The sequence below is a fragment of the Miniopterus natalensis genome, chromosome 2, assembly GCF_054644295.1.
Source record: "Miniopterus natalensis isolate mMinNat1 chromosome 2, mMinNat1.hap1, whole genome shotgun sequence".
Classification (NCBI taxonomy): Eukaryota; Metazoa; Chordata; class Mammalia; order Chiroptera; family Miniopteridae; genus Miniopterus; species Miniopterus natalensis.
Window position 1 is genome coordinate 81,613,738 of NC_142082.1, and position 144,179 is coordinate 81,757,916.

The 144,179-nt window shown below is 38.0% G+C and overlaps 1 protein-coding gene and 4 pseudogenes across 1 annotated transcript; 3 read left to right on the plus strand and 2 right to left on the minus strand.

Moving 5' to 3' along the window:
* Positions 1–627: 627 nt before the first annotated feature.
* HTR2A (5-hydroxytryptamine receptor 2A) lies at positions 628–74,429 on the minus strand. The gene is made up of 3 exons (XM_016199505.2): positions 73,948–74,429; positions 70,857–71,057; positions 628–2,931 (listed from the first exon to the last, which is right to left on the minus strand). The coding sequence occupies exons 1-3, from the start codon at positions 74,357–74,359 to the stop codon at positions 2,132–2,134; spliced, it is 1,413 nt and encodes a 470-aa protein (XP_016054991.2). The 5' UTR covers positions 74,360–74,429; the 3' UTR covers positions 628–2,131.
* On the minus strand, positions 3,881–5,614 carry LOC148093726 (cytochrome c oxidase subunit 7C, mitochondrial pseudogene; annotated as a pseudogene).
* On the plus strand, positions 22,090–22,952 carry LOC107526927 (tetraspanin-7 pseudogene; annotated as a pseudogene).
* LOC148093727 (zinc finger MYM-type protein 2 pseudogene) lies at positions 26,812–27,736 on the plus strand (annotated as a pseudogene).
* On the plus strand, positions 30,611–31,956 carry LOC107526934 (tubulin beta-4B chain pseudogene; annotated as a pseudogene).
* Positions 74,430–144,179: the final 69,750 nt, after the last annotated feature.

Here is a 144,179-nt window from a genome sequence, read left to right on the forward strand (position 1 = left end):
GGTCATAGAAACATTAGAACATTAATTCACATTTGAATCAACATGATACAAACATGCACACATATGTATATACTGAGTGTTTTCATTAATGACTCTTGCTTTTCCTCCATGTAAATATATAAATATCAAATAAAGTGCATGGGAACATGTCTGTACATGTATACAGATGCACATTTGTCTATAATATATACCTGAATAGATACTTATGGAGAGAAAAACACACACATTTGTAACATATATGTACTCAAAAGACATCTGTCAGGCAGTATTTATGTTCATTTTTATCAAGATTGAGTATATGGGTGGAATCTGTAATCTTTTCTCTAACTTATAATGAGATGTGCAGAGTTATAAACTAAGGCAAAATGCATAAGAGCAGAGACTTTTTAACACTTGTATTTTTATTAGTTAGTATGGTATAATCTTTAAAGTAGTTCAGATCAAATGCAGCCTTTATACTAGTGATTTGCTATAAATTCTACCTTTAAACTAAACACCTTTCATTGTATCTATAAGGACATAATTAGGATAGCCCTAATGCATTTCCAAATTATACAATGGCACCTCCCATGTTCTTTAGTTTTTAAATCTATATATTTTTCAAATGGCTTAGAGCAAAAAACTATTTCTCATTCAATAGAAAATATTATATTACTGCTTTTTTTTTAAAGAAAAATTGGGGAGTACAATGTCAGTGGGTAGTCTTTAGGGACATAGAACAAAAAATTTCCTCAAAACTTTGGTAGTCATAGGTTGGATCCAGGTTGAAGTACCCAGTTTTAAACTAATTGTAAATTTTGACCTCAAGTGATATTTTCCCCGTCCTGTGCTTTGTTAATATTCATCAGGAAACCTATTGAGAAAACTACCCTCAGTAGAAACAAACCACTTTCTGAACCAGTAAGAAATAAATAAATTGAATTGATTCTCAAAATAAGTCTGTTAATATTTTTGACAAGGACCAGTCCAATTAGGTCATTTCCTTTAAAGGCAAAGATCTTATTTTAATTATTTTTATATCTTTAGTACCTAGGACATTTCCTCATAGATAGTATACACTCAGAAGATGATTGTGAAACCAAAGCCGAACAGTAAAGAATATAGATTGATTGCTCTGAGAGCATCAATTTATCTGATTGATGGGTGCCCATAGGAAGGTCACCTGCATTTTACAGAGATGTCCTAAGACCCTATTGCTGTCAGTAGCCAAAAGCCCGAGTTTATTCCTCAGTCCTGACACAGTCACATCAATACTGCTTACTGCGCTAAGAGAGTGTGCATGATGCCGTCATAAAGAGCAAATTACCAAACACCTCTATGGTGCCGTTTAGGAGAAGCAATTTCTAGGAATGTATTAGGTAACATTAAATTATCCTTTTGATAGGATAGCTAGTAGAACAAACACTAAAGACCATATTTTAAATTCAGAGTAAAGCACAGGTAGTAGAAGAGAAAGCAGCAATATTTATGAAATAACATTAAAATCTTTTTCACTTCTGAGAAGAATTAACCTGAAATGCAGCAAATGCCAGCAACTTTGTGAGTATATCAAAATGGCAACTATGAAAACGTTGTCAAGTATTTCATTTAATTATCTTAGCAATACTGACTTCATAACACTGTTCTTAGTGCCTTATTTTTTTATTGTTCCAAATACGTATCATGGTAAGTTTTAAAGAGAATTGTTCTTTAAGAAGCTATGCTATTCAATCAACTTTTCACTGTTTATAGCTATTTCTATTTACAGCAGTAGGTAACCAACTCATGCCATCAATTAACAGCATAGTAGCAAGGTTTTCACTTGAAAATAGAAGTTAATTTAGATTTGTGTCCTCATTATAATTACACAATAAAAGCTAATTACTTTAAAGACATATCATTTACAATGTTAAAAATAAGCATCATAAAGCTCACAGCTGAAATGCTGTCAGAACATTTTTGAAGTGCACATTTTGTGGCATTTAACCCTGCTTTTAACTAACTGAATAAAATGAGGCATGTAGATATTGTTGTTGGTTCTATTAGACCCACCTAATTTTTTCCAGTCTCCTATTATCTTTTCTTTCCTTTTGTCCAGATAGGTGCAAATCTGTTCTGTGGGTCCTCCACGGTTGCCATGGCAGCTGGTCTCTCACACACAGCTAACCTTTTCATTCACTGTGTTGATATTGTCTGTAGGAGCATCTTCTGAATTTTGTTTTCCTAGAGGAACCATAGTGCAGTCGTTCCCTGTTGTCTTGGCATCTTTCTTTGAACTCTTTTTATGTTCCTTTTGGAGTTGACTAGATTTGTAGGCCAAGGCTGGGATAGTGTTCACTAAAATTAACTGCAATGGTTTTTTATTTTCCTTGTACTGACACTGAATATACCGCGAAAAGGCTGACCTGTAGGTCTTGTTGAACAGTGTGTACACCAGTGGGTTCACTGCTGAGGAGAGGTAACCGATCCAAACAAACACATTGAGCAGGGCTCCGATGACGTCCTCATTGCAGGACTCCTTGCAGATGACGGCCATTATGTTCGTGATGAAGAAGGGGCACCACATCACCACAAACAGAAAGAAGACGATGCCCAGCACCTTGCAGGCTTTCTGCTCATTGCTGATGGACTGCATAGTCCTCCTGCCATAGGACCCTGGCTCCCTGTGGATCGACCGCTGGAAGAGCTTTTCTGAAGACAGGGAACTCTGGGGAAGGAAGCTGAAAGAAGCTAATTTGGCCCGAGTGCCAAGATCACTCAAACACAAAGTAGCTTCTTTCTGGAGTGACTTGATAGTTAGAAAATAGGTGATTACCATGATGGTTAAGGGGATGAAAAATGACACAAAGGAGCCTATCAGAACAAAGTTATCATCAGCAAGTAAGCAACTCCCTTCCTTAAAGACCTTGGAATCATCCTGTAGCCCGAAGACTGGTATTGGCATGGATATACCTAGAATTAGACAGAAAATGAAACATGATTATTAAGGAATTGAGTACATGAAGGCCAGAGCATTGATACATAATGGTGGCCGTGCAAAGGATTTTATATCAATGTTGTTTAAAAGCTTAACATATACTTTCAGTGACAATTTAAAATTACCTTGGAATTACAATTCTCTTGGAATTCCTTTATTTCACCATTGTTTAAAACTTAACATATATTTTCTTTTTTAAAAATATATCTTTATTAATTTCAGAGAGAGGAAAGGAGAGGGAGATAGAAACATCAATGATGAGAGAGTCATTGATCGGCTGCAGCCCGCAACCCAGGCATGTGCCCTGACCGGGAATTGAACCCTGATCACCTGGATCCTAGGTCGACGCTTAACCACTGAGCCACACCTGGCCGGGCAAAAGTTTAACATATACTTTCAAAGAAAATTTAAATTTCTCTTGAACTTTGCTTACAGGTATTAGTTATTATACAGTAATGGTAAATTATATGTATTATAATATGTAGTTATAACATTTAATTCTAATATATATTAATAATAATATATATTAATATATAATATATTTTGACTATATATAATATATAGTTTATAATAGTTGTATGTTATTTTGCCTTATATAATCTTTTACCTATAAAGAAGTACAATAAATCTAGACAATATTTCATGCTATATTTTTCTGATCATATTATATTTATTAATGGAAGAAAATACACAGAGAAAAAGAAATAAAAATAACAATGACCAATAATGATGCCATCCAGAGATAACCACCATTTACAATATGATGCTGTTTATCTTATTTTTTAAAAAAAATTTTTATGCCATGAGTTTATTTACAAACACATCTAGTATGTCAAGTTCAACAGTTGGATCCATTTTTCAAAGAAATTGCACCTCTTAAAATGCTCCTCTTCATATCTGTTTTATGTATCAACTAAAACACCTTTATTTCTTAAACAGTTGGTGTTTCACTATAAAGAAAGGTGCCGCAAATCCAGATCCAAAGTATGTAGTGATCATAGCTAATAACTGCCACTTGCTTTCCACTGAAAATGGCAACTTCTTCCCTGAGCGCTCATAGTGGTGCCTACAACCTCAGAGGCTGTGAACTGCCCAATGTTCTGTCCCAGCAGAGCGCTGTGGGGAGACCTGCAAAAGGCACATAGGCTGAAAGGGGAGGAAATGCGGTATCACACCGAGTCCTTCTTTTTCACCACAATGTGGTTTATTTTAGGTAAATACACACACACATCATGCACACATTTTATTAAATTATAAGCATTTTTCTTTTTAGAATATTTGAAAAGTACAGAAACAAAACAAAACAATGAATAAAGAAAAACAACATGTATTCTTGCCAGGCAGGGATACACATTTTGTGTAGTTTCTTCTTCTATTTATGTGCATATGTAAATATATATGTACATGAAACATCTTATATACAATTTTAGATCTTCCTATTCCATTTAACATTTTTGAAGTATTTTTGAAAAATATGATTTTCTAATGTGAATGTAAAGTAAATTTTACCAATTTCTATTCTCTTTTGAAAAGCTTTTTATTATAGAAAAATCCTGATATATGGCAAACCAAACCAAAACAAAACCGAGCACAATAAAACCATTACCCAGCTTCAACAATAATCAACTCAAGGGCAATTCTGTATTGCCCACACCCCTACCTTCTGCAACACCCCCAGCTCATGTTATTTTGAAGCCAATCCCAGGCATCATATAATTCAATCTCTAAATAATTTTTTACACACACACACACACACACACACTTAAAAAAACCTGATTATCACAGTACCATTCCCATTCCTAAACAGAAGTTTAATATTTCCTTAATATAATTAAATATAGAGTCAGTCTTCAAATTTCTAATTTTCCTATAAGGTCATTATATATCTTCAGTAGGAGAACATTCATAAGAGTGTGTTACAAAATAATAAGCAGTCACAGACTTTTCTTTTATTGACAAATACATGAGTTGGGTGCAGGATGAGATAATATATGGGAACATGAGCTGATGGTCAGTTGCTCTGTCACTCAAATTTGGGGAACCTCCCTCAGGCACAGGTTTAGGCAGAGGAGGGAGCAGAGTAAGTAAAGGCAACACTTTTCCTCTCATCATGCTAATTTCTCCCCCATGATGTAGGACCTTGTTAAAGGGAGATTCAGCTGGCCACCACCACCACTGTGCCGTTTTGGGGAAGTTTTCCTCTACTGGCCTGGGAAAGGCCAAGGCAATTATGTGACTGCCACAAAGGAAGAATCAGAATGATGAGGAAGAAGAGGAAGATGAATCAAATACTCTGTATAACTTGGTTTAAGGTTGCTTCTTTTGTGAAAGGGTAGATAACATAGGGGCACCCTGGGAGAAAGTCAGAACAAAGTTTCTCTCTAGTACCTGACCAGATTTTCAGTTCCCTCAGAACTGTATAACAGGAAGTGTCACTGCTTCTGACCACCCTGTAGGGTCTAATAAGTGGTCACACCGAGCCAAGAACATAGGTCCAATCCAGAGTTGGGGGCTACTACTTGCTTGACTCTTGCTACCCATCTGGAAAATCTTCCTTTGAGGATCTATAATCTAACTTGTGCATACTCAGAACAGAGCTCAGCTCCATTCAACCATAGACTTGACTGTCCTAACGTCATATCACCTCACACTGGCCATACTTGCCAGGAGAGAACATTAGCTTGAGTTAAAGTAATGCTTAACACAAATCTTTCTCAGTAACATTTTCCAGCATCTTCATAGATTTAATGGACAATATTTGTCACTTGTCTCTGCAAAGCCATCCCAGTATTCTTGGAAGGTGGAGATAAATGACATCAGAATTGCTCTTAAGGACACGTAGTGTGGTTAATGACTTTTCATTTCCTTCATTCTTCTCTGTCCCTGGCCTGTTGTTGGGAACATTCTTTGGGCCAAGAAGAGATGGAAGAATGATGGCTCCAAGAGGAACGTGATCTGAGACTCTTGATACACACCAGTTTTGCTTAGCCTTCAGAAAACTCTTATTTAATTTTTTTTCAATTATAGTTTACATGAAATATTATTTTGTATTAGTTTCAGGTGTACAGCATAGTGGTTAGACAATCATATATTTTACAAAATGTTTCCCCGATAAGCCTAGTACCCGCCTGGCACCATACAGAGTTATTAGAATATTATTGCTGTACTTTACATCCCCTTGACTATATTGTAATTACCATTTGTACTTCTTAATTTCTCATCTTTTACTCCCAGCCCCTCAACCCCCTTCCCCTCTGGTAACCATCAGTCTGTTCTCTGTATCTATGAGTCTGTTTCAATTTTGTTTGTTCATTTACTTTGTTCTTTAGATTCTGCACGTGAGTGAAATCATATGGTATTTATCTTTCTCTGACTGACTTATTTCACATAGCATAATATTGTCTAGGTCCATCCACTTTGTCGCAGATGTTAAGATTTCATTCTTTTTTATGGCCCAGTAATATTCCATTGTACCTATGTACCACAACTTTTTTATCCACTTGTCTATTGATGGGCACTTGGGTTGCTTCCATATCTTGGCTATTGTGAATAATACTGCAATGAACATAGGGGTGGCCTTCAGGAAACTCTTAATCATAAAGTTAAGACATGGTTTCTAAGAAGAATGTTTTATTTTCCAAGTGTTTGAATGTATAACTTAAAGGTGTTTCCTGTTCTCATCTACAATGTCTTTGTTTCACAGTTTTTCATTGATTTAAATGGATGATTTGGAGTGAGACAGACCTAGATTTGAATCTTGGCCATGGTTCTTTGCTCCTGGGCCATTACGTCACCCTTGTAGGCCTTAGTGCCTCATCTATCATATGAAGATGTCACCTACATGTCTCCATGGATGTGGTGAGGCTAAACAAATCTAATACGCAGAGACCTAGGACAGTGCTTAGTCCAGAGTGAATGCTCTCCCAATGAGAGTAGCTTTCTCTGCAGAATTATTCAGATTGAATATATTAACTTCATTTTTTTCTAATTTTGTTCTATTTCACTTTGTATATGTTAGACGTTAGTATTATAATAGATCTTCTTAAACCAAAAAAAGCTAAAAAGCATTTTGGTTATTGGTTACATAGTTAATAATGATGTAATAATTAACTTCTGCTAGGATGACAAAGGGACTCAATTAATTTAATTTTTTATAGCTTGAACTGTTGATGGCTTTTCTAATGTGATAAATTATAGCTATTACTATTAGTCATGATATACATAAACAAAATATCAAGTGTTCAAAAAAGCTGTATTATTTTGTCATTAAAATCTTGGGTGTGCACCTTGAGGGCTTTTTGCCATCATTGCTTGTGACCTGATGACTTATATAAGTGGCAGTTCTCAATTAACCAGAGTATGGGATTACCTGAAACACGAAATTCTTCAATAATTTGGAATTCAGATGAGTGTTCTTGTTTGGGGAGAACGAACACACACACACACACACCCTTCCAGAATGGTTCACCTTCTGTGGTCAGGGAGGGAAAAGGCTGATGGAGCCATCTCACTGCAGTAGAGCTTTCCCTGCTCTGGGATGAAGAGCCACTTTAAATTGGATGTGGCAAGAGGCAGCCTGTCTAGAAGGGGGACCTAGGGTATTTTTGTTATACATAAAGAAGAATGGGCCACTTAAAGACCTAGTTGAGGGGGAGAATCAACTGATTAGGTCTTTAAATGGCCCATTCTTCTTTATGTATAAAAAATATCCTAAATATCCCATATACCATCCTTTTTCAGTGCCTCCCTCATAGCAGGGGTCAGCAAGGGTTTGTGAAAAGAGTAACTAGACAATTAAAGCAATACTCTATAAAGATGGGAAGGAATTTTACATAAAAGAACTAAAACACTTAGGTAGGCTTTGTGGGTACAATAAGCAGTTCAAAAAGAAGCTCCTGCTGAAAGATGCTGCTGCTGGCTTATATCTAAGGTTGCGGTCATAGCCATTTCCAGTGCATTAATTTTCTGGCTGCTTTATTTGATAATAGCTGACATCTCCTCTCACTTGAAATTTCTGCATGTAAAGCATTTTCCTTTATAAACAAACAGAAAGCAGCTTGAACTACGTGACTCTGCATTTTGTTTAATTTTTCTTTCTGAGTGGAAAACAGCAATCAAAATTCAATATCTATAGTGGACCAATGCACATTTTTATTTCTTCTTATTACAACTCAGACAATGAAGTGAATGGGAAACACTGATGCTCAGAAACACACAGACTTTGGCTGGCGTCTCTTTTAGGGTAGCCCTGCTTACTCTTTGCATATAAAGTTTGCACCTCTGGTTAACATCTTACCACAGTCTAGGTAAATGGCCTTAAACCCTGGCTGTGAAAGATGAACTTTATTCTTAATCCTAGATTTTTACACTAATATCCTGGGACTGAAAGTACTTTTGAGACAGTGTTTCCTTGGGAAATAAGAAGGCTGCTTTACTAGGTAGCAATCTCTGGTAGGGAACATGACAGTGGGAGTCCCCAGGGCCTCAGGTCTTGTAGGAGGTAGAGGGAAAAGAAACAAATACTTCAGGGCTCTTGTGAAAAAGAGCAAGTTTTGGTTGATAGGTTTCATTTACTCTGGAACTACTACCTTTCCTTTGCATTTTAACTCATGCTGAATTTTTTCAATTTATAAGGATAAATTTACTAGCAGTTTGACAGAAAGCACCAGTAGTGAATGCTGCAGGAGAAGTATTGTACTGCAGGGAGACAGGAATTGAATAATAGGGCAGCTGGGGCTGGGACTCATCATCCTTCTGATGTAGACCGTAGATCCTAAGCATAACTAGATTCCTTATAATCTATGGTCTGCTGACAAGGCAGATGCACATAAAAGTGAGAGCTACATAAGGGTGTCAGTTACCCAAGAAATTATATGCTTCTTCTTAGATTAATTTCAAATATCTGTAATAATAAATCATACATTTTCAAAGTACTTTCACCTATACTCATTTACTCTCAAATGATTTTTAAAAATTTATTTTATTTTATATTTTTATTGATTTCAGAGAGAAAGGGAGAGGGAGAGAGAGATAGAAACATCAATGATAAGAGAGAGTCATTGATCAGCTGCCTCCTGCATGCCCCCTACTGGGGATGGAGCCTGCAAATCGGGCATGTGCCCTGACCAGCAATCGATCTGTGAACTCCTGGTTCATTGGTCGACGTTCAATCACTGAACCACATCAGCTGGGCAAAACCGATTTTTAAAATAAAATTGCAAAAATATTAACCACACTGCTCTATGGGCAGGTAAAATTTTTACTTTATAGAAAAACTGAGGTTTAGCAAGCTTAAGTAACTTAATTAGAAATCACGTAGCAATTTAGGGGCAATATCAAGGCTCAGCTTTAGGTTTCTCAGTTCTTATGGCTGATTATTTTAAACTGCTTATTTGTTCTTTTTATGTTGTAAAAGTCTATGACTATATCAAATGTCTTAACACTAGTTTTAGGAAGACTGATAATCCTAAAATCTGCAAAGTTTACATATATGTACATTGTTTGGAGAAAGAGCTTTCATCAGATTATCAGAAAAGTTTCTGCTCTCAATATAATTAATAACCACTGGATTATATCAATGTCCTACACATAGAACACACATACACACTCCCTGATGATTCTCTAATCTATTCTTTAATCTCCAAGTCTAAATTTCCTCTAGTGAGGCATTATTATTTGAGGACAGACAGATATTTAAAAACTAAAATTCTTATCATTAACAACACATTTCTTTTTTACACAGCAGTTATTTTCAACTTTGGCTATACATTAAAATTACCTGGGGAGCTCTTAAAAATTATATTGCCTGAGCTCCATCCTCAGAAGTTCTAATATTAGTACTTTTAAAATGCTAATGCTCACAGCAGCACAATTTACAATAGCTAAGATCTGGAAACAGCCCAAGTGTCCATCAATAGATGAGTGGATAAAAAAGCTGTGGGACATTTATACCATGGAATACTACGCAGCTGTAAAAAAGAAAGATCTCTTACCCATTGGGACAGCATGGATGGACCTGGAGAGTATGATGCTAAGCAAAATAAGTCAATAAGAAAAAGACAAATATCACATGATCTCACTCATATGTGGAATAAATAAACAAAATAAACTGATGAACAAAATAGATCCAGAGACATAGAAGCATGGAACAAACTGACGAATCTCAGAGGGAAGGTGGGGTTGGGTGGGTAGAGATTAATCAAAGAATTTATATGCACAAATTCATAACCCATGGAACAGGCAATGGTATGGGAGAAGGGTGGGTAGGGTGGATACAGGGTGGAGGGGATCAATGGGGGGAAAAAAAGGGGACATCTGTAATACTTTCAACAATAAAGATAAATTTTAAAAAATACTAATGTTCAGACCCCACATGGACATTATTAATAAAACAATAGTATACCTGGATGATACTAATTTACAACCAGTGTTGAGAATCTGAGATGTATATGGTTAAAAGTGTAGTAAAAATGTGTTTATTTTTAAATAAAACTAAATCAAGTAAAATTTTACAGCTCTGCCTCTTGCCTTAATTAAATAAATCTATTAATTTCCCCACAGGATCAGGTTAACATCCCACAGTAAAGCAGAGAATTGATGGAGATGGAAAGAAACCTGCCCTCTATTCCTCCCCCAATTTGTACAGGAGTTATCTGAGGAGGGGAGGGGGGGAGGGAGACTAAAGCTCCTAAAAGGTTTTAAATCTGTGTTCTGTCCCAGGCACTCTATGATATTTGGAAGAAATGTTCCGTCTCCCTGAAGTATAAGCAGTTGTTCACTGCCAAAGTTAGTGGCCTAAGTGTCCTTGTCATTGCTTCCTAGAAAGGCAGCCTGTTGCTCTTCTGACCCTAATTCCTTTTCCTTTCTGCTTCAGAGCCCAGAAGTTGTGCTTTTTATATGATAATCTTGCACTGAAAGATAAAAAGATTGAATTCTGACTTGTTGAATGTGGATTGTCAGCCTTACTAACACATCTGAAAAGTCATCATGTCCCTCATCCCAGGGCAGATTGACTTCCATCTACCACCTTCTACCCCTGACAATATATTACAAAACCCCAAATAGAATCTGAATGATATAATGGAATTTGAAAAAGTTATCAGAGCCTTGTTCTGCTATTGGAGTCACAAGTCACAGAGCATCTTTTCAAATTCTTTAATTTGACTTGTATTCCAGTATCTCTTTCTTTTTTAATAATTGAATTACACTATCCACAAACAATGAAAACATGTTCTTTCCTAGACTGCATATTTAGCAACATGCTCATGAGCAAAGATTAATTTACAAAAAAATTAATCTCTGCACCACATTATTGAACCTCATTTTTAAAGTATTACATCCTTTCTTTCATTTGTTTTAAAGGGGAGAGATTTTTGGAGTCATTCTTTCTGAAAGCTTAGAGAATGATTCCTACATGTGATGTTTCATTTCAGATACTCTGGTCTGGAATGTGTGTAGAAACAGTTATGGTGTCTGTACAATTGGCTTGCAGCAGGTGCCCATATAATCCAGGCCTACAGGTAGTCAGTTCTCCTTCCTCCAGCCTCTCTTATACACAGCTTCCTTAAATACTACAGAGATCTTATATCATAAAGCACCACAGCATCCCTAATACTCAAACCAGTACCAACTACTGAACCCTCCCTACAAAATCTTTGTGATCTGGTCTTAAAGTTATTATTCAACTTTCTCAGTTATTAATTAATTAATTGTTTAAATATGTATTTTAAAAAAATTATCTTTATTGTTGAAAATATTACAAATGTCTCCTTTCTCCCCTCTTGATCCCTGTCACCCCACATCCATCCCAACCTCAGGCCTTCCCCATACCAATGCCTGTGCCCATGGGTTATGCTTATAAACATATAAGTTCTTTGATTAATTTCTTCCACCCACTCCCCTCCCCCACCTTCCCTCTGACATTCCTCAGTCTGTTCCATGCTTCCATGTCCCTGGATCTATTTTGTTCATCAGTTTATTTTGTTTATTATGTTCCACATATGAGTGAGATCATGTGGTACTTGTCTTTCTCTGACTGGCTTATTTCACTTAGCATAATACTCTTCAGTGCCCTCTATGCTGTCCCAAGGGATAAGAGATCCTTCTTTTTTTTTTACAGCTCCATAGTATTCCATGGTGTACATGTACCGTAGCTTTTTATCCCCTCGGTCCTCTAGAAGTTTTTTGGTAAATTTAGATGCTCCTATGTTGGGTGCATATATGTTTATCAGGGTTATATCCTCCTGTTGGATCAATCCCTTTAGTATTATGTAGTGGCCTTTCTTGTTTCTCATTATAGTCTTCATTCTAAAGTTTATTTCGTCTGATATGAGTATTGCTAGCCATTTGTGTTTTTTTTCATTTGCATGGAAAATTTTTTTCCATCCCTTCACTCTTATCCTGTGTAAGTCTTTTGTTTTGAGGTAGGTCTCTTGTAGACAGCATATATTTGGGTCATGTTTTCTTACCCACTTAGCCACCCTATGTCTTTTTATTGGAGCATTTAGTCCATTTACATTTAAGGTTATTATTGATAGATACTTATCTATTACCATTTTAATTCTTTATGCCTATGTTCCTCTCTCTCTCTCTCTATTTCTACTTCAGCAGTCCCTTTAACATTTACAATTACAGCAGTCCCTTTAACATTTCCTGTAATGCTGGTTTGGTGGTGATAAACTCCTTTAGCCTTTTTTTTTTTTTTTTTTTTGTCTGGGAAGCTCTTTATTTCACCATTTATCTTGAATGATAGTCTTGCTGAATAGAGTAGTCTTGGTTTCAGATCCTTGTTTTGCATTACCTTGAATACTTCATGCCATTCCCTTCTGGCCTGTAGAGTTTCTGATGAGAAATCAGCTGACAGCCTTATAGGAACTCCTTTGTAGGTAATAGTCTACTTCTCTCTAGCTGTCTTTAAGATTCTCTCTTTGTCTTGAATTCTTGGGATTTTAATGATGATGTGTCTGGGGGTGGGCCTCTTTGGATTCTTCTTGCTTGGGACTCTTGGTGCCTCCTGAACTTGTGTCACTTTTTCCTTCACCAGGTTAGGGAAGTTTTCTGCCATCCTTTCTTCAAACAGGTTCTCTAACCCTTGCATACTGTCGGCCTCTTCTGGCACTCCTATAATACAAATATTTTTACATTTCATGTTGTCCCATAGCTCCCTCAGACTGTCCTATTTTTTAATTGTTTTTTTTTTTTTGGTTCTTTGACTGAGTGATTTTTTCTACCCTGTCTTCTAATTCTCTGATCTGATCCTCAACTTCCCCTAATCTGTTGTTCATTTCCTCCAATGTTTTTTTTTTTTTTTCAATTACTACTATGTCATTCTTAATTTCCTTCATAGTCTCTATATCTTTTTTCATGCTGTTGAGCATCTTTATAATCAGTATTCTGAACTCTATATCTGATAGTTTGCTTATCACCATTTTGCTTAACTTTTCTTCTGGAGAATTATTTTTTTTCCTTCATTTGGGGCTTCTTTTTTTGTCTCCCCATTTTGGCTGCCTGTTTAGATTTGTTTGAATGTAGTAGGTAGATCTGCTAGGACTTCCAGTCTTTTGGATGGTTTCTGGTACAGGCCAATGTCAGATGCTATTTGTGACTGGCCTTGAGTACCCAGTTTGAAGTTTTCCACACTCCACAGCTTCTGGTTTCCTCTACTGGGGCTTGGACAGGACCAAAATGTGCACCAGGGTCTGCTTTTCCAATCCTTGTGTCCAGAAACAAATCACGCAAAGACTCAAAGCACTCAGAGGCTGTTATTCAGTTTCTTAAAGAGCATCAGGCTGTAGAAACTCCACAGGGTGGGGTGGCCGGTTGTTATCAGTCTCTTAATGAGTCTCAGGCTGTAGAAACTCCTGGGGGGTAGGATGGGAGGTTTTCCAGCAGGGTGGGGCAATTGCTCCCCCCCCCCCCAGGCAAAAGCAACAAATTGTCTGCCTGAGAAAGATGTCCTCTGCAGTATGGGGTAATGACTCGGCACAGGAATCCAGAGTGGTGTCTTCTGATGTCAATCTCCAGAGCCCACAAACCTAGATTCTCCTTACACAGCTCCAGTCCACTCTGCCCTCCCTCTACTGGAGCCCAAGGTGACTGGTTGCACACGAAACTTTGTGCTTTGGCTCTTTAAGAGGGTGCCTGCGTTTCCAGCTGTCTCTCCCTAGCAGACAGAAACCCAGATGCTTTTCACAGCCAGCTGTTATGTGAGCACATTTCTCAGTTCTGGTGGTCTTGGCTGGGAAGCGTAGCCCGGGGTTTAGACCCCAGAGTTCTCAGTAGGAACCCCCATAGCTGAGTTATCCCTCTGGACCTTCAGCTGCTGCCTGTGGGAGCCCAGCCAGCTCTCCGGTGCCCCTGCACTTCCTATCAGCCTCTGTGTGGTCTCTGCTTTAGGTCCTTGGTTATGAGGGTGCTCTCCAGCTCATTTTCAGTTGTAGTTGATTATTCAGGATAGTTTTTCTATATTTTAGTTGTAATTCCAGTTTGGTCCCAGGAGAGTGTCAGTGTAGCTTCAACTCATTCCACTGCCATCTTTAATTCTCCTCAGTTTTGTTTTTTTAATTAGATATTTTTAATGTTGACACAATTGCAGGTGGCCCCCTTTTCCCTGCCTTTGCCCACTTCCACTCACCCCCACTTCTCCCTCCCCTGGCCTTCACCAAATTATTGTCTGAGTCCACGGGGTATGCATATATGTCCTTTAGCTAATCCCTTCACTTTCTTTATCCAGTCACCACACACCCCTCCCCTCAGGCACCAGCCAGTCTGTCCCATATATCCACACTTCTGGTTCCATTTTGTTCATTAGTTTGCTTTATTCATTAGATTCCACGTTTTAGTGAGATCATATGGTATTTGCCTTTCTATGACTGGCTTATTTCACTTAGCATAATACTCTCCAGGTCCAACCATGCTGTTGCAAAGGGTAAAAGTTCCTTCACTTTTACAACTATGTAGTATTCCATTATGTAAGTGTACCATAGCTTTTTTATTCACTCATCTTCTGATAGGCACTTGGGCTGTTTCCAGATCTTGGCTATTGTAAATAATGCTGCTATAAACACAGGGATGCATATATTCTTTCTGATTGGTGTTTCAGGGTTCCTAAGATATATTCCCAGAAGTGAGAATGCTGGGTCAAAAGGCAGTTTCATTTTTAATTTTTTGAGGAAATTCCGTACTGTTTTCCACAGTGGCTGTACCAGTCTGCGTTCTGACCAACAGTGCACAAGCTACCCTTTTCTCCACATCCTTGCCAGCACTTGTTTGTTGATTTACCGGTAGTAGCCATTCTAACAGGTGTGAGGTCATACCTCGTAGTATTTATTTGCATTTCTCTGCTGATTAGTGATGTTGAACATTGTTTTCATCTGTCCATTGGCCATTTGTATGTCCTCTTTGGAGAAGTGTCTATTTGAGCCCTTTGCCCATTTTTAATTAGATTGTTTGTCTTCCTATTGTGAGTTGTATAAGTTCTTTATATATTTTGGAAATTAATCCCTTATCAGATGTATCATTGGCAAATATATTCTCCCATATAGTGGGTTCCCTTTTCACTTCGTCGATGGTTTCTTTTGCTGTGCAGAAGCTTTTTATTTTGATGTAGTCCCATTTGTTTATCTTTTCCTGAGTTTCCCTTGCCCTTGGAGACATATTGGAAAAAATACTGCTGTGAGAGATGTCTGAGATTTTACTGCCTATATTTTCTTCTAGGATTTTTATGGTTTTGTGACTTACATTTAAGTGTTTTATCAATTTTGAGCTTATTTTTGTGTATGGTGTAAGTTGGTGGTCTAGTTTCTTTCATTTTTTTTGTATGTACCTGTCCAATTTTCCCAACACCATTTATTGAAGTGACTATCTTTACTCTATTGTATGCTTTTACCTCCTTTCTCAAATCTTAACTGACCACATATATGGCATGTGTTGGTTTCTGGGGTCTCTGTTCTTTTCCATTGGTCCCTATGCCTGTTCTTGTGCCAGTACCAGGCTGTTTTGATTACAATGGCTTTGTAGTATAGTTTGATATCTGGTACTGTGATACCTACAACTTTGTTCTTCTTTCTTAAGATTTTTGCAGCTATTCGAGGTATTTTATGGTTCCATATGAATTTTTGGAATATTCTTTCTAGTTCTATGAAATATACCATTGGTATTTTAATAGAAATTGTGTTGAATTTATTTATTTATTTATTTTTTAAAATATATATTTATTGATTTCAGAGAGAGGAAAGGAGAGGGAGAGAGAGATAGAAACATCAATGATGAGAGAGTCATTGATCGAGCCCGCAACCCGGGCATGTGCCCTGGCCGGGAATCGAACCCCAATCGCCTGGATCCCAGGTCGACGCTCAACCACTGAGCCATGCCCAGTCGGGCAGAAATTGTGTTGAATTTATAGATTGTTTTAGGTAGTATGGATATTTTAATGATGTTAAAATGCCAATTCATGAACATGGCATATGCTTCCACTTATTTGTATCTTCCTTAATTTCTTTCTTCAATTTCATATAATTCTCTGAGTACAGGTACTTTATCTCCTTGCTTAAATTTATTCCCAGGAACATTATTATTATTATTATTATTATTAGTAGTAGTAGTAGTAGTAGTAGTAGTAGTAGTAGTAAATGGGGTTGTTTTCTTAGTTTCTTTTTCTGATAGTTCATTATTGGTGTATAAAAAATGCCATTGCTCTCTGGATGTTGATTTTGTATCTTGCAACTTTGCCAGATTCATTTATTAGATACAGTAGTTGGAGTCTTTAGGATTTTCTATGTACAATATCATGTCACCTGCGAATAATGACAGTTTTAGTACCTCCTTTCCAATTTGGATGCCTATTATTCCTTCTTCTTCTCTAATCACTATGGCTAGAACTTTCAGTACTATGTTGAATAAGAGTTGTGAAAGCAGACATCTCTGTCCTCTTCCTGATCCTAAGGGAAATGCTTTTGGTTTTTGCTCATTGAGTATGATGTTGGCTGTAGGGTTTTCATATATGGCCTTTATTACATTACATTGAGGTATGTTTCCTCTGTTCCCACTTTGCTGAGAGTTTTTAATCAGAAATGAGTGCTAGATATTTTCAAATGCTTTTTCTGCATCTATTGATATGATCATATGATTTTTTTTAAAAGTCCTTATTGATTTCAGAGAGAGGAAAGGAGAGAGAGAGAGAGAGAGAGAGAGAAACATCAATGATGAGAGAGTCATTGATTAGCTGCTTCCTGCATGTCCCCTATTGGGAGTCAAGCCTGCAACATGGGCATGTGCCCTGACCAGGAATCAAACTGAACCTCCATCTCTGGGATCATAAGTTGATGTTCAATTGCTGAGGGACATTTTTATGTTTCATTTTGTTTATGTGATGCACCACATTTATTGATTTGTGGATATTGTACCAACCATGCATCCCCAGAATAAATCCCACTTGATCATTATGTACTTTTTAATGAATTGCTGGATTCTATTTGCTAATATTTTGTTGAGTATTTTAGCATCTATGCTCATTAGGGATATTGGCCTATAATTTTCTTTTTTTGTTGTGTCTTTATCTGAATTTGGTATTAGGATAATGTTGGTCTTATAAAAAGAGCTTGGAAGTCTTCCCTCTTCTTGAATTTTTGGAATAGCTTGAGGAGGACAGATGTTAGTTCTTCTTTGGATGTTTGGTAAAATGTACCTGTGAAGCCAACCAGGACTTTTGTTTGCCGGAATTTTTTTTTTTTTTTAATTTCTGCTTTGATTTCTTTGGTTGTTATTGGTTTATTCAGGTATTCTGCTTCTTCTTGATTTAGTTTTGGAATATTGTATGTTTCTAGGTATTTGTCCATTTCACCCAGGTTGTCTGTTTTGTTGGTATATAGTTGTTCATAATATTTTCTTACAATCATTTGTATTTTTGTGATGTCTGTTGTTACCTCTCCTCTTCCATTTCTGATTATACTTATTGAGGTCTGCTCTTGTTTCTTAATGAGTGTTGTTAAAGGTTTATTAATACTGTTTGTCCTTTCAAAATACCAGCTTTTGGTTTCATTGATCTTTTGTATTATTTTTTTAGTTTCTATATCATTTATTTCCCCTCTGATCTTTATTATTTCCTTCCTCCTACTTTGGGCTTTTCCTGCTGTTCTTTTCCCAATTCTTTTAGGTGTAGGGTTAGATTATTTACTAGAGATTTTTCTTGCTTCTTGAGGTAGACCTGCAAAGCAGACCTCTCAGGACTGCTTTCACTGTGTCCTATAGACCTGGGATAATTGTGTTTTCATTTTTGTTTGCTTCCAGGTAATTTTTGAGTTTTTTTCCTTGAACTCATTGGTAATCCATTTACTGTTAAATAACATGCTATTTAGCCTTCATGTGTTGGAATTTTTTGATTTTTTTTTTTTTTTTTGGTCTTTGTTGATTTCTAGTTTCATGCTGTTGTGGTCAGAAAAGATGCCTGATATGATTTCAATCTTAAATTTATTGAGACTTCTTTCATGTCCTAACATGTGGCCTATCTTTGAGAATGTTCCATGTGCACTTGAGCAGAATGTGTATTTGAGAGGTTTAGAATAAAATGTTCTGTAGAAATCATTTAAATCCATCTGGTCTAGTATGTTGTTTAAGGTCTCTGTTTCATTGTTATATTTTTTTCTGGAAGATCTATCCATTGTTGACAGTGGGAGATTAAAGTCCCCTAGTATGACTGTATGCTGATGATCTCTCCATTAAAGTACACCAAATTTTTTTCATATATTCAGGTGCTCCTATATTGGGTGCATATGTTTAACAGGGTTATATTCTCTTGTTTGATTGATCCCTTTATTATTATGTAGTGACCTTCTTTGTCTCTTGTTATAGTCTTTATTTTGAAGTCAGCAACTTTCAAGTATATAATACAGTATTATTAACTATAGTCACCACATTGTACCTTAGGTCCCTGGAATTTATTCATCTTATAATTAAACATTTGTACCTATGACCAGCATCTCTCCATTTCCCCTACCCCTCATCCCCTGGCAACCACCATTTTGCTCTGCATAAGTTTAATGATTTTAGATTCCACATATAAGTGAGATAATACTATATTTGTCTTTCTGTATCTGACTTATTTCACTTAACATAATGCACCAAGGTTCATCCTTATTGTCACAAATGGCAGGACTTTCTTTTTTTTATAGAGCTAAATAATATTACATTGTTTATATATATCATATCTTCTTTATCCATTCATCGATGGATACTTAGGTTGTTTTGTGTTTTGGCTATTGTGAATAATGCTGCAATGAACATGCTGCAGATATCTCTTTGAGAGAGTGGTTTAATTTCCTTTGGATATTATTATTGAGAAAATAGTACTGACCACCTGGACTTCCAGAAAACATCCCAGAGATCCTGGAACACCATTGATATAGAAGAAAAAGCCGTCAGCTTGGAATAGGAAACCCCAAGTTTGGACCCCCTTTGATCTTAAGCAAGCCAGTTAATCTCTCTGAACCTTTTTCTACAAAATGAGAATTATTTAATAGAGTCCTCTTTAAAGGATTATCATGAGGACTATAAATGAGAATTGCTACACTGTTGGTAGTAAATATACAGTTGACCCATGAACAACACCTGTGCAATTGAAAATCTGTATAATTTAAATGGGACCTCCACATGTGTGGATTCCCAACTACCAGTTGAGTGTTGAGCCTTGAACAACACAGGTTTGAACTGCTGGGGGGGGGGGGGGTGTCAGTTGAATTGAGTGGGTCAATAGAAAACAATCTGCATATAAGCGGACCCTTGTAGAGCAAACTGTATTGTTCAAGGATCAACTGTAGCATTGTCTAGCAGACAAATCATAGAGAAGAATGCTTGATAGCCTTCCTTAATGTGCTCAATTCTTCATTTTTGTCTAAAAATCCTTCCTGTAGCTGAAACCTCCTATATCCCTTGTTCGGCTCTAACAGAAATGAAAACCAGCTTGCTGTTTTCCTTAAAGCTTAAAAAGCTGTCTTACTTGCCTCTTTTGCACAGAGGTCTGTTAATAAGGAACCAGTTTGTCAGTCAATATAGGGTCTTGCAGAGTAAAACCATCTCCCAGAATGGCTGATGATGGACTCCTTAGCTTTCATTTTCCATAACCAAGTAGCAAATGTTGAAAATTTAATGACCTCTTCTGTGGATGGTAACTCCTAAGTCAATTGACAAGAGTACTGAGTAATGGCTGTGCAATGTGATACTGCTTTAGAAAATACACAAGCGTAACCTTATGAAACCTGGGGTTTCTTTCACAGGTGTTGGGGCTTCATGGAAATTAATGTAAATGATTTTCTCCCAAGGCAGCTCCAATGAAAGGTTTTCAAAGACGGCTCTTCCATTGCTTGTTTTATCAGCCAGAGAGTTCTTTGGTTTAAGCAATAGGAGCTTATTTGGGCTGATTTAGCAGAAAATGAGTTTTATAAAATGATATTGAGTAGTTTAAAGAATTTTTGAGAGGGCTAAAATTCCAGGAGTAAGATTGCATTGCTGACTTGGTCCAATAAGAAAACTTTTGCTGTTTTCCTTGCCCACTGGGTACCAGAGGGAACAACATCAGAAGCTCTTGCCACACCAATGCCACTTCTATACCAGGGACTCAATTATGCAACCACTGGAAAACTGATGCCTCAGCCACCTCTATGCTTAGAAAAATGGAGGTGCTTGCACACACTCTTTGTTCACTTTGCTCTTTTCCACATCATAGTTTGCCAGGCTGCTGCTCTTTGGTGGAACCTGGGCTATATAAGCCAATGTTCTAGCTATAAGGAAGGCTAGGAATTTGAGTTCTGCCTCTTGGAAATTTCCCCAAATATAGAAAGGCTAGTTGAAAGACAGGGGCCACCACAAGTATGGCAGGCACTTGTTTCACTTGACCTGTGTATGGCATGATTTGTAGCTGTTGTAATTGGGCTGGGCCAGGGAGATGCCTCTCTCAAAGATGTCAATGCTAGAATTAGTGGTCTCTTCCTATTTTCCTGTGATTACCCTTTTTTCTGCCACTCCTGCAGTCAGCATATGTTTAAATATTTAATACTTTAAAATGAGTCAGTCTGGAAATTACATATCAATAGCTGTGAACTCAAATGCTTGCAAGGCTAGTATAGTAATATAACTGAGTTATGTGGTGGGGCATAAGATAGGGAGAGTGGTGCTTGGGAAACTGGACAGTATCTAAGGACAATAGGCTCAGTTAAAAAACATACACACCATGCAAGCAAAACAAAACATATCTGTGGGCTAGACAAATTTTTCATTATTCAATGAGCTTGGCATAGATTTGGAGCTTTAAATAAACTTTCTGTGAGGTTCTTTTTTATTCATATTTCTTATGGGCTTTTCATCTTGCCCTTACTCTTAGGGGTCATTTCCCTGTACTGATAAACTGATGTCATTTCTACCACAAGGCTCAAATACATTTTTGTTTTGGTTCCTAAGTCCTATGACCAAGGATGGTCTTTTTCAGCTTGGGTTTCAGATGTACTTCCCTCGGACTCAGATCAATGCTGTTGTCACAGAGGTGGGTAAGTTCTTGTTCTGACTGCCTCTGGAAGAGGGAGAGACAGAAAGTTCCTAATTAGCCACACTTGTTTCTAATCAGAGCTAAACTTCTGTATTTCCCTTTTGTCTTAGCCATTGCCTCTTGAGCTGCTAGGGTTCTAGAAGCTTCTTTACAGTTCTACCTTCCATCCCTTTCATCATCTGTCAATCTAGTTGGTCCAGACTGACAAACTTCCCATCAAGTTTAGGAAAGCCTGAGATAAAGAGCCTTGGCTTTTTATTTCTCTCAGGCTGTATTCATAGTGAGTAATACTAAAAAGTTGCTCCTCAGTGGCGTTTCATTTATTCCATCTTCTGTAACATTGTTCATATCCTGAAATTTTAGCAATTTCAGGGGAGAACACTGGAGAGATATTTCTCTAACCTAATTTCTGCTACTGAATGTCCATCTTTGCTAGTTTAAGTATGATCTTAGTTTGAAGAAAGATGAACTGATATCAGGTTAAAAAGCAGCTTTAACCAGAAATTCATCTGGTTTTTATAAAAGGATCATGTATAATTTTTATTTAAATAGCAAAAATAGAGCTTAATGATCATCTAATAAAGCATATTCCTTTTATAGTTGATGAACCAAGGCAGATATTAAATACTTTGTACAAATTTACACTGACAGGTAAAAGATTTGGAAAAAACTCTATTTACAGGTCACTGCCAGAGCTCTGTAGTATGGCATTGAGGAGAATGGAGACCAAGCCTGTGATAACCGGTCTCAAAACCCTCCTCATCATCTACTCCTTCATCTTCTGGATCACTGAGGTGATTCTACTGGCCATTGGAGTATGGGGCAAACTCACTCTGGGCACCTATATCTCCCTCATTGCTGAGAACTCCACAAATGCCCCCTATGTCCTCATTGGAACTGGCACCACTATCGTTGTTTTTGGCCTGTTTGGATGCTTCGCTACATGCCATGGTAGCCCTTGGATGTTGAAACTGTATGCCATGTGTCTGTCCCTTGTGTTCCTGGCTGAGCTCATGGCTGGCATTTCAGGGTTTGTGTTTCGTCATGAGATTAAGGAGACCTTCCTGAGGACTTACCTGGATGCCATGCAGAATTACAACAGCAATGATGGGAGCAGCCAGGCAGTGGATCATGTGCAGCGCAGCCCGAGCTGTGGTATGTAGAACTACACCAACTGGAACACCAGCTCCTACTTCCCAGAGCATGGCATCCCCCCCGAGTTGCTGCATGAATGACATGGATTGTAATCCTCAGGATCTACATAAGCTGACAGTGGCCACCACCAAAGTTTGCCAGAAGGGTAAACCAGTTTCATGGAGACCAGTTTCATGGAGACGAACATGGGAATCATTGTTGGAGTGGCTTTTGGAATCGCACTCTCCCAGCTAATTGGCATGCTGCTGGCCTGCTGGCCGTCCCGGTTCATCATGGCCAATCAGTATGAGATGGTATAAAGAGAAGTCTTTCAAGAATGACGGAATAAGAGACCTTATTTAAAAAGAAACTGCAGCAATCCTTGAAAGACTTCCAAAGAATGTTAGAGCACAGTACATATTATATCTGCCCTGCTCCCCCTAACCTCCTACCCCGCATGCAACTGACACTCCCACAGTCTCTACCCTTTCAGCCTAAGTCATGTGTATAGTGTCCCATTTTGTGAAGCCCTGTTGTATAGCCAGATTCTCTGCATTTAGTCCTAGGGGACCCCACCAAAGGCTCCTTCATCTCTACTTGGTCCAACTGTAGCTCATCGTAGGTGACTGGTTAATACACCATCACTGGCCCTCTGGGCCCTGCATGTTTTGGGGAGGCCCCTGTTAACCTTTCATCATGATTGATAAATGCCAGACCCCTTGATGTAGATAAATAGCTATCTGTTCTATTTATTTAATTTCCCGTAGTTTGGTTTTCTCTTTACTAAGGCTCTTTCCTACATTTTCTAGGCTGCTTGGGATATGTAAAGAGATAACTTGTTCATGAGGAAGAAAAAACATGAGCTTTAGGTGGCCTCCTTGCTCAGTATTATTACATGCCTGGGTATGTAGAGGCAGTTTAGTGCACCTATACCTCTTTCTTGAAACCTGTATTACAAAGCTGAATTGTGGTTTCATATGTGGAAATAATATTACTTCTGTTTTTCTCCAATTAATTGCTATTGTGTTATTTTACTTCTTTCTTTGCACTGACATTACAGACATTGAGGACATCATCAAATCAATTAAGAAATGAGTGTGAAGGGGGAACAAATGTCAAAATATTTTTAAAAGATCTTAAAAAATAATGCTTCTAGCATGCCAAGAAGAATGCATTGATATTGTGAACATTTGTGATACATGTATTATTATTTAAAAAAACAACTATATTTACAGATTTCTACCATGTGTCAACTGAACTGAGTTGGTCTGTTGAAAAAATCTGCATATAAGCAGACCCTTGTAGTTCAAACCTGCACTGTTCAAAGGTCAATCGTAGTATTGTCTAGGAGTCAGAAATCATAAAGAATATTTGATAGCCTTCCTAGGTGTGTTTTTTATTTTTTTCTAAAAATCCTTGCTGTAACTGAAACCTGTTTGGCTCTAACAGATGTCTGACAATTTCATCCTCACAAGGCACCAATAAGGAAGGAATTGTTATCCCATTTTACAGGTGAAGAAAACTGACATTCCATAATTTGCTTCTTTCAATTAGTAAAAAATGAGCTAGGATTCAAACCTAGGACTGATTTGTTTTCTTCCATACTTCACTTTTCTTAGGACCTTGGCCTCATGATCTCTAGTCTATAGGTTCTTTACATCAGTGTTGGCTTTTTCTTTGCTTTCATTTTATAACTAATACTTTTTTGTTTACTTGTAGAGAGCCTTGAGATGCACACATATGGACACTATGTGAGATCTTATACATGGAACGGAGAATGGAAAATAAACATAACCTCCACCCCAAGTTGTGTATTGCCATCCTTATAACTAGACTTCACTCACAGAATCTTTAATAAAAGTATCCTATTCAAGGTCACAAAGAACTCTTTAATAAGGAATAAACAAATATCTAGCTGCCTACTTGGCTTCTCAACTTGGATGTCTTTAATAGGCATCCCTAACCTTACACAGCCACAGTAAAACTCCAGATTGCACCCTGCTCCCCATTTCCCCTACATTCCCTACCCTAGTTAATGGCACTACCATCCACCCAGGTGCACAGCTCAAAAACTTAGGAATCATTCTTTCCATCATCCTCCCCTTGAAAAAACTCACCAACATTCCATTAATTTTACCTCCTAAATATATGTTATGTCCAAATCTGTCTACCCCTCTTTATCTCCACTGCCATCTCTGTGCTCCAAGTCATTAAGCTGCGTGCCTGGATTATTGCAAGAGCTTCTCCACTGGTCTCACTGTTTCCACCCATACCTTTGTACCACCCCACCCCAAATCCCTCAGAAACCCCCCAGTGCACTTAAAATAATGTGCAGACTCTTTACCTTCATTACAAGGCCCCCACGACCCGGCCCCGCCTACTTCCTCCTCCTAGTCTCCTGTCACTCAGTCCTTCTTGATGAATTGCTTGAGCTGCATTGGCTTCTTTCTGATCCTCAACCCCCTAAAAACTGGTTTCCACCTTAGGGCCTTAGGACTTGCTGTTCCCACGGCCAGGAACATGTCCTGCACTTACGTTCCCAAAGCTGACTCCTTTTCATTATTTAGCATCAATTTTAATGCCCTTTCCTCAGTGAGACTTGTCCTGACAACTTCATCTAATAGTCCTTTCTCACACTGCCTGAATCACTCTATATCACATTTCCCAGATTTGTTTTCTCCATAGCATTTGTCACTATATGTACATTTTTTTGTTGGTCTATTTATTTGCTTTTTTTGTTTCCAGGAATCCGAACTCCATAAAATCAGGGTGTTTTCCTAAGGTAGTGCCTGGCACATACTAGTATTTAAGTATTAAAGACTAGATAAAGATTTGTGGAATAATAAACAAGCACATTTAGAGGCCTTTGGGTCATAAAAAGAAGAAAACAATTATGACTAAGTAACAGAGTTCCTCATTACCTTGGTTATAGGGGTAAAGGGCAAGATTCTTCCCAAATATAGGTCATTTGGGAGACTAAAATTTCTGACAAATTAAGTCTTTGTAGATGATGAAGGTAAAGCTATTAAGTATGAAGGTTTTCAATAGATATTACCCTTTCTCTAATATCCTGCAGTTAATAATAATCCTTTATCTTTACAACCTAAGACATCTTCATGGACATGATGTAGTGATGGTAACGATGATGATGATGATAATAATAAATGATAATAGCAGCAAATACTTGTGTGATGTTTCTTATGTTCCAAGCACTGTCCTAACTGCTTCATACAAATTAGCTATTTTAATTGTCATAGCAACCCTGTGGGGTAGGTACTATTATGATTTCCATTTGCTGAGGAAAAACCTGGGGTACAGAGAGGTTAAAGAATTTGCCTAAGGTCACACAGTAAGTGTGGAACTAGGGTTTTGAGACATAGTCAGTTTGGCTCCACAGACTGTGTGCTTCCTTGCTCTGTGGCCTCAGCACAGTTTTAGCTGTCAGGCATGCAGCCTCCAGGGGTTAAACTATCTCACTTCAGTAAGCCTGCTGCTTAAGTCACAGCACTCAGGTCTGGTTCCTGGATCCTGCAATGTCAGGTCTGGATCCTCAAATTCATGTGGTATCCTATCAGTGATGTATGTTTATGAGTGTAAGCCTCCTTTTTGTGTTTGTGTATAAGTTTCGCATTTAGAGTCATTGAGATGCTAACCATGGGAAGGCCAGTCATGGCTTCCCAAAGGAGAGATACAAAAATGAATGAGATATGTGTGGAACTTATTCAGGAGCTTAATGTTAAGGAGTAATTATCTACTGTAAGTATTAAATGGGCGTCTCAGAGTTTATTTTTAACTTAACATTTTTACACTAACATTAACATTACAGTAACATTTTAAACTTTTTTTTTTAAATTACAATTTCCAGCACAGTGCTGGAAATTTCTGGGTACAGTGCAGCCTCTGGACGCAACCAGGGAGGCAAGATGGGTGACGGTGGCTTCCAGAGGCAACTCCCGAACCCCCCCCCCACACACACACTTGACAGGGACTAGCCCCCACGGCGCTGCCCCGGGGGTCAGGGGTGGTTTGCCACTGAGCTTCAGGTCCTGGGGCTGGTCTGGGTTCGTTCATGGCGCCTGGCCCAAGGGCTGCATGCTTGTGGGCGAGGCCGCAGGGCCACGAGCAGTAACCCGGAATGGTGCATCTTTGACAGAAAGCAAAAAGGAAAACATCCTCATTGTTCCTTGGCATGGACACAGGTTCAGTGGGAGGATTAGAACTGACTGATCAGACTCCTGTTTTCTTGGGAGTACGGCCCATGGCAATTAGTCTCACAAATGTTGGAAATTCATTCAGTGGTCCACCTAATCCTTTAGTTTCTAGGTCTAATATATATCAAAACTCATCAGTGGAAGATGATGATGATGTTTTTATGGAACCTGTACAACCTCCCGGCCCTTCTGCACCAGTGGTAGCTAATGAAAGAACCATAACATTTACATCACCCAAAAATGAAGAACTACAAGGAAATGATTCCAAAATTTGTCCTTCCTCAAAGGGACATCATCTTATTGATGATGAAAAGCACACAGAAACAAATCAAGGGCAAGAGAAAAATTCCCCCAATGTTATTGAACCCTGGAGACCTCCTGAGACTGAAAACAGAACCTGTGATGTGGATTTCTCCACTTCCAGTTTTTCAAGAAGGTAAATGCAGGGATGGGTGGTAGTGCTATCACCACAGAACAACTCTGAAATTCAGATTGCTAATGTTACAGCCCTAGAAACATGTGTAGGCTCTGAGAATGATGGCCAACTAGAAAATACTGATGGGCAAGATATGAATCTAATGATTACACATGTAACACCACTGCAGAAGATCAACTTGGGAGATGTCTCTGATGGACTGCAGTCAAGTAATTTTGGTGTTAATATATAAACATACAGCCCATCTTTAACTTCACAGACCAAGACTGGAGTAGGACCTGTTAACCCAACAGCAGCCCACTGTCCAGTTAAAGTCACCTGTGCAAACTGCAAAAAAACCTTTGCAAAAGGGAGAGACAGCTTATCAGTGAAAAGAATCTGCTCATCTCTTTTGGTCTATGACCTACGTTCCCCTCTTCTCTCACAAGCCTGCTCCAAAGAAACTCTGGGTAATGTGTAAAACGTAAGGCTTACTTTTCAACATAATTATTCCATATGGTTGAATATTGGTGGTATAAATTTTAGGAAAACTGTTAGAGTCTTAGAGATGAATTACTGTGTTTTAAAAATTGGTAAGCAAGTTCACTGAATCTTAAAACTAAGCTGAAATTTGCAACAGCTTTGGAGGGTTCTCTATCAAGCCCAGGTGGCTTTTGATGAAAAGGCTTTCTATTTGAATAGGCTTTGGGGTTGACCTTATAATTAATTTTGTCTGTAGTCTCCACTGAATATGTAAAAATACATATGTATTTACATTTTAAAAATTACAATTTCCTCCACTATTTCTTATGTTTATTCTCTTTCCATGAGTTCCAGCTGATTGGTGTCCTGCACCTGTGCTGATGTATATTTTTCTTCCAACTGAATCTTTAGATGATTTCATGAGTGGGGTGGGGAAGAAACCCTCTGAAAATGAAAGCAAAAGTTTATGTTCTTGTGATTATAAAAATATTTCAGGAGAAAGGTTATTCCCCAATACTCAGTAACACAAAAACTATTTGGGACCACTGAACCTGAATGTACAAAGGCTATGCTTATGTGTGTCTCAGTAAAATCATAGCTTCAGATTTTCATTTCTCATGGATACTACTTCTCTGAGAATATGGAAATAATTTATACTTTTAAAGGCATTAAGAAACAAAAGTCAGAGTCAAAAATCTAATGAGTCAGATATTTTTAAGAAAATTAAAAAGATAAGCACCTTGATGAACTATACATACAAGTTAACACACACACACACACACACACATACCCCATAAAACATATTAACTTTAGTATTGTGGGGAGAAGTTAATTTGCCAGGTTACATACATGTTAAAAGTGAAGCAGTTATTAGAATAAGTAAAACCAAAATAATACTTTCACATACAGAATTTTTTCTGAAAAATTTCTTCAGTTCCCCACTTCACTTTATAAGGAAAGGATGGTTTTAGAGTAACTGGGAGCGAGTCCCTGCTTCTAACAATTTGGGCATGTGGGGTAGTTACAGATGGAGCTAAATAAGCTGTGAACTTTCAGATGACATACTCACCCTTTAAAAACTTTTTGTAACAATGACACTGTTTAATCAACTCCAGTCCACTAAATATTTGATCCTGATGCATTTTGTGGTAGTCAGAATAATGATCCCCAAGCCCCAAATATCCACATCTAACTCCTAGAGCCTGATTATGTTTTGTTACACAGCAAAGAGGAATTAAAGTTGAAGATGGACTTGAGGATGCTAAATCCACTGACTTTCAAATAGGGCCAAGATCCAGGATTATCCAGGTGGTCCCAATGTAATCACAAAGGTCCTTAAAAGTGGAAGAGGAAAGCAGAAGACTTAGATCAGAGTGATGAGTCTTTGAAGATGGTGGAAGGAGGCCTCCAGAAGCTGGAAAGGGCAAGACAATGCTTTCTCTTCTAGAACCTCCAGAAGGAATGCAGCCCTGCTCATACCTTGGCTTCGCCCAGTGAGGCACATTTTGGACTTCTAAAACTGTAAGTAATAAGTTTGTGGTTTTTAAACAAAACAAAAGTGTTTACATTTGCAGTGATTGTTACAGTAGCAACAGGAAATGAATACATGTAGCCAAAACTTGTCCCTCCTCTGATACCTGGGTGTTGGTGTAGGTATGCACACCCACGGAGGTGGTCAGAGAGCAGCTCTCTAGACTGTGATGTGTACTTGCTTATGCAGAGCATTTCCCTGCTCCCACTGTTCTAATTGCATTGCCATCATCCCTGTGCATTTGAAGTGACATTCACCCACAAGAATTCTTCAAAGGGACAAGCTTGATGAGTTTTGATGCCATTCAGACTCATGTGTTAACTTTTAAACCTTTCTGTGAGCAAAATAATTGTTTCATAATATGAAAAGCAGCATTGCATGTCACCTTTATTTATGCAACTTAAATGCTATTCACAGCTGTGGCCAAGTGCGGTGAAATAAGCACTAGACTGGGAGATATAAGCCCTGGGTTCTTTCCTGGGTCCTTCTTCCTCATATGAGCTATGGATCTGAAGAACTTCTGTTCTCCCATAAACACTTTATAATAATTTTGTCAAGTTCTTTAAAATAATGTTGACATTTGAATTCAAACTGTGTTAGAACTATGAATTAATTTTGGGGGGAATGAATATCTTAATTCTGTAACTTACAATGTTAAATTATCCAAATGTGAATATTATCTTTTTAAATTAGTTAAGCCTTCTTTTATGTCCTACAATAGTTTTAAGGTGTTTTTTTCCCCCATAAAGGTCTTGGGAATTCTAATGTTAATTTATCATTTTGTATATAGTGTGACTGTCTGTGTCAATCTGATTTTTATTTCCTTTATATGGTGCATTACTTCTGAATTGTTAGGTAAACGTTGGTCTGCTTGCTTTATTTCTTTTATAGAGATCTGCTTCTCATGTGCCTAGGTATTTTTCCTATGAGTTTATGTTCCCCTGGGCATATAAACTACTAGAATGATTCTGAACAACAGGAGGAGGAGCTACAGCTTATGTTGATGCCTGTGTCCCTGCAGGTGGTTCCGGTTGGAGAGGAGAATGAGCCTTAGGGCAAAAGAACTCTAACAGTAAAATTCGGGCTTAACGATTCTTCATTAGCTCACTGGCCTGGGCCACTGCTCTAGTTCACAATCCCCTGCCCCTTGGGCTGGGAGGAGCAGGAGGAAAGAGCTTAGATGCCAGCTGGCAACTTCCTTCCCTTGCCAGGTGCTCTTACTCGGTGATTCTCAGCCTTGGTAGCACACTGGAACCACCTGGGAGCTTTAAAAGTACTGATACCTGGAGCATCTGTGTGTCTGCCCCTTGGCTCCCCCTTGTGTTTTTCTGCCTGCACCATCAAGGCTATGAGCGAGATTGTGCACCTGCAAACCAGCCTGTGTGGCAACCAGGTCAGCACTAAGTTCTGAGAGGTGATAAGTGGTGAGCATGGCATCAACTTTATGGGCACTTAACCATGGGGACAGCCACCTGCAACTGGAATAGATCAATGTACTACAATGAGGCCACTGGTGGCAAGTACGTGCCCCACACCATGCTCATGGGCCTGGAGCCATGCACCATGGACTCCATGTGCTTGGGGCCCCTCCATCAGATTGTCAGGCTGAACAACTTTGTCTTTAGTCAGAAGGGTGCTGGGAGCAACTGGGCCAATGAGCACTACATGGATGGTGTGGAGCTGGTCCACTTGGTGCTGGGTGTCATGAGGAAGGAGGCTGAGAGCTATGAATGCCTACAGAGATTGTGGCTGACCCACTCCCTGGGTTGGGGGCCTGGGTCTGGGATGGGTACCCTCTTCATCAGCAAGATCAGAGGAGAACCTGGGCAGGATCATGAACACCTTCAGGGTGGTGCCCTCACCCAAGGTGTTGGACGCCATGGTACAGTCCTACAATGCCACCCTCAGGGTCCACCAACTGCTAGAAAACACAGAGGAAGACTATTATATGGATAACAAGGCCTATGATACCTGCTTCAGGACCCTAAAGCTGGCCACACCCACCTACGGTGACCTGAACCACCAGGTGTCCAACACCAGGAGCGGGATCGCCACCTGCCTGTGATTTCCTGGACTGCTCAATGCTGGTCTTCAAAAGATGGATGTCAACACGGTGCCCTTCCCCTGCCTGTGCTTCTTCATGCCCAGCTTTGCCCTCATGACCGTCCAGGGCAGCCAGCAGTACCAGGCCCTGATGGTGCCCAGGCTCACCCAGCAGATGTTTCACACCAAGAATATGATGGCTGCCTGTGACCCTCATCATGGCTGCTATCTGCCGTGGTCACTGTTTTCAGAGGCCACATGTCCATGAGGGAGGTGAATGAGAAGATGCTTACTGTCCAGAACAAGAACAGCAGCTTTTGGTTGATAGATCCCCAATAATGTGAAAATGGCTGTCTGTGACATCCCACCCCGGGGGCTAAAAATGTTGCCACTTTGATCTGCAATAGCAGGCCATCCAGGAGCTGTTCAAGTGTATCTCCTAGCAGTTCATGGCCATGTTCTGGCACGAGGCCTTCTGCACTGGTACATGGGCAAAGGCAGATGGAATTCATGGAGGCTGAGAGCAACATGAACTACCTAGTGTCTGAGTACCAGCAGGACCAAGATGCCACAGCCAAGAAGGAGGGCAAGTTTGAGGAGGAGGCCAAGGAGGAGGTGGCCTCGAGCTGTCTGGTACCTGGGAAAGCGTGAAAGCTGTGAGAACTCTTGATTCACTTACAATCTGTCCTCTGATAGCCATGTCTCACTGTGTGAATTTGCTCTTCTTCCTGTCTTGATATCACATGCTATACAGACACCACCATTAAAGCATTTATTTTTCACTATGAAAAAAATACACCTGGATTAAACCCAGAGTCTGACTATGAGCCCCAGGTGAGGCCTAGGGCATAAGGATGATTTAAAACCTCACAACTGACTCTAAGGATGAGATCTGCTGTCCTACCCCTATCCTGAAGCTACCACACAGGCTGGAGAAGGTGCTGGGCCAAGCTTTCTGCTTCTCTGCTTTGACTGGCCACCAGGCAGGCAGGCCTCTACTCAGCCAATGTGGAGACTCTAACAGGGAATCAACTACCCTGTCTCAGCACTACCCCTGGCTCTTGGCACTCTTCCCTTCTGGGCTACATGTGTCTTCAACATGTGGGCCTGGTTGCCTTCTGTTTTCCTACAGGTTTTTCTTAGCTTTTATGCTAGTTGTCAGATTCACCAATGTCCTTCTTACTTCTGTCAGGTTTAGAAGAACTAGATTCTAGTTCTGGTGAACTTGCCTTTTTAACAGGACCTGGTCCCTCCTTACTTTTTAGCCTGGATGTCTAAAGGGAGGACTGGTCTGAGCAAATAAGTCAGAAGGGGCACTGGTTTTTGGTACCATGTGTATTTTACTTAGGATCATTATCAAATTGTAGGGGTATCAGAAGGCCCTGGAGAAAGAATGTAAAGTCGAGGATTTGATTCTTAGCTAACAAAACAAGGTTTATCCTTCACAGGACTGTTGTGTTGATTAAATGAAATAAAATGGTCTTTTGGGAGATGCCCATAGATGGTAGTCTAATTTGCATTCTTTCAGTGTGAATAGGACAGAGGTGTTAATTGATAGGAGGATCAGCCATATGAGAATACCAGAACCATCTAGTGGGCAATGTTACAAATACCACAGGCATGGGTGTTCCTCAGTAACCATGAGCCACACTCTGGTGTCCCCTTCTCTGGTAGGATTGCTTATTAGACTTTGTTAGAATTTAGTTTATTTGGAAAACAGTCTAATGATTCCTCAAAAAATTAAGAATAGAGCTACCATACAACCCAGCAATCCTTCTCCTGGGTATATACCTGAAAAACTCAGACACGTATTCGCAAAGACATATGCACCCCTGTGTTCACTGCAGCATTATTCATGGTGGCCAAGACATGCAAACAGCCAAAGTGTCCTGCAATAGAGGACTCGATAAAGAAGCTGTGGTGCATGTACACAGTGGAATACTACTTGGCCATAAGAAAGGATGAAACATTGCCATTTGCAACAACATGGATGGACCTTGAGAATATTATGCTAAGTGAAACATGTCAGGCAGAAAAAGCTAAGAACCATATGATTTCACTCATACATGGGATATAAAACTGAAACTTGTGGACACAAACAGCAGTGTGGTGGTTGTCAGAGGGAAGAGGGTGGGGGTGAAAGGGGTCTTAATATATGGTGGCGGGAGAATATATGACTTTGGGTGGTGGGCACACAGAGCAATATACAGATCTTGTAACATAGAAACCCACACCTGAAACCTATATGTTCATATTAACTATTCTCACCTCAATAAATTTAATAAAGTGTTTTAAAAAAATTTAGTTTATAATTTATTAGATTTGTTCACTTTTATGCTATACATAACAAAGCTTATGCAATTTACTTCATTTCAGGCTTAAACTGACTCAAGGTTGAAGCTGTTGAAACTGACTTTTAATGTCAGGATGTCTAATAGTTATTTTTGAACTTATATTAGAATAAAATGTCACTATTTCAGGTCTGGCCCTGACTTCAGCTTTTTCCAGGCTGAAATTTTGCCCTGGGATTTTAAGATCTACATGACAAAGAACAAAAGTGAACAAAGATTCCTAGGCACAGGGATGTGATAATATAATTAACATTATAATAACACTTGAGGCAGCAACAGATTAGCACCTTTGGCCAGAAGATCAAGATTCCTCCCCTTATGAGTTGAAGAGCATCTCACCGACTGATGTCCTGATTTCCAGTACCTGTGAATATGACCTTTATGGAAATAGGGCCTTTGTACATAATCAAATTAAAATAAGGTATTAGGATGAGCCCTAATCTAGTATGACTGGTGACGGTATAGAAAGGGGAAATTAGGACACAGACAAATAAGCACACAGGGATAACACTTTGTGAAGACAAAGGTAGAGATCAGGTAATGCATCTGCAAGCCAAGGAATGGAAAAGATTGTCAGCAAACCACCAGAAGCTAGGAGAGGCCTGGAACAAATGGTTTCTCACCGCCCTCAGAAGAAACCAACCCTGCTGATGCCTTCGTTTTAGAATTATACACTAGAACTGAGACAATAAATTTCTGTTGTTTGAGTTGCCCAGTTTGTGGCATGCTGCTATGGCAGCCCTAGGAAACTAATATACCCCTTTTCCCTCACTCTGCCTCCCAGGAGAAGCAGGTGGCTATGGATTGGTCAAATTCAAGGACACTCATTGAATTATTAGGTTGAAACATGTGAAAGACTGATCTTTAACCATTTTGACTTTCAGAAGGGCAGTTTCACATGATCAAACCTAACTTTTTTTACTTCTTCCTTGTCTGGAATGGAAAGGTGCTCCCAGATGGGAGATACCCTGGCCACTTTTTTTTTTTTTTTTTGGCTTTCCCTTATGCTTTTGGGATTGTTCTTCTCTCATCTATGTAGGTAGGTAAAATGTAACTGGGGACAGCACTCCAAAGCTTTCCCTCCCTAAAATGGCTGGAGGCAGGTGGGGTAAGCAGGTGGGGTTCTGAAAGGCCTATGAAAATTTAAAAACCTGGGAAGAATGATCCAAGATACAAACATGCAACCTCCAATGATACTTATCTTAAGTATCTATAAAATACAACATTATGTCAACTAGCCAGATCAGCTCTGATAGTTATATATTAATATGCCATGTTAAATATAATTTTCATATTTAAGATAATGTGGGTGGATACTTTAAAGGTAAGAGTTACCCAAGGTCTTAAACAGCTGTGGGCATTGGGGCAAATAGTCTCTCCTCTGGCTACCACTATCTTGTACATATACCTTCTTCCTTGCTGGTGTATTTCCTGACATCCAAGATGATAAGATTAGAGACTCAGTGAGGATTTAGGACAAAAGGGGTAGAATAAAGCAATCCTTTGTCCTGATTCATTTCTAGTTACACGTTTCTCTTGAAAAACTGACAGCATTTTCGACAGTAGGTTAAGAGCATGATTCAGGCATCTGAGTCCCTGCCAATACTATTTTTCTCCTTTTGTAAGAGTACTCAATTAACTTGAATATTTTTTCTCTATGAAGGTTCTTCATTAAAATAAAGCAACATATCAATCCCTCATGGCTTTATAATCAAACTAATATTCAATTTAGAAAAAGCTTGAAATGTAAATACCTAGGTACAACTTTCTGTCTTTCCAGTGAATTTTCTATATACCTAATTAGTTAACCTCTTTTTTTCAAACCAAGACAAGAAGTAGAAACGTAAGGAAATGTTACTTCATTCACTATGATATAAGCTTATGAAACTTAAGAGGTAAAAAATACAGCAGGGTTTTGAATAAGAATATGAGTCTTCTAAATGGATGTGTGGCTTGGTTATCCCTCCACTTTAAGGGATATGTGCCTTTTAAATGGATACAAGTCTTGGATATACCCTAAAGTTTGTGAAAGGGAGTGAGCTTGTCCTCCCCCAGCAGGCTTCTTCAACTCTTAGTAACAAAATACTAGGGAGGGTAAAGTGGCCCCTAACTGTAATCTAGTATGGTGATTCTTATGTGTAAACTCTCAAAGTACATTCATCCTGGGATCACAGTTTCTTGTTAAAACACTTTTAACTGAGGTTAAAATGATATCACTGTCTCATTACTTTTTCATCCATTTAGCGAATATGTTTTGAATGTTACTAAGAGTCAGGCGTGATGCTAAGCACCAAGGAAACAACCTTGACCAAAACAACCACAGTCTCCGGCAGCATGAAGTTTATAGTTCAGTAGGAGACATTAATAAGTCATGGTAATAAATCAAGAATGGCAGCAGTTTTAGGGTGCTATGAGGAGCAGTATGGAGGACACTTGACTTGGATTTGAGGATGAATCAAAAAAGCTTTCTGTAGAAAATGATCCTAAGCTGAGACCTCAAAACCAAGAAGGGCTTATCTAGAAAAATTGGATAAATTACCTAGAGGCAAGAAAGCACAGCACATAAAAATAACTGAAAGTAATTCAATATGAGGTAAGGATCCTCCAGAAAGATGAGTCTGGAGAGGTTATGCAAGAGCCACATCTTGAAGACCCTTCTGAGACATTTGGAGATGTTTTAACTTTATCCTGAGGGGAATGGCAGCCATTAAATGACAGTAGGCAGTGAATGGAAATAATCAGATGAATAGCCTGGTAGTTTGGAAAATGGATTAAAAGGAAACTAAACCAGTAAAAATCTAGACCAGTAAAGAGGCTGATGCAGTAAGTGAGAAGTGACAGACATCAGTGGGAATGGGGACAGAGAAAAGTGGGAAGGATTTATGGTAAGTGCTAAGAATTGGCAGAACTTAGTGATTGGATGTGGGTTCAAGGGAGAAGATGACTAAATGTTTTTAGCTTTGTAGAGCCATGGAATTTGAGAACTCAGAGAGTGGACAAGTTTTAGGGAGAAAGTAATGAGTCAGTTTGGGACACATTGATCTGGAGGTACTTAGTGCATATCCAAATGGACCTCCTTGGTAAACAGATGTGTGAGTCTGGACAAGAAAGGTGCTAGGGATTCCTCCAGAATGAGGTCTTCAGACAGCCATTGCAGGAGGACTCCAGGAACAAGTGAGTACTGAGCTGACTCCTGAAGGATAAATAATCATGGTCAGGTGATGAAGAGAGGGAAGATGCTCCAGAAAGCAGGAGATTGTTGGTGAAAGAGCAGAAAACAATGAAGAAATATAGGGGTTGAGATGAAGAAAGAGGGCAGGAAATAATTTTTAATGGGCCTTGCATGGCATGTTTTATGCATAGGAAGTAGGAAGAAGATAAGATTCTGAGAGAGAAGGAAGATGGTAAGAATGATGCTGAGGGTTCCAGCTTGGCTGATGGTGTGCCACTTGACAGACGGGCAACACCAGGTGGGTGATGGCAAGGAGTAGCTCTGAGAAAAGCAAGATAGATGGGCCATAAATCTTGATTTTTTATTTTACTAAAAAAATCATGAGTTATAAAAGATGGGAATTTATTTTCACTATAAGAAACAGCAATATTAATTACTTTCATTTGTAGTAAAGAATTTGTGGTGATGTCACTTTACTTTTTTCTATCAATATTAAGGTAGAGGAATTATTATACTCTAAAACTTTGTCTTCTAAAGGGATGGCAATACTCAACATGTGGGGGAAAATACAAAACTACTGTAACTTGGTATTTGCAGGGCATGTTTCTTTTCCAAATCAGATGCAGACCTCTGCAACAAAAGGTTTTTAAATAATTTGTCCAAAGTCTCAGATGTTATGATTGGGGATGCTTGCTTCTGATTTTTCAAGTTTCAGCTGAAATAAAAATGGTCAAAAAACCTTCCCTGAGCACTTTCTCTAAATAGTTCCCCTTATTACTATCATGGTACCATGTCCTGTTCATTCACAGTACTTCTATCAGCTTCAAGTTATATTTTTGTTTGTTTACATATTTGTCTTTCTCTCTCACTATACTTAAGGTCTTTGGTCGGTGTCTGCGTTGTACTGGTTGGTAAACTGGCTATCACCTCTGGCTAGACTTCTAATCTGAGACTAGAACCCACTTTATGTTGCTATATAGTACACGGAAATCTCCATAATAATTGGATTGATCTAAGAAGAGAGCATATGTTACCCAAAGGTAACATAAATTAAAACCAAACCATACTGCCAGATATGGTAAATGGGTAGGTGCATCTGTGTGTGTGGGTTTGTGCTGGGGTCCGGGATAGAGAGGTTTGTGGCAAGGGAGGATTGCAGAGCAATCACCTGCGTTTTCTTTTGGATAAAAGAGTGTTAATTGCTTTCAAAGAAAGAGGAGAGCTTTACTGAAAGAAGTCAAACTTAAACTATGTTGATTGTGTGACTACATTAAGTGCAGAGGTCTTTAGTGAACCTTCCTCTAGAAGTTGGCTTAATTGGATTCTGACTGGGCAGAATGAATTCTTAATCAGAACATATTTTATTTGCTTAAAATGAATCTTGTAGTTACCCCCTATTTATCAGCTAAGTGGTCATTAACAGCTATCAGTGGCTGACCTTGACATTCCATTGCTTGAAATAATGAAGTCTGATGGGTTAACATTATTAACGTTTGCTAATGGTTTTGCATTTGTAGAGCATGAGACCATAGTGAAATAGAGCTGCTTACTAAGGCAGTTTGACCACAGGGAGAAGGTGAGGAAGGAAGTAATGAGAAGTATGGGGAGCTTGATGAAAAATGGATAGCTTCTAGAAACAATTTCTACAAATAAATGCAAATTCAGATATATATCCTTTAACCATTATATTGAAAATGTTGATTACTTAAAATTAGACTCACTGAATGTTTTTATTGTAGGTAGGAATGGAAAGTTCAGTAGGAAAATATGAATTTATTCTCTTAAAAGGCCCTCGTTATTTCAGAACAGCTGGTAGAAAACTGAACTGAATGATAAAGAAAGCAACCAGGTTCAGCGGAAAATGGAAGAGAAAAGCTTAGAAGCGAGAAAAGGTTAATAAACAAGACAGACTCCTATTGAGTGGTGGCATTTCTGAAATTTTGGTTGATGTACAAAGGATGTGATTTTATTTTATTTTCTCCTAAGCAGCTTCCTTCTCACTGATATACTTTTAGATATAAAACTTTTCCTTTCCTTATCTCCAAAATGATTCTTAAATTTCCAGTACCTCCAGACGCGACCCAATGACAAGAAATACAACACAGCTCCTCTCCAACAGAATCGGCTATGGGCAAAGGAGTAAACTTGCTTCTATAATATAGCTTGGGAGACATAGGAAAGGTTTGTTGTCAAATTCTCTCACCTTCCTGAAATTTTCCCATCACAGATTCATTTTTTTGTATCTTTCAAGCATCTTGATCTTTCTGGTGTTCTCTGCTTAAAATGCACACATTTATGGAAGAGGTAATAACCTAGAACCCACTAGCTCTTATCAGTCCTGTAGACACTAAAATGGGTAGAATGAAAGCTAAATCAAGGAGAGGCAAAAAGCCTGAATAGGCCAATAACTAATGAAATTGAAGCAGTAATAAAAAAACTCCCAGCAAACAAAAGTCCTGGAACAGAAGGATTTACAGATGAGTTTTACTAAATACCCTCCTCAAACTATTTTTAAAAATCCAAGAGGAGGGAAAACTCCCAAACTCTTTATGAGGCCAGCATCATCCTAATCCCAAAACCAGATAAAGACACTACAAAGAAAAAAAATTACAGGCCAATATCCCTGATGAACATAGATGCTAAAATCCTCACTAAAATACTAGCAAACCAGTTCCAGCAATACATTAAAAAGATCATACACCACGACCAAGGTGGATTTATTCTGGGGATGCAAGGCTGGTATAACATCTGCAAATCAATAAATGTGATACATCACATAAACAAAATGAAGGAAAAAGATCATATGATTATATCAATAGATGCAGAAAAAGCATTTGACAAAATCCAGCACCCATTTTTGATAAAAACTCTCAGCAGAGTGGGAATAGAGAGATCATACCTCAACATAATAAATGCCATATATGACAGACCTACAGCCAACATCATACTCAATGGGTAAAAACTAAAAACATTTCCCTTAAAACAGGAACAAGACAGGGATGTCCACTTTCACCACTCTTATTCAACATAGTACTGGAAGTCCTTGTGACAGTCATAAGACAGGAAGAAAACATAAAAGGTATCCAAATTGGAAAGGATGAAGTAAAACTGTCATTATTTGCAGATAACATGATATTGTACATAGAAAACCCTAAAGACTCCATCAAAGTACTACTAGATTTGATAAATTAATTTGGCAAGGTAGCTGGATACAAAATCAACATCCGGAAATCAATGGCATTCTTATATACCAACAATGAACTTTCAGAGAGAAACTAAAAAAACAATACCATTTACCATTGCAACTAAAAAAATAAGATACCTAGGAATAAACTTTACCAAGGATGTAAAAGACCTGTACTCGGAAAACTATGGGACACTGAAAAAAGAAATAGAGGAAGATATAAACAGGTGGAAGAAGATACCATGCTCATGGACTAGAAGAATTAATATCATTAAAATGTCCATACCACCCAAAGCAATTTATAAATTCAATGTAATTCCTATTAAAATACCAACAGTATATTTCAAAGATCTAGAACAAACATTTCAAAAATTTATATGCAACCAAATAAGACCCCGAATAGCTGCAGCCATCATGAGAAAAAGGAACAGAGTGGGAGGGATCACTTTAGCAGACATCAAACTGTACTACAAGCCACTGTAATCAAAACAGCCTGGTATTGGTACAACAACAGATATATAGATCAATGGAACAGAACAGAGACCCCAGAAATAGACCCACGCCATTATGGTCAGTTAATATTTGACAAAGGAGGCAAGAGCATCCAATAGAGTAAGGACAGTCTCTTTAATAAGTGGTGCTGGGAAAATTGGACAGATACATGCAAAAAAATGAAACTAGATCGCCAACTTTCACCATACACAAAAAATAAACTCAAAATGGAGAAAAGACTTAAATGTAAGTCACAAAACCATAAAAATGGTGGAGGAAAACATAGGCAGTAAAGTCACAGAAATCCCACATAGTGGAATTTTCACTGATACCTCTCCTAGGGAAAGAGAAACAAAAGAAAAAATAAACATATGGGACTACATCAAACTAAAAAGCTTCTGCACAGCAAAAGAAATCAACCTCAAAATACTAAGGAACACCACGGTCTGGGAAAACATATCTGCCAAGGATGAATCTGATAAGGGGCTAATTTCCAAAGTGTACAAAGAACTCATAGTACTCAGCAAGAGGAAGACAATCCAATTAAAAAATGGGCAAAGGACCTGAATAGACACTTCTCCAAAGAGGACATACAGATGGCCAAGAGACATATGAAAAAATGCTCAACATCGATAATCATCATAGAGATGCAAATTAAAACCACAATGAGGTATCACTTCACACCTGTCAGAATGGCTACCATTAACAAATCAACAAACGACATGTGCTGGTGAGGATGTGAGAAAGGGGAACCTTAGTACACTGCTGGTGGGAATGCAGGCTGGTGCAGCCACTATGAAAAACAGTATGGAGGTTCCTCAAATAATTAAAAATGGAGTTGCCATTTGACTCAGTGATCCCACTTCTACGAATCTATCCTAAGAATCCTGAAACACTAATCAGAAAGAATATATGCACCCCTATGTTCATAGCAGCACAATTTACAATAGCTAAGATCTGGAAATATCCCAAATGCCCATCAGTAGATGAGTGGATAAAAAAGATGTGGGACATATACACCATGGAATACTATGCAGCTATAAAGAAGAAGAATCTTTTACCCTTCGGGACAGTATGAAAGGACCTGGAGAATATTATGCTAAGCGAAATGAGCCAGGCAGAGAAAGACAAATATCACATGATCTCACTTATATGTGGAATCTAACGTACTTAAGAAACTGATGAACAGAATAGATTCAATGATATGGAAACATGGATCAGACTGACAAATCTCAGAGGGATGGAGGAGGGTGGGTAGGTGGAGGGGGAGGGATTAACCAAAGAATTTACATGCATATATGTACAACCCAAGGACAAAGACAATGGTGTGGAGAGGGCCTGGGTGGGTGGTGAGGTGGGGTGGAATGGGTCATTGGGGACAAAAAGGGACATCTGTAATATTTTAAACAAAAATAAACAAGTAATAAATGGGTGGAATGGATTATTTTAGAGATATTAGGATTTGGAAAAAGGGAAAACCAACACCACAAGAGGTGGAAGAGTTCATTTTTGCCTTTCTACTTCTGGCTTAATTGATCTCTATTGCCAAAACTTCCTGAATCACTAATTCCCCAACTGAAGTCAATTTCAGTTTTATGCCTTGACATACTGCCAAAGAACCCAGGATAATGATGAATATTGAATATACATGGAAACAACATCCTTTATAAAACAAAATTAGATTCTGTCCTGCTTCTGCCTGTCCTTTAGTTTAGTTTCTGGGTTAGTGGTCCAGGATTCTGCTAATTTTATGTGAAAAATTAGTTGTGGACTTAAAAATGACATCTGTACAAGCATGCAAAAGAAAGAATCAGATGACAAGAAAGTTCCTTGCCAGATTTTACTCAATTATAAAATAACTGTACCTTCTGTAAGTGTACTTAAAATCACTGCATAGAAGCAATGCATATGTAGTTTTGAACCAATCAATTTAAGCATATCACACATTAGAGGAGATAGACTCATAACGGGTAGCTCCTTTAAGTTTCTTTCTTTTTTTTTTTTAATATATCTTTATTGATTTCAGAGAGAGGAAGGGAGAAGGAGAGAGAGAGAGAGACAGAAATGTCAATGATGAGAGAGTCATTGGGGATTGAGCCCGCAACCTGGGCATGTGCCCTGACCAGGAATCGAACCGAGAACTCCTAGATCCTAGGTCGATTCTCAACCACTGAGCCATGCCCGACTGGGCCAGTTTATTTTTTTCCTGTGCATTACTTCAACCATTAAGGGCCTACTCTGTGGTAGGTACCATAATTCAAGATTACAGATGTAAGCACTGTATAGGATACGTTCTCTGTACTATTAATGTACTATTAATGTACTATTAGGAAAGATAAACTCTTGTACCATCAAGATTAATAAAATATAAACAGAACAAGAAAAATTAGCTGAGAAAAAAGGATTGTAGAATTAACTTTAGGACAGATAAAGGTGGCTTTCTGGGACATATAGGCCCCCAAATGAGAAACCCCAGGAATAAGCAAAAAAAAAAAAAAAAAAAAAATGGGAAAAGAAAAATCGGCTGACCCTTCATTGGGATATAGTTTGTTAGTGGCTTCTATTAAATTAACTTTATATAAGACAACTTGCAACTTATATTGGGTCATTTAACTCAAAGGGTGTCCTCTAATTGGTAATAGCTCTGGTGGTGAAATACACCACCTTACAAAACTTGGAGCCCGAACTTAAAGGAATAGTAGGAGGCAAAGTGAAGGGTGAGCAAGGTAGAAAATGATACAGTATTTAAACCCTGAAGCAAGTGAAAGCCTGGTAACTGGGGAAAGACTAGGCAGGCCTTAGGGGAGATGAGGAACAAGTGAAGAGTGGAGAAATGGGCAGATGTCTGAGGGCAGAAGGACTTATTTAGCACTTTAGCCTAGTAAAAGCATTCCAAAGTCATCCTAAGGACAATGGGAAGCCACTGAAATATTTTAAAATTTCTTTACTTACATAGTTCATATCTCTGAATTCTGCTGAATACATAAAACCAGAACTGTGGTTGTTTAGCATCCATGTGTTTGAACTACAAATAATTGGGTTAATAGGTATGTGTACTTAATGAGTATATAAAAACCCGGGCCCTGTTCTGATCACTTGGTTAACATTAAGGCATTTTATGAAAATGAAATATATAGTGTACATGGACCACAGCTGACTGTTCCTTGAAGAGAATGATAGTATGATTCTTTCTTTAATGTATGATTTTTTTCGAAGTGTTAGAATAAAATTTTTAATGAAATTATGTGAAGGGGCCTTAGTTTTTCTAAATTATGACAGAAGTTGGTGAGTACATATTATTGTTATGTGCAACATTGTCAATAACACAATAAATTAGGCACACACCTATAGTAAGGCAATAAATAAGTTTTTTGTTTGATTAATATAGTAAAATTTTATTTGAATGTCACCAATTCAGAATATGTAGAAAATTATTGATATTACCTATAAAATGAAATTTGTTCTACAAATATAAAATAAATTATTGGTAGAAGTATTAATGTTTACAGCACACTGTTTTCAAGTACTTGTCAGTCATTCCTGTGACTTAAATTATTAATTATACAACTTTTCAATTTAATACTCAAAGATAGCAAGGACCTCTACTTACTGACATTCTCTTTGGCATAACCCTAATTTATTAGGTTTATTCGAGAGTAAAAATTTCTTTTAAAAAAAAATCTGCAATTTAGACTCTTTAGACTTATTTTTTCCCAATAAATAGTCAAATAAAGTCACATTATAAATGGTTATACAACTTTTATATGTATGAATTAATATACTGCTTGTGGACACTTTAAGAGCAAATACCAATACAAGTAAGAGACTTACTTCTCGTTAAAAATAAGGGAAGAGACATCTCTCTCTCCCTTTTCTTAGAACATTTTCTTTTGTAAAGTTTTAATTATAAATTCTTTCTCTGCCCCTTTGAGTTTTAAAAGACTCTTGCTAGTCTGAACTGTAATTATCAAGGGAGATAGTACCTACATTTCCCAGGTTCTGTGGATAGGTAGGAGTCTAATTTTGGCGGGTGCTTCGAAGTTGTAAAACTCCCTCCTGTCACAAAGATAGAAGTTTATTTTTCCTTTGTGCAAAGTCAACGAGCTAACACAGATGGTCACTCCTATTACCAGCTGAATCTAGAATGAACTTTGTGTTTCAGATGGTGCTGTCAAGCCTGTGACATGAGGACTAGTTATTGTTTATCTTGAGATCATGTAGGTAACAGTTGTATCTGCTCGGCTATTTGAAAGGATGAGACTTCTTTCTGTCTTTGCAGTTTCTTAGCAGACGATCTGTGATGAGTACCATATCCTGATTTTGTGCTTACTTCTTTATCTACTACCTTTGTGGAAAGGTTTTCTGGGTTCAGAGGATTTGTTTTTAACTAAACTTTCCAACAAGATCTGAAACTGATTTTATAGGTATACCTCGTGCTCTTGAAACACTCACCCAAATCTCTAGCAGATGTGACTATGTTCGTAAATGCAACAAGGGAGACTTTTAGAGAGTTAGGTGACTGGCCTGTGGCGAAACCATCCATCTCAAAGCCTGGTTCTCCTCCCTCCAAATACAGCTGATTTCTATTAGAACATATTTCCCCCCCCTCCTCTAAATCTAGCTAATAATGCTTTGTAACTTTAATTAGGACAAAGAAGATTAATTTTACAATATCTTAAAGAGTGAGATAACAAAAAGGTGAATTGCCCTAAACTTCATATAGCCAGGAACTGTCAGCTAGCTGAGAATAAGGACTGCAAGTAGGGAGGGGGATGACGAGAGGCTCAGCTTTTGGGGACTCAAGGTTAATGAAGAAGTGACATGAAAACATAACACTTTGTGGCTTCAAAAGACAGGACAAGATGAAACAATCCCTCAAAGTTTACTAAGAGAAAAGAAGTGTTGAAGAGGTTTGTTTTAGCACCAGGGCTACAACAGACAGCCACACAAAACAATTCTGGCTCCACTAGGCTGAGATGTAGGCTGAAGCCAGTACTGTATCACATGGGGCACACCCAGAGTGGTGCTGTCCAATGAAACTGTCTGTGATGATGTGTTGTCCTATGTGCCACATGTGCATCAAATTTATTTTAATCAATTTAAACTTTAATTAGCAATATACATGTCAGCATTTCTCACTGATTGGTAAATACATAGACACTGGAGTTAAAGTGCTCCTAAAAGTTGTCAGCAGTGATGAAAACATTTGGATGTTCGGAATGAGGTAAGCTTTTCTGGGCTCTTTAGCCATACCATGAAACCTTTCTGCTGTCTTTCTCTCATATACTTATTTATTTATTTATTAAAATATGTATCTTTATTGATTTCAGAGAGAGGAAGGGAGAGGGGAGAGAGAGATAGAAACATCAATGATGAGTCACTGATCGGCTGCCTCCTGCACGCCCCTGACTGGGGATCAAGCCCGCAACCCGGCATGTTCCCTCACCGCGAATCGAACCCCGATCGCCTGGATCCTAGATCGACGCTCAACCGCTGAGCCACGCCCAGCCGGGCCACATACTTCATTATTTAAAATTCTGCTATCTTTGTTTTGTCCATACCCTGGGAATCCTAGGAGGATTCATTTGTGAAAGTTTTCTAAATTGCTCTGTAGATTAAAATTGTATGTAAAGTGTTTGTTACTTTGGGCAGCCCTGACTTGGAGAGATGAGACTTCTGACAGTTCACATTTATAGGGTTCAGAGAAATCCATCTGTGTGAGGCTGGCTCACAGTTTCTCCCTTTTCTGCTTCCCCCCTTTTCCTGGGGCCTCCCAGCTTCCAGGCAGAGCTAGCCTACATCGGCCTTTGAGGCCTTAGGGTGGTGCGAGGTGGAGGAAAGTAAGTGTTCTATACTAGAAATAGTAATGGACTTGGAGTCAGAAGACCTGCATTTGAGTCCCAATCTTGCCTTGTTAGATATGAAATTCTGACTAGGTACTTTGTCTCTCTGAGCCTTAGCTCTCATTTAACAAACTTATTAAGTACATGGGCTAGGTATTGTGTTCGGGGCTAGAGAATTATCAGTGAACTAGACTAGAAACTATTACCCTCATGGAATTTATATTTCATTGGGGGAAGCTGAAGATAAAACATAAGTAAATATGTTATGTAATAGAAGGTAATAAATAAAATACAGAGAAAAAGCTAGGTAAAATGGATAGGGAGTAGATGGGAGAGAGTATAACTTGGGGGGCAAGGTAGGTCTCACTAAGAAATAAATATTTGAGCACAGGCTTAAAGGGAGTGAGGCAATAGGACATGTAACATCTGGGTAAGAGCTTTCCAAGTAGTGCAGGTTTGAGTCCAGAAAGAAAAAAAGGAAAGCAGGAAAACAAAAAGTACTTGACGCTTACCTGGAACTGAGAACAATGACAACAGCTACTCTTAAATTCCTTACTATATGCTAGGACTAGAGCAGGCATAAAGTCTCTGGCATGCATTTTATATCTAAAATGCATATCTACAAGCTAGTGCCAACTGACCTTCATCCTGGAAAGTGAAAGCTAACATCTTGACAAATGATTAATTAGTCTCAAGGAAAGGGCCATTTTCAATTTGAATGTTTTGTTACATGACTTACCATTTATATCAACATTATGATATAGCTTGGTGCATATATGAGTGTGCAATGTATAAAAGTGTGAGGAGACAGTTCTTCATGGAACTTTGAGTTTCTGTTCCTCCAGAGTATTTTTCAATGGTAGTGTCTCCATTGGGAGCAGAGGGCAGGTTGCTTACTGCTCATCATAAAGGATTCAGGTTTGTTAAGCTCAGATTCCATTTCTTTAATGCAAAATACTGTGTTGCTACAGGGCCCTCTGGCATCACCCTGTAGGAATTGGGGCTCAAGCAACCAGTGTAAAAAAGGAATGATGCTCTGGCTATTGTTATCACGGGGAATCTCTGATGCAAGACTTCCGTCTCATCTGCCAGCATCCATGAAATGGTGGCAAGCTACCATTAAAATGATAAACCTTTAAACAAGTTATTGAACATTTTTTCCTGAAATCTAAATTTTAACTTTCTTAGTTCTGATTGAATTCAGTACAAAATACCGTTTATAAAATAGAAAATAAAAAGGACAGTTCATCAATTGTCCCAACACTGCTGCAAAGAGATGGTCAGTCCTTAAGTAGCTGTCTCCTTATGTGATTAACTGGAAACCTAGATCACAAATTTGTGAATTCAACAGACTAGCAATGGAAATTTTGTTTCCATTTTCAAACACCTTTTTTTTTTTTTCTCATCTCTCTTAAACTATGGGGATGTCTTTTGTATAGAAAGGTCAGACTTCAGGAAGCCCATAACATTTAAATAATCTGAAAGTTTAGCATCTTTGGATGTGCAAAGCTGCCATGACTGGGTCAGAGAGTCAAGCTGAATGAAATTACTGAAAGCTGCTCTAGGGCTGGAAATGCAACCTGAAGATGAAAAGGAGGCAAAGCTTGGTATTGAGACTTAATATTTCTGTTAGGACGTTAAACATGAGCAGCTGGGGTGGGGCCTGCCTTAGGGTCCTGACGGGTCGGACCCACATTGCCTTCAGACCACCCCTCTATGGGTGGCCCAGCGGCCAGCACACAGCCAGCCGACAGGTTTGGAACCAGCGGGTTCTTTGCACAAGCTCAGAGGAAAACGACATGAGCTAAATGTGACCTTACTAGGGCTCTGGACTAATTACGAAATTTGCATTGTGGTTTGACCCCCCACCCTGTGGGTTTTTCTGTATGCATTATGGGAAAAGGCACAGAAGAAATACAGTTATATAACCCCTTTCTGTCAATCATCCCTGAATGCAAATGAAAGTCTCCACCCAGAAAATCCCTCATTTAAGCCATATAACCAAGGAGATTGGGGCCATTGTCTGTCTCTCTCAACTGGCCCAATACTCACTTGGAGTGTACTTTCAATAAATCCCACTTCACTTTACTTTCATTTTCGTTGACCTTAAAATCTTTTCTGCATCCACAAGAAGAACCAAGGTCCCAGCTGATAACCCCAGTCGGTAACATCTGTACAAGGTCTTTGAGGGTGAAGGCATTGCCACGAACAAAAAAACTATTCAGCAGATCATGTATTTGGAGGAATCAACCATGTGACCATAAGCAAGCCTTAACTCAAGGAATTATATACAACCTATCTAACATTTCCCTAAAACATCACTGCTGGTTTTATTTTTTCCTTAAATGAGAGAATTAGCACCCTAGAAGATGTATAATTATTATGCCTAGTTCTTTGACAGAACCTACTCATAGAGAATATATCTTAAATTCCCTATATTTAACTGGATCCTACTTTATCCTTTATACAGCATTGTTATTTATCTTCAGGCACTTCCCCAAGAAAGTCTAGAGTGGCTATTTATCCTTAGACCATCAAAAAGTGCTTTATAAACTACATCTACATTCACTAGCTACTAGAATATCACCTTTTATATAAAGATGGAAAAAAGTTATTCAGAGCTAAATTAACATTCCAAACAGAAAAATTTCAATACTTACTAAAATATTTTTAAATCAGAAATTTAGGAAGACAACTTTTTGCAAATCTTTACTTTTTTATTCCCAGGTTGTTCAATAATATAACTTGTGGTGATAAAGTGACATTAAAGAATCTGAAGGAACTATAAGGGAAAAATAGATTAATAAATAAAAAGGGATTGAAGTAGATATGACACCAAAAGCACAAAAAACAGGAAAAAAGTAGATAAATTGGATTTCACCAAAATTTATACTCATGTGTATCTAAGGACATTATCAAAGTAAAATCACAACCTTTAAATAGGAGAAAATATTTGCAAATCATATCTGAAAGTTTTAATATCCATCCAGAATAGATATATATATTCTGGTTGTTAAAACTTCTCCTGAATATTCTGGAGATATATACATATTGACTTAGAAAACTGAACAAAAGAAACAGCCCAATTAAATGGGCAACAGACTTGAATAGACATTCTCCAAAGATATATACGAAGGCCAATAAGCACAGGAAATGACATTTGTCACTAAGGAAATGCAAATTTAAAAAAAGCCACAATGAGATCCTAGAGATCCTAATTCACACACACCAGGATGGCTAGAATAAAAAACAGAAAGTAACAAACTTTGCTGTGAAAAATGGAACTCTCATACTTTGCTGAAGGTAATGTAAAATGTTGCAGTTACTGTGGAAAACGTTTGGCAGCTCCTCAAAAAAGCTAAATGTAGAATTGCCATATGAACCAGCAATTACTCCTTGGTAAATAAAATAACTGAAAATGGGATTAGAACAAATTCTTGTATGCCAGTGTTTATCACATTCTCATTCACAATGACAAAAGGTGGCAATAACCCAAGTGTCCATCAACAAGCAAATCCATAAACAAAATATACATATAATAGATTATTATTTAGTTATAAAAAGGAATGAAGTTTTGATACATGGCTATAATATAGACAAACTTTGCAAACATGCTAAGTGAGCCAGACAGGAAAGGACAAATACAATTCCACTTACGTAAAATATCTAAAATGGACAAATTCATAGACAAATAGATTAGAGGTAACCAGGGGCTGAGGTAAGAGGAAATGAAGAATAATTGCTTAATGGTTAGAGTTTTTGTTTTGGGTAATAAATTTGGAAATAAGTTTGGGATCTTGTGTGATAGTTACACAAGATTATAAATGTAATAAGACTGAATTAATACATAAAAATAATTAAAATGGCAAATTCGTTATTTTACAACAAAAAAATTTAAAACTGCATATCTTTGTAATTAAAAAAAAAAGTAACTTCTAAATTGGTAAATAAAAGCTTTCTTAAACAGAAAAAAGTGAAGAAATTACCAAAGTAAATATACCCGAGGTAATTATAGGCAAGTGAAATTAAAAGGACAAATATAGACTACTAGGGATAGAATAAACCATATCAAATGTCAAATTACTGTTTTGAATAGACTACTTCATTAGTCAAAACTGGAAACAGAATTGGGAGAACAACTAATAGATTATGCTATTATACCAACATGAGGGAATAGCTTGCAGCCATTAAAAATCATAATTGTGAAGCCCATATGGAAAAATGGAAATTGATAATTAGCTTAGGAATTCAGTAGTCCAAGCTCCTCATGTTTATACAGTGTTATGTGAAAATATCAGAATACAGAATAGCACAAATGATATGTTTGCTGTATGTGGGGGACAAAACAAAAACAAAAACTGTGATATCATTGTAATTAACCCAGTTATAAATAACTGGAAAGGAACAAAGGGAAGGCCAACTATTATAGTTATTTATGCAGATTTGCCAGGAAGCTGCAGTTTAACACTCCCTAGGTAGCCACCCAAAGGGACTGGACGGGGAGAACAGACACATGCCTAGTAAAGTCTGGGTGAAACAGGGAAGGTACTCGCTTGTCAGCCACTCCTGGGAACAGGTCATTGGTCAGTAGGCATGGCCACTACAAGTGGGGAAAGATTTAAGATATTTAATCTCTCAAGTAAAGGAGTTTGCTCTCTGGGTTCTCACTCTTTCTCTCTTGTACTCTTGACTCCTGGCTGGTGGGACTCTCATGATCCTGCTGTCTTGCATTCTCCCACATGGCTCACAGTCAGGTAGACCCCACACAATGGACTGATGGACTACAATTAGCCTAATGCTCAACAGGACCCAGCTCCATCACCGGACAGAAGCTCTGGACACTGGCTTTGCTTCTAGTTCTACTGAATCCCCAACTGCACAACTTCCAGAACTGGATTAAGGGAAATGGGACTTTGGAAAACCAAGAATGTAATTCCACACAAATAAAAATCATGTGAGTCTCGTTAACACTAGGACTAAAATATTTCAAATGCTATTGCTTTATTCAATTTTTTATAAAAAGAAAAAATGGGGGGGAAAAGGTTGGCTCAATACCTTGCATCTTTATTAGTATAATCAACTAATGTGCAAAGTAACTTGGGAATTTTGAGGTAGATTTCCTTTATCTTAGAGCTGTATCAATTATATTCTATTTTAATCTGAAGACTTGTTATACCTAAACTGGGCTAAAATTAATGATAATAGAGATAAACCAGTGGTTTAAAGATAAGTTAAATTCCCATTAAGTTTTACTTGGGATCTATCTTACTAAATATTCTCATTTAATACCAATGCTTCAGTATTCAAGTTATATTAACTACAGGACTATAGAGGTAATTATTAGCTTATGAATGTGGTAGTCTAAGCTCCTTATTTTACAAGTGGGGAAACTGACTTACAAAGCTCACATGCTAACAAAAGCCAGACAACCCAGGTTGCCTGCTTCTTAATACTCTGCTCATCCGGCCAGTGCAGCTTATCTTGTGCTGAGCTCTGCATGACAATGTGTTATAGATAAAAAACCTTGGTGCTGGAAGGTCTAACTTAAAAATGTTGTTAGTGTATTGTAAATTTATACTAAATTAACTAAACCCATCATCCCAACTCTCTTCCCTCTCAACTTTTAGAATCTTTTACATTGTGAGTATTTCAGCTTGCCAGTAATTGAACTTCAGTACATGCTAGAAGCTTAATACAGCAAACGCTTCTGAAAGAGATATAAATGCAACCTGATTCCAATTTCTGATTCTTTCCTTGTGAAAAATCTGTTAAAAGCCCATAAACTAAAATGGTCAATTTTGACCTGAAAAAGCAAGGGAAATGAATCACAACACCCTGTCTTCTTTATGATTGCTATCTACTAAATTCTTAAAGGGTAGGATTGGATTAAAAGAGAACTCCTGCCTGACCAGTGTGGCTCAGCGGTTGAGCATCGACCTATGATCCAGGAGATGGTGGTTTGACTCCCAGTCTGGGCACATGCCCGGGGTTGCGGGCTCGATCCCCAGTGGGGGGAGTGCAGGAGGCAGCCAGTCAATGACTCTCTCACCATTGATGTTCCTCTCTCTCCCCCTCCCCCTCCCCCTTCCTCCTCTTTCCTCTCTCTGAAATCAATAAAGACATTAAAAAACAAAACAAAAAAACCTCCTTCTGGTCTATTGATCCTCTCCTGGTCTAATTCTATTGCTGGCCTATTTCAGGATGCTGAACCACTGATTGGGTTGCAAAATAATCAGTTGTCTGCTCTGCATTGAACCATTATAGAAAAAGAGACAAGCAAATCATCCTGAAAATAGACTACTTGGCATTACTATTTCTAATGGGTCAATAATTTAGTTGACTCACCCAAAACCAACACTATTTCAAAATAATTACAAAGTGTTAGTGTACTTTCCAGATAGGCAAACAGACTGTCCTTGTAGATATACCACATGTTTTGGCCAGGCCAATAAGAGGTTTCAGGAGCCTTCTTTGTATTTCGACACCCAACTTGTTCTGAGTGTGATTTTGAAGGTCAAATAGAGACATAGAAATAGAATCCCTTGCTACCAGAACAAAGACACCTTTGTTCAGAAGTGTGCTGACAATTTTGGGTATTGAGACCTAACAGTGGAAAATGGAATTATAGAGCTGGAAAGGATTATCAAATGTAATTAAATTCTAGATAAATCTCACACAAGACATGATTTTTTTCTAAACTATTTCAAAAGAGCTCCAGGGAATTTACTTCAGTTGTATCTTTTATTTTTTTCTCTTAAATTCTGGTAATGTGTTATTGATGGGCAAGTCATATCTTTAAAATATCATGGTGCTTGCTCTTTGGCATGTGAGAAGTTACTTTATTGCCTTGACCAGTTTGGTCAAGGTAATACTCTTAAATTTAGTTTTTACACCAAAGATAAAGTGAGAATAGATTATGAAGAATCAAGGCCAATGCACCTGCTTGAGGAACTCAAAGACAAATAAGACATGGTCCTACCCTGCCCTTGAGAGGTTAAAAACCTAGTATGCTCTATTGCATTGTTTGACAGCTCCGTGCACTACTGGTGGAACTGCTTACATAGTTTCTTGCAAATAAGTGTACATGAAATTTACAAATCTGAAATTTTAAAGAGTATATATGCAATCTATGAGAATGTATGTGAAAAAAATCTATCCAAATTCTAAAGAGATAGTTCAGGCAGTGCTTCCTGAGCTTCCACTCAATTCCTGCTGAATCAGATTATCTGGGAATAGTCCCCATAAATATACATTTCCTACTAATTTTAATGCATTTCCAATGTTTCCTTATAGAAAAGTCATCATTTACAGAAACACAGTAGGTTCTTGATACATGGGAATAAACTTAACCAAGGAGGTAAAAGACCTGTACTCTGAAAACTACAAGATGTTAAAGGAAGAGATAGAGGAAGATATCAGCAAGTGGAAGAATATACTGTGTTCATGGATTGGAAGCATTAACATCATTAAAATGTCTATACTACCCAAAGCAATCTATAGATTCACCACAATCCCTGTAAAATACCATGGCATATTTCAAAGATCTAGAACAAATACTCCAAAAAATTCTTATGGAACCAAAAAAGACCTCGAATAGCTGCAGCAATCTTGAAAAAGAAAACAAGTTGGAGGGATCACAATACTGTATATCAAGTTATACTACAAAGCCATTGTAATCAAAACAGCCTGGTACTGACACATGAACAAGCACACAGATCAATGGAACAGAACAGAGAACCCAGAAATTGACCCAAACCATTATTTGACAAAGGAGGCAAGAACATACAATGGAGTAAAGACAGTCTCTTTAATAAATGATGTTGAGAAAATTGGACAGGTACATGAAAAAAAATGAAACTAGGCCACCAACTTACACCATACATAAGAATAAACTCAAAATGGATAAACTACTTAAATGTAAGCTATGAAACCATAAAAATCCTAGAAGAAAACATAGGTAGCAAAATCTCAGACATCTCACGTAGCAATATGTTTGCCAGTACATCACCATGGAAAGAGAAAGGAAAAAAAGAAATAGGACCACATCAAACTATAAAGCTTCTGCGCAGCAAAAGAAACCAGCATCAAAATGAAAAGGGAACCCACTGTATGGGAGAACATATTTGCCAATCATACATCTAACAAGAGGTTAATTTCCAAAAAATATAAAGTACTCATATAACTCAACAAAAGGAAGACAAACAATCTGATTAAAAAATGGGCAGAGGACCTGAAAAAGTACTTCTCCAAAGAGCACATACAAATGGCTAAGAGACATGAAAAGTTCAGTGTCACTAATCAGAGAGATGCAAATTAAAACAATAAGTTGCTACCTCACACCTGCCAGAATGGCTACCATCAATAAATCAACAAACAAGTGCTGGCAAGGGTGTGGAGAAAAGGGGACCCTAGTACACTGCTGGTGGGAATGCAGACTGGTACAGCTAATATGGAAAACGGTGTGGAGTTTCTTCAGAAATGAAAAATGGAACTGCCATTTGACCCAGTGATCCCGCTTCTAGGAATATATCCTAAGAATCCTGAGGCACTCACCGGAAAGAACTTATGTACCCCTATGTTCATAGCAGCACAATTTACAATAGCTAAGATCTGGAAACAGCCCAAGTGCCCAACAGTAGATGAGTGGCTAAAAAAGCTGTGGTACATTTACACCATGGAATACTATGCAGCTGTAAAAAAGAAGGATCTCTTACCCTTTGAGACAGCATGGAGGGACCTAGAGATGATTATGCTAAGTGAAATAAGGCAATCAAAGACAAGTATCACATCATCTCACTTATATGTGAAATCTAATGAATAAAATAAACTGATGAATAAAATAGAACCAGAGGCATGGAAACATGGAAGTGACTGATGAACCTCAGAAGGAAAGGTAATGGGGGTGGGTGGGAAGAGGTTAACCAAAGAACTTATTGCATTACCCATGGATACAGACAATAGGATGGTAAAGGACTGGGATGGGATGGGAACCTGGTGGAGGGGGATAACGGGGGGGAAGAAAGGGGGGACATCTGTAATACTCTCAACAATAAAGATAAACAAAATCAACAAAGTAGTTTCTTGTACAAGAGTGAAATTGTCTTCAGTTATGAGTCATTATTTTTGTCTATTTCACATTGTTTTAGATATTAGTCTGATCGTGATTATGGTTGATTAGAAAAATATGTTACTTTCAAATTCCAGGCTCATTCTCTGAGTTTTTCATTCACTTTTCTTTAACACTCTTACAAAAATGGTTTAGCAAAACATGAAAAAAATACCTCAGTCAGTTGAGCAAGTGCTGGCTAAGACAGTTCACTGAGGGAAGGGCTGGTAGTGGGAGTTCTGAAGACCACAACCAGAATCTAAAAGTTCTCCATTCCCTTGAGGAACATTCCCTACTAACATTGTTACTGTAATTGCTTTCACTTTTATGAGAAATGTAAACAGTAAAAAATGAAACCTCATTAATATAATGAAAATATTTCTTGCTTGAATTAATAAGGCACTCTCCTGCTGAGTTTAAAGCTCCAAGTTATGAAAAAAGACAAAAGTGTGACTTTGAGCTTTTGCCTGAAGTTAGAATGTGAATTTCTCATGGTATATGTTTCTCATTCTTAGCTTATGTCAATGACCAGCTTTGCCAAACCTGTTTTTATGGAAACAGACATTAAATCTATGAAAATCCCGGAAAAGCTACTACAGAGATGTTTATCCAAACTTTCTTTTGCCATACTTTGCCAGGTGAGGTCTCATATGTGAAAAAGTGGGCACCAGTGGACATATTACTTTAAAGATGACTTGCTATTGGGGTCAGGGAAGCTACAAAGGCCCCTCAGAAAACCCTGTTTCTCTCCCTCCTTTTATTTTCTTACCCCTTCCTTCATTTTCTTCCTTTCTCTCTTTTTTTAAAAAATTCATTCATTTTATTGAATCAACCAAACAACATAATTGAGCTCTTATATATGGTCAAATGGACATTCATTCTTTTTTCTCCTTTATGGGTTAGACTCTTTAATGGATGGCTTTAGGAGACAAACTAATCAACAGGGATACTGTCTTCAAGTATATCCGGGGAGCATGTCTGTTAAAACAGAATGATAGAAAGTTTGATGTCTTTGCATCATGAGCATCTAGCACATAATGGCTCAATATACATGTAAGAATGATGGTGCCTGAATAGAATGGTTGGAGACAAAATAGAACACTGGTAGATGTGAATAGGAAGGAATTGGGGAGTTAGGGTAGCTGGGAAACATAAAAGGAACCTCTCCTTTCCTTTTAAGCAGAGAAACCTTGGGTACTTACCAGGGTCTCAGAAGCCAGTGCCTACAATGGAAATAGATGCAAAAACCAGCCCACCAAACACAATAAATGAAGATCAACTTTATTCCAGGCAGGGTTAAATGTCTTTCATTGGGTGACACAAAATTTTAATAAGCAACAGCCCTTACCTCACCAAATAGATGAGTTAATTGCTGTATCAGGGAAGCAAGAGCACCCCCTGAATTAGACAGGCCTTTGGTTTCTACATCAACAGGATGATTTTTGAAGTTCCTATATCAAATGTGTAAACTGGTGGTACTGTTGAAGAAAATGAGCAGTGGGAATTAAGTTGGTCATGTTTTAAGCATTTGAGTTAACCTGTAAATGTGGTCATTTATATAAATCTTTAAATGGTTCATTTGGGAGTTGAAAGGAAGAGGAGGGCTTCTGGTGAAGATGGCAGTACACATAAATGTGGTACCTGCATCCTCCTACAACCACATCAAAATTAGAGCTAAACTACAGAACAACCATCTTTCAGAAGTACTTGGAATCTAGCTGAACAAAGTCCTACAACTAAGTATATAAAGAAAAAGCTACATGTAAACTGGTAGGAGGGGCAGAGACATGCAATAAGCTGGTCCCACATCCACGTGTGGCAGATAAAAATCAGGAGGAATATCTTGGCTTTGGAGGTTCCCCCAAGGGGTGAGGGGTCCCAGCCTACACCAGCCTCCCCAGCCCAGACTTCCAGTGCCAGGGATAGAGGTCGCCGTAACTTATGGCTATAAAAACAAGTGGGAATTGAGGCTGAGTGAGGAGAGCTGCTGGAGTCCCAGGCAATTCCGTTTAAAGGGACCAAAAATGAATTTACTCAGACTCACTCCCTCTGAGGTCCAGTGCTGGCTGGGCAGGCAGCTCAAAAGGCACCAGAGACAATACAGAGAGGAACTAAATTGTCTGGCATCAGGGGGAGGGGCAACTTTCTCCCAGACAGAAGTGCTGGCAGAGGCCATTGTTCTTTCTTTGAGTTCCCCCATGACAAAGTGGGTAGGTGGGTGCCATTTCTGAGTCTCCACCAACCTGGTTATTACTGTTTGCTCCATCCTGGTGATTCCCTAAGATCCTGCCCCACCCAACTTGCGGGCCCACCCAAGCTATTTCTAGTGGCTTTTCTACATGAATGGCCTGTCTTGGCTCATGCTTCAGACTTCCCTAAAAACTCTCAAATAAGCAGCATCTGGCCTCTGTGTACCCTGTACCTCTTGGTAAGTGGCCCCAGGCCTGGCACTAGCAGCAGCTGGCCTTGGTTCATAGCTAGGCCTCTCCTGGGCACCTCCAAGCCCAGTACAAGTGTCACTCACCTGCAGATCACTTTTTAGCTCATGCCATGTGGCCCCAGACAGAACACAGGTGGTAACTGACCTTGGCCTGCACCTCAGGAGGCCCCAGAGACAGCACATCCACTATACAGCTTCAGACCATGTTGAAGCACCACCCAACTACCTCCACAAGGGGCACACTCAAGGGGCAGAATCAATGGGCACAGAGCCCCACTGAAGGGAGTCCTTCTCTGTGGGGTGGGCCCCTGCACAGCAGATCTTCCATGGTGGTTGCAACCAGTCCTTGCAGCTGATTGGCCTGGGGGGGGGGGTAAATCCCTCCAGTTGACATGCCAATAGCAATCAAGGCTCAACTACACTAGGAGGATATACATAGCCCACACAGGGTGGGGAGGGAGGTGGGAGGGGGTGAGCCACACCTGGAGTGCCCAGCTGGGATGAATGGGGAGGCTGTGCCACTAGACCCTATAGGATGCCTGTTATACTAGGCCACTACACCAAGCCTGGGAGACATCAGCTCTATGTAATGCATAGAAACAAACACAAGAAGGCTGACAAAATAAGAAGACAAACATTTCCCAAATAAAAGAAGAGAACAAAACTCCAGAAAAAGAACTAAACAAAATGGAGACAAGCAATCTACTAGATGCAGAGTTCAAAACACTGGTTATAAGAATGCTCAGTGAACTCAGGGGAATAGTAGATTAATGTAGTGGGAACTTCAACAGCATATAAAGGACATGAAAACCATTAAAAAGAATCAGTGAGACATGTAGGATATACTAACTGAAATGAATAATTTATAGGGAATCACCCGACTGGGCATGGCTCAGAGGTTGAGCATTGACCTAGGATCCAGGTGATTGGGGTTTGATTCCTGGTCAGGGCACATGCCCAGGTTGCAGGCTCGATCCCCAGTCGGGGGTGTGCAGGAGGCAGCCAGTCAATGACTCTCATCATTGATGTTTCTATCTCTTTCTCTCCCTCTCCTTTCCTCTCTCTGAAATCAATAAAGATATATTTAAATAATAATAATAATAATTTACAGGGAATCGACAGTAGAGTAGATGAAGCTGAGAATCAAATCAGCGATTTGGAATATAAGGAAGCAAAAAACACCCAATCAGAAGAAGAAAAAATAATCCAAAAAAATGAGAATAGTGTAAGGAGCCTCTCGGACAACATCAAGTGTACCAATATTTGCATCATTGGGGTACCAGAGGAGAAGAGAGAGAGCAAGTAATTGAAAACCCATTCAAAAAAATGACAGAAAACTTCCCTGACCTGGTGAAGGAAATAGACTTACAAATCCAGGAAATTCAGAGTACCAAACAAGATGAACCGAGGGGCCCACACCAAGACACATCATATTACAAAGCAAAAGGTTAAAGACAAAGAAAATCTTAAAAGCAGCAAGAGAAAAGCAATTAGTTACCTCCAAGAAAGCTCCCATATGTCTCTCAGCTGATTTCTCAACAGAAACTTTGCAGATTGGCAAGAAATATTCAAAATGGTGAAAAGCAAGGACCTGCAACCAAGATCACTCTACCCAGTAAAACTATCATTTAGAATTGAAGGACATCAAAAGCTTCCCAGACAAGAAAAAGCTAAAGGAGATCATCACCACCAAATCTGTATTACATGAAATTTTAAAGGGACTTTGTTAAGAAGAAAAAAAGATAAAAAATAAGAACAACAAATGACAATAAATATGCATCTATCAACATTGAATCTAAAAACAAAATAAATAAGCAAAACAGTATCAGAATCATAGACGCAGAGAATACTTTGTGTTGCCAGATGGGAGGAGGGGTTGGGGCAATGGGTGAAAAAGGTGAAGGGATTAAGAAGTACAAATTGGTAGTTGTAAGAATAGTCATGGGGATGTAAAGTGCAGCAATAATATTCTAATAACTAGGCATGGTGTCAGATGGGTATGAGATTTATCAGGATGATCACTTAGTAAGTTATATAATGTCTAACCATTGGGTTGTACACCTGTAACTAATTTAATATTGTATGTCAACTGTAATTGAAAAAGAAAAAATAATTTTAAAATAAAAATGGAATAGGAATATGAAAAAGAGTCATGATGATTCCATTCCATAGAAATTAGAAAAATGTAGGAGACCAACTTCACCATTTTGAAGTTGTTTTAAAAACTTAGATAATGGCAAGCTCTAGGAACATTTTTCATTAAGGTTCTTAAAGACACATTCTTATAGGAATTGGGCAAGAAGTTTCCATCCACCTTCATTTCCCAACAGTCCAAATTCCAGAAATAAAATATTAATTAAAAAATGAGAGCTATGAGATTAGAAACAAAATTTAGGAAGATAGTTTAAAGTGCTGGTGTACTTTTTGTTTCTTGAATCCTTGTGGCTAAAACAAAGGTGGTTACTCTCAACCAAGTAAGGGCTCATAAAACAGGGAAAGGTCAGAAAATGCCACCTTCTGGAGTTAAAACAAAGGAGGATTATAACAAAAATAGATGAGCTGTTCATCTGCAGAAATCTTTTTAGAAGTGACTCTTTAGAAGAAAAGTTTGAAAATGCCTGATAAAAACATCTCTCTCTGCTTACCCAAGATTCCAAGGTTCCTCTTTAAAAGTCAGCCAGCACCTATAACATGACTAATATAAGTACTGATCTTAGAACTGTAATATTATATAGAATAGATTATTTTGATGACTGAAATAATATTTGAAAAAGAGTCTTATAGCTAAGAAATCTTCGGCATTATTTCAGTACTTTCTAGGGGAAAGATGTTCTGATTCTAGACAACTAGTCTTGCTTATTTACAGACAGACGTCTTTAGAGTGGAAAGGGGCACTTCATCACTGTTATAGAGTTGTTAAAATATTCTTTAAAGGACTGTGAAGTTCATATATCTCAACCCTTTGTTTATCAAGCTATATTGTACGTAATGTCTTTCTCCCACATTATTCTCTCTTCTTGGAAAATTCTGTCTCATTCTCCATTTTCCCAACTTCTCTTCATCTTTCAAAGCTCAACTCAAACATTTCCATCTTCATGCCACCTTCCCTTATCCCCAGCTCTGCTGAGTTCTTTGCATCTTTATTATAATGGCAAATTCTGTTTTCTGTTATAGCAAGTCTTTCTCCATCACATCATAAGCTTTTTGCTTTGTACTTACATTTTAATTCATGTTTTAAAAAAGTTTGAAAACATATGCATTGTGTCCTCTGGTAAACGCTTGTCAAATCCTTTGGTGAATACTTGTACTCTCATTTAATTCTCACATGCTTGTGTTGCACATGGCCCATTGTGGACCCTTGATAGCTTCATGTTGCTGTTTTCTATGGCCTTTTGAGAGGATTGCCCTACCAGGAAGGAATTTCCCTTGTAGGTGATAGGATCCAAGAAAATGGGTATATATTAACTATGCATTAAATAAATCAGTGTATTGTTACTTGTCAGTGTATTGTAAGTCAACTTCCTGGAGTGTGATCATCCTTTCATAAAAGAAAAAAAAAAGGAAAAAAAGAAATCTGAACTTGCAAAGTTGATATCTGGACTGTGGAATGTGGAGACCCATTAATGACTACTGCCTGAGAACTCATGAGCCATCCAGGAGATACATTAACCCGTTTTTATAGCGGTTTAAAAAACCCAAGTTAAAAGAAAACTACCTTGAGAGGCTATGTAGATTCTGATGTGACAGAACCTGGCTTAGAGGAGGATGATTCTAATATACTTTCCAGATAAGTCTTAAACATCTCAAAGCAAAGCTCACCAGCTGGTGGGGAAAAAGTACACTGATATCTCCTCCTTACAGACACCATTATTTTGGCATTTATCGTAACTACAACATGGTTGGCATAAAGTAAAAAAAGAAAAGTCTATTTTTATATAAATATTTGCTTTCCCCTTATTTACATGAAAGCCTATTTAAAAATAGCCTTTTGAAACCAAGCACATAAGGAAATAAAAGTTTCTTAAAGGTGTTTTCAGTGTCAGAATCTAGAATTAATTTTTGCATGCATGCATTCTTGGATAGGCATTATCTATTAAAGAACTTGGGCTTAAGATGAAGTATAACTTTTTTTGTTTTTCATTTTTTGTTCCCTGGAAATTCATGATCTAGTGGGGGAATAAACATGATATGATATGTGAAAAGGTAACATATGGGAGGATTATGGAAGAACCGAAGCAGGGCAAGTAACTAATCCTTGGAGAGAGAGGATAAGTGGAGAAGGCTTCCTAGAGGAGGTGATGCCAAAAGAAAAGCAGAAATTAGCCAGGCAAGGAGATGAGAAGGAATTTGAAGCAGAAGATACAAAAATAAAGGTGAAATGACATGGGGATAATGGGCAATTTATTGTAGCTGGAGAATAAAATGTGAGGCAAACTGTGGTAGGAAATGGCATGGAGGTGTAGGTAGGGACCCTATTTCCGGGGGCCTTGTCTCTCATTTAAGGATCTGTAATCTCCTGGCAGCAAAGTCATTCAAGGATTTCCAACAGGAGAGTGATTTAGTTAAATCTGTATGTTATACAGTTGACTTCAGTGACGAGGCAGAGAATGACAGCAAAAAGCCTGTAGATAGGAACATGTTTACAGTAGTATAGGAGGGAGATGGTGGGGGTTGGAAAGAAAGGGGATGAGTTATGAAATAGCTCGCAAGGAAAAACCAAAGGACTGTTCAATTACTTGGATATGGAGGTGAGGAAGGAGAGGAATCAATCCTGGGTGTCTAGTGACTGAGTAGACATTAGTGCCATGTTTTAAGATATATATTTCAAGAGAAGAAATGGCAGACGGTACAGCTTTTGATCAGATAAGACTGAGGTTCCCGCGAGACTTCTGGCTAGAAGTGTCCATCGACAGTTGGATGCAGGAGTCTGAAGCCCTGGGGAACAACACTGTGGGCTAGAATATAGATTGATCAGCTCATCAGTGTTCTGTTAATAGGTGGATCCATGGAAATGGAAAGAACCCAGCAAAATAAGGGAGAATAAAGTGTGAGAATGTGGAGACTGGATCTCTAGAGCATATTTACCACCTAAGGAGTAAGAGGAAAAGGAGTCTACCAAAACAACGGAGAAAGACCAGAGAGGGGAGGGAAGGAGCCACGGGAGGAGACAGCTTGCAGAGGAGAGAGCAGGCCACAGAATTAAATGAATACATAAAAGTACACTAAGGAATGATAAAAGATATATATATACATATATGCATATATAGATATAACATTTTTGGTGGATCAAGATAGTATCCAAGCACATGTGTCTGTACTATCTCTCTTAAAATTCCATTTAGTAATTTAAAAAGATAAAATGCTTTGATAAGAATAAATTGTGACAACCCACGAAAAGAAAAAGGGTCTATTCTCATTAGTATTTTACAAATTATGGAGGACTCTTTGGAAGACAGACAGCGGATAGGACCTGGTTTATAGAGTAACAGAATTTAAAGAAAGGGCCAAATCAAATAAAAGAAAGAACTGCAGCAAAGGTCAGTAGGGTTTGGAAGGAACAGCTTGAAATGCAAATACAGAGTCAAAGGATTACAAGTAGAAAGGGACGACTGAGGGGCGTTCTCAAAGGATGAAATCTGAGGGGAGCCTCCAGAGCCTGCAGGTTCCTGACAGCCCACGGCAGGAGGTGGCAGGAGGGGAACGTATATGGATACTAGTCCTCTGCTTTAAATGGCCAGAAGCAACATACATCCCAGCCCTGCTCCTTCTCCTCTTCCTCCTCCTGCTTTAAAGAATGAGAGCAAAAGAGCAAAGAAGCGCAGTCTGTGAAGCAGGCCAAATCAACAGTCTGACAAAAGATAGAGCGCTTCTTCTTTATCTCTGGATCATTTAATTTTTTTCATCGGTTTCCAGTGGGCATAGAGGGTGTACACTACTAACTGCTGTTTTATTGAGCATGCTGTCCCATAGCAATGGCCAGAGTCTGCCATGCAGAGAAAAGTCAGCTGTCACTCTGCCTGGGCTACCAAACAGCCTCTTACCCATGGGCGAGCATCCTGAAGGACGACATGTCCTCCAAGAGCATAGGCTTTCCGTGATGTTATGTTCCTAAATATGAAAAGAGCTGGTCAGGCGGGGGAGATGTTCCTAAATTCTCTTGCAGCTGTGGGCAGAAAGGGAAAGGATTGCTGCACTCCAAGGACACGAGAAGGAGGTGGGAGGAGTAGGAAGTGGCCCTGCAGAGCCTTTGCTTCAGGGCGGTGGCAGCAGGGCTGGCCCCTCGGCAGCTGCCTGGTGCTGCAATCCTCTAGGGAAGCACAGCAACCTCTCCCCACATGGCTGCGGACATCCCTGCTCCTGGACACTGACCTATTCACCTGCAGGCTGGATGGTGCCCAGAGCTCTCTCCTGGGCCTCTGGGTATGACTATGCGTGTGGCAGGGGCAAAAAGAAGGAGACAAAGGGGAGGTAATTTGATTTCACCTAGGAGAGAAAATGCAAAGATAGCAAAACTGAGGGAAAGGCAAATTAGACTAATTCTTCACAAGATTCCTTCTGGATCCTGGTAGGTGTTGACCTACAATGCGATCTCTAAGTGGTGGGACAGAGAACAGGTTGCCCGACGAATCTCTGAAACCTAGTTCTTGGGCTGACTCTTGCCAATAAGCAAGGCAGACAAAAACCTGTCCCGTCCCAGAGGAGAAAGTCCCAAGTGGGCTCTTCAGACACTGTTTCAGGCAGCACAGCTGGGTGCCTCAGCAGAAAGGCCAACAGAACACCATCTGGTTCTGAGGTGATTTTATTCAGCTGGTTTATTTTGTATTTTTCTAAGCATTTTTGTCAGAAGACATGGTATGATAGAAAAATTAAACATACATATTTATCATTCCTGTTGGACCTAAATGTGCATGTAATTTTTTAAACCTTAAGTGTTAAAATTTTTAGTAGTTATATTTGTTTATATATTCACTTCATTCCATAAAGAATTTGAAGCTGCTTACCCCCCAAGAAAAGCCACCCCCCCAAAAAAAGACACACCAGGACCAAAAAAAGCACATAGGTCTAAAAAGTTAATTTATAAAGTTACATGCAATTCCAATAAAAAAGCAATTATTTTTTACCCTGGAATTAGGTAGAAGCTGACAGAAGCTGAGGTTCTCAAACTCACGTAAGAAGCACATGAAAATGGTCAAAAAAAGTGTGAAAAAGAAGAATGAAGGACTACTAGATCTAAGAGATAATGAAAGCCATAATTATATGTCCTCGATCAAAAGTATGTGACAGGTGAATGAACAGACTGATCATTAGAACAGAAAAAGTGCAGAAGTAAAACTAAGTGCAGGGTGGGACAAAAGTATGTTTACAGTTTTTCATACAGAAAATAATGCAATAATTAATAAATACTGTAATACAAAAATAAACTGTATACCACACTCACAACTATAAACCTACTCTTACCTTTCCCTGTATATATAGGAACTCAGTATATGATAAAGGTAGCATACCAAACCAATGAGGAAATAAATGGTATAAGTAGCTGTGTAGAAAAAATTAAATCACAGATTAAATTCTAATTGGTTTAAAGACAAAACCATACAACAAAATCATAAATAGTAATGGAAGATAATATGGAACAGTTCCTTTGTAACTTTGTAGTGGAAAAGGCAATTTTAATAATGATTCAAAATTCAGAAGCCATAAAGGAGAAAAAGCATTTATAAATAAAAATTACATAAAAATAAAATTTCATGTGAAAAATACTACCAAAATCAATGTTAAGCGACAAGTAATACATTGGGACTACATAGACACGTGTGAAAACAAGCCAAAAAGCTAATTCCCTTAATTTATGTTAGAAAAACCAAGAACCTTACAGAAAAATGTTAAATAATGTTGTAAATGTATAACACTTATGATACAAACATTGTATTTATTCACTTAATCATTAAAACAACCTCATATGTTTTATGGTGTTGTTACTATCATCATTTATTCATTGGGAACCTAAGGTGCAGAGAGGTTAAGTAACTTGCCCTTGGTCACACAGTTTATAAGGAACAGAACCAGTAGTCTGACTTCAAGTTCTACAGCAAAAACTATGGGCAACACCCACAGAAAACAAAATATAAATTTGCTCATAAACATAAAAAGGTACTAAAAATCTTAATTAAAAGACTACAAACTAAAACTACTGTGAGATGCATTATTTCTACTGTCCCTCAAAGCTTCTTAATATATCTGTCCCGCCTAGGTAGGAAAGGTGAGTTTTCAACTTGCCTGAAGGCCAGAGTTTGGAACCAGTGACCTAAGCATTTAGTTTAGAACTGATGCACATTTGTCATAGTTTGGGAAGGTAAAATACCCTAATAAATGTGACACAGCTTGCCTTTTCTCTAGAAAAGTAATAATGCATAAAATACGTGGTCATGCTTAGCCTTGAGGGGAAAAATATTTCTATTTAGACCCATTATACTTCAAAATTACTCCAAGAACTACAAATATATTTCTGAAATGAAATAAGTGCAATAAAACTTAAATTGGTGTCTTTGCTTGCTTGTCAAAATATGACAGTATATAAATAGTCATTTTCTTTTTATCTGATTTATACCTTTACCTGCTAAGATGGTTGGGAATGAGTAGCATCCATTGTCTTTTCTCTCTGGCATTAGCAAGGCAAACATCATGAGGAAGGGTTTGTTCACTTTAAATATTGTCGTGAAATCACAGTTACCTCTGATCATGAATATTGGGTTTGTGAAGGGAAAATGAAATCCACAGAGGATCCTAGGATCATTCTTAATCTAATGCTTCAGGCTTTTCTGTCATCACTCCTTTACTCAGAGAAGTTCACAAGTAGAAAATGCAATTGACTTGTAATTATATTCATTTTCCTCAGAATTAGATGGAAGCCTTGGAAAAAATAAAATGACCAAGCTAGGAGCAGTAAGCAGTGGGAAAGAAGCAGCAAATCTCAAAAATGACTAGTGTAAGGAAACTTGAGTAATCTATGATATGGTTACTAAGGTTGCCATTTGCTGGATCCTAGCAAACTTTGAAGGTCAGCCACTTCCTCTACGAAGCCTTCTCTCCCACCAAGCAGGTGTAACTGTTTTTCATCATCAGATTTGTGACAAAACTTTATAGAAGTACATAAGGATAAATATAACAATCCTGCCACTCTTTTAAATTTCACCTTCTTGACAAGTGTGAATTCTTTCAACAGTTTCTCAGTGCTAATACATATTTATCTCTCTATATTATTACTATTATTATTTTATCAGAATGGGCTCAGATCATACATAGCACTTCAAAACATGCTTTTTGCACTTAACTTCATGGCCACTCTTCCAGTTGAATATCAAATAACCCCAGCTCAGTATTTTTAACAGCTGCAAAATATTCCATAATTTAGATAAAAACCATAACCCAACCTTTCCACTTTTCCCAAAATTGCTATTCCCCAAAATTGCAGTATTAAAGAGTCTTATATGCACTTTTGTTTTTCTGTAGAACATGTTATCTCATGGGATTGGTAGGTCAAATTTTAGTAACTTTTGCTAGACTGTTCAAGTATAAACAATTCATATTACACAAACAGATTATGAGAGTACATAGGGCACCATATCTCCAAACCAAAATGGGTGTTTTCACTCATTTTCATTTTGCCAATCAGATGGGTAAAAATGGTATTGCATTATTGTCTTAAATTACATTTCCATGACTGTTAAAAGGCTAAACATTTTTTCATGAGCTTTATTGTTCATTTCAAGTTGTATCTCTGTGAATTGCCTGTTCATATAGTTTATGTTCCTATTGGATTGTTTGTCTTTTCATTTTTTTTATCAAAATGTATGTTAAGGAGATCAACACTTGGTCTGTTATGCATATACACTGAAATATTTTAATTTTGCTTATAATTGATTTTAGCCATATAAAACTTACAATTTCTCATGTAGTCAGCTATGTCTATATGTTTCTTTATGGTTTCTGCATTTTTTGACTTAAAAAGATCTATTGTACCACTAAATTATTACTTTTAAAATTTTTTGTATTGAATTTATTGGAGTGACATTGGTTAATAAAATTATGTAGGTTTCATGTGTATAATTCTATAATATGTCCTCTGTACATTGTATTTTGTGTTCACCACCCCAAGTCAAGTCTCCTTCCATCACCATTTGTTCCCCCTTTACCCTCTCCTACCTCCCCCCACCCCCTTTCCCTCTGGCAATTGCCATACAGTTGTCTGTGTCTACGGATTTTTTCCTAATCCCTTCATCTTCTTTATCCAGTCCCCCACTGCCCTTCCCCTTTAAGAGCTGTCAGCCTGTTCTCTTTTGCACCACTAGATTATTTTAAAATTATGAAAATAATCTAAAACCTATGAATTGGGACTCGTGAATAAGGAATAAAACAGTTTAGTGGGATTATGATTTATTTTAGATATATTAATAGAAATCAGTGTAATAATGACTATTTGGGATGGAAACGAAAAGCCAAGTAGAACCTCAAACTAACGGATGGGGTGAAGGAAATGAAGACATTGTGCTAGCAGCAAACATATGAAATGGGGGCAAATGGATAAACTATTACAAAGAAAAATATATGGTGAATATAAAATAAGATGAGAGAAATAAAACAGATTATGTCCCTTGCCACAGTACTGTAAACAGGATGAATTTCATTATCAAAAGGCAGTCACTGCCAGATTTTGTTTAAAAATATGCATCTGTAAGTTAACTGTGAAAATATACATAAAACAAAGGAACAAAGACAGTAAAATGAGGGGATGAGAAAAGAATGATACACTGGAGAGATTCAAAGCATAAGGAAGAGATATGGTAATATTAGTACCAAATAAAGCAGAATTAAAGGCCCAAACTGTTTCAGGGGATCAGGGCTAACAAAGCAGTCAGGATTTCAGGAGTTAAGACTCTGGAGTGAAGGGAAGAGTGAAAAAGTACAGTAATAGTGTGAGCTGCCTTTCCCTTCAAGGCATTTGCCAATTTGTTAGCAGGACAAACTGAGAGGATGAATAGCTAAAGATTTAGCAGTAACTTAAGGTGCTAAAGAGCTCTGAAGGCTTTCATCTGAGGTCATGGAGGGAATATACCCTAGGTATAAGGGTAAACTAGACACAGACCTAAAATTAATGCAGCCCCTGACTGAATTGAGGGTACCCATTCTAACTGCCTGCTAAAGCTAAAGAACTTCTCTCTGAAGAAAGAGAACATCAACAGAGTATCCACAATTTTTTTTTTTTAAAAGCATTCAATATTCAATTTAAAAAAATTACCAGGCATAATTGACAGAAGCAAGAGGAAAAAACCCCTACAGAATAGCAATTCCAAGGTTACTCAGATATCCAAATAACAGTGACTAATATTTAAGAAAATAGATGAAAACATGGAGAATTATTCCAGAAAACTGGAATCTATAGAAAGAATCAACTGGGAATTCTAAAACTAATTGCCACTCCCTCTTTGACGGTCTGTCTCAGGATTCACAGTGGTCCTCAACCCTGATTCTGTACCTTAGAATCACTGGGATCTACTATGGGCCTATAATGCTCCCCAGGGGTTCTTATGTGCAGCTGGGATTGAGAATCACTCCTAACAGAATGAGTTCAAGATTGCACAGGTCCAGAAACCATAAACAGTTTTTGGGAGCAAGAACTAGTTCCTCAGTTAGGAGGTACATTCAGCAGCATAGTCCTGCTGCTCTTTGCAAGCCACAAAACCTCTGTTTACTTCGCTTCCCTAATCCATCAAATAAGTACAGCAAGATCTTTTGTTTTGTCTCCCACAGACTGTCATGTGAAGTTGAAAATGGGAAAGAGATAAGACTTTCCAAATTTTGAAAATCATACCAATGTAATTTGTGAGTATCCCCATCATACAAAAACTTTCCTGTGCTAAGGTGGGCCTTGCACAGGTCATTTCACTTTTTGCACCCCAATTTCCTCACCTACAGAGTAGAGCTACCTACTCTGCAGATTATACCTTAAGTAGCAAGGAAAACAACAGGAACTGAAACATATATTATTTGCTTTTTATAAATTTGCATTTTTATTACAAAGCTGTGGATAGACTCACATGGCCCTTGATGTCAAGCCTGCCATCAAATCCCATAGTCTTTCATGTTAGTAGATACTGACATCCAGGTGGCCATAAGCAGGTACAGCATTTCTGCCTGCAAAGCTTTGTGACTTCAAAACAAATCCTGGGGAATCTTTGGTTACTGACTAAGCCTGTTGAGGTGACAAGTGCAATTGACTTAGCTGCCTGGGAACTCCCCTTCTAGCTTCCGCTACCTGGGGTTTCCCAATTGTTAGGTGTGTGACAAATCAATACTGGCTACAGGTGAATGTGTGCAATTAACCTTTATGAAGCGGGTTGAAGTCCTCTAGTGTGAGGTGTCACAAAAGGAGGAAGGGGTCCAGAGACCCTGGGCCAGCTAAAATACCTGCCCTGTGAGCAAGTCCAACCACCTTCCTCTGTTCTCACCTTCTCCCTCTGAGCTCAGTACAAGGCACTTTTCCTAGCCCCCAGAAGTTCTATATACTCCAGTATGGGGCCCTGTATTCTTATACTGACCACAAGTCCAGTGATTATAATAAATGTTGAGGTCTCCGGCAAACTCAAATTCATAGAAGTGAATTTGAAAGCATGAAATGGGGAAAAAGTTTTTGAAGGTGGCTAGTTGCAGTTATTCCTGATTTGGACTCTATTGGTATATATATTCTTACCTGTGCAAAGCAATACAAATTTATGTTGTCAGCTAGTGACATGAATGGGTTTTTTCTTTCCTAAAGCAAATCTGATCATTACTATGTTGCAACATACCTTGCAACAAACAATAGATTCAGGATGTTCTGCTTTAGTGCAATAAAACAGAACAGGTGTCCTTGGAAGGCATGAACTGTCATTTCAAAGGGAATTCTTAAATATTGTTCTCACTTACCTACTGATATGGTCCAAACAGCAATTATTTTCAGAAATGCCTTAGTTCTGGAATTGAAGCGGCTGTGATGGATGGGGTTCTGGATGGCAACGTAGCGGTCCAGCGAGATGGCACAGAGGTGCATGATGGAAGCCGTGGAGAAAAGCACATCCAGGTAAATCCAGACTGCACAGAGCTTGCTCGGCAGAGGCCACCTGTAACCTAGGATGCAGAAGCTTAGAGTCAGTAAGCAGCCGGATGCTGCCTCCGGCATGTGGATTCTCCACTACTGCAACTGTTTCCATCCTGGGGAAAGGCACAAGAGGCAGCAAAGGGTAACATAAGCTATTTTCAATATTTCAGAAAAGCCTAATAGCAACTGTGGTTAACTATACTAGGATTTCACTGGTTGATGAACATTTCTTTTGGCTGGAACTATTTCATTTTGTTGGGGTAAACAGGTTCTCTTGAGCACTTCTTTTACTCCGTTCTGCCTAACAAAACATATCTTTTTTTGTTTGTTTGTTGTTTTTAAGTTACTTCGGTCATAAGTTATAACATGTTTTGGGCGCCTGTGCCGAGGCACCTCACAGTGTACTGTCCTTACTTATTCACACATCTTTCACACATTTTAGGTTTCCTGAGGTTAGGTCCACCCCTTAGTCATCATTATAACTGCTCAGTTACCCTGTGATGGCATTTGGTAGTTTCTCAATAAGCACTATTGGTGTGAAGGGACAAATGATTAAAATCCAGAATGAGAATATGTCTTTACCTGTAAAAATGAAACATAATTACCTAATAATGCTTTGGGGTTAAACTCAAACTTGGGGCTTATGGGGAGCGGGAGTTGAAGACATTGGTGAAGAAAAGCATGGTGTTCCTGTCCTGAAATTGTTTCAGGGTAGTAGTTCTCAAACTTTAGTGAGCATCAGCACTCCCAGGTGGGCCCCACCTCTGGAGACTGATTCTGTTAGTCTGTAGTGGGGCAGAAGAGTTTACATCTCTAACAAATTCCCAGGGGGTGCTGATGCTGCTGGTCCAGGAACCCCACTTTGGCAACCACTATTTAGGGCGGTGGTTCTCATTATGGCCCCTCATTAGAATCAGCTGGAGAGCTTTAGGGATGTCTTGATGCCTAGGAGGGTGGGTAGAGGTGGATTCCAAATACTAAGTATTTTAAAGCTCTCCAGATGATTCCACTGGGAGAACCACCGAAGAAAGTCGCCTGCTGTATTACGGAGAAAGGATATGCTTTATGGACATAGGCAAAGTGTACTTTTGTTTGTTTTAGGGGGAATCAAATGGCTACGTAAACCTAATTAATTCTGATAACAGCATAAGCAATAGTGTTAGGTCTGTGTGCATGTGAGAAGGAAAATTATAAGACCACCTTTTCTTTACAATATTGCAGACCTAAAAAGCTGAACAAACTCTCCATTTTCAAACATACTCTCTCTACCAAAATGCCACCACGGGTATTCAGAAAAGTAAGGGTTGCAGGATACAAGCCTAATTTAGTGCCTTTCACACAGATTATTTGCAAAGAGCTTGAGCTAAAGCTAGAGCCTTTTCCTTAGCAGCGCCTGGGGGGAAGCCATGCTCAGCCTGGTCGGAACTGATGTTGGCTCTTAAAGAAGTTTTCTCTGCAAGGAGGCAGCCGCAAGCCTTAGTCGGGGTTTCCGCAGTAGGGATAAGGAGGGGGCGTTTCCTCGCCCTGCGGAGTCCTGGAGGACAGTCCAGGGAGGAGCTCAGCTCAGGGCTGGAGGCGGCTACCCGTGGAGCGGCTGCCGCCAGGGGGCGCCCTTGCAACCCGGAGCCCGAGGCCCCGGCGAGTCCCGGCTTCCTCACCCGCCGGCTGGTGCTTGCCCCGCCCACGCCAGCCGCGCGGGATCATCCCCACCCTCCCTCCGCGGTTTTGGTTCCCGAGCTCTGTGGAGAGTCATCCCTCACTCCTGGAGTTTGCTTTTGAGCAGGGTGGGGTTTTAGGAAGCGAGGACTTCTCCAAAATGTCTGGGAAATGACAGCGAATTTAATGAAATGATCTGGTGGTGACATCAGAGTGATCAAGCAGGCTGGTTTGGTAATGAGCCCTATCCGCCCTGTGCAGACTGGAATCTGCTCTCCGTTCCTCACCTTCCTCCTCTTCCTCCTTCCCACTCCTCCCCACTCCTCAGGGCTGGATTGATATTTTTTTTAGCCCCTAAGACTTGGCCAAAAAATCCCCTCTTAAAGACAGCACTCAACCTGTTTCCAGCTCTGGGTGACTGCTGATGTGCCTGTCGGCAGTCTCAATAGTCCCTCCCTCCCCTCCTCCGTCCCTCCCCCCGCCTCTGGAAAAATCTGGTTGTATTACTTATAATTTGGAAAGAGCATCACATTCTGCTCCCAGCTGAAGCCGCCCCTGTGCATGCTGACTTGCTGAGAGGTTTGACTCTTTCAAACTCTTTTGAGAAGAAAGCAAGATGAACCTCCTTCCATTTTCCACCCCTCTCCACACCAGACCGGTGGAGTTTATGCATATGCATTTTTAAAGAGCTGAGGGTAGAACTCAAAGGCACCCTTCCAAATTAGCTTACCTGGGCAGGGAACAATTAAAATTGGGATAATTCATTTATTCTAATGGAGACTGCATATTTTAACACTAAACCCACTGCACCACTAATGTTCTTCCTGCAGATATTCCCAGGTAATTGGGAAGGTTTTACCACTTCATTAGAAGTGCTGTAAACTATGCCAAAGATAAAACTGTTCTGTCCTAAAGGCTGGAATATTTGGGAATATAAAGGAGTGAAAATCAAGTGGATTCAGAATGACAAAGTTATTGCTTTATGACTGTATTGGGGCACTTATAATATTTTCCACCTAAAGTGTATATATTTCAAAGCACAAAACTCTTCAATGATCACAGACAATAGGTTGTCTTTTTTAAAAAAATATGTGAAACCCCATTTTAAGAGTAAAGTTTAAGTAACTAGTGTAACACGGTAGCCTTGTTCATGAACAAAGCCCTGTGTTTATTTTGTCCCTTGAGCCCTGGCTCCTCTGCTAATGACATGCACATGCTCTCTATTACTCCTGTGGGTACAGCTGGGAAACTAACGCCACTCACCATACAGGATGGTTAACATGGACACGGGCATGACAAGGAAGCCCAGCAGCATATCAGCTATGGCAAGTGACATCAGGAAATAGTTGGTGGCATTCTGCAGCTTTTTCTCTAGGGACACTGCCATGATGACGAGTATGTTTCCAGCAATGGTCAGAATAATCACTACAGCTGTCAGCAAAGCAGACCAGTTTTTCTCCTGGAGGTGAAGTAAGGAGAAGCACGGTGGTGAGAGACAGCCCTCACAGGAAAGGTTGGTTCGATTTTCTGAGTCCACTGTCCAGTTAAATGCATCTGAAGTGTTAGCTTCTCCAGAATTAAAGTCATTATTGTAAAGCCTTGTGCCATCATTTAGTTGCATCAAGCAGTTTGTACTTGAGCTCAGAGAAGTGTTTTCTTCACAAAGAATATCCATTTCTAAGCTGGAACTTGTAGCAGATGAAGTGTAGAAAAACTAACAGGTTATAGGCTCTGGTCACCATCCATTTTTGTGTCTCCACACTCTGTCACACTGAGGCTGGTGTACACGCTGGGCTCCTCTGGCTGACTTTTTTCCTCCCATTATTGCAATAGTAGTTAAAGAACTGCAGTGGCTCTTTATATTTCCTTCCTTCACAATTTTAGCAGAGTCCTCTGTTTGGCTTCATTTTTTTCTCCAAAGCAAGGTCAAAAAAGCAGAATGACTTTTAGCATAGAGGCTGAAGAGTTTTGAGCATTCGGGGAGAAAAATGTGATCCTGACCAAAAAAGAAAAGTTTTGTGACTACCAGGAATCTCGTTTATCTCCTTCATTCTGTTGGCTATGCTGGTCGCCCGAGGTTAGCCACAGCAGCATTAAAATAGCATGCAAGCCAAAACAGCGGGTTGCATGCCTTCTGCATTAAGAAAGTCAATTAAAAATACATCCAGTGTTAATCCCACAGTAACTGAATGTACTTTGGGTTTTAGTTCTCAGTCAGTCTTGGGCTGAATTGCCACAGTTGCTGTCAGAAATTTCAGTTTATATTATATTGCTTAGTTAATAAAAGAAAAAAGTCTTAAGCAAAGATTAACAACTTTCCACACTAGAAATTCTCATTGTGAGATGATTACCTTTTGGCCAAGCATAATTTCAAGCCAAAAAGAAAATTACACAGCAATAAAATATAGTATGAGAACATGAAAACTTACATTTGTCGTCAGGGTCCACGCATAAGACACACTGCTGTTCTGTAACTCCCTCCATCTCTCATGATCCTTAAGCTGGTAGAGAGTCCCTTCTCCTTGAGCTTCCACCAGCATAATATGATAGTAATCTGATTTCTCTTTTGCCGATTTCAAAAACTGCATGCAAGGGTCGAGCCAGTTCCAACACTGCGAGGTCCCTGTCGGCTTCCTCTGTCCCTGTTTGGCAGGGTTACTCCCTCCCCAGGCAGCTCGCCCCAGGGAGGCACACATTTAGAAATCATTCACAAGCCCCTCTTGAAGTCACACAAAGAAATCGCACAGCAAAGTAGGAAGAGCTGCCTGCACTGAGGGACACGTGGTTTCCACGGGAATGGGCTAGCTAGCTCTCAGGCGTCTCATCCCCGTCGTCGTCAGACCTGCCTCTGTCTGTGTGTCATGCACGGCAAGGTAGCAACAGCCAGGAAGGCGGACCAAACACGCTGTGTTTTTGCTATATGTTAACGTTGGGAAGTTTTCCTTTGTTTTAAAAAGAGAGAAACGAAAGAAATCACCTTTTGTACAGATTGCTAAGGCAGGTAAGCTGCACTGGGATATTTATTAGGGTGCCAGGGTGAGGAGAGAACATAAATAAGGCTAGAAAATGGTGTATCCTGGGAAAATGTTCCCTGTAGCAAGGCTCTTCATTCAAAGCCTACTGTGCCCACGCCTGAAGCGGAATGACGCTGGCAACTTGAGCTCAGAGTGGCCAAGCATATCTTGGCGGATAACTCTGAAACTGTTAGTACTATTTTGATTTATTATTAAATACATGCACCATTTAACTAGCTTATTTTTTTCAGCAGAAATGTACCACCTAGAATTAATTCAAGACCTCACATTTGAAAGAGAATAACTTGGTTGTCCAGAAATAACACTAAAAGCCTGTTTACGTGTAAGAAAGCCCTTTCTCAGGCTTCTAAAGAAGGCAGCTATATGTATGCATGGATCAGTGAACACACACACACACACACACACACACACACACACACACACACAGCTTCTTATTTTTACAGATGAGAAAATAGATTTTTTTCTGATTAGTTGGGTTTTTCTAAGTTTCTGTCCATCACCATCTTCTCTTCTTACTCTGCATTCTCCCTAGACAAATTTAACTACTCTGATGACTTCAACATGTTTGTGGCTAAATCTGTACCCTCTTATCAGATTATTTTCCTCAGCTCCAGACCTAAATATCCAGCTTTCCATGGGCCTTCCATCAGTAGCTTAGGAGACCTTGACTGCAGCACCTTCTATCAAGCGCCCATTCCTCTGCTCCCCCCGCCCCCTTACTTACCTCCACCCATTCTCTTGGCTCACCATTTCTTCAGACAGGTGGCTGTTACCCATGTCTCTTCCTTCATACTCAGTGTGAGATCTTAGTCTCCAGGGCCACACCTGTATACATATTTCTCAAATCTCCTCTTCTCTAGCCCACAGCTCACACTTCTTTGGTTAAAGACTTCATCATGTGTCTGTTGGGCTGGAGAATGAGTTGTCCCCTTACTGCCCATTCCATTTTCTAGAAGAAGGGAACTGGGAGCACAGGCTTCAGGATCAAAATTTCTTAGTTTTGAATCCCAGCTCTGGAGACTCATAAGCAGTAGAATCCTGGACAATCTAGTTGCCTCCTTTAAGGCTCAAGTATTTTTACTTGTAAAATGAGTAATACCTCCCTCATAAGATTGTAGTAAGCTAAAATGAGATAATGTGTGTAAATATTTAGCCCATGTCTGGTTTATAGGATGATCTTAATGAATGTTAGCCATTTTTATCCTTATTAATATTCTTATTGATATTATTAAAAAACAAATGTCATGCCCATCAGTTTGTGCCTACATTCCCTCAGTCTCTCCCTTGTGGGGCACATGACTCATCTTTGCTGTCCCACTTGGCTTCCAGATCTCATTACTGTCCCATGAGCAGCCTTCATGAAAATGAACTTGCAGGTTTCTAATGATTTTTAAGCATTCGTATTTGCAGTTCCCTGTGTCTGGAATACACTCACCCCCCCAACACCTCCCCTCCTTTTCTGTCTGTCTAGCAAACTCCTACTCAGCTTTCAAGATTCAGTTCCAAAGTTATGTCCTCTATGAATCCCATTCCTGCTACTCACCATCTTTGTGACCTTGATTAAACTACCTAATCTCACTGTGCTTTAATTTTCTCATTTGCAAATAGGAAATAATACCTACGTCAGGATTGAATTGAGAGTTAAATAAATTTACATATGTATCTGGCACATTTTAAATACTCAAAATAAAGATTAATTGCTATTATTATTATTGTTATTAAGCTTATTGTTACTAAGCTTTTTGTAGCTTTCCTTCCCCATGTAGGCAAACCCTATAGCACCTTCTGCAGTCTTCCATTTTAACACTCCTCACATTGCTTGTTAGCCCTATAAAGGCAAAAGCTATGTTTATCTTGTTCACAGTTGGGCACATACTTGGTGCTTTGATATGCTTGTTGAAAGAATGTGTGACTGATTTGTTATTACCTATGCCTGTGCCGTCTTTATTAGATGACGAACTGCTTATTCATCTCTATGTCTTCCATGCCAAGCATGATATCACCTAACGAGAGGTCCTTGGAAAGTGTATTTTAAAGGAATAAATGCATTGATTGTTAGCATATATTAAAAAGCAGAATCAGTGAGAAATCTAGAATCTCAAACTCCTTTTTCATTACTTTGTCCAATGGGATACTAATTTAACTTTATTAAAATAAGAAGCGGAAATTTAACTGACAAAACTCCAGTATTGGAAAGTTACTTTAAAACTTTTTGATGTTAAATTTTTTTTACGAATTGATGTGTTATAGTTCACCTTAAAGAAATTTAATGTTCTCAGGCCATTATCCTTCATGAAGAACAGCTAGGTTTCTAGTCATGGCAAAGCTAGTCAATGAGTGCTTGGTGTATGGTTTATATTGTGAAATAACTTTATTAGTAACCACCTGATCATTTGAAGTTTTGTTGCAGTTTTAGGAATACTTGTTTTGGACAAAGCAATATGGGAAAAATCTAGGCCCTTGGCTTGTCTATTAATAGCATGAGATTTAGATTTGGTAGGGATGGTTTCTTGCAGGTCAGGCACCCCTTTGAGTTTGGAGAAAGAGGGCTATGTATTGGCTGCAGGTGTGGATACTGTGGTGTGCAGCTCAGCTCCCTCCCACCTCAGAACTCCCCTGCAGCTGGAAGTGTTGGTGGCTGATGTCTCTCAGCTGATCCTCCCTGTGACAATTACCCTTAGCCAAAGAGGAAATCTTGCCTATAGTCATGCCCCTTCCCTAGGACAGTGAACACACAGTGGTTGGTATGTTGCAAGGATATGAGTCTGGCCTGCTTGTCTTGGGGCTGTATAACCCTGAAGGGCTGCCTGGTTCCAGAAGTCTCCTTGGGATCTGCTGAGGCCTTTGTTGGGACTCCATTTCAGTTAAGCTCCTCCCTCTGCCTAGTCCTGCTTCCCTCACTCCCCCCCAGAACCCAATCTAAGAACTACATTTTTAAAATTGTGTTTTAATCCCTTGATGCCACCTCTGGATGAGTTGCATATTTTACAGAGAACAGAAAGATTTCCTGTATTGCTGAATGCTCCTTGTCATAAGCTTGCTCTTCAACAGACAACTGGCTTTACTATCTAATTACTGCCAGAGGAACTTAAAGTCTGCAACTCCAAAATAAAATTTATTATTTTGAGCAGATTTTCTCCAGCAATTAATGGACCTTCTGTAGGGGTACATTTTGCAACTATTTTATTCTGGGGGGTTCCCCAGAATATGGCTGCTTGAAATTAGATGTTGACTTTTTTTTTTTTTTTTTTTTAAATGGCTGCAGTGGCATTCATAGCCTTTGCTTGGTTTTTTCCAGGCTAGAGTTATTGGTTTCTGAAACATTAGTGCCTTATGGATGTTACTATATGTGAGAAAAAAAGTTTCTGAGCAATGAATTCTGGAACATACTGCATCCCATAGCCTCCATTTAGAAATTTACAGTGCACGTGAGAATATTAAAGACTATGAGAGATCCTGCAGTGAAGAAATTTGTTTATATTTATCTTTCCCACTCCCCTGCCTTCGACAGAACACTCATTGCGGGACACTTTTATTTGTTTAATGAATATAAAATATAACTCAATTTAAAATGTAAAGATTGTAAATATTTAGTTTGAGTTTTGAAAAAATATACATCCTTATAACCATTACCCAAATCAACATAGCCACCATTTCTATCACTTCTGAAAGTTCCCTCATGTGTCCTTTTGACTTTCACTTAAATGAAAACATGTGATATATACTCATTTTGTGTTTGGCTACTTTTGCTCAGCAGCATGTTTGTGAGATTCATTCTGTTGCTGTGAGTAACTGTTTTTTTAATGAATTGTAGTCTAAGAAACCATTAAATGGCCTGGACTTTTAGAACATCAATCATTTATTTTTTTATTGTTCAAAAAAACATAGACTAGAGCCTTATTTAATCTGTCCTTTTTAGGCTTCTTAACTTTTCAAGACAGTGCCAACCTTAACGTTCACTCAATTGATTGTATTTGGTTTTGCTTTGAATTGGCAGCATAGAATTCTTTTATTCCATGTTCTTTCTTAAGAATATGTCCCTGAGATTTCTGCTATCCAAATCTTACTGATGATTTGAGAATGAGAACAGATTTTCACAGACAATTTTCTGAATGATATGTAATCCATCACTTTTTTCAGCTGTTCCAATTCTCAGGTCTGTAACACCCCCTGACTGCTGCATGCTTGGAAAACAATGTCTTGAATTGCCTTCTGTTATGCCACTGGCTGTGTCAAAAGAAGCAACTACTTAAAATTAGCTAATGATTGTTATCTACCTTTTCAATTTGCTCATATTGGCGTTTCGTTTAACAATGCTCATAAATTTAAAGTATTGAATGCCATGTCAAGGACTCTTTTATTTATTTATTTTTAAAAATTTATCTTTGTTGTTGAAAGTATTACAGATGTCCCCCTTTTTTCCCCTAGTGACCCCCCCCTCCCTGCTTCTGTCCCTTCTCCACCAGGCCTTCACTGCACTATTGTCTGTGTCCATGGGTTATGTATACATGCATATAAATTCTTTGGTTAATCTCTTAATTGCTGAGTATAACCATGAAGATAGACAAGGTTCCTGCCTTAATTAATTTACTTAAAAATGGTGGTAATAAACATGAGTATAGGATTTAGGGAAGCAGTATAAACTTAGTGGTCAAAGGCATGTTAATGGTATTTAGAGCTAGAGAAGGGAAGAGTTCTGACGCATGAGCCCTGGGTTACTCCAGTATTTTGAGGTCAGGAAGGTGTGGAGGAATCACTCAAGCAGACTGAGGAGCACCCGCTGCGTCAGGGTGGGGATGCAAACAGCGGTATTTCAGAAGTCAGGTGAAGAAAGACTTGAAAAGGGGGAGAGAGACTGCTCAACTGGGTCACATCCTCCTGACTGTCTGAGTATAATGAGAACGAAGAAATGACCATCAAATTTGTAAAAATGGAAGTCTTTGGTGGTCTTGATTGGAACTGTTCCAGTGGAGTGTTTGGGGTAAAAGCCCAACTAAGTGAGAACAAGAAAAAAATGGGACAAGAGAAAGAAGTGATGAGTACAGACAGTAGAGATAACTACTTTGAGGATTTGTGGGCGGGAATAACAGCAAAAAAATGAAGTGGTAATTGAAGGATGATAAAAGAGGCAAAGAGTTGTTTATTTTTTTCCAAGATAAGATAAACTATAACATATTTTTGTGATGATGGGAATGATCCGGTAGAAAGGGGGAAATTGACAATACAATAAAGGCAGGAATGAAAATAAGGAAATTTGTTAATACATATTACTGTTGCTCAAGTAAGAGGCAGAGGGAGCTCAGACAAGGGCTATGATTGTGGAGATGGAGAGAAGTTCACGGATGTATTTTAGAAATAAAAGCACCAGGACTTGCTAATTTATTGGGAGTGGAGAAGTAGGAGTGGAAGATTTATTGGTGAGGGAGTAAAGACAGGAATCTAAGATCAAGGATCACTTTTAGGTTTTTGGATTGAACAACTGGGCAGATCATAATGTCATTCATAGAAATGGAGGAAGACTGAAAAGTTGTGTCTTAGGAGGCAAAATCAATAATTCTGTCATGGGTATTCTAATTTTATTATTTTAGATAGAATTAAGTTGAGCTGCATATGTCAGAAATTCCAAGATAACAGGGTTACACAACAGAGAACACAACAGAGAACATTTTTCCTTTCTAAATAAAGTCTGTAGGTCCAGAGCTGACATGAGACCTTCATGATCATCAGGGACTTAGGCAATTTCTGTCTAGTCTCTCTGCCATCTTATTGTGAAACTTTGTGGTGTGAGCTGGATGCTTGAGCTCCAGATATCTTGTTCACAGCCCAGCCAGCTGAAAGGAGAAAGATGAAGTTTCCCCCAGTTTCCTCCAGTGTACCACATGACAGACAGTTTTGCATATTCCTGTTGACCAAACTTAGATACATAGTCACTCAAGCTGCAAGGGAAGGGGAAGAGACTGGAAAATGTAGTTTTTATTCCAGCTGCCTGTCCATTCAGCTATAGATCACGGATTCTATTACTAAGTAAGAAAGGGAGAATGGGAATTGGGAAGCAATTAGCAAGTTATGACACAAACATCTAAGAGAACTTGTATAAAGGCAGTTGAACCAGGAAGTACAGAAGCAGTTGTGTCAGGGTGTATACATGGAGTTATCACCCTATATAGATAGTATTTAAAATTGTGCGCTTTAGTTTTCAATTCTTGCCATAACAAGTTAACAAAAACTTAGTGGCTTAAAACAATAAACATTTATTATTTTACAGATTGTTTTTTTCTTTTTTCTTTTTACATACTTATTTATTTTTTAAAACCTAACCTGAGGATATTTTTTGTACTCTTTAAAAAAATTTTTCTTTTTATTCTTTAAAATATTACAGATGTTCCCCCCTTTTTCCCCATTGACCCCTTTCACCCTGCACCCACTCTCCTCCCCAGGCTTTCCCCATACTATTGTCTTTGTCTAGGGTTATGCATTTATGCATATAAGTTCTTTCATTAATCTCTCCCCACCCAGTCCCCTACCCCCACCTTCCCTCTGAGATCCCTCAGTCTGTTCCATGCTTCTATGTCTCTTGATCTATTTTGTTCATCAATTTATTTTGTTCATTGAATACCACATATGAGTGAGATCATGTGACACTTGTCTTTCCCTGACTGACTTATTTTGCTTAGCATAATACTCTCCAGGTCCATCCATGCTGTCCCAAAGGGTAAGAGATCCTTCTTTTTTACAGCTGCATAGTATTCCATGGTGTAAATGTCCCACAGCTTTTTTATCCACTCATCTACTGATGGGCACCTGGGATGTTTCCAGATCTTAGCTATTGTAAATTGTGCTGCTATGAACATAGGGGTGCATATAGTCTTTATGATTAGTGTTTCAGGATTCTTAGGATATATTCCTAGAAGTGGGGTCACTGAGTCAAAAGGCAGGTCAATTTTTAATTTTTTGAGGAGCCTCCATACTGTTTTCCACAGTGGCTGCACCAGTCTGCATTCCCACCAACAGTGTTCTAGGGATCCCTTTTCACCACATCCTCATCAGCACTTGTCCTTTGTTGATGCTAGCCATTCTGACAGGTGTGAGGTGATATCTCATTGTCATGTTAATTTGCAGCTCTCTGATGATTAGTGGCTTTGAGCATTTTTTCATTTATCTTGGTCATCTGTGCCTTCTTTGGAGAAGTGTCTATTTAGATCCTTTGCCATTTTTTAAATTGGATTGTTTGTCTTCCTTTTGTGAAGTTGTATGAGTTCCTCATATATTTTGGATATTAACCCTTTATCAGATGTGTCGTTGGCAAATATGTTCTCCCATTCAGTGGAGGGCTCCCTTTTTGTTTTGTGATGGTTTCTTTTGCTGTGCAGAAGCTTTTTATTTTGATGCAGTCCCATTTGTTTATTTTCTCCTTTGTTTCTCTTACCCTACATGTATTGGCAAACATATGGATGTGAGAGATGTCTGAGGTTTTGCTGCCTATGTTTTCTTCTAGGATTTTTATGGTTTCACGGCTTACATTTAAGTCTTTTATCTATTTTAGTTTATTTTTGTGCATGGTGTAAGTTGGTGGTCTAGTTTCTTTTTTTTGCATGTACCTGTCCAGTTTCCCCAACACCATTTATTGAAGAGACTGTCTTTACTCCATTGTATGTTCTTGCCTCCTTTGTCAAATATTTATTGAGTGTAATGTCTTGGGTCAATTTCTGGGTCCTCTGTTCTGTTTCACTGATCTGTATGACTTCTTGTGCCAGTACCAGGCTGTTTTGATTACAGTGGCTTTGTAGTATAACTTAATATCTGGTATTGTGATCCCTCCAACTTCGTTCTTCTTTCTCAAGATTGCTGTGGCTATTCAGAGTCTTTTTTGGTTCCATATAAATTTTTGAAGCATTTATTCTAGATCTGTGAAATATGCCATTTTTATTTTAATAGAGATTGCATTTAATTTATAGATTGCCTTGGGTAGTATGGACATTTTATTTTATTTTATTTTATTTATTTATTTTTAAAAATATCTTTATTGATTTCAGAGAGAGGAAAGGAGAGGGAGAGGGGAAGAGAGAGAGAGAGAGAGAGACAGAGAGAGAAACATCTCTCTGGGAGAGTCATTGATCGGCTGCAGCCCGCAACCCGGGCATGTGCCCTGACTGGGAATCGAACCCCAATCACCTGGATCCTAGGTCGATGCTCAACCGCTGAGCCATGCCCGGCTGGGCAAGTATGGACATTTTAATGATGTTAATTCTCCCAATGCATGAACATGGTATATTCTTCTACTTGTTTATATCTTCTTCTACTTATTTTTGCCAAATCCTGGGCTTTTATGAATATAGGTCTTTTGGTTAAGTTTATTCCTAAGTATCTTAATTTTTTTGTTGCAGTGGGAAATGAGATTTTTTTTTAGTTTCTATTTCTGAGAGTTCATTTTTGGTGTATAAAAATGCCATTGATTTCTGGGTGTTAATTTTGTATCCTGCTACATTGCCCAATTCATTTATTAAATCTAGTAGTTTTTTGGTGGAGTATTTAGGATTTTCTATCTACAATATCATGTCATCTGAGAATAATGACAGTTTTCTTTCTTCTTTTCCAATTTGTATGCCTTTTATGTTTTCTTCTTGTCTGATTGCTGTGGCTGGAACTTCCAGTACTATGTTGAGTAAGAGGGTGAAAGTGGGCACCCCAGTCCACCTGAGCATGACTCAGTGGTTAAACATCGACTTAGGATCCAGGCGATCAGGGTTTGATTCCCGGTCAGGGCACATGCCTGCGTTGCGGGCTCGATCCCCAGTCGGGGGCGTGCAGGAGGTGGCTGATCAATGACTCTCTAGTCATTGATATTTCTATCTCTCTCTCTCCCTCTCCTTTCCTCTCTCTGAAATCAATAAAGATATATTTAAAAAAAAAAAGAAGAAGAAAGTGAGCACCCCTGTCTTGTTCTCATTCTTAGGGGAAATGGTTTTAGTTTTTGCCCATTGAGTATGATGTTGGCTGTAGGTTTGTCATATATGGCCTTTATTATTTTAAGGGGTGATCCCTCTATTCTCACTTTGCTGAGAGTTTTTATCAAAAATGGCTGTTGGATTTTATCTAATTCATTTTCTGCATTTATTGATATGATCATGTGATTTTTGTCATTCAATTTGTTTATGTGATGTATCCCATTTATTGATTTGCAAATATTGTACCAGCCTGGCATCCCTGGAATAAATCCCACTTGGTCATGGTGTAAATTTTTTAATATATTGCTGGATCTGATTTGCTAATATTTTGTTGAGGATTTTAGTATCTATGTTCGTCAGAGATAATGGCCTATAATTCTCTATCTTTGTAGTGTCTTTATCTGGTTTTGGAATTAGGCTAATGCTGACCTCGTAAAAAGAATTTGGAAGTATTCCTTCCTCTTGGATTTTTTTAAACAGTTTGAGGAGGGTAGGTTTAAGTTCTTCTTTGAATATTTGGGAAAACTCCCCTGTGAAGTTATCTGGGCCAGGGCTTTTGTGTGCTGGGAGCTTTTTGATTACTGTGTCAACTTCGTCAGTAGTTACTGGCCTACTCAGGTTTTCTGATTCTTCCTGATTGAGTTTTGGAAGATTGTGTTTTTCTAGGAATTTGTCCATTTCATCTACATTGTCAAGCTTGTTAGTTACAGTATTTTCTTACAATCCTTTGTATTTCTGTTGGATCAGTTATTCACCTCTTTCATTTCTGATTTTGTTTATTTGGGTCCTCTCTATTTGTTTCTTGATGAGTCTGGCTAAACATTCATCAACCTTGTTTATCTTTTCAATGAATCAGCTCTTGGTTTCATTGAACTTTTCTGTTGTTTTTTAGTCTCTGCCATTTATTTCTGCTCTGATCTTTATTATTTCCTTCCTACTATTTACTCTGTTTTTTTGTTGTTGTTGTTTTCTTTCTAAGTCCTTAAGTTGTAGGGTTAGATAGTTTATTAGAAGTTTTTCTTGTTTTTTCAGGTAGGCCTGTAGTGGTATGAACTTCCTTCTCAGGACTGCTTTCATTGTGTCCCATAGATTTGGAGTTGTTGTGCATTAATTTTCATTTGTTTCCAGGAAGTTTTTTATTTCTTTCTTGATCTCTTTGTTAACTTATTCATTTTTTAAAAACATGCTATTTGTCCTCCATGTGTTTGAATGTTTTTTAGTGTTTTTATTGTAGTTGATATCTAGTTTCATGCCATTGTGATCTGAGAAGATGCTTGATATGATTTCAATCTTCTTGAACTTGTAGAGACTTGTTTTGTGTCCTAACATGTGGTCTATCTTTGAGAATGTCCTATGTCCACTTGAGAAGAATGTATATTCTGCAGCTTTGTGGTGGAATGTTCTGCAAATGTCAATTATATTCATCTGATCTAGTGTATCTTTTAAGGGCTCTGTATCCCTGTTGATTTTTTGTCTGGAAGACCTATCCATTAAATTTAGTGGGGTGTTCAACTCCCGTAGTATGACTGTATTGCTGTCTATCTCTCCCTTAATGTCCAATAGAAGTTTTTAAAAATAAATTTAGGTGCTTCTGTATTGGATGCATACATATTTATCAGGGTTATATCCTCTTGTTGGATCAATCCCTTTAGTATTATGTGGTGATCTTTCTTGTCTCTTGTTATGGTCTTCATTTTGAAGACTGTTTTGTCAGCTACTCCAACTTTCTTTTCATTTTCATTTGCATGGAAAATTTTTATCCATCACTTCACTCTCATCCTGTGTGAGACTTTTGTTCTGAAGTGCATCTCTTGTAGACAGCATATATCTGGGTCTTGTTTTCTTATCCATTCATCTACCATATGTCTTTTTATTGGAACACTTAATCCATTTACATTTAAGGTTATTATTGATAGGTACTCATCTATTGACATTTTAATTCTTTAGGCCTATGCTTCTCTCTATATATTTCTACTTCTTATTACAGCAGTCCCTATAACATTTCCTGAAATGCTGGTTTGGTGGTGATAAACTCTTTTAACCTTTTTTTTTTTGTCTGGGGAGCTCTTTATTTCACCATCTATTTTGAATGATAGCCTTGCTGGAGAGAGTAGTTTTGGTTTCAGATCTTTGTTGTGCATTACTTTGAATATTTCATGCCATTGCCTTCTGTCCTGTAGAGTGTCTGATGAGAAATCATCTGTTAGCCTTATGGGAGATCCTTTGTAGGTAATGGATTGCTTTTTTTCTTGCTGCCTTTAAGATTTTCTCTTTGTCTTAAATTTTTGGGATTTTAATTATGATGTGTCTGGGCATGGACATCTTTGGATTCTTCTTGCTTGAGACTCTCTGTGCCTCCTGAACTTGTGTCACTTTTTCCTTCACCAGGTTAGGGAATTTTCTGCCATTATTTCTTCAAACAGGTTCTCTAACCTTTGCTTACTTTCTACCTCTTCTGGTATTCCTATGATGTGAATATTGTTACATTTCATGTTGTCCCACAGCTCCCTTAGACTCTTCTGTTTTTTAATTGTTTTTTCTTTTTGGATATCTGATTGTGTGATTTTTTTTTCTACCTTGTGTTCTAATTCACTTCCTCTAATCTGCTGTTTATTCCTTCAAATGTATTCTTTCTTTCTGCTATATCATTCTTAATTTCCTTCATAGTTTCCCTATATCTTCTCATCATCCTAATAGTGTTCTCAACTCTATACCTGATAGGTTGCTTATCTCCATTTCACTTAGCTCTTCTTCTGGAGAATTCTTTTGTTCTTTCATTTGGGGCTTGTTTTTTGTCTCCCCATTTTGGCTGCCTGTTTGGATTTGTTTCTACATATTAGGTAGATTGCTAGGACTCTCAGTCTTTTGGATGGTCTCTGGTGCATGCCATTATCAGATGCTTTTTGTGACTGGCCTTGAGTACCCTCTTTGGAACTATCAACAACCAATAGCTTGTGGTTCCCTCTGCTCGGCTGGGTTGTTTCCTCTTCTGGGACTGGGTGCATTTGGACACTACAAGGATGCACATCAAAGTCTGTTTTGCAAGACCTGGGTCCAGAAGCAGATCAGGAAAAGATTCAAAACACTAAGAGGTCCCCCTTTGCCTACAGGCTGATTAATCTCCAGATTTTTTTTTAGAAGTCTGACATGGGTCTCCCTGGGCTAAGATGAAAGTCCTGGCAGGGCTATGATCCTGCTGGAGGGGCTATGGAAGCTTATACCTAATTTTCTTTATGTTTCTAGAGGCCAACTATGTTCCTTGGCCTGTGGCCCCTTCCTCAATCTACAAAGCCAGAAACTACAAGTAGAGTTCTTCTCATGCTGCCATCTCTCTGTGGGAAAGTTTCTCAACTTTTAAGAACTTGTTTGATCATATTGGGCCTACCTAGAAAATCCAGGTCCTTAACCTTAATCACATTTGTAAAATCTTGCTCATCATTTAAGGTAACATATTTACAGGTTGGAAGATTAAGACATGGACATATTTGGGGGTCATTATTCTACCAATTCCTAGTACTTTGAAAAGCAAAGGGTATAATAGAGAAGAACAGAGGACCTGGGCCAACCATGCCAACATTTATATTTTAAATTTAAAAGGTTTGAAATAGGTGATACACTCAGTAAAATATTCCTTTGAGAAATGGTATGACAACTTTTGTTTGAGTCTTATTTCACAAAATCCAACAGACAAAAGTGTTTCAAGAAAGAAGCAAACTGAAAAGTCCACTAATAATAAAATGTCAATTAAGATGAAGTACAGAAAAGTCTATTGGATTTTGCAACTTGGGTTTGTTGATGATCTTGAATAGAGCAGTTTCACTGAAAGTGTTGATGTGCAAGAGCAACATGATGGTGGTGGGGAAAGAGTTCTGAAAGTGAGTTGGAGGAATATAAATTATATTGTACACAAGTGGCAAGTGCTATTGAGAACAATGAAGCATGGAAAGGAGGTAGGGATGGGAAGAGGATTTGTAAGATTAGATGGTCAGGGAAGGCTTTGTGGGAAGGTAGTATTTGATCAATGACTTGAGGTAGGAGAAGTAATGATTCATGTAGATATATGCGGGTGAGTAATACTGTTCTAGATAGAGAAGACAGTGAATTTTCTCCATATGCAAAGGCCTTGAGATGGGGGCATGAGTGGGATGTTTGAGAAACAGCAAGGAGGTCAGTGTGGCTAGAGCAGCATGAGTAGGGGTGAGGAGTCCAGACTGTGGATGGCTTTCCATAGACCATAGGAAGGATTTGACATTTACTCTAAGTCAAATGGCAAGGCATTTGATGATTTGGATAGAAGTATGCCATGTTCTTATATATATTAAATAGATCATGCTGGCTGCTTTATTGAGGACAGGATAGGATGACAGGTAGGTAGGGGATAGTATGGAAGCAGGACCTAAGTTTCAGATGAGAGATGATAATGGCTTAGACTAGGATAGTGGCACTGAATTTGTGAGAAATAGTCAGATCCTGTATTTATTTTGAAAGTAGGACCAATAGAACTTGCTGATTGATAGGGAAAGGATGTGGCATGCGAGAAAGAGGTGACAAGGATGACTGAGGTTTTAAATCTATGCAACTGGAAAGATGGTGTTGCTCTTAACTGATGTGGGGAGGGCTATAGGAGGAGCAACTTTTGGATGAATATCAGGTCAGTTTTGGGCATGTTAAACTTGAGTTGTCTTATGACAAATGAGTAACTATGTCTATAAGACAGTTGAATATGAAGGTCTCGAGTAGAATGAAGAGGTCCAGGATGCAGATATAAATTAGGATTTGTCAATATATAAACAGTATTGAAATAGGATGGGATTTCCCAAGTATCTGAGGAGGAAAGGAAGTATCCAAGGACTGAATCCGGTAGATACCTTAACATTTATAGGTGAGGAAGATGAGGCAGAATCAGCAAAGGAGACTGGGGTAGGGGTGCTGAGGATGAAGGAAAAGCAGAGAATATGGTATCCTGGAAGACAAGAGAATAAAATATTTCAAGAAGAAGAGCAAATGAAATACCATGAGGCTTTTAAGAATCATATACTTGAAGAGTGTTTCATTATCTGGGAAATTACTCACAAGTTGTTAAGCAGAGCAGGATGAAAAGATCTTTAATAGAGTATGATTCAACTTTTAAAAACACATATATATGTTCCTAAACTAAAAGGAAATGCATTAAATTTTTTACAGCAATCATTTGGGCCAAGGAGTCCCTGGTGATTTTTTTTTCTTATGTTTTGGATTTTATAAATTTTCTAAAGCATGTATATATTATATTTATAAACACAGAATATTATTATTTAAAAATATTTAAAATAATTAAAGGTCATAGGAAGAGAGCCAGGGATGATCTTATGTTCTAACCTTCATCAGAATATTTTGGTTTTAAGGTGAGATTTTAAAAAATAGCTTGTTCTCCAATATAAACAAACAAGCAAAACATGAAGATTCGTAGATACAGAGAACAGACTTACGGTTGCCACATGGGAGGGGTGTTGGAGGACTGGATGAAAAAGGTGAAGGAATTGAGAAGTAGTTTGGTAGTTACAAAATAGTCATGCAGATGTAAAGTACAGCATAGGAATATAGTCAATAATATTTTAATAACTATGTATGGTACCAGGTGGGTACTGGAAATATCAGGGGTGGGGAACATTTTGTAAAGTATATGATCATCTAACACTATGCTGTACACTAACAGTAATACAAAATATTGTTGGATGTAAACTGTAATTGAAAAAATAAAAAAGAAAGAAAAAATAATAATATAGCCAAAAATATATATATAGCTTGTTCTCTTTAGGCATAGCAGTTGTATTATTCTGGATTATTATTAGCAAGTGGCAGAAATTCAAGTCAAAGATGCATCAAAGGAAATTCTCATGTAATTGGTAAGTCCAGGAATGGATCTAGTACTTCAGGTGTGGCTGAATCTAGTGGCTAAAAAGATGTAGACTATATTTCTGTCTCTGGAATCTTCTTGGTTGCTTGAGTCTCTTCTTCAGATAGGCTCCCTCATGGAACTAGGAAAGATGGTTGTTGGCAGTTTCAATTTTCCATAATTGCAGTTTGTAAAACAGGATTTAACTTTATGATAGTCCTTTATCACATGCAGGGAAGACCCTGATTGGACCTATGTGGGTCACATGCCCATCTCTGAACCAGTCGTGATGGCTAGGGGAATGTACTCAAATTGGCCAGTCTGGGTCCTGTCACCTGGCCATCCCTGTGGGGAAAGGTCAGCACAATGTGATTGACTGCTTCATTGGGACTGTATAAAATGGACCCCTTTCCCAAATAAAAATTTTGTCCCAGACTATTAAAAGGATGGCTATCCAGCCTATTACTGAAAGGTAGTACTTGGCTTATCTATTTTTAAAAAATATATCTTTATTGATTTCAGAGAGAGGAAGGGAGAAGGAGAGAGAGAAACGTCAATGATGAGAGAGTCATTGATTGGCTGCCTCCTGCATGCCCCCTACTGGGGGTTGCGCTTGCAACCCCGGCATGCGCCCTGACCAGGAATCAAACCTTGAGCTCCTGGATCCTAGGTCGACGTTCAACCGCTGAGCCATGCCGGCCAGGCAGCTTATCTATTTTTATGCGTCAGTTTGTCTCTGGCATCTGAGTCAGACTTAGGTGCTTCAAGAGACATAGCATTTATTTCAGGTCATGAAGAGGCTACTTGGTACATTCTTACTCTGGAGGTAAATAGCACTACAGTCACCCAGTGACCTAAAAGTGTAAGTGTGTTTCCTGAAATATCTAATTTATTACCAGGCATAACCTCAGTTTGGGAGAAATGAATATGTTATTAGATTCTCATTATAAAGAAATATGGTAACTTCTTTCTTATAAGAAAAACACAGGATTATTTGAGGCAAAATATTTTTGCTAGTTCCACAGAATTACCAATTTTGCAAAGATATTTGGGCAGGATCCAAAATTTTCTTCTAGCACCAACTGTGAACACAGTCACCCTGTTAGGTGTCTGTGCTATGTGCTGAAGGAATATTCCAGGCAAATTTACTTCTTATTCCTAATTAGTGTTTGTAGTGAACCAGACTGGACTATGTGGGAAGTGAGGGTTCTCTCTGTGTGATCAGAGGCATGCCTAGCAGCCTGTTGGACCTCTCCTCTGTGCCCCATTCTGGTTCCCACTTAATACTTTGGGGGCAGTGAGAGATGAGGAGACTGATAGTTGAGGTACTTTCCAAGGGAGAGAAAACATTTGGGCCAACTTTACCAAACTAGCACTATGAGAAAAGTATGGGTGGAAATATACATATCAGAAAACTAAAAAATGAGAGTTCACTACTCAGAGGATAGACTTTTAACCTTTTTGATCCTTTCAAAGAAGGCTGTATCTTTTAGCACCAATATGGTGGACTCATATTCGAGTTCTCTCTCCTTTGTGTGTGGCCATGAAGGAGAAAAGGTAGTCTTAACTTTTGACAGGATAGAAAGGGTAGACCATCAACTTGATTTCTCTGTATTCCAATGGATTAAATAGACATAGCTCAGTCAACATGAATATGAAATGTTGACTTCCTTAGGAGTATAACAGCACACCAGAAAAGTCAAGTTTTCACCATTGCCTGGTCAGCATAGCTCAGCTGTTGAGCATCTACCTATGATCCAGGAGATCACAGTGTGATTCCTGGTCAGGGCACATGCCCAGGTGGCATGCTCAATCCCCAGTGAGGGGCTTGCAGGAGGCGGCTGGTCAATGACTCTTTCTCATCATTGATGTTTTTATCTCTTTCTCTCCCTCTCCCTTCCTCCCTGAAATCAATAAAAACATATTTTAAAAAAATAAACATTTTACTATCATGAGGCCACTTTTAAAATCTAAATTATTGTTCCTTCTCCCCACCTAATATTAATGCTTCAGGCAGTTAAACCCCTCAGGACCTTTTATAAATATCTCAGATGGGGCCCCAGAAACTACTGAAATGAGTAAGAACATTAGTTCAATTTAGTTTCTCCTGAAGCCACATTATACACTGAGATAAAATTACTCTCTCTGCTTTAATTTGCATCTGAAATTATGCTCTATCATAGTCTCCAAGATAAGGTGACATATTCTATACCACTATACCCATTAAGACCTCCACAATATGGCCACATTTTATTTGTAAAAATAATTTGAGCTACTATATGCCCTCAAATCATGCAGCCCAATATCTCCTCGTTGAAGCCCATTGCTGTTTCCACATCCCTTCAAAGTTATAAAGGATGTTGGAGTCTTAGACTAAAGAGATCAGTTCTGTTTCTAACCTTACGTGGAGAGAGAACTGAAGCTGGTTAGTCCAATACTGGATTTGCTTCTTATTGCCTCATGGTGTCTGTGTTGAGGTCTCTTCTTGCTCGTCTCAAAAGTTTCTCATCTGTCATGAACGTACCCTTGTTCCTTGGTGTTCCACAGTAGTTGGTACAGTTATTAATTCATACCCATGAGATGATCATTGCCCTTGAAGTCATTCCTCTGACTGTGTTAGGTTACTTGGTTCTAAGGATCTTCCTGCCAGAACCACAAACACTTAGGCTCCAGGAGATTGTGAATTCTCAGGATAGAGGGCTCAAAGGAAAGATTGGACAATTGCATTTCAGGAATTTTCAGAGGAGATGCATTCATAGAATGAGTTAGTTTTGATGCTGTTTTAGGTCCCTTCCAATTTTGATATTGATTCTTTGAATCTAAGATAAAATAAAAATCAACAAATGACACATGCTGGTGAGAATGTGCAGAAAGGGGAACTGCTGGTACACTGCTGGTGGGGATGCAGACTGGTGCAACCACTATGGAAAATAGCATGGAGGTTCCTCAAAAAATTAAAAATGGAACTGCTTTTTGACCCAGTGATCCCACTTCTAGGAATATATCCTAAGAATCCCAAAACACTAATCAGTAAGAATATATGCACCCCTATGTTCATAGCAGCACAATTTACAATAGCTAAGATCTGGAAACAGCCGAGGTGCCCATAAGTAGATGAGTGGATAAAAAAGGTGTGGGACATTTACACCATGGAATACTATGCAGCTATAAAGAAGAAAGATCTTTTACCCTTTGGGACAGTATGGATGGACCTGGAGTTTATGCTAAGTGAGATAAGCCAGTCAGAGAAAGACACATATCACATGATCTCACTTATATGTGGAATCTAAAAAACATACTAAACTGATGAACAAAAAAGATTCAGTGACATAGAAGCATGGAACAGACTGACTAATCTCAGAGGGAAGGTGGAGGTGGGTGGGTGGGGAGAGATTAACCAAAGAATTTGCATGCATATATGCATAACCCATGGACACAGACAATAGTGTGATGAAGGCCTGGGGAGGGAAGCGGGTGCAGAGTGGAAGGGGTCAAGGAAAAAAAAGAGGACATCTGTAATATTTTCAACAATAAAGGTAAAGTAAAATTAAATTAAATAAAAAGTTGATACTGTGTTTTAAATTGGTTTTTATTTTATTTTTTAGCTATAAAATAAGAGTATATTGTAAAAAATAAAACACTTAGAAAACGATCTTCCTTCCAATCATACTCCCCATATTTTATATCCCCCCAGATATTTTCTTTGCATATTCAAGTGTGTTTGCATATATGTTTGTATGCATACATGTGATACATAGATGATATTTTATATATAATGTATATATTTAAAATGTATAATTTAAAATTATATATTAAAATATTAGAAATATATAGGCAATAGAATTCTACTGATGGATATTTATAATTTATTTAACCAATCTCTTCTTGATAAACAGGATAAACAGTGTTATGATTGAGAGTGTTAAATTTCAAAGATATCACCAAATAGCTATCTAAAAATACTGTGCTAATTTATATCCCCACAGGTAATACAGGGTTTTTTAAATTGGCAATTCTAATACTTTGATGTGTCATAAACCACCAGTTGGTTACTCTAAAAAATTTTGCCTTACTGTAAAGTGAATAAAATACTTATTTTTAAATAAAATATTAATGGATATAAATATTTATGAAATATTTATGATACTTATAAAGATGAGATAAAGATGGTCCAATAGAGGGTGACTGAAGTAGACTTGACTTTGGGTGATAAACACACAATACAGTTTACAGAAGACGTATTATAGAATTGTATACTTTAAACCCATGTATGAAATTTTATTAGCCAATGTCACCCCAATGAATTTAATAAAATTTAAAAAATGTTTTTATTTTTGTATAAACTTTCAAGGCTTAAAAATGTAGCAATTTTTTAGAAGCCACAATCTTAATAGGTACTAGAAACCCTGCCTTCCACATAGAATATTGTCATCTGCTTTTCCTATTTCCATCAGTGTTCAAATTAACTTGGTGCCAGATAATTTCTTGACAAAGATCAAGTGCCTTTCTCTAGATCATTTGCTTTAAAGAAAAGTTAAAGGCTATCATGTGTTTGCAGAAAATACTTTACCTACTAATGCACTGTGAAAATTTCACACACATGACTCATGCAGAGCTGTGCCTTTGACCAAGGTCTTTACAACTCTTTTGAATTTAATATATGTATACATATGCTACCTGATTTATCAACTTTAAATAATATCTATAAAGGAAGAGAAAACCATCATGCTCACATTGCTTCTTGTCTTTCCTATAGTTCTCCAATTTTGTTAATTATATCATTTCTAAACACTTCTAGGGTTTATAATATTAAATCTATTTTATCTAAATCTATTAAATCTATTAAATCATAATCCCCACATCTGTTCTAGGCTTAGTCTTACAGTTTTCTGGGATGAAGGCTTCCCAGCATCTATTTTGCCATAGTTGTCTGGTTATCCCTTGGTTAATTGAAGATTGTCTCTATTGGTTTCTTCAAAATGAATCATGGGGGCTTCTAATCAAGATGGCAGAATAGGTAAATACAGTACTTGCATTCTCCTGCAACCACATCACAACTAAACTACCGAACAACCATCATTGAGAATCACCCTAAATCTAGCTGAACAGAAGTCCTATAACTAAGGATATACCAAATAAGCCAGGTTGAGACTAGAATGAGGGGTGGGTACAAAAAGCTGTACATGTTTAATGTACACAACTTGATAAGTCTGGAGATAAGTACACGTCTATGAAACCATCACTAAAATCTATGTTATAAACATATCCATCACCTTCAGAAGATGCCTCCAGCCCTTTATATATATATTTGTAATTACAAATATGTATATACATATTTGTAATGAGAACAGTCAACATAGGACCTACCCTCTTAGAAAATTTAAAATATACAATACAGTATTTTAAACGACAGGCTCTATGCTAGACAGTTAATCCCTAGAACATACTCATTTTGCATAACTAAAACTTTGTACCCTTTGACTAATACCTCCCATTTCCCCCTTCCCCTGCTCCTGACAACCATCATTCTACTCTCTTTTCTATGATTGACTATTTTAGATCCCTCATGCAAGTGATATATCTAGTATATTTCCTTCTGTATGTGGCTTATTTCATTTAGCAAAATTCTCTATACTATTCATATAGTCACAAATGGCAGAATTTCCTTCTTTCTTAAGGCTAAACAGTATTCCATTTTATAGACATTTAGGTTACTTCCATGTCTTGGCTATTGTAAATAAGAGGACACTGTATATGTTCTCTTACCATCTATCTTCTGGGGTTTAATATGGCTGTGTATTATTCAGTGAGATTCCTCCTCATCTCCCTTTTTAAGCATCTAAACTTTTTGTCTGAATGCTCAAAAGACTTTTTTTTTGTTCATTTGTTTTACATTTTTGATGTCTAGTAAGTATAGCAAGAGATATATTACTGTTGGTTGTTCAGTCAGTTCTCTCTGGAACATAGTGTGACTTTTTAAAATGTAGATTAAATTCTTCTTGATCATCTCTAACATTTTTTTGACTTGTATCTTTAAATTTAAATTTTGTGTGTGTGTGTGTATAACTTAAAACAACAGACCTTTATTCACTCACAGTTCTGGAGGCCAGACCTCCAAAACCAAGATGTCAGCTGGGCCATGTTCTCTCCAAAGGCTCTTGAGAAGAATCCTTTAAATTTTTTCCCTGTATTATTTTGATTGTCTTATTCATAATTGGTGTCCCTGAGGATGTCATATTGCCTAGAACTCTCTTCATAGCTATCATTTTCTTTATAATGCTTGTTTATTTGTATTTCATTTTATTCATTTTTCTCAACCCTATCTTCTCTTACTATGTTTTAGCAGTATCTTTTCTTTTTCCAAATGGTCTACATTTGTGTGACCCCATGAGCTAGTTCCTGCTACGTCTCCTTCTGATGTCCCTGGTAATCTTACTTGAGATTTAGAATCACTGCTTCAAGCTCCTTTTTATACAGGAGCTTGCTTTATTAAGGTCTTTACATTCATGTCGTATGTTTGGTCAAAATTTTAATCTTCTCCATGGAAATTTTTGGGGAGGGGGAAAATATTTTTGGACTGCCAATTGTCTTTTGGTCTTTCCTTTTTCTCAGAGAATTTCTCCATAGTGTGGCTTACAGCTGGTTTGGTCAAGTTCCTGGGCGCCCGCGTGCGCGCGCGCGTGTGTGTGTGTGTGTGTGTGTGATTTTTTTATCTTTACTTCATCCCCAGCCAGCAAAAGCTGATACTCCATGACAGCAATTAACATAAACATTCTCCCGTAGTCACCTGGCCTCACTGACATACTGCTTTCTGATTTCTCGTTCAACCCTAACTTCTCTGTGTCAAATGGGATTAGGAAAGTTCCTGCCATCAGTGTGCCCACTCCATTCAGTGTGTTACAAAGAAAAAGGATTGTTTGTCTTCCCTCTCACAGTTTACCATCTCTTGGAAAAATAGATGCTGTTAGCTTCGTCTGAGATCTGTAGCCACATACATCCTCTCTTGACACTTTCCCACACTACTTCTGACCTCTTCTAAATTTGTCAGCCCTTTCTCATATATGGTAGTTTGAGGTTGCAACAGGCTACTAGTATTGTTGAAGATGGAACCTGCTTTTGTTTTTAACTCTTAGAATTTTCTATATTGTCATTGAATGGATGAAGGGGCAAAATTGTCCTAATAACATGTTTTAGATTGGACATATTTTTGTTGCATTGGGATGAATCATGTTTGAATCAGTCACATAGATTGGATTTTCTTCCCCTGACAATTCTATTTTGCATCAAGGATTTATCTTTCATTTAATTTAAAGTTTTGATAGTATGCTTTCTAAGCTTATGAAAACAGGTGAAATGTGTATTGAAACATCAAGAAGAGAAAGCCTTCTGGCTTTTCTAAGTACAAGGAGACTTGAAGAAGAACTCAGTCTCTTTTGAGGTATGACTGCTCAAGCTTTAGGCAGGGCATTGAGAACTGATGTTTTCTCATGGCCAATTTAGCAAAAAGATTTATCTATTGTACCGAATATGAAGATGGTCTTAGTGATACTCTCTAGAGCAAAGGACATCAAACTTTAGCCCCTAAGCTAAATACTGCTTGCTGCCTGTTTTTTCAATAAAGTTTTATTAGAACACAGCTATGCTTATTCACTTATGGCTTCTTTCATGCTACACTGGCAGAGTGGAGTAGTTGTGACAAAAATCATCTGGCTTACATATTCTAAAGTAGTTTTCTGGCTCTTCACAGAAAAAAATCTGCTGACCCCTGCTTCTCTATCACCTTACAATTCTCTATTTCTATTTTTTCCATTATAGTAACTCTAAAAATAAATCTGAAAATTCCATTTCCAATCTCTGTTACCCCAGTTTATAGCATATGAATGTTCGGCATATGAACAAGCCTTTTAAATTATTTCTTATCCATAGACCTTATCCCATCTTTGTAAGCCATCAATTCACTTTTTGGGAGATGCCAGAAAATTAAATTTTTACTGATTTTAAAGGTAAAGAGCAAAGCTATGACATTTTATTGTTGTCTTTAGTCATCTTTTTTGGTATTCAGAAGTCTGTCATGTAATATATTGATCTTTCATGGTTGTATAACAGTGCCCAAATTTTGTTAGTATCTATTTTTAGGGGAGTCATGATTTGTGACTTTTAGAGCCATTTGCAATTGACCCTAGTGGCCAAGAAACAGAATCAAAGATTGCAAAATATAAAACAACTTTATTCTCCCAACCACTCCTTTCTTTTTCTTCTATTCTACTTTCATGCTTTTATTTTCTAGGCATGTTTTTCATTACTGTAACCAGAAGTTACAGTGATTATATCTTGACTGTACATGCTATTCTAAAAAGAAAACCAGCGAAGGAGGCACCATTTTTGCATGGAAATACAGTAATGGAACTAATAGTCCAGTGACTAAAACATGCAGTAAGGCTGATTACGGGGTTTGAATTTATTGACAGCATATTTTTGTTACTTTTCCCCTAAATATTTGATCTTTTGATTAAAACACAAAGATTGTTATTGAATTGTCCCCATTTTTCTCTTCATTGTGTGAATAATGCTGGTTAATTTTAAGTTTGCTTATTTGTCCTAGTTTTCAAACTTTGCTCCTCTCAATCTTCTCCAAATCCCATCTGTTCTTGAGCCAAGATGAGAACTGAGCAGTGAGGCCAGAGGCTCCATACACAGTAGGTGTTCAGTCAATGTGCTGTGACTCACAATATTCCAGCTCTCTCCACATATAACAAGCTGCTTTCTAAGTGGAAACATTGTAGTGTTGTCTGTCATTCAGTTCCAAATCCTTTAATACAAGTATGTTTTTTAGGGGGGTTTTTTGGCTGAATTTGAATTTGGCTGCTGGAGTTTGATCATTACGTCTTCTTTCAATTACTCTATTTTAGTGACATACCACTGAGTCAGGATCACAGTTCCTGGTAGTTGAAAACAGTGTGTCACAGCAGTGTTCTTTCAGACATCACATTATACTCGTCATGGATATGGTTCTGGAGATGATGTCTGTCTGTCTGGTAGCTCAGTACCTACCATCCACTTTTCCATCCCAGAAGAATATGCAAAATCAGAAATATCTAAAAATCCTCTGGAGTTATCTAATCCTAAACTGGCATTAAAATGCCTTTGTAGTATGCTTACCTGCACTAATATTGAGCAATACTACTGGTTATGCACCTGAATTACATTTAAAAACAATAGCAGTTGCTTTTGAATGAAACATATTTGTATCTTTTTCTTTTTTTCATTTTTAAATCATTTTTATTTTTCAATTACAGTATACATACATTGTTATATTAGTTTCAGGTGTACACACCAATGATTAGACATTACATAACTTACTAAGGGATCATCCTGATAACTGTAGTACCCATTTGACACCATACATAGTTTTAGAATATTATTGACTGTATTCCCTATGCTGCACTTTACATCCCCATGACTATTTTGTAACTACCAATTTTTACTTCTTAATCCCTTCACCTTTTTCACCCATCTCCCCAACCCCCCAACCCATTTGGGAACCATCAAAATGTTCTCTGTATCTATGAATCTCTTTCTGTTCTGCTTCTTTTATTTTATTGTTTAGATTCAATTGTTGATAGATATATATTTATTACCATTTTATTGTTCATATTTTTTATCTTTTTCTTTCTTCTTCTTAAAGGAGACCCTTTAACATTTCATGTAGTATTGGTTTGGCGGTGATGAACTCCTTTAGCTTTTTCTTCTCTGGGAAGCTCTTTATCTGTCCTCTGATTCTAAATGATAGCTTTGCTGGGTAGAGTAATCTTAGTTGTAGGTCCTTGCTTTTCACTACTTTGAATATTTCTTGCCAATCCCTTCTGGACTGCAAAGTTTTTTTGAGAAATCTGCTGACAGTTAATGGGTGATCACTTGTAGGTAACTAATTGCTTTTTTCTTGCTGCTTTTAAGACTCTCTCTTTGCCTTTAACCTTTTCCATTGTAATGTGATGTGTGTTGGTGTGGACCTCTTTGAGCATCTCTTGTTTGGGACTCTCTGCACTTCCTGGATTTTTATGTTCCTTTTCTTCACCAAATTAGGGAAGTTTTCTGTCATTATTTTTTCAGATAGGCTTGTTTCTTGTTCTTTCTCTTCTCTTTCTGGTACCCCTATGAAGTGAATGTTGGCATGCTTGAAGTTGTCCCAGAGACTCCTTACACTATCCTCATTTTTTGGATTCTTTTTTCTTCTTGTTTGATTGAGAGATTTATGCTTCCTTATATTTCAAATCTCTGATTTGATTCTTTGCTTCATCTACTCTACTGTTGATTCCCTGTAAATTATTCTTCATTTCCGTTAGTGTATCTTTAATTTCTGACTGGCCCTTTTTATGCTGTTGAGGTGCTCACTAAGTTTTTGAGCATCCTTATAACCAGTGTTTTGAACTGTGCATCTAGTAGATTTCTTGTTTCCATTTTGTTTAGTTCTTTTTTTGGAAAGTTTTGTTATGATCTTTCTTTTGGGATGTATTTCTTTGTCTCTTCATTTTGGCAGCCTCCTTGTGTTTATTTCTATGCATTATGTAGAGCTGCTATGTCCTCCAGGCTTGGTAGAATGGCTCAATATAGTAGGTGTCCTTTAGGGTCCAGTGGCACAGCCTCCCTGTTCACCTGAGCTGGACTTTCCAGGTGTGGCTTCACCCTTTCCCCCTTTTTCTCCAACCCTGTTCCACTACATACACCCTCTTATTGTAGTTGAATCTTGGTTGCTGTTGGAATGTTAGTTGGAGGGATTTACCCTCAGGCTCATCAGCTGCAAGGACTGGCTGTGACCATTGACCCCTGACCAATGACCACCAACCACTGTGGAGGATCAGCTGTGCAGAGGCCTACTCCACAGAGCAGGACTTACTTCAGTGGGACTTTGGTGCCTGCTGAGTCTGCCCTTTGAATGTATCACTTGCGGAGGTGGTTGGTGATTCTTTGACCTGGTCTGAAGCTGTTCACTGGGTGCACAGGCTTTTGGGTCTATTGGAATGTATAGGCCAAGGTCAACCACTGCCTGTGTTCTGCCCAGGGCCACCTGGATTCTTGGAGATGCCAGGCAAGGCCAAGCTGTGAAGCAGGGCTGGCTGCTGGTAGTGCCAGGCTAAGGGCCACTTAGTGAGAAGTACAGATAGTTAGGGCTGCTTGGTGATAGTCACAGCCAGTCCAAGCAAAGACCAGATACTGCTTGTTTGAGAGACTTTAGGAAAGTCTGAAACATGATCCAAGACAGGCATTTGTATTGAAAAGCCACTGAAAAGAGTTTGGTTGGGCTTGAAATTGGGGTAGGTGGGGCCTCAGGGAATCACCTGGGTGCTACAAACTGTGATCCATGTTGATGGAAACTCAGATATGGCACCCATCTGCTGGATCTGTGGGTGGAGGGCTCATCAAATGAACAGTGGCCTCTGCTAACACTTCTGTGTGGGAGAAAGTTGCTTGCTCTGATGCCAGACAATTCACCTTCTCCCCATTTGTCCCTGGTGCCTTTTGAGCTGCTACTCTAGTACTGGAGCTCAGAGGGAGTAAGTCAGAGTAAGTTTGTGTTCTGTCCCTTTAAGAAGAATGCCTGGGACTCCTGCAGCCCTCTATCTCCCTCAACCTCAATCTCCACTGTTTTGTTTTGTTGGTTTTTTAAAATTTGTCTTTATTGTTGAAAGTGTTAGAAATATCCCCCCACTGAACTACTATACCCCACATCTGCCCCCCCCACCTTTAGCACACTATTGTCTGTGTCCATGGGTTATGCATATATGCATATAAATTCTTTGATTAATCTTTCTCCACTCACTCCCCACCCCTACCATCCCACTGAGATTCATCAGTTTGTTCCATGCTTCTATATCTCTGGATCTATTTTGTTCCTCAGTCTATTGTGTTTATAAGATTCCACATATGAGTGAGATCATGTAAAACTGAATCAGGAAGAATCAGAAAATCTGAATAGGCTAATAACAACTGATGAAACCCAAGCAGTAATAAAAAAAAAACAAAAAACTTGCAGCAAAAAAGTCCTGGTCCAGACGGCTTCACAGGGGAGCTTTCTAATTATTTAAGTTGTAGGGTTAGATAGTTTATTAATTTTTTTCTTGCTTTTTGAGGTAGGCTGTAATGCTATGAACTTCTCTCTTAGGACTGCTTTTGCTGTGTCCCATAGATTTTGGGTTGTTGTGTGTTCATTTTCATTTGTTTCCAGGAAGTTTTTGATTTCTTTCTTGATCTTATTGGTAACCCATTCATTGTTTAATAACATGTTATTTAACTTCCATGTGTTTGAATGTTTTTGAATGTTTTTACTGTAGTTGATTTCTAATTTCATGCCATTGTGATCTGAGATGCTTGATATAATTTCAGTCTTCTTGAACTTTTAGAGATTTGTTTTGTGTCCAAACATGTGGTCTATCCTTGAGCATGGCCCATGTGCACTTGAGGGGGATGTATATTCTACAGCTTTGGGGTGAAACGTTCTATAATATCAATTAAATACATCTGATCTAGTGTGCCATTTAGAGTCACTGTTTCTGTGTTGACTTTTCGTCTGGAAGATCTATCTAGTGAAGTCAGTGGGGTGTTCAAATCCACAACTTTGACTGTATTGCTGTTGATCTCTCCCTTAAAGTCCTTAAGGTTATTATTGATAGGTCCTTATTTATTACCATTTTTATTCTTTATGCCTATGTTTTTCTCTCTCTATTTTCTTCTTATTACAGCAGTCCCTTGAACACTTCTTGCAATGCTTCTATTTCTACTTCTAATTGCAGCAGTCCCTTTAACATTTCCTGCAATGCTGGTTTGGTGGTGATAAACTCTTTTAACCTTTTTTTGTCTGGGAAGCTCTTTATTTCACCATCTATTTTGAATGATAGCCTTGATGGATAGATTAGTCTTGGTTTCAGATCCTTGTTTTGCATTACCTTGAATTCTTCATGCCATTCCCTTCTGGCCTATAGAGAAGTCAGATAACAGACTTATTGGAGCTCCTTTGTAAATTACAGTTTGCTTTTCTCTTGCTGTATTCAAGATTCTCTCTTTGTCTTAAATTTTTGGGATTTTAATTATGATGTGTCTGGGCATGGGCCTCTTTGGGTTCTCCTTGCTTAGGACTCTCTGTGCCTCCTGGACTTGTGTGACTTTTTCCTTCACCAGGTTAGGGAATTTTTCTGCCATTATTTCTTTAAACAGGTTCTCTAACCCTTGCTTACTTTCTACCTGTTCTGGTGCCTTTACGATGCGAATATTGTTAGGTTTCATGTTGTCCCACAGTTTTCTTAGACTTCCCTCCTGTTTTTCAATTGTTTTTTCTTTTTGGATCTATGACTGAGTGATTTTTTTTCTACCCTGTCTTCTAATTTGCTGATCTGACCCTCAGCTTCCTCTAATCTGCTTGTTCCTTCCATGTTTTTGTGTGTTTTTTTTAAAAATATATCTTTATTTATTTCAGAGAGAGGAAAGGAGAGAGAGAGAGATAGAAACATCAATGATGAAAGAGTCATTGATCGGCTGCCTCCTGCATGCCCCTTACTGAGGATCTAGCCCACCCCCTAGGCATGTGCCCTGAACAGGAATCAAACCACAATCTCCTGTATCATAGGTTGATGCATAACCGCTGAGTCATGCTGGCTAGGCTCCATTTTTTTTTTTTTTTTTAAATTTCTACTATGTCATCCTTAATTTCCTTTTTAGTTTCCATTTATTTTCTCATGCTGTTGAGCATCCTTGTGAATTAGTATTCTGAACTCTGTTTCTGATAGATTGCTTATCTGCATTTCATTTAGCTCTTCTTCTGGAGAATTCTCTTGTTCTTTCATCTGGGGATTGTTTTTTTGTCTCCCCATTTTGGCTGACTGTTTGGATTTGTATCTATGTATTAAATAGATCTGCTAGGACTCCCAGTTTTTTGGATAGTCCCTGGTGCAGGACAATGTCAGACACTATTTGTGACTGGCCTTGAATACCCTGTTTGAAGCTTTCCATACTCCACAGCTTGTGATTCCCTTTGCCGGGGTTGAGTGAGTTTTAAAATTTCTACTTTTTCACCCACCATTTCTCAGGCTCAGTTCCCAGAGGCAAACACCATCTTTCTCTTCCATTTTGCTAAGCTACACAAAGTATTTGGCTTTTATTAGAGGCATTATGGTCATTTGGCTTGTGACCTTAGGCTAGTCAAATAATTCTGATCCTTAATTTGCTCTTCTATAAAATGGGGTTGTAATACTCTTTAGAATTATTGTAAGGATTAAATGTGATGACATCTGGAGAGTACAAAGTAGAGTAACTGGCAAGTAATAGACACTAAATAGATGAAACAATTAGGATTATAATTATAATAGTTGTTAATATACTTTCATAACAAAGCACTTTAATGAAGTTAGGAAAGAAGGTGCTCCATCTAATACTATCAGGTAACATTGCTCACCTTACTAAAATGCCTATTGCATTTTAATCCAAATTCCATAGAAACAGAAGCAATTTGGAAGCTTGTCCTACTTACAGAAAATGTTAGGAATGATGTTTTTGTAATTTGATGAGTTAAAAATTTGCCAAGCTACCTGAAGGTGAATTTTCTGGGGTCTAGACATCTTGTACTGTCAGAGTTTTAGCAGTTCATCCTTATACTCATAGCTTGTGTAGGAATAATGCATTTTACTTTTTATGTCTGTATTTGAAAGCACTTTTTAGTGTCATAGTACAAGGTCTCTAATTTCTAAAATATTATGTTGCGATTTGGTTTGAGTTTTTCATTCTCCATAGAACTGGTTCCTGACATTTTCTAACGGCCCCAACTTACCTCTTTAGTTGTCACACAAGAAACTGAGATAAGTTTTCTGAGGGTTCATGTTCAATTTCATAACATGAGTAAATTTACACAGAAAGTCATAAATACAATTTCACTACTAATTTCTGCCGAGTTCTTTTGCACATCCCAGAATACTCTGTACAGTTGTGAGCTATGCAGTTCACAGGCCCACACAGGTGTGGTTCACCATTGCCTGAAATAAATGCTTCTGAGAACATTGTTTTTAAATGGAATCAGTCCTCTGCTTTATAAGAGAATCACTATTTTGCATTTAATTATGGGCCCCATTAGGAGCATAAGGATGAGCATAAGCCTAAGAGCAGAAGAATTAGGTTTCACCTACAGTCCTCAGAGCCCAGTAATATAAATTGACTACCACTCACACTGTTCACCTTGAAAAATAGATGTCCTACAATCAATCATGTTTCTCTTAAACATTCTCCTTTTGTTTTTCTAATTATTGAAGATGGCTCTTTTAAGGAGGAAAAAGTGAGATGGAATCAAGAGACCTTGATTCAACAACTGGAAAAATCAAGAGATTTTTTCCACTAAAATAGGTCATCTCAATGTCATTTATATAGTTATATATATAGGTTAATATATAAGTTAAATAATCTGGGCAGGTACATATTTACAATTTTCATTAGTACTGGTTATATTATGAATATTTCCATAACTTTACTACTTTATCCTTAAAACATTAGTGTCTTGGTGGAACTAAAACAAAGAAAATCTAACTGTGATGTATCCTACACATTTTTTTTTTTTTTTTTTTACATTCCATTTTGTTCAACTAGAAGTTTGGAATCCATATATGGGGGCCCCACTTAAGTTATATTCAAACTTTTGACTACACGGGCACCCCAGCGACTGCATTGCTCAAGTGTTAACTGTATTTTCTCCTACTTCATAGACTATCTTTTCATCCTCTTACTAAGGTCTTTCACAGAGCAAAGTTTTTATTTTTGATTACATCCCATTTGTAGTTTTTTTTCATAGATTGTAATTTTGGCGTCAGGTTTAAAAACATTTCATGTAGCCCTAGAACCCAAAGATTTTCTCCTATGTTTTTTCCTAAAAAATTATAGTATTACATTTGTCTGTAATTTATAGTATTACATTTGTCTGTATTTATTTATTTTGTGAGTAATTTCTGTATAAGGTGTGGGGCTTAGGTAGAGGTTCATTTTTTGTGTATATAGATGCCCATTTGCTCTAGTATTATTTGTTGAAAAGGCTATGTTTTATCCATTAACTTGTTTTTGCACCTTTGTCAAAAATAAATCAGATCACATGATCTTATTCATATGTGGAATCTAATGAACATAATGAACCAATGAACAAAATAGATCCAGAGACATAGAAGCATGGAATAGACTGATGGATCTCAGAGGAAAGGCAGGGTGGGTAGGTGGGTGGGCAGAGATTAACTTAAGAATTTTTATGCATACATGCATAAACAATGGACACAAACAATAGTGTGGTGAAGGTCTGAGGGAGGGGAGGAGGGGATCAATGGGGGAAAAGGAGGACATATGTAATACTTTCAACAATAAAGATAAATTAAAAAAAAATAAGTTGGGCATATTTGTGTGGTACTACTTCTGAGTTTTTTATCCTATTCCATTATCTATGTGCCTGTCCCTCTTCTAATAACACACAGTCATGATTACTACAGATATATAATAATTCTTCAAATTGAATAAACTGGTTATTTTCACTTTAATTACCCCCCCTGCCCAAATTTACAGCTATTATAAAATAGCTGTATATAAAATTTCTGTTTTTACCTTTATGAAATTCTTGCTGGTATTTTGATAGGAATTGCATTAAATAGTTTAATTTGTGTATCATTTGGAGAGAATTGACATCTTTAATATGTAGAGCCCTCCAATTCATGAACATGGTATATTGCTCCAGTTATTTAGAACTTTCCTTCTTTCATCAGTGTTTTGTGGTTTTCAGCATTTAAGTCCTGTGCGTGGATTGTTAGGTTTATAATGAAGTATTTTATGGCTTTTTTCCCTGGAATTGTAAATATTATTGCATTTAAAATTTGCTTGTTTATAGAAATACAATTGATTTTTGTATCTTACCTTATATCTTGTGACCTAGCTAAACTCAGTTCTTACACCTAGGAGTTTTTGGGGAGATTTATTGAGAGTTTCTAAATAGGTACTCATTTTCCAATAGGGACAGTTTTATTTGTTCCTTTCCAATCCATATGCCTTTTTCTATTTCTTGTTTTAGTGCACTAGGTAGAACTTCCACCACTGTGTTTAATTAGAATGGTGAAAGTAGAAATCTTTGCCTTATTCCTGTCTTTCACCATAAAATATAATGTTAACTCTAAGTGTTTTATAGATGCTCTTCATCAAGTTGAGGAAGTTCTCTATTCCTATTTTTTAAGAGTTTTTAACCATGAATGAAGTTTGTGAAATGCCTTTTCTACATCAATTGATGTGATCTTGTGATTTTCCTTCTTTAGTGTCTTAATGAAATAGTTACAGGGCTATAAAATTATCTATTTTCATGTTGGGTGAGTTATGGTAGTTTGTGTTTTCCAAAGGATTAGTCCATTTTATTTAAATTGTCAAATTTATGCATGCAGATTATTCATGGTAATGACAAAATTCTTTTGATGTTTACAAGGTTTAGTGATATCTTGTGTTTTATTTCTGATGTTGGTAATCTGTGTCTTTCTCTCTTTATAAAACATTACTAGAGGTGGAAGAGGGCATAAAAGGGATAAAAGATGATGGAAAAATTAAATTAAATTTTAAAATTAATTAAAATATTGCTAAAGGTTTTCCAATTTTTTAATCCTTTTAAAGAACCAGCTCTTTGTTTCATTGATTTTATTCTATTATTTTTTCTGCTATGTTCCTTGATTTATGCCCTTTATTGTTTGATACCTTCTTCATTACTTTCTTGGGGTTTATTTATTTACTTGTTTTCCCCAAGGTCCTTGATGTGAGAGCTTTGATTATCGACAAGATATTTTCTTATTTCTAACATATACCTTCAGTACTATAAATTTGCATAGTTTTCACTGCAACCCACAACTTTTGATGTATTGTATTTTCATTTTAACTCAGTTCAATATATCTTTTTCATATCCCATTACAATTTTTCTTTGATTCATGGATTATTTAGAGGTATTCAATTTAGTTTCCAAATGTTTGGAAATATCCTTGTTATCTTTCTATTATGTATTTCTCTTTTGATTCCACTGTCATCAGAGAACATATTCTGTATAGTTTTAATTATTTTAAATTTGTTGAGATTTGTTTTATGGGGCAGAATATGCTCTATCTTGGCATACATTCCATGGGTGTTTGAAAATAATGTGTGTTCTATTGTTTGGTTGTGTGTTCTACAAAGGTCTATTAGATCATCTTGATCGATAGTGTTAAATTCTTCTATATTCTGTTGACTTCCTCTCTAATTTTCCTATCAATTATTAAAAAAGAGGTGTTGAAATATCTCCCTACAATTGTGGGTTTGCTTATTTGTCTTTTAATTTCTGTCAGTTTTATTTTACATATTTTGCATCTCTGTTGTTTGGTGCAAACACATGTAGGATTCCTGTATCTTCTTGGTTGGTTGACCCTTTTATCATTATATAATGTTCCTCCCTCAATCTGGAAATTTTCTTGGCTCTGAACTATATTTTATGTGATAAAAATATAGGCACTGCTGCTTTCCTTTGCCTTATGCTTGCATGACATATCCTTTTGCAGTGCCTCATTATTGCCCCTCACATGGCCTCTACTGACACCATGGGGGAGAGATGTCCTCTCCATGGCAATGGTGAGCATCTTGACTTCCACTATGTCTCCCCTGATACCCCCCCATCAGGGGAGAAAAAGGGCACCTTGTCCCTGCCAGGTGGGGATAGAAGTGCAGGCTTCCCATGTGGTTTCCATTGACACAGAGGTAGGGTAGCTTATTACCACCCATCAGAGATAAGTGTCCTGGCAACCTAGTCAGTTTTCTGTAATAACACCTCAGTGTGGGGCCTTTGGTTGCCTTAGTACAGCCTGGCAAGGGTGGAAGTCTAGGCTTTCCACAGCCTTTGCTGGATGGGCCACAGTTTATTTTGTACTGTTTGGTTGCAGTAGAGCAGTTACTCTTTTAAAATCATCTGTTTTCCTATGCTGCCCTTTTCCTGATTCTTTGGTTAGAGAGAGGCTTTTGTTCAGGCTTTTCTTGCTTAATCCTGTTGGTGTTTGCAGGTGTCTGTCTTCTCTAGCACCCAGTCTTGAATATATAAGACCAAAAGAAAACCCAGGCAACTCACCTGTTCTATTTATCTATAGTGAGAGCAGCAGCACCATGGCTTATTACCTACCCAGTTGGGATGGTGGAAGAGCCTTTGAAAAGGGAGTTTGAATAAACTGATATTCCAGGAAGTGGTTACTATATGGACGCTTAAGAGGTTTTTTTTGTTGTTGTTTTTTTAATCCTCACCGAAGATTTTTTTTTCTATTGCTTTTCAGAGAGAGTGGAAGGGAGAGAGAGAAAGAAACATCGATGTGAGAGAGACACATCAATTTGTTGCCCCCTGCACGTGCCCCAATAGGGCCGGGGATTGAGCCTGCAACCTAGGTACGTGCCCTTGGTCAGAATCGAACCTGGGACCCTTCCGTACATGGGTTGATGCTCTAACCCCACTTGGCAAACCAGCTAGGGCTAGACTCTTAAGAGTTTTAAGAACTATTACCTTGTTCCTTATTTGTGTTCCATTTGTGAGGAAAGATGCCAGTTATTTAGTTTAGCAATACTTGGATAGTCTGATCTGAAAACTGTGAATAAATGAACAAATTAAGTATGATGGGATGTGAGAAAATAGACTAAATATTTTAGATTATAAGAGATAAAATTGAAATTGTAAATAAATCATGGATATTAAAAATCTTCAATAATAAATGAAGAAGAAATACCACATAACATGAATTTACAAAGATAACTGGAAACTATCAAATTCCATATGCATTGCTCAAACATATTAGCTCTTAGATGCAATCCATTAATCATAGCCTACTTAGTCAGAAGATGTTCATTACATATTCCCGACAAATTTCAACTGTAATTTCCCTGTCAGAAGTTTGACATTCTTTATAGTATTTGCTGTGTCTTAACAGTATTTAAAAATAAGTTAGATTCCTGCAAATGTAATTAGGTTAAAGATGTTCTGTCTCCAATAGAAACTCTCTAATTGAGCAGAGGATGTTTTCTATAACCTCTTTCCAGTTCCCCTGATAGTTTCTCATCCCTCCACTCCCCAGTTTCTCTTAATCACCTCCTGTAATTTTCCTCCTTTATTAACTATTTATTACAGGCCTACCATTTTCCTGGCAGTGCTTTAGATGCTAGGTATACTCATGTGAATAGAGTGAAATTATGTTTCTTCTTTACAGAGCTTCCATTCTATTTTAGAAAATATATCACAATATGCAAAATAATATATATTTGGCTACGTGACATAGTAAGTGCCTAGAAGAACAATGGCTCAGTGTAAGAGGATAGAGGGCTAGGGGTGGGAGAGTATTTCAGATAGGGTTGTTAGGAAAAATCTTTCTGAGGCGATTATGCAGAGTGGATAACCTGAAAATAAAAGACATTTCAAAGTGAGAGGCAACAAGCATTTACTTGAGATCAAAGAATAGCTATTCAGAATGTACCAATTCAGGCAGCAGCCCAAATAGTGTTCTGATTAGGAGACAAAGGCATTGGATATTTATGAGAAGTGGAAGGGGAACAATTACATCAGTAGAAGGAAGACATTTCTATTGGTGCAGATAACATAACATAACATAACAACATAACATAAAACATAACATAACATAACATAACATAACATAACATAACATAACATAACAACATAAAACATAACATAACATAACAAAACAACATAACATAACATAACATAAAACATAACATAGTTACATTAATTTTAATGTTTTTAATTTTCAGTCCAGTAGCCATGATATCTGCTTTTTTGTTATCTTTGCAAACAGTTCTTTTGGGACACAATGTTGCTTTAGGCCCAGTCCAAATATTATTTTGCCTGTTTTAACATTCCACAGGTTTGAGCCATAAGACACCAAGGCAGTTCCTCTGGAATCACAGCTCCAGCTCCATTTATTATTATTATTTTGTGACAGAGCTAAGATCTGAATAACAAGAAGAATTCACTTCTGATAAGGACTGAGACAAGGGCTTTCCAGGCAGAGGGAAAAGCAAATGCAAGAACCCTGGGATGTGTGATTGATTTGGGATATTTGAGGAACAACAAAAAAACTAGTGTAGATAAAGTGGAGGGAATGAGTGACAGATTGGTTGGGTAATGGGGTTGGATAAATAGGCAACTATTATAAAGAGCTGTGCATAAGAAGATTGAGACTTTGGAACACAAGTAGACTCTGGTAAAAAATTGACTGTAGGAAGTGGGTGTAGTTAAAGTCCAGATGGAGGTTGTTACAAAAATTTAGGCTTGGACTACCTTATATTGGTGAAAGTTATAAGATATAATTAGATTGGGGATACATTATGAAGACAGACTGAATAGGGCTTGCTGATGGATTGAATGTGGGGTGTGAGAAAAAGAATGGAGTCAAGGACAACTCTGAAGTTTTTGACCTGGGCAATTAGGATGGAATTGCCATTTACTGAGATGTGAAAGATTACAAAACCCCCCACATATTTGGGGGTAGAGGGCAAATGTTTGTAAATTTGAGGTTTTCCTTAGACATTCAAATGGAATATTAAGTAAGCAGTGAGATATATGAGCCTGGAATTGAAATTAGGACTGAAGTATAAATTTGAGAGTACTCAGTGTTTACATGCTCTTTGAAGTCTTGAGATTGGAAAAAAGTGCCTAAAGAGTAAATAGAGATGAAGAAGAGAAGATGCCTGAGGACTGAGCTCTGAAGTGCTCTAGAGTGTATAGGAAACTGAGGAGGAGCAGCTGCTGAGGTAGGAGGAAACTAAGGAAAAGAAAAGCATCGTGAAATCCAAAAGAAGACAGTCTCACAAGATGACCAGAGTGTGAAAAATGTTGCTGAGCAATGAACAAAGAGAATATTGATACTTGATTTAAGAATTACAAAATAGGTATCATTTCATGACCTTATTGATGAGGGGTTTTGTGGTCATGAGTGGGATGAAAGTCTGATTGGGATAGACAGTATAGAATGAGAGGTAAAAAGATAGAAAAGATAATAAGTAGAGACAGTTCTTGGGTTTTGCTATAAAGAGGAACAGAGAAATCCTGGGTAGCTGGAGCAGAATGAGGGGTTTGGAGGGTCTGTTTCTGATGGGAAATATTGCAGAATGCTGAAGAAAAAGATTAAGAGGTAACTATTAGCTGCATTAAACGTAAAGTAGAATAAGATGAAGGTTAAAATAGGATAAAATAGAATAAAAATAAAATATAGCAAAATAAAAGTAGATTAGAATGGCATAGAATAAAATGTTGCATTTTAAACTGTTAGATTATTTTAAAGTTTTGTGGTGTTTTTTTTTTACCATCTCTTTCAACATCTGCTTTCCAGTTTAACCAAACACAGGATTGATCATGTGAGATGGACATGTGTTGTTTTTTTCTGCCCAGGAGCTCTCTTTTAGTGGGGGAACTGCTCTCTCTTAATTTAAGGTCAGGAGTTCAGATGGACCTAATTTTACAGCCTATTCACCTCTAGAGTAAGCACAAGACTCCATCTCCCTCACCACTGTCCTTGGTTTATGAGTGGATGTGGACTCTAAGAAGACTAAATTAAACTCTAGTGAGATTTTTAAATATAGAGTCTAGGAGATAGAATGTCTCTTACTTTTGGAGAATAACCTATAAGTTTCAGGTAGGAAAAAATGAGGTAAATATACAAAGTAAAGCACAGACAAGCAGAACCAAGAGGTAGAAAGACAGAAAGAAGGTGTGAATGACAAGCCTCTAGATCTATCTGTGTTTGAAATGTATATACTCCCTTAACATTTCCTGATGTCTGAGTCAATAATTTCCTCTTTTTACTTAAGGTCATTGGATTAGAGTTTCTACAAGTTAAACCTAAAAGAGTCCTGACAATACTTCATATTAAATCTCACAATTAACAAAATTTCATAATTAAAGGAGTGCCAAGATTATTGGATGATAAGAATGTAAGTCACACAAAAAGTTGTTTTGGTCATTGGATTTCCATTTCTGCATGGAATTGGAGATGAGGGGTTGTATTCAAAAAGGAAATTAGTGAAGAACTATGTTGACTATATTTTATCCTTGAACTTCTTTCCTCAGATTGTAATTTCTGCCCACCCCTAATAAAGAAAATATATTGTCATGCTGGCTGCCAGCATGTGTGCAGATTTTATTCGCACTGCTGAGTGGTATGTAAAGTAATCGAGTCTGTAGAACAACTGAAGCAGATCACGTCTGCTTAGTGAGTGTGTCCACATTCCTCTTGAGAGCCCACTATGGCACAGTCTCACGAAAATAAAGAAAACTCTCCTGCTGGCTGTAACAACAAAACCTATAATAGTTCGAACATTTTACTGCAGTATTTGAATAGGTGGACTAGCAATAATGCCAAAATATGGAAGAAAGTCATTCACCAGGAATTACTTATTTCTCTTCATGCAGTGGGGAAAAGTCCACATAAGGTCGATTTCCTCTGCCTTTTCAGCAAGAGATCACCAAGGTTACTGGGATCTAAGCATTGACCCCCGCGTTTTCCCAGGAGGAAACGGTCATCACAGGAGTAGGAATGGAACTGTATTTGCTGACTCATCCTCCACCAACAAAATCGCAGGGCTCCAGCCCTTTCTCCCTGAGGCTCGGGGGTTGGCAACAGCTAATGTATGTGACGGCATGTGGTGGCCATGTGAGGGGACCAAACCCTGCCTTTTCCCAGGCTATGGTTGGGAGCTTCTCTGAGGCTGTGATGCAGAGGGAGGCTCAGGGCCCAAATGGCTCCTGGCCTCCTACACATTTCACATTGACAAGATGGTCTTCCCCAAATAGTGTTATGTTTTACCTTGAAGTAGAGCTGTCAGTCTTCTCAGTGTTCTACAGACACTCGATGATTTTTCTATGCCCAATTAACACTGCAGCTTCCCTCCATAAAAATCAGTGTGCGTGGCTGGGTGGTAAGGAAGTCTGAGTATCATACGCTGTGTATATGTGTTCAGAGTCATCCTTCTTTTGGAAAAGACTTAATTGTCTTTGAACTAGTTTGTTTTGGTGGCAGATTAAAAATGAAGCCATTGAGAGGTGGGTCCACTTTTTTTTTGCATCTGGGCTACAATGGTTTTAGCAATGGAATATGGAGAAGAAATATGCTGCGTCAGTTCTGTGCTTGGCCAGTAAGGAGACGGCAGTTCTTGCTTACTGTCTCTTGGAATACTCACTGTTGGAGTTCACAGTCAAACCATCTTGTTGGAGGGTCCATGGAAAAGCTCTGAGACTACATTCAGAAGGCAAGGGGCCTAGCAGAGCCTTCTAGTCCCAGGCATGGGAGTTCAGACATTTTGGACCATTTATCCAGATTATCCACCAGCCGATTACCATGCAGTAATTTGATGTGATACCGTTGTGGCACAGAAGATTTGCCCAGACAAACCTTGTTCAAATTCTTGACCCACAAAACTGTGAGATGTAATGCAAATGGGTATTTTAAGCCACTGAGTTTTGGGAATTGTTTGCTATGCAGCGATATTAAGATAACTGGAATGGCTTCTGACTTTTCTCAGGTTGCATACTTTCTCCTGATCACCCTTAGTTTAGAATGCAAACAGATTTTCTGTAAGTCCCTCTGCCAGTGCCCCCTGCCAGCTCATTGCATATGCCTTAACATCCAGTGGCATTTAAGATGCGGTCTCCCCTGTCTGTGACCTGCTGATATTTTATTATTGGTCCACAGGAGGACCTCGCACAGCCTGGAAGTGGCTGCCTGCCTGTGTTTTGCCTTCACTGCTTCCTACCTTACAGCCAAACTCAGTACTTTCTCACTCCACTCTTTTCCCCCAATACAAGTCCTGTAACCCAAACTTGAGTAGTTTTTCTGAAGGTATTTTTTGAGTGGGAGAGGTAACTGAAAGACAGGACTACATCATATACCATACAGCAAAAATTGAAGTTCCCCATCAGAAAAATCTGTTCTTTCCTTTGATTTTCTTACCCCGGCATATGGCTGGCTCTCTATCTCTCTAAAAATCTCCCCTATTATCTAGAGGCATGCAGATGTTTCCCTTGGCTTGCATATCCCTCTGAGTCCCAAAACAAAATAACTCTTGCAGAAGATTAGAGAAGAAGGGAGATTCATTGAAAGGGGGATATATGTAATATTCACTGTTTTTTCTTGATTTTCTGTTTGACTAAGATTCATAATTTAGCTGTCTCATGCCTTGCCACCTGACTGCCCTTCAGAGCTGAGTATGGATATTCTGAGGAGCTTTCTTAGGGGACTCTTTTCTGCTCAACCTGGATGTTAAAATGCTGGGAAGTTTGTGCTCTCACCTCTGAGCACAGCCCTCCTGCCACAGCCCAGGCAGGCCTGTGTACCTTTGGGTAAGCCAGGGCCTTGGGAAGCTTGAGAGAATGGGAATGTGTGGCTATTGACAAGTCAAATTTAGTCACACCAGCAAGTGGGCAGAATTGCCATCTTGGCTGCTTTTCATGTTTTCTTCACACTCCCTAATCCAACCCAACCTGGGGTGTCTGATCCTCCCACTCTGTGAAGAAAAAGAAAAGCATTGAGTAGGTCCCCTCCCCACTTCAGTATCTCCTACAAGGAAGACTGCTGGCTAATTCACTAAGTATATTTCTTTGTGGTGGCTGTCTGCACCAATGTATTTCTTCTCATCACAAGTGAAACAAGTAGGTAGGCGTTGCTATCTCCCAATGCCTTGGACAGTCCCAGGGTGTAAGAAAAGGCCAGCAAACAACAAACTCTGAAGGAGTTGGGTAGCAAGCTTCCCCAGAATCGCAGAAATCCCCTTGAAAACGAGGGAGACATCTCTGACAGGAACTGAAAACAGATCCTTATAGATCTGGGAAGCTTGCCCCCAGGAGGGTTATGGCCTTAAGAACAAATGTGAAGCATTAGCACAAAACAAAGCCATTTGTTCTGTGCATTTTATAGTTTCTACTGATCACTGTCTTTCACACCTGCCTTTCTGTAGCTCACAGTAAAAATCGCTGGATGGTAAGGAGGGTTGTTGCAGTGCCTCCAGAGCCTCAACCCTCTGCATCTCCACCTAAATTCTACATTCTCCGCATCCCACGAGCACAACACCAGGGTTAATCTAAAATTTGCTCACATGAGTTGTGTCTAAAGGGAGCTGGAAGTTGTTAACTACTTGATCATAGTTTTGCTATTTTTACCAACCCTGTCACAGTGAAAGCAGACTGGGGGCTTGGCATCCTACCTGACCCAAGCACGTTCTCAGTACCTTACTCCAAATGATTGGACCTTTAAGGGGCCAAACCATTTCTGACTCATCTCTAGTTCTTCAAGGCTGTCATTGAACTTTTGGTCTTATTCCCTGAGAGAGCTAATTCTCTGCTGGGCACCCCCACCCCCACCTTTCCCATATTCACTCCACTAATAGCAAGAATTCATTCTCTGATGAACTCTTTGAATTTTCCCCCATGAGCTTCCTTAGGATAGCACCCTCTCTCAGGGCTTCAACTCTGCTCTGTTGTAAAAGGTGTGCATCTTGTGGTCTCCTGGAAAGTTCTCTGGGTTTAGACATATATATGTAGTACTATTCTCCTTTTTATCAATGTATGAACTTACTTTAATATTTCATTGGACAATAAGAATAGTATTGATATGCCAAATTTAGTTCATAGATTATAACTAAACTAACATGCTTTTAGGCAGACCGGCAAGGAAATTCTCAGTATTGGAAATGGAATATCTGTTTAGGAATGATTTCCCACTTGGATGGGCCCTCAAAAAGATCAGTGGCATCACTCTCCAATCTGTATAAGTTGTGTTCTAATTCTCTTCTAACATGGGGAAAACATCCAGGGTCCACATAGCTCTCATTTGAAGTGGATATAACAGAAGCATAGTGTCTTAGGATGGTTCTTAAAGTAATTTTTGTAAAAAAAATTATTTTAAAATTCCATTGTACACTCAATATTATTTTGTTTTAGTTTCATGTGTACAGCATAATGACTAGGCAATCATGTACTTTAGAAAGTGTTGCCCTGATATTTCCAGTACCAACCTGGCACCATACATAATTATTACAATATCATTGACTATATCCCCTATGCTGTACTTTACATATCCATGACTGTTTTTTAGCTACCAAATAGTACTTCTTAATAATCCCTTCACCATCAGTCTGTTTTTTGTATCTATGAGCCTGTTTCTCTTTGTTTTCTATATTGTTTTTTAGATTCCACATATAAGGGAAATCATATGGCATTTGTCTTCTCCTGTCTGACTTATTTCACTTAGTAAAATGCCCTGTGGGTCCATTCATGCTATCACAAATGGTAAGGTTTCATTCTTTTTTATGGTCTCGTAATATTCCATTGTATATATGTACCACTTCTTTTTTATCCACTCATCTATTGATAGATACTTAGGTGGTTTCCATATCTTGGCTATTGTAAATAATGCTGCAAAAAACATAGGGGTACATATATTCTTTCAAATAAGTGTTTTGGGTTTCTTTAGCTATACACCCAGAAGTAGAATTGCTGTGTTATAAGGCAGTTCCATTTTTAATTTTTTTAGGACACTCCATACTATTTTCCATAGTAGCTGCACCAATCTGCATTTTCACCAATAGTGCATGAGGGTTCTCTTTTTTCCATATCCTCATCAATATTTGTTTACTGATTTACTGATGACAGCCATTCTGACAGGTGTGAGTTGATGTTTCATTGTGGTTTCCATTTGCACTTCTCTTATGATTTGAGATGTTGAGCAAGTTTTTGTACATCTCTTGACCATCTGCATATCCTCTTTGGAGAAGTGTTTATTCAGGTCCTTGGCCCATTTTTTAATTGGATTGTTTAGTGTTGAGTTGTATGAGTTTTATATAAATATTGGATATTAATCCCTCATCTGGTATATCATTGGCAAATATATTCTTTCATTTAGTAGGCTGCCTTTTTTTGTTGTTGATGGCTTTCTTTGCTGTGCAAAAACTTTTTAGTTTGATATAGTCCCGTTTGTTTATATTTTCTTTTGTTTTCATTGCCCAAGGAGATAGATCAGAAAAAATATTGCTAAGAAAAATGTCACAGATTTTACTATGATTTCTCCTGAGAGTTTTATGGTTTTGAGTCTAATATTTAAGTCTTTAATCCATTTTGAGTTTATTCTTGTGTATAGTGTAAGAAAGTGGTCTAATTTCATATTTTTGCATGTATCTGTCCAATTTTCCAAACACCATTTATTGAATACTGTCTATACCCCAATGTACTTTCTTCCTTCCTCTGTAAAATAATGAACATAAAGGAGGAGGTTTATGTGTCCTAACATATGGTCTATCCTGGAAAATGTTTCAAGTGTATTTGAAAAGAATGTATATTTTGCAATTTTAGGATAATAGGCCCTAAAAATATCAATAAAATCAATTTGGTCTAATGTGTTATTTAAGGTGACTATTTCCTTGTTGATTTTATGTCTGGATGATCTATCCATTGATATCAATGGGATGTTAAAGATTTCTACTATGACTATATTACTGGTGATCTCTTCCTTTATGTCCATCAGTATTTGCTTTATGTATTTAGGTGCTCCTGTGTTGGTTGCATACATGTTTATGAGGGTTATATCCTCTTTTGGATTGATCCCTTTATCATTATGTAATTTTTTTTGTTTCTTATAGCCTTTGTTTAAAAGTCTATTTTGTCTCCTACAAGTTTTACTGCCCTAGCTTTCCCCCCCTCCAGCTTTTTTCATTTCCATTTGCATTTGCATGGTATGTCTTTTTCCATTCCTTTAACTTTTAGTCTCTGTGTGTCTTTCTATCTGAAGTGGGTCTCTTATAGATAGCACATATATGGGCCTTCCTTTCTTATACATTCAGCTATTGTGTATCTTTTGATTGAAGCATTTAATTTCTTTATATTTAAAGTGATTGTGCATATGTACATAATTATTTTTTATTCTTAATTTCTTTAATATTTCTTATAATACTGATGTGGTGATAATGACGTCCTTAGTTTTTTTCTTGTCCGGAGGCTCTTTATTTCTCCTTCAGTTTCAAATGATAGCCTTGATAGGTAGAGTAGTCTTGGTTGTAGGTTCTTGTTTTTCATCACTTTGAATATTTCATGCCAGTCACTTCTTGCCTGAAATGTTTCTGTTAAGAAATCAGCTGATAGTCTTATGGGAGCTCCCTTGACATTAACTTTCTTTCTCTTGTTGCTTTTAAGATTCTTTGTCTTTAATATTTGCCATTTTAATTATGATGTGTTTTGGTGTGGGTCTCCTTGGGTACATTTTGTTTGGGACTCCCTGCGCTTCCTGCACTTGTGTCTTTTTTCTTCACTAGGTTAGGGAAGTTTTTAGTCATTATTTCTTCAAAAAGGTTCTCATTCTGTTGCTCTCTTTCTTCTCCTTCTGGCACTCTCATATGATGCAAATGTTGTTATGATTTATTTGTCCAAGAGGTCCCTTAAGCTATCCTCATTTTATTAAATTCTTCTTCCACTTGCTGCTCTGATTGGGTGCTTTTTTCCTACCTTGTCTTTAAAATCACTGATTCAATCCTCTGTTTCATCTAACCTGTTGTTGATTTCTTCCAGTGTATTTTTGACTTAAGATATTGTATTCTTCATTTATGATTGGTTCTTTTTTTATGGTTTTTATGTCATTTTTTATGCTTACTATCTCTTTGTTTACATTCTCACTGAGTTCATCCGTTCTTTCCCTGAGGTCCTTGAGCATCCTTATAACCACTGTTTGGAACTCTATCTGGGAGATTGCTTTTCTCCATTTCATTTAGTTCTTTTTGTGCGGATTCCTCCTGTTCTTTCATTCAGAGATGTTTCTTTGTCTCCCAATTTTGGCTGCCTTTCTCTATTTGTTTCTGTATATTAGGTTGATCTGGTATGTCTCCCAGTCTTAGTATGATGATTTTATACAGTAGGTGTCCTGTGGGCCTTAGTGGTGCAGTCTCCTTGTTCACCAGCACTAGGTGCTCTAGGAATGTCCCTTTTGTGGGTTATGTAAGCCCTTCTATTGTAATTGAGTGTTGACTGTTGCTGGCATATTTGTGAGTGTGGTTGACCCTTAGGCTGGTTGACTATGAAGAATGACCCTGACCACAGTGTACTAGGTGCTGGAGGGGGGCTGACCACACAAAATGGAATTTATCACAGCAGGTTCTGGTGCCTGCCAAGATCTCCCTTTGGGCGTGCTTCTTGTGGAGCTGAGTGGGTCTTATGTGGTCTGAAGCTCACCACTGGGTATGTTGGTTTTGAGGCTTTTTGGGAGGGACTCCTGTACAGTTAGTATCAGGTGCTGCCTGTGACTGGTCCTGGGCTACCTGTCTGGAGCTACAAAACAATCCAGTTTGTGGTTGTCTCCATTGGGCCTATGTGCATGTGGGAGGGACCAAACAACATACCAAGACAGGTTTCCACCAGTATCAAGCCTGAGGGCAGTTCAGCACAACACCCAAGGCATCCTGAGATCCACCTCTGCCTGCTAGCTTTCTGTTAGGCTCAGTCACTGAAAGAGCCTCTGGTGGTATGCAAGTTTTGTGAGTTAGGTTCAAAGTAAGTCACCACATAGACGGGAGTGATGTCAGGTTGACACATTCAAACTAGATGCTAGTGCTGGGTCTGAAGTTACTCAGTAAAATTCTCAGGGTACACCAAGGCCACCCACCACCTGCTGGAGGCCTGAAGACCTTTGTGGTGAGGCAGCATCAGGGTGAGGCCAGCAGCATTTATCAGACTAAAATAGACCAATATTTGGTTGTGTGGAGGGACAGCTTTGCACAGGAACAGTGGTGCAAATGCGTGATGGACAATGTCCCTTGTTCTAGAACCACACAACTCAGTCTGTGCCACTCCCTGAGTGTGCCCTGACCTAATCTAAAGCCTTCCAAGGAAGTCAGCACCATGCACCCAGGCTGACCTCAGCTAACTGACTCTTTAGCAGGGTACAAGCCTGGCAGGGAGAGGCCACAGGAAGTCAGAAGATTGGGTCTAGTGCGTTACCTTAGGCTGATGTTCTATGGAGGGAAGTGCTTGACCCAGGAAAGATGGTGTCAGTGGGTGTTGTTGGTGAGGGACTTAGCACAGGGACCTTGGTGGCTGTCCCTTTAGCCTTCTCACCAAAGCTACATGACCCCTGAGACACCTTTCCTCTGTTGGAGTTCAGGGTAAGTAACTGTGAATGACATTTTGGGTCTCAGCCATTTAAGAGTGCACCTGGGTTTCCAGCAGACTCCTGTCTCTCTCTGGTTTTCACAGCCAGATGTTATGTGGGTTCCTCTTTCCAGCTCTGGTACTCTGAGCTGAGGAATTCAGCATAGGGTTGAAACCTCACACTCTTCAGAGGGGATGTTTTCAACTTAGATATCCCTCCAGACTCTCATCTCAGCCACCACACGTGGAAGCAGAGCCAGCCCTCTTGGTGTTGTCACCCTTCCTATTAGTCTTGACATGATCTCTTCTATAAATCTTTGGTTATAATACATCTGTTCAGCTGTCTTCAGTGGCTATTCAGGCTGATTGCTCTATAATTTAGTTGTTATTCGGTTGGATATGAGTATAACTTTCACTTACTCCATTGTCATCTTGGATCTTACCTCTGTTCTTCCTTAAAAATAGTATTTATTTCTTAGAAGGCTTTGTGCCTGCTCCAGTTGAATTATGTGCAGTCTTCTACCTGCAAATTCATGAAGTAGTTTCCAAAACTTTGTTAGTACAGTAAGTCACACAGTACTGCATGTGTCTGGTTCTCCATCTGGAACACTCAATGTGTAAAAGCACATTCCTTAACAGTTGTAATGCTGGTAATAAAATAGCTCCACAACTTCCATCTAACTTGGAGGTGGTACCCCAGAGATTATCATGGCTTGGTCTAAATTGATTTCTGGGTATTATACGTTAATCTGTTTGACAGTCATAGTAAGGATGTATTTTTGGTTCAAGGAGATCTGAATTTGAGGCATAGCTATGAGTTGTATTTTAGACACCTATGGTGGGTCCCTGACACACAACATCCCTAAGAATGGGGACTGATAGATTTAATACAGAGATTCTCAGAGCCAATCTTGACCCTTTCAGAGGAAAAATTCTGCAGGGAACTTAATGACAAGCAAGAACAATAACCTTGAAGAAGGGAACTATAATTCCAAGCAAGTGGGAAGACAGGAATGGAATACTCTAAGGCGCTATTATATCCATAATCAAGAATGCTGATAGGCTGAAAACATTGACAAGAAAAATGGCTAAAAATTAGAGATTTAGAATTGTATAGCTCTGTGCTGGAAATTGATCTCTATCACTTAGATGAAACTTTCTAAGCTTTAAATTACTCATCTATGAAGGATGGTAATGGTACTGGCTGTCTAATAGAGGTATTGAGAATATTAAATGAGATAATGTCTGTAAAGTGCTTTGCATGGTGCCTGGCACACAGTAAACATAAAGTAGCTATTGTTTATTATTATTATATTGTTAGGAAGAAAGTGCTATCAAGGCTGATTTTTAGAAATCATCTGATTATATGGGGCTTGGTTGTAGGGAAACATTTGCATCTGTGTTCATATAGACAAAGTTGGCTTTGAAATTTTTGGGAGATATTAGTAATAATTTCCTTAAAAATGATGGATTTGAATATAAGAGTCTTTTGGTTTCTAGCTGCAATAGAAGTTGAAAAGATCATGGAGCTTGGAGACCTACATTTGAGAGAGTTATTGCTGTACCATTTAGTAGCTTTAAATATGAACATATTGCTTAGCCTCTGAGCTATAATTTCTTCCTTTATAAAATGGGAAATTATAATAATACTCATACATAACAAATAAAATTAAATAAGCATTGATAAAAATAGTTTAACATATTAATAGACAATATTAGTTGTTATTATGGACAGGTGCAAAAGGAATTAGCAAGGTAGACTAAAAAGGCTATTCTTGAATAAAGATAATCTATTTTGTATGCTAAAGCACAGCTTCCCTTTGAAGCTCTTATAGGGAGAATGCCAGTGGAATACATCATCAGTTATTATACAGAAGTTAAAATGAAGACCTTAATCTAGATGGCAAAATAAATGATGCTGTGCTAAAGTTCAATTTAACGATAACCTGCCTTCAAATGGAAACTGCTCGACTTGTGATGAAAATATCTTGATTACCTATGTTAATAGTGGCATGGAAGAACACAGCTAGCTAAAATTTACAGTAATTCAAATGAATAAATGAACAAGATTGAAAAAAAGGAAAGATATTCCAGGCAAAGGAAATGGTGTCGCAAAATCATGGAGGCATGAAATGACGCAGGATATTATGGAAATAATAATTGTTGACAATAAGTCTATATGCTAAGCAATTACCATATTACATACATTAAGTATTGATTTATATCATTCCCATTTTGTAGATGAGGAAATCAAGTTCAAATAGACAACATGTTTAAAATCACATAGCTCGGAAGTGGTAGAGCTGGGTTCAAGTGCCAGTCTGTCTAAACCTGAACACAAGCTCATAACATGGTAGTATCCCTCTGCTGGTAGTTCAGGGTGTATCAGTCAGGGGTGAGTTTGTTCTTTAGAAATTAAATCCCTCAGAAAACTTGCAAATCAATATCTAAAGTCTTTAATAACCATGGGGTCTATAATCAGTTAAATTATAAACCACAGAGTAGTTTACATATATGTGTAGTATATGTACATCTTAAGTTACTTCTCTACTCCTAGTACTCAAATACTTGCATTATTTTTGGTGTATACAGATAACATGATGTGTTTTTCCTAATATTCTAAGTTAGTGTCTCATGTCCAAATGTTGAAGTTACTGTGTGGTGGTAAATTCTGATGTAATTGTTATTGAGGTATTTGGGATAAGGTCACCTGCCTAGGGGTAGGAAGTGGAGTTTCTCATGGAGGGGATACTTCTGATATCACCCATCTGTGGAAGAAACTAATCATGAGAACTTGGAAGGTACACATTAAAGGGCAGAAGAAGGAATTCATTACCTTTATTCTTATTCTCTTGGATTTTGCAGCACAAAGGCATGCTTGGGGGCATTCCTGGTATGTAGGAAGAAAATAATTCATGTCATGTGGAGGCAGATGGTGAGATGACTTAGAAGACCCCTCACTAAAGGTGAATCATATATTTTGTATGTAAGGCATATCATTCTTGGTTATCTACTCAGGTTGTACTTCAGCATCATCTGGAGAGCTCTTAAATACTGATGCCTGGGTCATGACATATTTTAGACTGATGGTTCTCAAGGTTGCCTTCACATTGCAATCATCTGGGGAATTTTAAAAGCTACTGATGCTTGGCAACTATTATCAGAGTTTCTGATTTCATTGGTTTGTTGTAAGGCTTGGGTATTAGAACTTTAAAAGCTCCCCAGGTGATTTTAATGTGCCATTAAGTTTGAGAATAATTATCATAAACCAGTTGAATCAGAATCTCTGGAGATTATCAAATTCAGTAGTTTTTAAACTTTTGCCCACAAAAGAATCATCTCAAAGCTTCTTAAAGCATGGATTCCTCACTCAATCCTGAATTCTGAGCTGATACAATGACTTATTAAGCCTGAGGAACCCATAAGCTTTTAACTAGCTGGGAAGAAATGTGAGTAGCCAGGGTACTCTATTTGCAGTTATTATTGGCAGGCCTGTGGAGTCTGAACTAATTTCAGGAGTTTGTGTCAGAACTGAATTGAATAGGTGGATACCCAGTTGGTGAGGAGAATCAGAGAATTGGTTGATATGAGGAAAAAAATCCCACATATCTGGTGTCAGAAGCAGTGTCAGAAAGAACCTCTCACATGTTTATATGAGAAATGTCCACAATGGGATAGGAACTGTATCTATTTTTGGCCAAAATATGGGCCCCAGGGAACTTCAGAGAGAGAGAGAGCTGAGATTTCTTGAAGGAGGTGCTCAGATGATTATAGCACATATTATAATCGCTACCACTTGACAACTGTGTGAGAAAAGTTTGAGGATTCTCAGATTGAGTCAGGAGTGATTCTGGGCTGAGTTTTATGACTATGATGATTATTCATTTTCTTTCATTCCCCAGATATTCTGACTCAGTAAGTCTGGGGAGGGGCCCTTAAATTTGCATTTGTAGTAGACTTCCAAGGGATACTGATGCTGCTGGTTTGAGGGACGCTCATTGAGTGGCCCTGATCTAGTTATATTTTTCTATTTGTGTTTATTTTCTTTTAATTAATCCCAAATTTTAACTAAAATTTTGTGCAAATGATTGTTGTACCTCAATTTTGCTTGAGGCTATAAGGGAAGGGTCCTGTGTTCTGATCTAGGCCAGAATATTAAAGTGGAGTTGTGTTTCTCATGAAGCAGCTGTAATCAATAAGAAGGTAAATGGATGAATGAAAGGATTGGTTATGAGGTCCAGAAATCTCTACTGGTCCATCTGACATTCTTTTCCATTTTCCATGGAGGATCTAGGGTTTGATATATTTTTAAAAGAGATATCATGATTTTACCTTATAGTAAAGAATAAGACATGTGAGACTACAAAAAAAGTGACTTAGTTTTAAAGCAAGCACATTAGAACTTGTAACTTCCTTTTTCAGGGATGCTTTTGGAACTTAGCTGACAGACTTTGAAATATCTTTATTGTATCATCAGTGGCAACTTTTTTTTATTAAAAATGTTTATTATTGTCAGATCTGCCATCTATTTCACCTCAGTATTGATGTCTGAGGGTTGTCTTTCCCATGTGACATGAGAATAGAGTATTTCCCAGTTCTTTGTATACCCTCTAATTTTGGAATAAATCTAACACATTTTGAATACTAGGTTGTGAGATTCTGGGTCTTGTTAAATCCTGTGGTAAATGTTGATATTTTTGTTTTAGCAGCCTGATTATGTTCAAATTCAAGACTGCCTTCAGTGTGCTCTCAGCTCAGTTTTCAAAGTCTTTGCTTTGGATGTATCTCATGTGTGCATTAGCCAGTGGTGACCAGCCTGGGATCTGGGTGGTACTCTGTCTTTTAGTTCAGTTCTCAAAATCTCTTATGTTTTAATAAAGATCTTATCCACACATGCACAGCACAGGGCCCAAGAATGAATAACTTTGTAATGGTACTTTCACAAGCTTCTCTACCACTCCAATCTTCTTAGTACTTTTTAACTTCCTACATTAATAGTCCAGTCTCTACTCTTAGAAGAGGGACACAGATATCCTCCAGGTGAGAAAAAGTTTAATGAAAAGAATATTTCAGAAAGCCTCAGTCCAGCATTGTGCTAAGCATTTGGCATATGGCAGTAATAAGACAAGATCCTAGCCTTTGAATAGCTTATTATCTTGTAAAAGAAAAAGAAACATTGAACTAATAATTTATAAATAAGTGAAGAGCTAGTGAGAGCTAGAGCTAAGATTGCTGCTGTTTTGTTGTTGTTGTTATACCAGAAGTTCTCATGGATATGTGAGGAAGGTTAACTTTTAGAATAAAAGAAATTTCTGCTGTGGAATCTAACTACATGAAATCTTTACTAACATTCCTTTACTAATATAACAAATGCAAAGGAGGTAGAAGAGAAGAGTTTAAAAAAAAATTCCTTTAATGTTCTTACCTCATTTACTAGTAGTGAAAGCCCAATTTGGTAGAGGTACTTAATTTTTTTTTTTTTTTATTGTAGTTGACATACTATGTAATATTAGTTTCAGGTATACAATGTAGTGATTAGACATTTATATAATCTATAAATAAGTCTAGTACTCATCTAATACCATACATAGTTATTACAATATTATTGATTGTATTCCTATGCTGTATTTACATCTCTGTGACTATTTCATAACTGACAATTTACACATCTTAATCTCTTCTGATTTTTCACCCACCCTCCAACGCACTTCCCATCTAGAAACCATTAAAAGATTCTCTCTGTCTGAGTTTTTATCTCTTTAGTTTATTTTGTTTTTTTATATTCCACATATATATCATATAGAATTGTCTTTGTCTGACTTATTTCACTTAGCATAATACCCCCTAGATCCATCAACATTGTCACAAATGGTAAGATATAATTCTTTTTAATGGCAAAGTAAAATTTCATTGTACATATGTACCACTTATTTTTTATCCATTCATCTATTGCTGAACATTTAGGTTGCTTCCAAATCTTGGCTATTGTAACTAATGGTGTAATAAACATAGGGATGCATATATCTTTTTGAATTAGTGTTTTGGATTTCTTTGACTAAAGACCCAAAAATGGGATTGCTGGGTCATAGCTATTACTATTTTTAATATTTTGAGGAACATCCATACTGTTTCCATAGCTGCTGCACAAATTTGAAATCCCACCAACAGTGCATGAGAGTTCCCTTTTCTTCACTTTTTTACCAATACTTGTTTCTTAATTTTTTTGATGAACTCATTCTAACAGGTGTGAGGTGGTATTTCATTGTGGTTTTAATTTGCATTTTCTTGATGATTACTGATGTTGAGTTCCTTGCAATTGGTGTTTCAGGTTTCTCAAAGTATATTCCTAGAAGTGGGATCACTGGGTGAAATGGCAGGTCAATTTTTAATTTTTTGAGGAAATTCCATACTGCTTTCCATAGTGGCTGCACCAGTCTGCATTCCCACCAACAGTGTACTAGGGTTCCCTTTTCTCCACACCCTGGCCAGTACGTGTCTTTCATTGATTTGTTGATGGTAGCTATTCTGACAGGTATGAAGTGATACCTCATTTTGGTTTTAATTTGCATCTCTCTGATGATGAGCGACTGAGCATTTTTTAATATGTCTCTGAGCCATGTGTATGTCCTCTTTGGAGAAGTGTTTATTTAGGTCCTTTGCCCATTTTTAATTGGATTGCTTGTCTTCCTTTTGTGAAGATGTATGAGTTCCTTATATATTTTGGATATTAACACTTTATCAGATGTGTTGTTGGCAAGTATGTTCTCCCATACAGTGGTCTCCCTTTTTGTTTTGTTGATGGTTTCTTTTGCTCTGCAGAAGCTTTTTATTTTGATGCAGTCCCATTTGTTTATTTTCTCCTTAGTTTCTCTTGCCCTAGGAGATGTACTAGCAAACATTGCCATGAGAGATGTCTGAGACTTTGCTGCCTAAGTTTTCCTCTAGGATTTTTGTGGTTTCATGTCTTACAGTTAAGTCTTTTATTCATTTTGAGTTTACTTTTCTGTATGGTGTAAGTTGGTGGTCTAGTTTCATTTTTTTGCATGTACTTGTCCAATTTTCCCAACACCATTTATTGAAGAGATTGTCTTTACTCCATTGTATATCCTTGCCTCCTTTGTCAAATATTAATTGACCATAATGGTGTGGGTCAATTTCTGGGTTCTCTGCTCTGTTCCACTGATCTATATGTCTGTTCTTGTGCCAGTACCAGGCTATTTTGATTACAGTGGCTTTGGAGTATAACTTGGTATCTGATATTGTGATTCCTCCAACTTTGCTCTTCTTTCTCAAGATTGCTGTGGCTATTCAGAGTCTTTTTTGGTGACATATAAATTTTCAAAATCTTTGTTCTAGATCTGTAAAATATGCTGTTGGTATTTTAATAGGGATTGCATTGAATTTATAGATTGCTTTAGGTAGTATGGACATATTAATGATGTTTATTCTTTCAATCCATGAACATGGTATATTTTTCCACTCATTTATATCTTCCTCTATTTCTTTTTTCAGTGTCCTGTAGTTTTCCCAGTAAAGGTCTTTTACATCTTTGGTTAAGTTTATTCCTAGGTATCTTTTTTTTTTTAGTTGCAATGGTAAATGGGATTTTTTTTTAGTTTTTCTGAGAGTTCATTATTGATGTATAAAAATGCCACTGATTTCTGGGTGTTAATTTTGTATCCTACTACCTTGCTGAATTCATTTATTAAATCTAGTAATTTTTTAGTGGAATCTTTAGGATTGTCTACATCCAATACCATGTCATCGGGGAATAATGACAGTTTTGTTTCCTCCTTTCTAATTTGGATGCCTTTTATATGTTCTTCTTGTCTGATCACTGTGGCTAGGATTTCCAGTACTATGCTGAATAAGAGTGGTGAAAGTGGACACCCCTGTATTGTTCCTGTTCTGAGGGGAAATGGCTTTAGTTTTTGCCCATTGAGTATGATGTTGGCTGTAGGTTTGTCATATATGGCCTTTATTATTTTAAGGGGTGATCCCTCTATTCTCACCTTGCTGAGAGATTTTATCAAAAATGGCTGTTGGATTTTATCTAATTCATTTTCTGCATTTATTGATATGATCATGTGATTTTTGTCATTCAATTTGTTTATGTGATGTATCCCATTTATTGATTTGCAAATATTGTACCAGCCTGGCATCCCTGGAATAAATCCCACTTGGTCATGGTGTAAATTTTTTAATATATTGCTGGATCTGATTTGCTAATATTTTGTTGAGGATTTTAGAATCTATGTTCATCAGAGATAATGGCCTATAATTCTCTATCTTTGTAGTGTCTTTATCTGGTTTTGGAATTAGGCTAACGCTGACCTCGTAAAAAGAATTTGGAAGTATTCTTTCCTCTTGGATTTTTTTAATGCTGGCCTCCTAAAAATGGCTTGGAAGTGTTCCTTCCTCTTGGATTTTTTGGAGTAGTTTGAGGGGGGTAGGTGTTAGTTCTCTGAATGTTTGGGAAAACTCTTCTGTGAAGCTATCTGGGCCAGGGCTTTTGTGTGCTGGGAGTTTTTTGATTACTGCGTCAACTTCGCCAGTAGTTACTGGCCTACTCAGGTTTTCTGATTCTTCCTGATTGAGTTTTGGAAGACTGTGTTTTTCTAGGAATTTGTCCATTTCATCTACATTGTCAAGCTTGTTAGTTACAGTATTTTCTTACAATCCTTTGTATTTCTGTTGGATCAGTTATTCACCTCTTTCATTTCTGATTTTGTTTATTTGGGTCCTCTCTATTTGTTTCTTGATGAGTCTGGCTAAACATTCATCAACCTTGTTTATCTTTTCAATGAATCAGCTCTTGGTTTCATTGAACTTTTCTGTTGTTTTTTAGTCTCTGCCATTTATTTCTGCTCTGATCTTTATTATTTCCTTCCTACTATTTACTCTGTTTTTTTTTTTTTGTTGTTGTTTTCTTTCTAAGTCCTTAAGTTGTAGGGTTAGATAGTTTATTAGAAGTTTTTCTTGTTTTTTCAGGTAGGCCTGTAGTGGTATGAACTTCCTTCTCAGGACTGCTTTCATTGTGTCCCATAGATTTGGAGTTGTTGTGCATTAATTTTCATTTGTTTCCAGGAAGTTTTTTATTTCTTTCTTGATCTCTTTGTTAACTTATTCATTTTTAAAAAACATGCTATTTGTCCTCCAAGTGTTTGAATGTTTTTGAGTGTTTTTATTGTGGTTGATTTCTAATTTCATGTCATTGTGGTCCAAGAAGATGCTTGATATGATTTCTCTCTCTCTCTCTTTTTTTTTTAATATATCCTTATTGATTTCAGAGAGAGGAAAAGGAGAGAGAGAGAGAAACATCAATGATGAGAGAGTCATTGATTGGCTGCCTCCTGCACGCCCCGGACGGGATCGAGCCCGCAATCCCGGCATGTGCCCTGACTGGGAATTGAACCCGATCGCCTGGATCCTAGGTCCATGCTCAACCGCTGAGCCACGCCCGGCAGGGCTTGATATGATTTCAATCTTCTTGAACTTGTAGAGACTTGTTTTGTGTCCTAACGTGTGGTCTATCTTTGAGAATGTCCCATGTGCAATAGAGAAGAATGTATATTCTGCAGCTTTGGGGTAGAATGTTCTGTAAATGTCAATTAAATCCATCTGATCTAGTGAACCTTGTTTAGGTTCACTGTTTCTTTGTTGATTTTTGTCCAGAATACCTATCCAGTGAAGTCACTGGGGTGTTAAAGTCCCTGACTATGACCATAATGCTGTTGATCTCTTTCTTAAAGTCCTCTAGAAGTCTTTTTATAAATTTTGGTGCTCCTCTATTGGGTGCAAGTATATTTATCAGGGTTATATCCTCGTGTTGGGTCAATCCCTTTAGTATTATGTAGTGACCTTTCTTATCTCTCATTATGGTCTTCATGCTGAAGTTTATTTTGTCCGATATGAGTATTGCTACTCCAGCATTTTTTTCATTTCCATTTGCATGAAAAATTTTTCCATCCCTTCACTCTCATCCTGTGTAAATCTTTTGTTCTGTGGTGGGTCTCTTGTAGACAGCATGTATTTGGGTCTTGTTTTCTTATCCATTCAGCCACCCTATATCTTTTTACTGGGGCATTTAATCAATTTACATTTAAGGTGATTATTGAAATATACTTACCAACTGCCATTTTATTTCTTTATTCCTATGTTTCTCATTCTATTTGTACTTCTAATTAGAGCAATTCCTTTAACATTTCCTGTAATGCTGGTTTTGTGATGATAAACTCCTTTAGCCTTTTTTTTTTTTTTGTCTGGGAAGCTCTTTATTTCACCCTCTGTCTTGAATGATAATCTTGATGGATAGAGTAGTCTTGGTTTCAGATTCTTGTTTTGTATTACCTTGAATACTTCATGGCATTCCCTTCTGGCCTGTAGAGTTTCTGATGAGCAGTCAGCTGACGGCGTTAAGGGAGCTCCTTTGTAGGTAACAGATTGCTTTTCTCTAGCTTCCTTTAGGATTTTCTCTTTGTCTTGAATTTTTGGGATTTTAATTACGATGTGTCTGGGCATGGGCCTCTTTGGATTCTTCTTGCTTGGGCCTCTCTATGCCTCCTGAACTTGTGTGACTTTTTCCTTGACCAGGTTAGGGAAGTTTCCTGCCACTATTTTATTAAAAATGTTCTCTATCCCGGGCTTACTTTCGACCTCTCCTGGTATTTCTTTAATGCGAATATTGTTATGTTTCATGTTGTCCCAAATCTCCCTTAGACTGACCTCCTGTTTTTTAACTGGGTTTTCTTTTTGGATCTGTGATGAGTGATTTTTTTTTTTTTTTACTGTCTTCTAATCCCCTGATTTGATCCTCAGCTTCCTCTAATCTGCAGTTTATTCCTTCCAATATATTCTTTTTTTCTGCTATGTCATTCTTAATTTCCTTCATAGTTTCCATATCTTTTTTCATGCTGTTGAGCATCCTTACAATCAGTATTCTGAAGTCTATCTGATAGATTGCTTATCTCCATTTCATTTAGGTCTTTTTCTGGAGACTTGTCTTATTCTTTCATTTGGGACTTGTTCTTTGTTCTCCCCATTTTGGGTACCTTTTTGGTTTTTTTCTAAGCATTATGTAGATCTTCTAGGACTCTGTTTTTTTGGAGGGTCTCTGGTACAGGCCAATGTCAGGCGCAGTTTGTGACTGGCCCTGTGTACCCTGTTTTGAGCCAGGAGCTATCAGCAATCCTAGGCTTGAGGTCTCCTCTGCTGGATCTGGGTACATTTGTACAGGACCAAGATGCACACCAAAGTCTGCTTTTCCAAGTCCCAGGTTTTGCAGCAGATCAGGCGAAGACTCAAAGCACTCTGAGATCTGCCTTTACCTTCACAGGCTGATTAATCTGATTTTCTTAACAAGCCTCAGGCTGTAGAAACTCCTATGGGTAGGGTGAGTGGTTTTCTAGCAGGGTAGGGCAATTGCTTCCCCTCTCAGGCAAAAGCAGCAAATTGCCTGAGAAAGATACCTTCCACAGTCTGGGAGAATGACTAGGCACAGGACCCCAGGCAGGCATCCTCTGATCTCACTTTCCAGAGTCCACAGTCCCAGACACTCCCACACAGCTCCAGTTCACTCTGTGCCTCCTCTGCTGGAGCCCAAGGTGAGTGGCTGCACATGAATATTTTTGTGTTGGCTCTTTAAGAGGTTGCCTGCAGTTCCATCTGCCTGTCTCTGGCACACAGAAACCCAGCTTCTTTTCACAGCCAGCTGTTATGTGGGCACCTTTCTCAGTCCTGGTGCTCCTGGTTGGGAAGCCCAGCCTGGGGTATAGGCCCCAGAGTTCTCAGTGGGAACCCCCCACAGCTGAGATATCCCTCTGGACCTTCAGCTGCTGCCTGTGGGAGCCCAGCCAGCCCTCTCGCATTTGTACTTCCTACCAGTCTCTATGCAGTCTCCAGTTTTCCTCCTTGGTTATGAGGGTGCTCTTCCAGCTAGTTGGTTTTTAGGATGGTTTTTCTGTTTTAGTTGTAAATCCAGACTGGTCCCAGGAGAGTGTCAGTGTAGCTTCCACTCAGTCCACCACCATCTTGGATCTCTCTTAATTTCTCTTTCTCATAGTTTATTATTGATGTATAAAAATACAACTGATTTCTGAATATTAATTTTTTATCCTGCTACTTTACTGAAATGATTTATTAGCTCTAATAGTTTGTGGGGTTTTTTTGGTGGACTCTTTACAGTTCTCTCTATATAGTATTATGTCACAATTTTGTTAGTAGTTATTTATCTGTTCAGATTTTCTGTTTTTCTTCATTCTGTGTTGGAAGATTTTATGTTTCTAGAAATTTATCTATTTTTCCCAGATTGGTTAATGTGTTGGTATATAATTTTTCATTTCCTTTGTATTTTTGTGGTGTCAGCTGTCACTTCTCTTTCATTTCTGATTTCATTTATTTGGATCTTCTCTTTTTTTCTTGATGAGTCTGGTTTATCAATTTTGTTTATCTTTTCAAATAACCAGCTTCTAGTTTCACTGACCTTTGTATTGCATTCTTACACTCTATTTCATTTATTTTGCACTCTTATTTTTATTATTTCCTTCTTTCTCACTTTGAGCTTTGTTTATTGTTGTTCTTTCCCTTTAGGAATACCATCATATTGTTTAGTTGAGATTTCTTTTCTTTTCTTTTCTTTTTTTAGGTAGACTTGTATTGCTATGAATTTCCATTTTAGGATTGCTTATGCTATGTCCCATAGATTTTGTATGCTGTGGGTTTTTTTTGTTTTTTTTTAATCCTCACCTGAGGATAATTTTTCCATTGCTTTTCAGAGAGAGTTGAAAGGAAAGAGAGAGAAACACTGATATGAGAGAGACACATCTATTTGTTGCCTCCCACACATACCCTTACTGGGACTGGGAATTGAGCCCACAACAGAGGTATGTGCCTTTGGCTGGAATTGAACCCAGGACCCTTTAATCTCTGGGCTGACTCTCAAACCACTGAGTCAAACCAGCTAGGGCATTTTTTGTGTATGTGTGTGTGTGTGTTCATTTTCATTTGTCTCAAGATATTTTTTGATTTATTTCTTTATATTGTTAACCCATTCATTTTTTAGTATTATGTTATTTAACACATATGTTTGTGTATTTTTCAGTTTTCTTCTTGTAATTGATTTCTAGTGTCATACCATTGCAATTGGATAACTTGCTTGACATTTCAATCTTAAATTTGTTGAGACTTGATTTTTGTCCTAACATGTGGTCTATTCTGGAAAATGTTCCATGTATACTTGAAAGAATGTATATTCTGTTGCTTTGAGGTGAAATGTTCTAAAAAATCAATTAAATTAATCTAGCCTAATGTGTTATTTAAAGCCTCTGTCCTTGCTGATTTTCTGTCTGGAAGATATATCCATTTATGTCAGGGGAATGTTAAAGGCCCCTACTGTTGTTGTCATTGAATATAATAGGTTCTTTTGCTGCAACATGAGGAAAGAATTCCAAATGCACACACATGGAGAAGTTTAAATGTGATGGTAAGATTTTATTGTGAATTAAGGGCAATTAATACACCCTCAGGGACTTAGGGGGTGGGCAGGCTCTAAAAGCACTGCCATGAGGCTCCTGTTAATCTTCAATATATCTTCTTGGTTCAGGTAAAGGACAAAGAACTATTTAAGTTATCCAACTCAAATTCCTAACTTTTCCCAGCCTAGACTGGGTCCTCTTTCCAGTAAATTCTCTTGGGGTTTGGTGCCCTCTATCCAACCCAAGTACCTTTGTTCCCACATTAGTCCTTGGCCCTCTGTTTCATCACCCTAACTTCCATTGTGCATGTCCAGAAGTTTCATTACATCATCTCTTTCCTGTTGCACACATTCCGAGCAGAGGAATATCGCCCCCCTCACACTGGGCTTTTAGGACCCCTGGGGAGATTTTCCTGTCCTGTTCTAAGGGATTAAATCTCCTCGCAGCAGGCCCCTAGAGTGTGTAAATGCATCTGTTTACCAGTAAGCTAGATGGAAATTCTCCTCTGTTACCTGCTTCTGCTTCCCAGTTTATTAAGATTACTTAGTTCTCTTTTGCTTCCTTCCTTATATTAATAACTAGCTATTTTCCTTATATCAATAACTTAGCTGCCTATGCTGACACTATGATTATACTACTGTCAATCTCTCCTGTATGTCCATCAATATTTGTTTGATATATTTAGGTACTACTATGTTGGGTGCTTAAATGTTTACAATGGTTATATCCTCTTGTTAGATTGACTCCTTTATCCTTATAAAGAGTCCTCTCTGTCTATTTACTTTCAATCTGTGTGTCTTCAGTCTGAAGTGAGTGTCTCATAGGCAGCATATGTACGGGTCTTGTTTTCTTATCCATTCGGCCACCGTATGTTTTTTTTATTTTATTAGAGCATTTAATCTTCTTAAAGTAATTATTGATAGGTATGTAGTTATTGCCATTTTATTATTCATATTTGGTCTTTTTCCCCCTTCTTTTTCTTAAAGAAGTCCCTTTAAAGTTTCTTGTTACACCGGTTTGGTGGTAATGAACTCCTTTAGCTTTTTCTTGTCTGAAAAGTTCTTTATCTCTTCTTTGATTCTAAATGATATTCTTGGTGGATAGTGTAGCCTTGGTTGTAGTGTTGGGGGCAGAGATGTTGATCATGCTCTGTTGACAGTGATTGTAAAAGGGGGGAGGGCACCTGATAGGAATAGGACCATAGTTTTTTAATAATTATTCACCTTACTAATTATAGATAAGTTTTCCTACATACCCTGAGAAACTGGAGGATGTGCTGCAAAAAGAAAAACAGAGTTGTAAAAAACTAAGAGACACCTTTGGGCCTCTTGTGCAGAAAAGAAAATACATTTTGAGGACAGACAAAGGACAGGATGTGCTTTGATTTGGTTGCTGTGCCTGGAGCCTGACCCCCCTCCAGGAGTTTGCCTCAGGAATGCTTACCATTCTCAGGTCCCAGGAACTGGAGGAACTGGGTTTTAATACTTTTGAAAATAGTTATCAGACTTCAAGATCCTGGAAGGAGACACATGGACCACAGACCCTGCAGCCATCCTCCCCACCCCCTTTCCCTTTGCATGCAGCCTTTCTTCCTCATCCCTATATAAGCAGCCATCTAATAAGGGAAGGGCAGAGCAAGATTTTATGCTTTCCCATTTTGTCGGCAATATTGAAATAAAATGCTCATATGTGATTCATCCTTGTCCCTGCTTAATTGGCTGAGGTAGCAACAGGCAGTCTGGACCCATTGTATCTGGTTTTAGTAGGTTCTTGATTTTGGTCAGTTGGAATCTTTTTTCCAATCCCTTCCTGCCTGCAAAGTTTCTGTTGAGAAATAGCTGACATTTTTATTTAAGCTTCCCTGTAGGAAGCTGTGTTTCTTTTGCTAGCTTGAAGATTCTCTCTGTTTCTTCGACCTTTGGCATTTTAACTATGTTACCTCTTGGTGTACACCTTTTCCAAATTATCTTTTTTTGGATTCTCTGTACTTCCTGGACTTGTATGTCTATTTATTTCTCCAGGTTAGGCAAGTATTCTGTCATTATTTCTTCAAATAGGTTTTCAATTCCTTACTCTCTCTATTTTTCTTCTGGTACACCTATGATATGAATGTTAGTACACTTGATGTTGTCCCAGAGATTATTTAACTGTCCTCATTTTTAAAATTCTTCTTTTTTTAATGCTTCTTTTTGAATTCTTTTTTAAGTGGGTGTTTTCTGCTACCTTGTTTTCAAATTGCTGATTTGATTCTTTGCTTTATTTAATCTATTGATTCCATGTAATGTATTCTTCATGTCAGTTATTGTATTTTTTTTCTGACATTTTTTGTTTTTCTATCTTCATTTTTATGTTTCCTATTTCTTTGTTGAAGTTCTTACTGAATTCATGTTCTCTTCTGAGATCATTGAGGATTCCTTATCTTCATTTCATTTAGTTTATGTTTTAAAGTTTTGTCTGATTCTTCATTTGGGGTGTGTTTCTTTTTCTCCTCATTTTGGCTCCTCCCTGAATTTGTTTCTATGTATTGGGTAGATCTGCTGTGTATTCTAGACTTAGCAGAATGGCCTTCTGCAGTAGGTGTCCTATGGATTCCAGAGCACAGTCTCCCTGGTCACTGATAAGTATTGGTTCCAAATACTCAAAGGATAGTTATCTAGCTTAACTGTGTCTCAAAAGAGACAATTAAGAGTAGGAAGCCAGATATATGTCCTTGGATGGTTGTATGAATAGAGGCAGAAATTGTATAAGAAATTAAATTTGAGACTTGTGGTTTGTGTTAGGACCAATTCTGGATACTCTTTTTTAGGTCATATTTACTTTTGGGGATGGTACAAAATAAGCTGACCTGAGGACCCCAATTTAGGTATCACTCCCACTGAGACTAATACTTCCAGGTACTCAAATGGTCTGACTTGACTTTCAGATTCAACTATTTTAGGTTTTAAACACCCTTCCTTACTGATAGTGAGACATAGTTGAGAGAATTGTGCAGCTGATAGAACACTGCCAGGGGAAGCAACAACTTAGGGACATTGCCATTGCCTTTGGACCCAAACTCTACTTTTTCATCCTAGGATATTATTCATTGTAAGACTCACTATGACTTTACTAATCACTTTTTTAGAGAAAACCAAAACATTACTTATGAGTATAGATTTTGAGAATTAAAGCAAATACAAAAATAGTAAAAAGTGAAATAAAATGGCATTTTATTATATTTTTGTACCTATGTGTCCCAGTTACATACAAATGAAGATATTTATTTTTATTTTTATTTTTTTGGTAATTGGAAGATTTTTTAAAAATTATATTTTAAAAAAAATTTTACCTTTATTGTTGAAAGTATTGCAGATGCCTCCCCCCCCCCTTCTTTCTCCCATTGATTCCCTCCACCCCATATTCCAACCCACAGGTCTTCACACTATTGTCTGTGTCCATGGCTTATGCATATATGCACATAAGTTCTTTGATTAATTTCTCTCCACCCACGACCTTTTCTCTGAGATTCATCAGTCTGTTTCATGCTTCTATGTCTCTTGATCTATTTTGTTCATCAGTTTATTTTGTTCATTATAATCCACATATGAGTGAGATCATGTAATGCACATCTTTCTCTGACTGGCTTATTTTGCTTAGCATCATACTCTCCAGGTCCATCCATGCTGTCCCAAAGGATAAAAGATTCTTCCTTTTTTACAACTGCATAGTATTCCATGGTGTAAATGTCCCACAGCTTTTTTACCAAGTCATTTACTGATGGGCAGTTGGGCTGTTTCCAGATCTTAGCTATTGTAAATTGTGCTGCTATGAACATAGGGGTGCATAAGTTCTTTCTGATTGGTGTTTGAATTTCTTAGGATATATTTCTGGAAGTGGGATCACTGGGTCAAATGGTAGCATGAGCTAACACTTGATATTTTTTTGTGGTGAGAATAATTAAGATCTAGTCTCTTAGCAACTTTGAAGCTTATAATACAGTGTTTCCTGTATTCACTATGCATTGCTTTAGAGTTCCAAAACTTATTTATTTACTAGTTTCAACTTTGTACCCTTAAACAACATCTTCCTAATTCCCCCACCCCAGCCCATTCTACTCTATTTTTGAGTTCAGCTTTTTTAGATTTCACATGTAAATGAGATTATATAGTATTTGTATCTCTTTGTTTGACTTATCTCACTTAGCATAATGTCCTCTGGTCCTGCTGTTGAAAATAACAGGATTTCTTTCTTTCTCATGCCTGAATAATATTCTGTTGTGTGTGTGTATATGTGTGTGTATTTGTGTGTGCTCACACATGTACTTATTATAGAACTTATATAAGGGAAAAGCACATCTTTATTTGTTAATGGACACTTAGGACTTAGGTTATGTTCATATTTGGCTAATGTGAATAATAGTGTAGTGAATATGGAAGTTCTGATATCTCTTTGAGACATTGATTTAAATTCCCCCAGATATTGGAGTGGGATTTCTGGATCATATGATAGTTCAATTTTTAATTTAAAAAAATTATTATTTTTATTGTTGGCATTATTATAGATGTCTCCTGTTTTCCTCTATTTACTCCCTTCTACCCAGACCCCGCCCCACCCTCCCCTTCACCTGATCCTCACTACATTGTTGTCTCTGTCCATGGCCTATCCATATTTGTTCATTGGCTATTCTCTTCACATTCTTTTATCCAGCAACCTCCCCTCTGAGATCTGTCAGTCTGTACAATGTATCCATGTCTCTGGTTCTATTTTGTTCATTAGATTCCACATATAAATGAGATCATATGGTACTTATATTTCTCTGACTGACTTATTTTTGAGGAACTGCCATAATGGTTGTTCCCTTTTACATTTCTACTCACAGTGTATAAAAGTTCCCTTCTCTCCACATACTCACTATCCTCATAATAGCTATCCTGACAAGTGTGAGGTGATATCTTGTGGTTTTTCTTTCCATTTCCCTAATGATTAGCGATTAGCATTCAGGGTTACTTTATAAATTCTACCAGTTGTTCAACTGGATAACTGAAACTAGGTATAGTTCAAGCAACAGGTTGAAGTCACCCACACCCTATTACGTCTCTATAATGAAACTAATCAGGACTCCCAGATACTAGAGTCAGTGGGAAAAAAGAAGAGTGGTTTGGTATTGTCAGATTGTTAGGATTATGGATATGGAGATTCATACCACTCCCCAACTTTCTTCTGTCCTGAATTTCTCCAAGCAATCATTCCCAAGAGCATGTTTCCTCATTGGAAACAGCTGCATTTGATGCCCTTACTGTCTAAGATGTTAATCTACAATGCTGATAATGTGATCTATCCAGCAATCATTTTTATTCAAGTATTCAAATGTCCATTTTATCTTGCGATTTTGCCAGTATTCTTAAGACAATGAAGGTATGAAATCACCATGCCCATTTTTTCACTGTTAGGCCTCCTTTGCCATGATTAGAATGCCACTGTCTTATTTGAAATGTCCTGGATATTTAAAAACATAGTATAGCTTAGTTTCCAATGCTACTATGGTATAGCCATAGTTGAACTAATTGACAGTGGTCTTTTGACACTAGTAGTAGAAATGCAATAGCAGCAGAGGAGCAATGTAGTCTATTTGCCAACAATAGTCAGAGACTTTAAGCTATGTACCCTCCTTGTTTTGGGACAGAGACCTTGAACACATCTCTAATGCCCCATCTCTTTAAGGGTTGTCAAATTAGGCTTCATGGTGCAGTGCCAGGCAGCAGAGGTATGGAAAGAGTAGTTTGTTCTAAGGATGCCACCCAGATTCTTACTTTGTCTAGTAGAACAACACTGATCTCCATGGAAGAATCTGGTTCTATATAGAGGCACTTTCAGTTCTATTGATCTTGGATAAGTCTCCTTTGTAAGTCTATGACATAGTCATTGAAACAAGTCCAAAGTAGGAAGACTCATTGTGGAGCATGATTCTGTCTCAAGTGAATTGTTTGTATAGGCTGGAAGCATGGGACAAGTATGAGCTGGCTGAGATGCTGCCATCCACCTTCTAAGCATATCACACAAATGCACTAGCCATGTCTCTACCAAATCTTCAATCTGTTAACAAAAGTGGTTCCAGATTTCCCTTTTCTTCCTTTTGCTGTGGGTGTACACTTCATACTCTTTGTGGGGATGTAATTCCCTATAGGGATGGTTCCCTGTAAGATGCCATTGTGCTTTCCTCCCTGACAGGTCCAGGGTCTTTCCTAGTCCATTAAGGAGAGCAAGAACATCATGGCACTGATGGCATGCTTGTTTTGATCCTACCACTCAGCCTATGCCCTTTGACCCAATTCATGTTCATTAGTAGATAGGACATGGGAGGATTCTATAGTCCCTTCATTCCTGACTCATCACTAGGATGTGAGCATTTGCTACTCATCCCTGAGAGTTTTCTTATGTCCCTAAAAGTAGTACATGAGGTTCTTGCCTTTTCTTTTCCAGAATCTCATTATCTTGGCACCCAGCTTGCTATTTGAGAAGATTGCCAACCTCATAGAGGATAGCAATCCCATTAACTTCATAAGTACAAAAATGGACAAGACACAAATCAATATAGCAAGACAGCTTACTGGGCAGTAAGTACATCAAACAGCAGGAACATTGATATGGTAGCACTGGTTTCCCAGTCCCTAAGTCCCACAGGGCATCATGATGGGTCCAGACAAAGGCTATGTGCTCAGTTTTAACATTAGGGGAACACTGTGGCAAGGGCTCAGCACCTTTTATAGCAAGCAGCAAACAAGTCAGTCTCCCTCCAGAGGGGAGCTAGTAGTCACACAGTAGTCACACTTGTCACTTTAACCTACTCAATTGCCTGTGTGACTAGTTAAATAAATTGCTCAGGGGACAGTCAGGCCTTGCACTTTAGTATACTCAGCAAGGATGTGAGAGGGGGTCAGGGCCCATGCAGATCGTCTCTCTTAATGCTTATGTCTATGTTAAAATCTTCTCTGTAATTGTTTATTTACAATTGACTAAAATGTAAATTGTTTATTTACATATGACTCTGCATGTGATTGCCCCTAGATTCTCACATACCAAGAGCATCATCCATATAAGTAAGTAGGTAGGGCAGAGTAACTTAGAGACAGTCTAACAGGGAAATATATTTTTTCTATTCTCTTACTATCTTTCCCACATGACTAATGAAAATGTAGAAAGATTGTCCAGATTTTGTAGATTTCTGGGGAGTTCAGAAGTATTATTATAGCCATGACATACCTTATTTGGACTATTGCAGTATTACCCAGCTAACTTTCTTCTAGACTTGCTGTATACTACTATACACTTGCAAAAACTCTGGTTTACCCTTCCTTAAGTACCTCTTTCAGCTGTTCTTCTCTTGGTTGGCTTCCTATTGCCTCAAGGGAAATATCCTAACTCTCAGCCTGAATAATTAAAGTCCTCTATTAAGCTAATCACATTCTTTAGAGTAGCAAGGGGGAACTGCCATTATTCCTGAAAATTCTATTTCTGTTTCTCTATTCATGACACTTTCTAGAACTCAGTTGCACACCCTTATACTTTCCACTTCTTCAGATGTTCCTTACTCTTTAAGGTCCAGCACATGTTCCACTTACTTCATGAAAACTCACTTTTCTAAGCTATTTTCCTCTCTGGCACTTAGCATAACTTTTCAACTCTGTCTCTGCTCACCAACTAGTAGCAAAGTCTCTGTGAGATGCATATTCATTTTACCACATGATTGCCTACCAACATAGCTTGCATGTAGTAAGTGATAAGTATGTATTCACTGATGAATGGATGAATTTATTCCCCCATTTCAATAATATTTGAAGAGTTTCAGATGAGATAACTGTATTTGTTCTTGACATTAATTTCATTTTAAAAATCTACCTCATCTCCTTTAAATTAAGATGATCTTAAGACAATTTTGACATTTTCCTTTAGTTAGTTTCAATATGGCTGTTCTTCCTGGGATAACTTTCTGATAGCATCTCAAATTTTCTCCACATATCTTCTCAGGGGTTAAATGCCCAGATATTCTGAACTGGGCTCACCTGTTATTTTACTGATTTAATTAAATTGTATGTTATACTTATATTGCTATAGGAGTGGCTCTCAAAACTAACTGGTACAACTAAGGGAAAGGACATGAGCTTTGGAAAAAATAAAACCTAAACCGACTTGGATGTACACTAAATTTAGAGTGTGTGTTGCAATAGCTACCTGAGTAGTGACTATCATACTATGGAATAACTGCTGTCTGACTGCATTGGCCCAATAACATTTTTGGAAGTTATACTCAGCATAAAACATTTAGATTTTTCACTAAATGAAGACGATGGTTTGTTCCTTTGTGAAAATCAGGGACCCTAAATTATTTATCACAGAAAGAGAAAAATAGCTTATTTATTGAGTTCAGAATTCTCTGATCCCTTACCAGTCAGGAAAGTATTATTTTTATGATCTTCCCAAGCCCTAATGTCTTTAGGACAATATTAAAAAATATAGCCTGTGTGCCATCAACAAATCAAAGTACATTTATAGACACTGTTTTTCCTACACAGGAGAGAGACGTTATCTGTGAGGACCAGTATTTCCTGAAGTGTAGGTGAGGAGTGAAGTGGCAAAGAAGAAAGGGACCCTACAATTTTCTAACATCTCAGGGGAGAAGAAATGGCACCTGCATGGAGTGCAGAAGATGGGGGAGGTGGGGCTAGGGAGTATACCAGGCAACTTAATGAGGTATTTTTAACCTCAGGAGAGAGTAGAATGATCAGAAGGTAATGATTTGGATGAAATAGTCATTCCTCCTTGAATGTTATAGTACCAATATCAATTCATTAATGTAAGTTAAATTTAGCTTGTAAAACAGGGCTAATTTATATAAATGTTATAACATAAAAGCCTCTGACCCTAGGGTGTCAAAATATTTAACAGCAGATAATGTGTGGACAGTGACCATCAGAGCCCCAGTCACAGTGCTGAAGCCCCTTTATGGAGCCAGGTGTTAA

What these genes read in the sequence shown, in the direction of transcription:
- HTR2A (XM_016199505.2), bottom strand. Translation starts at nt 74,359, where the DNA reads ATGGATATTCTTTGTGAAGAAAACACTTCTCTGAGCTCAAGTACAAAC. An exon ending in CATGTTAACCATCCTGTATG is followed by an intron (nt 71,058 to 73,947) that starts GTGAGTGGCGTT and finishes TCTGCATCCTAG; the next exon opens with GTTACAGGTGGCCTCTGCCG. An exon ending in TGTTTGGACCATATCAGTAG is followed by an intron (nt 2,932 to 70,856) that starts GTAAGTGAGAAC and finishes GTCTAATTCTAG; the next exon opens with GTATATCCATGCCAATACCA.